The 103,820-nt window shown below is 42.8% G+C and overlaps 1 protein-coding gene across 1 annotated transcript; it reads right to left on the bottom strand.

Annotated features, from left to right (window-relative positions):
- Positions 1-49,137: 49,137 nt before the first annotated feature.
- BACH1 (BTB domain and CNC homolog 1) lies at positions 49,138-102,120 on the bottom strand. The gene is made up of 7 exons (XM_065402677.1): positions 102,014-102,120; positions 97,296-97,353; positions 92,471-92,632; positions 78,738-79,035; positions 74,999-76,396; positions 72,342-72,548; positions 49,138-52,090 (listed from the first exon to the last, which is right to left on the bottom strand). Exons 4-7 carry the CDS (start codon positions 78,975-78,977, stop codon positions 51,632-51,634), a joined length of 2,304 nt encoding a protein of 767 aa, XP_065258749.1. The 5' UTR covers positions 78,978-79,035; positions 92,471-92,632; positions 97,296-97,353; positions 102,014-102,120; the 3' UTR covers positions 49,138-51,631.
- Between the last annotated feature and the right edge of the window lie 1,700 nt (positions 102,121-103,820).

The raw sequence follows: 103,820 nt of genomic DNA, 5'->3' as shown, positions 1-103,820 counted from the left end.
TAACTGGAAAAACGTGAAGAGACTCAAAATGCAGTTTCAAACAAACAGCGAATCATAAATGCCTAAAGACTGTAAAGATAAATTACTTCATATTATGAATGGCAAGTTGAAGATATCAGCATCCCATAAGCACCATTTCAGATTGCTGAGCAATCATTAGTGTCACTGGATAGAGATTTACAATGTTAGTTATTTTAAGAAAATACAAAATGAAGATTTTAATCAATATTAATTTCTCTGTTGAAGGTCTTTCATTTATCTGAAGGTTAAAACCTATTATGGCTTATTATACAACTAATTATACACTCCTGTGCCCTTAGTACATGCAGATCAGGTGGGTTCACTTAAATTATAATTGTAACTGTCATGATTACCACTGCTATAGTCAAAGTAGCAAAAGAGTTTTCGTTCTAACTCTGACTTGAGACACTCAGAACTTTCCAAGCATGTGCCTTTTGTGCTGAAGTTTTCCATATTTGATCTCTGCTAAAAGTGATTTTATGGGAAGTTGGAACAGGATCTCTTCCACCATTTTCGAGTTGTGTGCGTAGAAGCGCAGGAAACTTTTTTTTTTTTTACCCCCTCCCCCCGACATACACACACAATGGGTAGATTATACATTTTAGCCACTGTAAACAAACATTCATAACCCAACTGTGGTTTAGTGCTGATACCTCAATTAATAAAAACTAACCTTTGAGACATTAAACTTCCCATGTAAACAGACCTGAGCAGTATTTACTTAGCTAACTTTGGCAAAAATTGTGAGAGAAATCAGAATTCTTTCTGAAGTCAGAAAACGCAAGGCTGCGCATGCACAGTAGAAAATTCCATTCATGTTGAAGCTTCACAGTTCGACGTGGATGTGCTGCTCACGACTGCACAGATAGCAAACTATGTATCTAAATGCCTGTCAATGGGGCTGTTCTAAAAGTGATTAGGCTTCTTCTAAAATGCACTCCTCTTCCCCCCCCCCCCCCCCAAAAAAAGGTATCCATGGACTTGAGAAATTAACACAGAGCCAGGAGGTTCTGAGCTCGGTTCTTATCTCTGCCACTGACTAGTTTTTATAATACATTAAAAAGTTGGATTATATTGAGAAATATGCTGATTTCAGTCCCTCTCTGAAGTACCAACACTGGACTCTGGACCAATAGAAATATCAGGTTTGCCATACCGAATCAGACTATGATACAATCATTTAATCATTGGAATAAATTATCAAGGGAAGTGGTGGATTCGCCTGCTCTTGAAGACTTCAAATCAAGGCCAAATGCCTTTATGGAAGATATGCTTTAGCCCAGGGATCGGCAGCCTTTGACCCGCAGCCCGCCAGGTTAAACACCCTGGCGGGCCGGGCCAGTTTGTTTACCTGCCGCATCCACAGGTTCGGCCGATCGCGGCTCCCACTGGCCGTGGTTCGCCACTCCAGGCAATGGGGGCTGAAGGAAGCGGTGGCCAGCACAACCCTCGGCCCGCGCCGCTTCCCGCCGCCCCCATTGGCCTGGAGCGGCGAACTGCGGCCAGTGGGAGCCGCGATGGGCTGAACTTGCAGACGCGGCAGGTAAACAAACTGGCCCGGCCCGCCAGGGGGCTTACCCTGACAAGCCACGTGCCAAAGGTTGCCGACCCCTGCTTTAACCAAACACAAGTCACTGGTCTCAATACAAGAATAACCAGATGAAGTCCTATGGCTTGTGTTATATAGGAGGTCAGCCTAGATGACCTAATGGTCCCTTGTGACCTTAAAAATCCATGAAGATCCCATTGACTACACTTGGCATTATTGATGTTGGAAGTGGTCTCACCACTAAATAGAACCTTCAGTTATCCACTCAGGGCTTGATTCTGAGAGATGCTGACCTGAGTGAAAGCTGCCTTGCAACACCTTATGACTAAGCCCTGCAACTACAGATATCTTTGGATGATGCCTCCTTTAATGATGTTGTGTTGCTCACAACAAACCACATCGTTAAGAGGGAGAAATAACCTTTTATCACTCTGGCATGATGTTAACACAGTATATGGTACCTTTACAGCCGAAATGATGTTATAATGAAAGTAGGGTTTGCTACATCATTGTATACCCATTGTTCATCAAAGGGAGGAATAAAAGCCTTGAAACACTAGTGAAGCTCAGCAATAACCAGTCCATTTATTGTATTCTGTGTCAATTAGCTTCTACCTGCAGTTTTCTCTTGGGTCCCCTAACTATTTGCCTTCTTTTACTGTAATCAGCTGAAATTCTTTTCAGAGTTGATCACACAAGGACAAAGTATTAGAATAAAATAGTTTTGAGCTTCCCTCCATCCCGTGCACAAGAAGCCATAGAAAACTTCAGTTGCCTTATATTGACACAGTAAAGGCTTTGTAGGTCATCTCAGGACTGTCTGATCACTCCAAATCATGATTGTCTAACTAGGTAATAATGGTTAACCTGACGTAGTCAAAATGAAAGGGGGTCATTCAAGAGCTCATCGACCTCTTATTTTCACTCCTAATCATTTGGATTTCACGCACACACACACACGTTGGAAAAATAGCCAGAACCCTGGATGTTTATTTGAAGCTTTAACAAACGAACATCTTAGGGAACAGTCGCTAGGCCAGCAGTCTCCAATGGGTCCTGAGTCCCCTCCCTCAATTCCCCATCACCTGTTATTACGATCATCTTTGGGGTGTGTAAGATAATGGCAGAAATCTAGGAAGCAGGGTTCCCTGCTGACCCTGCTGTTTCTTCTGCAGTGAGACACAGTGGGTGAAATTCTGATTTCAGTGAAGTGAATGGAATTAAAGAGAGAGTGGTGCTTTGTCTCAGAAGATGGGAGAATGGTGTGTGGATCCCATAGACCACTCTACAGGACATGTTACACAACCGCATAGGGTATCTTTTACATTTTAAAGTGGTAAAATAGATCCAAATGAAGGGTCCTTTGGTTCCACCACTAAGGACTAGGAGGCAACCTGTTGTGGGGGAGGGTGCCAACCTGGGCACCCCAAAATCACTAATCATTTGAGACTCTTGGTCAATGTCTTCTTAGTGGTCCCAACCCAGCAGTAGCATCAGTTGGAAATTAAGGAAGAAAAGAGTCCAGACTGTACAAGGCCCTAGAGCAGAAGTCCCCAATCTGTGGGGTGCGCCTCCCTAAGGGGGCACAAAGGAACATTTGGGGGGCACAGCTGGGGACTGCTCCTGCCTACAGCTATGGCCCCAGCCTTGGTCCCCTTACCCCATCTGCATCCACCCCCTTCTTGAGCCGTGGCCTCACTCCTGCCCTGGCTCCAGGGGGTAGAGGGGCATAGACAGGTGTAAGGGGGGCATGAGGTAAAAGGTTTGGGGACCACTGCCCTAGAGAAGCTGATAATCAGTTTGCAGAAGCTACTTTTTGATTCAGGGCCTTGCTTTTTAGCATCATCTTCTTACTGTATGTGCAATGTGCCTCAGGCGGCATGTAACCAGGCTTCATCAACTAATTTGGTCCACTGGTTGGATCATTAGCTTCCCAGCTTGAGCCAGGTACTGATGCAGAGTGTGAGGTGAAAGCTGATCCATGCCCCCCTTTAGCATTACGCTGCTACTATAATCCACCCCATTTTGCTATTAGATGTATAGGCATCTCTGCAGAATTCACCATGATAGTATCTGATAGCCATTCAGGCCTGGGCTTCAGTTGACATAGAAATTGTTCAACTCAAGGAGTAGCCTCACCCTTAGCTCACCATCCTTCAAAACCAAGCCCTGCCTACATCATACACCAGTTTTCTGATAGCATTAGATTTGCTATAAGTTACCATATGAAATATTTCTACACTCACACAATGAAGCTACAGTGTCTTGCTAAAGTAACTGTTTGATGAACATCCAATATGAGGGAAATCTATATTAGACCTCAGCTTGACACAAAGAAGAACTGATCATGGAACTAAAAGTTAATGGTAGCTTTGGTGCAAATGATCATGATGATCGATTTTATAATATGCAAACAGAATAAAGTCCAGACCAGTAATTTATATTCTTGGTGCTTTAAAAGGGCCAATTTCACAAAAAGTGAAAAATCTTGATCTGTTGAACATTAATCTCCTGTTGGATTGTATGTGCTATCATTGTATGGGAAGTTCTGCTGTGTGTGTTACTGAAATATGTAGTGAGATTGGGAACACCCACAACCAGCCTTTCAGGTACAACAATGGAGCAGCCAGACACTGCTGATGGCCCATTAAAGGAATCCACACTTCCCAGGTCTATCCCAGGAACTGTAATCAATGGAGACGTCTCAGAGCTAGCATGTAGACAATGGACACTGCTTAACTCACATCATAGCAAAAGGATCTTTCCAGCAACCTGGAAGAAACTATAAAAGAGAGGAAGTGACATCATCACTTGGCCTCTCTCCCCCCACATTCAACACCTGGAAACACATCTGGAGAACAGAGACTGAACTGGGGAGGTGGTCCCAGGCTGAAGCAGAGTCCCAGCCCGAGTATGGAGACTATGTAACCTGCTTGTATTCTCTATCAGGCTGAGACTGCTTGGTTCAAATCCTGTCTAGTGTATAGAACTCAGATTGCGATTTTACTTTTATTTCTCAGGTAACCAACTATGATCTGGACACTTATTACTTATAATCACTTAATATCTATCTTTCTGTAGTTAATACATCTGATTTATAATTTACCTAAAACAGTGCATTTTGGTTGAAGTGCTTGGGAAATTTGCTCAGATTGCAAGAGCTGGTGCATGCCCACCTTGCTTTGTAGAAGTGGCGGACTGGGTAATAACCTTACACTGGCCAGGCTTTGACAAGGGCAAGATGGTACAAGCTCTGGGTTTCTAGGCCGGGGAGCTGCAAGGAATTGGCTGGAGCCTCTCTATTGTTGGTTCATGAGTGGCTGACAAAAGCATTCATGTGACTTAACTGGGTGTGTTCCTGCCTGTGTAAGTGTAGGACCTGGACAGATTTATAGCTTGTCACAACATCAGTAGGAGAGGGAGCCAAGGCTGGTACGCCAGAGGACTCAGCAGTACCCCAGTTCAAGATTGCATGCTGGGGAACCAGTCACAGAGGGTAATATAATTAATAGCAATCATCAAGAGTTTATGGAAAATAGATCCTGTCAAGCTAACAATTTTTGAAAAAATGAAATTACAATTTTTGTTAAAGGTAATAGTATTGATGTAATATACCTTGACCTCTGTAAGGTATTGGTGCTGCAGGGTATTTTGATTAAAAACAGAACGATATAAAATTAGCATAGCACACATTAAATGGATCAGAGGCTAGCGGGCTGATAGGTCTCATTGTAATGGTAAATGGAGAATCATTGAGCGGCTCTTTCCAGTTGGGTCCCACAGGGATCAGTTCTTGGTCCTATACTATTTGATATTTTTATCAATGACCTGGAAGAAAACAAAGTCATCCCTGATAAAGTTTGCAGATGACACAAACATTGGGGGAGTGGTAAATAATGAAAAGGACAGGTTATTGATAGGATTGCTTAGTAAGCTGGACACAAAGCAAAAAAGTGTGTGTTTTAATATGGCTAAATGTAAACATACATCTAGGAACAAAGAATGTAGGCAAAACTTACAGGATGGGGGATTCTATCCTGGGAAGCAGGGATTCCTAAAAAGATTTGGGGGTCAAAGTGTATGATAAGCTGACCATGAGCTCCCAGCCCGACACCCCGGTAAGAGGGTCATGGTGGCCTCTCCATCACTGGCGATTTTTAAACCGAGATTGGATGTTTTTCTAAAAGAGATGCTCTAGAAATTATTTTGGGGAATTTCTGAACTCCTCTACATCACAGGCTGTAGACTAGAGGATCTCAAATAATTCCTTCTGGCCTTGGAATCTATGACTATTTACAATATCACATGATAAGATTATGAAATGGAAGACTATGTGGCCAAATTCACAAGGTGACTTAAATAGGCACAACTTCCACAGCTCTATGCCCATTTGGTCAGGTTTCCTTACGTGTGCACAAGGGGAGAGAGCTAAGGTAGTCCGAATGCCTTCACTTTTAATTGTATGGGTATTGTCAGTTTCAAATCTCAACCTTAAGATGGCATCAATGCATTAATCTATATTGAATAAACAAGTTAAGCAAGCACATTCTTCCTGGGTTCCAGGTCACTAGGAGAGATTTCTTTTTGTCTCTGCAACTCAGATATCCATAAATGTAGCCATGAACAACAGAACTTCAAGAAGATAGATGACTACTAAACTGCCAGTAGCAGGATGGCAACAATGCGAATCAATGTTTTACATCTTTAATCAAAGTGCAGGTACAACATTCTTACAGAGAGCCTCGTCAATCTGAATTTTTGTTGTTGTTTGAAAAAAAAACCTTGAGTGTATATTAAGCCACTTTATGGAAAGATCACAAAAGAAAAAAAATTATATATCCTCCAGGACCAGGATCCTAGAAGGAAGCATGATTCTGAAGAATATTTCTTTAAGATACAAAGTAATGACAACTGTATAGTATCAAAAAGGGAAGTGACAGTCTTTAATGTGAAGCATTTTAATAATCTCATACAAAGACAAATCAAGAACCCCCGTGAAGAATCATGGAGTAAAGTGGCATTTGAGGCAAGTGAAAATTACAGGAACCTCCCCCCCCACACACACACACACCAGATGGCGTTAAGTAGCAGCCAAATTGAAAGTGAAGAAAAAGCAAGATTCTAGACACTCTGCGGTAAGGATGCCCCAAGCTCCTACACACGGCCAGGCTATTGTGCCTCAACTCCCTTCTGGAGAGTTCATATCCAAGGGCAAAAGGGTAGTTCAGTCTCTGAATGTCTGGTCATTGGCCTCTCTGATAACAGTGCACACACCACTATCACAGCTGGTGATTACACATTCACTACTCAGACTGAAGACCAACTTATTTCATGTATACTGTTGCAAGTCCACCAGAGGGTGGGATTCAAAGTAACAAATCTTGGGATATACTAATGCCAATCTCCTGAGCCATCTGGTCTTAGACTTTTTTTTAAAAGGCTTATCGATTCCAAGGGGGCAATTCATGCCCGCCCCTCTGCGCACATATATGGACAGTAACCTTGAAGCTACAGTAGCCTCACTGAAGCCTCCATGCAACATTCATTCACTTGGGCTTTGTGCAGGTGGAAAGGAATGTGATCTTAATGCATCTTTATGATCATTAATTTATCCACTAAAGTCCTTAGAAAGCTTAAAGCAAAAAACACACCAAATACATTCAATTGAAGTTTTATGTGATTTCAGTTTACAGATTTACTGCTCTCCTGTAAAAATGCAAACAATCTTACACAATGAGACTTAGCAAGAAATGCATGCCTGGTAAATCAATCGGTGCAGGCAACCTAAATTATTATTAATAGTTATTTATAATACAGCAACACCTAGGGGCCCAACTGAGATCAGGAACCCATTATGCTAGGTGCTGTACAGATATATACTAAGAGATAGAATGTAAGCTATACAGGGCAGGGACTTTGTCACTAGGAGGGTGATGGAGCACTGGAATGGGTTACCTAGGGAGGTGGTGGAATCTCCTTCCTTAGAGGTTTTTAAGGCCCAGCTTGACAAAGCCCTGGCTGGGGTGATTTTGTTGGGGATTGGTCCTGCTTTGAACAGGGGGTTGGACTAGATGACCTTCTGAGGTCCCTTCCAACCCTGATATTCTATGATTCTATGACTAACTAATTAGGACAGAGTTATCCCCATTTTACAGATGCAGGTGAGTCACATATTTATCTAGGTATTTTGAGTTCGGTAACCTATGTCCTAGAAGACCAAGAGTATAGGCAGGAGAAGACTGGCCCCTTCCTCGTAGCAGGTCAGGAAAGGCCTGTGTTTCCAGAACCTCTCCCCAGCGTGGTTGAGAAAGCCAGTGAGAGGAACCAGGGTGTAGGTGGTCAATGACTAATGGTCAGACCAGGCATCAGAAGCCAGGAAATGGAACCAAGGCTCAGAATCAGAAACTGAATACCAGAGCTAAGGGTCAAACCAGAGTCAGAGCCAGGAATTAGAGCCAGGGTCAGAATCACAGTCAGAGGCCAAATGCCTGAGCCAAAGGTCAAACAAGAATCAGAACGGACAGTCAGAAAAGGCAGGGGCAAGGCTGGGTCAGGGCTGGAACAAAGCAAAGAAACAGGGACCAGGAACAAGGCAAAGATGAAAGCAGCAAGAACAAGGCAAGGTCTGTCTTAGCAGCAGGTCAAGGATCTGCCTTGTTGCACAGACAGCCTCCAGGTGGTTATTTAAAGCCTAAGGGAGTGTACCCGGGCCAATCAGGGAACATGGTAGGTTCCAACAGTCAGGGCTTCTGAGGGCGGGACAGCCAGTGGTGCCTGGCCCCACAAGGCTGATACCTGCTCTGGCAGAGCTATGGAGGTGCAGCATAGATGTGCTAGTTGCTCAGAGACCTGTAGACCTGGTTTCTAACCCCGTAAATCCTCATAGCTAGCCATGTGTGAAGATAGTCAGCTAAGAATAGCCCTGCTCTTGGATTTCAGCTCGAGAAGAGAAATTCCAGGTTAATGTTAAAAAGTTAGGAGGTTTGCCCAACTTAGACCCTCACCCTGCCCAGTGATGTGCGGGCAGGTTGCTATGTCTGAGTCCCATTGAAGTTCTAGTTACATATGGGTGCAGCATTGCAGGATGGGGGCCTACATTTGGAAACAGATCACAAACCAAGCAAACCCTCTACCACACCCCCAACAAGTATAAGATACTCAGATAGAATTTAAATTGCTGGGGGGTGAGAGGGCAGAGAAGAGAGATTAAGCACTTGACAGTGTGTCTCACTATGAATCTAGTCATATCTTTTATCATGCTTCCTAATTCAAGTTGTATGTTTAAACAAGGACTTGCTCCTGCATGGACCATCTCCTCCTCCTATACAGCCCCACAGTGAAGCCATTTAGCAGTATTTAAGACAACAACTTCAAGATCAAGCAGAAAGAGGAGATGGGCCACAGAGAATAAACCCTTAATATATTTTTGCATTTGATAAAGCGCCTGAAAAGTGAATTAACTGCATTATTTCTGAACAGTACCTCAGCATGTCTTTGATGTTAACCTGATATTTGGAGAAAATACATAGAATAATGCCTAATACAATATTAAATGTGTCTCTTTGAAAAGAAAAGTTCTAATATTACAAAAATCCAGTCCAAGACTTATGCAGAGCCAACGTGTGTTGGGGGGTATGCGGGGTCACATGCCCCCCTAGAGTTGCTGCTTGGCTTGTACTGAGCATGCTTAGTAATATCTGCTGAAGCCACTGCCCTCACTCTGTACCCTCCTCCCCCCCCCCCCCCCCCCCACACACACACAGCAGGTATGGGTTGCCTCTGGACGAACATTTTTCTATGGGTCATTTAACATTCAGTGTTCTGCCAGAGGCAATAACAGCAAATTAAAATATTGATTTGTACAGTATTTAAGTGATCTTTTGTGGTTGCAATCCAGGAAATCATGTTAATACTCATGTAATTGCAGCAGCCCAAATATTAGAAGTACCCTGCAGTGGACAGACCCAAAATGTTAAAGGAAAGAGCAAAGCAAGGGGAAATTTTCTCAGTGTTTTACAGCATGTGCACTAAACAGCTTGTTGTATTTCATATAATTTATTATAATAAGAATTTGCACTAGAAGATAAGCTCAACATATTTTTTCCAGTTTTCATTTATTTAAACTGAGATTTCAGTCATCATGGAGGTCTGTATATCAGTTATAGACTTTAATAAAGAAGTGGCAAGTTCATTTTCTTAAGCCGGATGACCATATTAACCTCACCTTGGTCAAGTTATTATTGCATTTTTCCACTGTCCTGTAACATAGCTTTGGAGTAGGCAGCTTAGAATGCAGAAAGGAAGTATTTACAACTGGAACTCACGGGAATATTGTGCATAATTACCAGAATGACTAAGGATACCTTTTTCTAAAATAGCCAAGTTTACTAAGCTTTAATACATTTCGTGACAATGCACAATACAGAACAGCACGTTGTTTCTAGTGTACAAGATGCATGTCACGAAAAATATGCAGCATTCCTAGATTAATCAGCCGATGGGTGTATATATTAAAAAAAGTTCTAGGTGAGATAAGCTTGAATACAAGACAATAGCTGGTTTTGTGCTGAGAGGATAGACTCTAGGAAGAGTAACATTGTGGACCAGAGAACATCAAATCAGGGTTCAGGGAAGCTTTGCACTAATCCAGTGTTGTAATGACAGCTTAAAAATTTGGTACTTTGATGAATTCTGAGATTGGATTTAAACCTCTTTAATTTGGCTTGCTGGTATTTAATCTTTTAACTTTGCATTCTTAATCAAAACTCAAAGCAGATCTTTAATCTTGTATATAGAAAATAGAAGATTAGAGGCCCCTGACCTGCCTCTGGTACACAGCTGCTTGCTTCCTTCTTCCCTTCTCATTGGCACAGTGCTAGCAAGAGGAAGACTCATTTTTAAACTGTGGAAGGGATTATGGAAAAGTGAAAGTGCATGTTAAATGTTCAAATTCTCTCTTGTAGGAGAATCTCACTGTGTCTGCTCAGTAAGGAATTTTTTAAAAGGTTCGCTAACCTGTTTTAACAACCAGTCAAGCTACTAACAAACTTCAACAGAAATTTTTAAAGTGGAAACCTCTTTACCAAGCTGCTGCTGCACCCTCTGTAACTCTCACTCTGCCTCCTCAACTCCTCCCCCCTCCTTCCTGTTTCCTGTCCTTTCAGACTCCCAACAGCCAGTGCTCCCAGTTCTAATAATTACAAGCAACATCTAAACACCACATAACCTTATGGGGAAAAATAGTTCCATTTTAGAAAGACCTCACATTAAAGAACAACCGTTGTGTCCAAATTCCATTGCCCCCAAAGTCAAAGACATCCACAGCGTAAGTCTGGATAGACATTAAAAACGTTAAGTGTAAAAATGTAATAAGAAAAGCCAAAAGGAGTTTGAAGAACAGCTAGCCAAAAACTCAAAAGGTAATAAAATGTTTTTTAAGTACATCAGAAGCAGGAAGCCTGCTAAACAACCAGTGGGGCCCCTGGACGATCGAGATACAAAAGGAGCACTTAAAGACAAAGTCATTTTGGAGAAACTAAATGAATTCTTTGCTTCAGTCTTCACTGCTGAGGATGTTAGGGAGATTCCCAAACCTGAGCCATCCTTTGTAGGTGACAAATCTGAGGAATTGTCACGCACTGAAATGTCATTAGAGGTGGTTTGGGAATTAATTGATAAACATAACAGTAACAAGTCACCGGGACCAGATAGAACTCTTGGGTGAATACTGAAAGAACTCAAATGTGAAATTGCAGAACTATTAACTATGGTTTGTAACCTGTCCTTTAAATCAGCTTCTGTACCCAGTGACTGAAAGATAGCTAATGTAACGCCAATATTTAAAAAGCGCTCTAGAGGTGATCCCGGCAATTACAGACCGGTAAGTCTAACATCAGTACCGGACAAATTAGTTGAAACAATAGAAAAGAATAAAATTGTCAGACACATAGAAGAACATAAATTGTTGGGCAAAAGTCAACATGGTTTCTGTAAAGGGAAATCATGTCTTACTAATCTATTAGAGTTCTTTGAAGGGGGTCAAACATGTGGACAAGGGGGATCCAGTGGACATAGTGTACTTAGATTTCCAGAAAGCCTTTGACAAGGTCCCGCACCAAAGGCTCTTATGTAAATTAAGTTGTCACGGGATAAAAGGGAAGGTCCTTTCATGGATTAAGAACTGGTTAAAAGATAGGGAACAAAGGGTAGGAATAAATGGCAAATTTTCAGAATGGAGAGGGGTAACTAGTGGTGTTCCCCAAGGGTCAGTCCTAGGACCAATCCTATTCAACTTATTCATAAATGATCTGGAGAAAGGGGTAAACAGTAAGGTGGCAAAGTTTGCAGATGATACTAAACTGCTCAAGATAGTTAAGACCAAAGCAGACTGTGAAGAACTTCAAAAAGATCTCACAAAACTAAGTGATTGGGCAACAAAATGGCAAATGAAATTTAATGTGAATAAATGTAAAGTAATGCACATTGGAAAAAATAACCCCAACTATACATACAATATGATGGGGGCTAATTTAGCTACAACTAATCAGGAAAGAGATCTTGGAGTCATCGTGGATAGTTCTCTGAAGATGTCCACACAGTGTACAGCGGCAATCAAAAAAAAACAAACAGGATGTTAGGAATCATTAAAAAAGGGATAGAGAATAAGACGGAGAATCTTATTGCCCTTATATAAATCAATGGTACGCCCACATCTCGAATACTGCGTACAGATGTGATCCCCTATCTCAAAAAAGATATACTGGCATTAGAAAAGGTTCAGAGAAGGGCAACTAAAATGATTAAGGGTTTGGAATGGGTCCCATATGAGGAGAGATTAAAGAGGCTAGACTTTTCAACTTGGAAAAGAGGAGACTAAGGGGGATATGATAGAGGTATATAAAATCATGAGTGGTGTGGAGAAAGTGAATAAGGAAAAGTTATTTACTTGTTCCCATAATATAAGAACTAGGGGCCACCAAATGAAATTAATGGGCAGCAGATTTAAAACAAATAAAAGGAAGTATTTCTTCACACAGCTCAGAGTCAACCTGTGGAACTCCTTGCCTGAGGAGATTGTGAAGGCTAGGACTATAACAGGGTTTAAAAGAGAACTAGATAAATTCATGGAGGTTAAGTCCATTAATGGCTATTAGCCAGGATGGGTAAGGAATGGTGTCCCTAGCCTCTGTTTGTCAGAGGGTGGAGATGGATGGCAGGAGAGAGATCACTTGATTATTGCCTGTTAGGTTCACTCCCTCTGGGGCACCTGGCATTGGCCACTGTCAGCAGACAGGATACTGGGCTGGATGGACCCTTGGTCTGACCCAGTATGGCCATTCTTATGTTCTTATGTTAAAGACTCAAAGCATGCTAGACCCAGGCTAGTTAACAAAATACTTTGTGCCTGGCAAAGAAATTTTGATCACTGAAATAAAAAATAAAATACTATTGGGGAGGGGGATCTAGGAAGTGAGCTTTTTTTTTTATTAATTCCCTGCCAGGGTAGAAATATTTTAGTGATTCTACATGGTCCAGTGGATAGGACAATTGACTAGGAGCCAGGACACCAGGGTTTTATTCCCAGCTCAGCCACAGACTCCCTATGTGGCCTTAGACAAGTCACTTAATGTCCCTACACCACTCTCTGCCATCCGTAAAGAGGGAATAATACAGAGTGGATAAAATCAATGATTTTTTTTAAATTAAAAAACAGGTGTATTTTAAACAAATACAAATATTTAAAGTTAAATTTGCAATTATGACAACCTATGTTAAGGCCTAAACTTCATTTAAATTAAAATTATTAAAATTATTTTTAAGTAGTACATATTCACTGCCCATGTTTTGAAGAAAACCAAATCACTAAACTGGTGGGAGCCACTTGGTAAGCACCTGTAATCAGAGTTTGTTGAAGTGCTCAACCAGCTCTTCTCCAGGTACAGAGAATATTTTCTTCATTTCAGTTTATTTAACTAGTGCAGTTCAATGATTAGTTCATTAAATGGTAGAAAATAGGAAGCTGGACTAGCAGGAAACCTTATTGTCCTCTTCCAAACTATGAACAAAAATTAGTTGTGGGAGGATGAGATCTACTGGTTCTAAAATCTTGAAGGACATGGTGACAATAAATAATCAGTTCAATTCATTAACCACAGATCATACTTCCTTTGTTTAATAAGTTAGTTTAAAATACAAAGTGTTTTTGATAAGCTTTGATAGATTTGTTTATGTATCCAGCACATTTAAGGTAATTTTATTTACTTGATTTAAAAAAAAAAAAATTAAAAAAAAACTTTAAAATGCTGTGGGGTTTTGTGCGTTTTAATTGCATTTGAATTCCCATCCAAATAGAGCTTGAAATAAATTACAAGTAAAAGGTCAATCATCTAGTACACAAACATTTCCAGTCATGCCTCTTCCCCTTACCATTAATGGAATCTGTCCGCACCCACCCCCTCCATTACTGCACAGCCAAATCTTCCTCAGCAGCAGAGCTTGGGCTGAAGGTGGAGCTGGGAATGGGCATGTGGCACTCCCCATGGGGACTGGCCCAGGCCTGGAGGCAGAGCAGGACTGGAAGTGTGGTGCTTCCTCTCTACCTTTTGTCAGGGCTGGTCCAGCCCCTGCTGTGCACCCTCCCGCATGTTCCTCCATAACCCCCCAGGAGGCACTCTCCACAATTTGGGAGCACTGATCTAGTAAATAAGAAATCCATTATTCCCCATTTTCTAGGCTAATACAAAAGGTAAAAATTAAGACTCTAAATAAAGGTAGATTAAAACTATAGAATTCCTTAAAAATGTGTAGAGATATAGCGTATCCTCCTGGTTTGCAAAAAGCAGCACCAAATTTAATGTAAAGGCTATACTTAGTTGCAAAGCAATATGTTTTAATGCAGGGGTCGGCAACGTTTAGCATGCGGCTCGCCGGGGTAAGCACCCTGGCAGGCCGGGCCAGTTTATTTACCCGCTGACGCGGCAGGTTCGGCCGATCGCGGCCCCCACTCGCCGCGGTTCGCTGTCCCAGGCCAATGGGGGTGGCGGGAAGCCGCGGCCAGCACATCTCTCGCCCGCGCTGCTTCTCGTCGCCCCCATTGGCCCGGGACAGTGAACCGCAGCCAGTGGGGGCCGCGATCGGCCGAACCTGCCGCGTCAGCAGGTAAATAAACTGGCCCAGCCCGCCAGGGTCCTTACCCTGGCGAGCCGCGTGCCAAACGTTGCCGACCCCTGTTTTAATGGTTACTAACCTATGAGAACCAACTTCTCTGAGGAAAAAAAACAAAGTACAAATGCAAAACAGTTAAAAATAAAAAAAGTTTCCTATTTGCTAATTTAAATCAAGATGAAATCACGCTAGGATAAAACTTCCTTTGTCTATCTTGTCTATTTATATTGCAAGTTGTTTTGGGCAGGAACTCTTACTGGCTTAGCACAGTTGGTGTCTGTAGGCAAAACAATAAAAAGCATGTTTAAGCTTTCTCATTATCTGAATAAGAGATCAGGAAGCATATGATATCTTTCTCAGTCTTTCCATTTTACATACAGCGAACTGAAGCACAGACTAAGGGACTTGCCCATAGTCACACAAGTCTAGGGTGGAGTAGAGATTTGAACCTGGGTCTCCCAAGTCCCAGACTAGCACTCAAACCACTAGAGCATCCTTCTCAGCTATTGCAGTACTTCATCTTACCCTTCTCCTGCTCCCATTGGCATGCTCCCACACCACTTTAAAAGCACCCCAGTAAGTTTCATGTGATGTTAAGACATATAAGCCTTACCCATGGTATGAGTATTTAAATCATCCCCAGATGGATCACTTTTATGAAATTAGACACTTATTGGGCACTCATTAAAGCCAAGGGAAGGTCAGCATAAAGGTGAAGGTCACCACCTTTAGCATGTGACCTTCATTTACTCCATATGAAGAGGTGTTCCCTGTCTTGTATTTAAATCTTAAAACGTTATGTTGCCTTGTTCGTGACAGACACAAGACTCAAATTTCATATTTTGTAACTGAAACAAAGGAACTCCAGTACATCGACAGCTAGCAATCAGCAGCCTCACAAAGGCACTCCATTAGACAAATCAGGAGAACAGTCTTGATTGCACAATTGATTTTGAATTCCTTGCATTATCTTTCATAGTTAAGTAAACATTTTATTCTACATCTTTATTATCAGGGCTTATAACTTCCCAAATTGCTGGCTTTTCAAAGATTGCAAAAAAGGGACAAGGGTAAATAATACATATTAAAAAGTTCTACAGCAGAGTTCTTAAATGTTATTTCCAAATTTAATTTTAGCCCTACTAACAGAGTAGCCAAGCATTCTTAAATATCTGTATAGTTTCTTTCAGAAACATAAGCAACTGGATGGTTTAAAACAAGTGGTTTTAAAAAGGGTAGAAATTAAAACCCCCACTCAATATTTAAGGCATTTTAAATATAGCCTGGTAAACTAACAGGAAGGGGAAAAAATCTTAGCAAATAAAAGGAATTTCTCTTGTATAGTTTCTGCCATCACGGCATTGTGAGTACATTTGTAAGCTTGAAGGTCATTCATGTAATCCAAGGATTTAGAAGAGATCTTACTCCCTCCCTTGAGGAAGATAGCTCAGGATTAAGAAACTTTCTTTTAACAAACAATCTTGTGCGATATGAGCAAGATCTCCCCAATATAGAATCACACAGTTGCACATAACTATCTGCAAGCTTAGCAAGAGGCCTGTTGCCTTCACGGAAGATTGTTATAATTTGTTTTTCTGACCAAAAAAAAAACCAAAAAAACCACACACACACACCTACCTGTTACAGCCTTACAACTGTCTACCTACAGAGGAACAAGAAAATCTGCAGTGCAAGGAGTGTGGTGAAGAAAATGTGACTGATCCTCAAGGTAGTATTAATAACCCAAATGGCCACAGCAACGGGAAGTTTGCAGAATACATTGAGATTGACCATATGGCTTTTCAAAAGTTATGATTATTAGTCCTTTGTTCTGATCCCAGGAGGAACTGAGAGGTTTAAGTGCCCCATAACCTCTGTTCCAATTGTGACCCCCTCTAAGTTCTATACAGCACGATGCACACTGATGGTACTGAATGCTTCTCTGATTGGTACTCTGAAGTGGCTGTCATTAAGAGCCCACATTCACTGGCAGTTTTGACTTATTGGACTGTATCTACCTTCAGATATAGGTATAAGCATGTCATAACACTCAGTCTAGCTGCTAAATCAGAATCCCATATTTCCCTGTTTTATAAAATTGGACATCACTTTAAATTCAGGTTCTACATTTCCAAACCTCAGTGGCTCTTCCTGGCTGCAGCTTCCTTCCTTGGCTTTACCAGCAATCTGGCTATCTCTAACTCCCTGTGGGCCCTCCCTTACTAAGATATTTTTCTTGGGCTATTTCTTACTGACATCCTCTTTTCCTCCAAATTGAAAGGCTGCCTTATGCAGACCTACCAGGCTTTCCTCCCCACCCCCAGAAAGACTGGATTTCTGTAGATCCTTGAATAGCTACTCCTCTCTGAGCCAGAGAATGGTCTCACTCTGCCTCCCCTTCTTTCCTAATGCTAGAGGCACCTGGTCTATCACTGCCCTCCACTAATAGATAATTATCTAACACAAGGGAATGCACAGCAATAACATTTTCAGTGCTTTTGGAGGGGCACATTCTGTACCCCCTTGACCCTCTGGGGCCAGAGGAGTTCTGTGCCCCTGCCGATTGAGAAGGCCTGTGCCCCGGTTTGTCCCCCTCTTGTGCATGCCCCTGATCTAACAGACACCCACTGGGACTCTAAATCCTCTTCAGTGATCTGAGCACTCCATCACATGGTTTATTTTCACACTGCACGCACAATGAGTTATGCCAATTTTGGCTTTATACAACTTTAAAGTGTCTGATAAGGCAGCCCCTCGAGGAAATAGATTAAGTGGCCTGAGGTAAACAGGTGATGGCCGTTAGCCTACAACTGATCTATGCTGAGCACCTTTGTTGCTGCTCCATAGCAGGAATAGTGTTGTAAGAAACTCAGGACTCTATTGAGCGTGTACAGGAAATGTGGCCTGGAGAATCTACGCTTAGAGCACAAGCTTGGCAGAGGCCATTTTTAAAAGGAGGAGGAGCTTGTTTGCCAGGGCCAGGAGTGACACTGATCCGGAAAGGGTTAAGCAACTTGCAGGCTAAATGACCCAAATTCTACCTTTAAAGATAAATTATGAAAGTATTTAAATGGTAATTAGAGCTCTTCCTTATAAATAGCTAGCAAAGCCACGTTAGATAAACTAGAGCTTTGAGATGTAGACTTATATTGTTAAAGAATTGGAACAAAGTATGATTGTAGTAGTCTATGTTTACCTCTATCTCGTTAGAGGTTAACAATGTAACCAGATGGTTCCTGTCACTATATTCTGTTAAGTCAGAGATCAAAAGGAGATGTTCATGTTTAGATAAACTGTGAATGTAGTAATATCATTGACTTTATTTCTCTTTGAAGTTTGTGGTAAACTACCTGTAAATGGCAGGAGCTGGGCAGTTGCCTTATGTTAATCCATGCAGCTAATCATCAGTGGTGCTTGGGGAAAAGAATGTTACTTCAAAGCCACTATTCTTCCCCCCAGGAATGCCTGCTGTCAAGAGGCCCTGATCCCGTTCTTTCAGATCTGCTTCAACTTCATCAGGGGGAGTTTGAGTTTCAAGATTGAGGTCTCCAGTTGCATTATGGATCACCCCAATATTGGATTATAACCTGATGAACGGATTATAGAAAGGACTCTGCAACTCTAGAGCTCACCATCTCTACTATGAAACTAACAAGAACTTTATTCATATCTGTATAATGATCTTTTAACAAATACACTTAAAAAAAAAAATCTTAGTTTAGTTAATAAGAATTGGCTGTAAGTGTGTATTTGGGAAAGATCAGAGATATTCATTGACCTGGGAGGTAATGTGTCCGATCCTTTGGGATTGACAGAACTTTTTATATGATGAACAAGATTTTCAGTAATCCTCATCATATCTGACTTGTCTGTCGGGGGGGAGGGGAGAGAGCTCAAGGCTGGGTTGATTTAAGGGAACTGTATTTCTGGCTTCTGGGTAACCAGTAAGAAGTTATTGTAGAAGCTGTTCTGTGGCCGACTTGGCAAATCTAAATATTAGAATAGCCACCTGTTTTGGTGATTGTCTGCCCAATTCTTTGCAGTTTGCCTTAATTGAGTAATCTCAGCATGCCCCCCCTCCCTCCAGGACCCTGGTCACACCAGGTGACATCAGAAGGTGACAATGAGTTATAAACTTGACACTCCTCCTTCCACTGAGGTGGGGCATCAGGTAGTAGGATTCCTGGTATGAACAGTTTCAGTAGCCAATGTCTGACCTGATAGCTTGCTTAAAAAGGTGTTCAGTGGTCTAGATTATTCTAGGAGACATGCAGAGCAGCAGGGCTGGCTCTGGCTTTTTTGCCGCCCCAAGCAAAAAATGCCGGGCCGACCGGAGCAGCAAAGGGGCGGGGGGGAGAGGGGAGGAGGAAAACAAGAGCGGCGGGGGAGCGGGAGAACAAACCGGCCGGCTGGAGCAGCAAAGGGGGGGGGGGGGAGACAAACCGGCCGGCCGGAGCGGCGAAGCGGGGGGGAGAGGGGGCGGGAAACAAACCTGCCCCCGGCCGGAGCAGGGAAGGGGCGGGAAACAAACTGGCCGGCCGGAGCGGTGAAGGAAAGAAAAAACAAAAACAAAATACCTGCGGGGCAGCGGGAGCGTGGGTGCAGGGGGACTCCCGGCCCTGCAGACCCCGGGCAGCGGAGTGCGCACCCCGGCTAGCGGGGGAGAGAGAGAAGGGGGGCCCCCAGGGCTTCCTTAAGTGGGGCGCTGCCACGCGGCCACTCCACGCGCGCCGCCTGCTGGGAGGGCTCCGCGCCACTCCGGTCGGCAGGCAGGGAAGGACGCGGGCTGCCCTCCGGGCTTGCTGCAGGGCGCTCCCGTTCTCCACGCCGCCGCCCCCTACAGGGCAGCGGGAGCAGCAAACCAAAAAGAAAAAACCTGCAGGGGTGGCCAAAGCGGTGAAGCGCAAAAAAAAAAAAAAAAGGATTCAAGGGAATGCCGCCCCTTGGAATCTGCCGCCCCAAGCACAAGCTTGCTCCGCTGGTGCCTGGAGCTGGCCCTGCAGAGCAGGATACACAGTGTCGTTCTAGCGAGGAATGGGAAGGCAGCATGTTTGGTTGGCTGAATTGTCCAGCCCTGGTCCGATTATTCTGAGAAAAGCCAGGTTGCAAATCACAGCCTCTCTCATTCTCCAAACCAAGCAGGATCAATGTTCTCTATCTTTTTCCGGTGTATGGAATGAGCTCAAGTTTAAAATCCATGAATAGTCTTCCCCCACCCCCACTCTCTCCTTTCAGCACTTCCTTTTTCATTTCTTCCCTCTGTCTCATACTTCAGTATTTACATTCATTATTGTCTGCTCTCTCACTCACTGCTTTCATTGTGTTTGCTTCACTATCTGTCCCCCTTTTCCTCTCCCCTTCACTTTTATCATGGAGGGTGGGGGAGGGGGAAGAGGAGAAGGAAGAGGGGAAAAGAGTAAAGGAGAAATAGGGACTTTGAGGGCTTCTCAAATAGCATGAGAGGCAGGATGATCTGGATGACTAAGCTTGGGGCTATAACAATGGACTTCTGCACCCTAATGCTCACATAGTAACACCCTTTGTTGTTTTAGACAAATTACTTAATCCATCTGTCTTAGTTTCCCCGATTGTAAAACTGGGTTAATGCTACTTACCCACCATATAGAGGTGATGTGTAAATCTAGTCATATTTGTAAAGTGTATTTGAGTGCTATAATTCATACTTATTCCAGTACTGCCACTGACACCACAGCTCGGATGACAGGCCTATTGTGAAACATTGTACAAACAGGTAGTAAGAGACAATCCCTGCCCTGAAGAACCTACCATCTAAATCATAGGGTGGGGGGAGAAACAGAAGTGAAGTGCTTTATCCAAGGTCACTTCATCTTAGTGGTAGAGACAGGAATAGAGCCCAGGTCCCTAGAGCTCAGTGCTCTAGCCACTAACCATACTGCCATATTTCTAAAAGAATGCAGGACTCTCCCAGTTTATTTGGCTAATTGTCCTTTGCCAAACTTTCTAAAATGCTAGTAACTATGCCCAGGCCCCCAGGAAACGTAGGTGCACTCTTTGTACCTGCAACAGGAGAATAAGATAGTGGGCCCCTCCAAAATACTCTTCCCTTATCCATAACTAATTTTATCTTTGGGTCTATCCTAAGGATTAATCTCACTAGTCCTCCTCCAAACCAGCCAGGCCTGTGCATAGTGCCAGATCATCCGTAACTGGGGGAAGAGAAGAAAGGAGGAAGGATAACAAAATCCAAGGGAAAAGCAGGGAGATGAGATAAAGGCCTTTGTGGATACGATCCATGCCTCTTAATCATTGTAAGACTCTTAGATGCTATATGCCCATTTCATTTTTGCCCTGCATCTTGTGAAGTCATTTACAATAGTGTAAAATGCTACCACTTAAGCACATGAGTTGTTCCCTGGACTTCAAGGTTCAGGGCAATGGTGAAACACTAACTCAAGTCCCTTAGCTAGAAGTTTCAGATTAATAGATTTTCCTTCCTAAAATAGAATACATAGGCATTGCCATATTGAGGCCCATCTAGTCCAGAATCTGACAGTGCCCTTTACCAGAGGATTTACACAGAGCTGTAAGAACCCAGCAGTAGGCAGATAGGGTGAGGAGAATGTGCCCCCTCCTCACATTAGAGCTCATCCTGATCTAATAGTTGGAGGTTTAAACCCTGAAGTGTGACATTTCATATCCCTTCAACATTTTGTCATCCAGAATTAGCATAATTAATGATGCTCTTGATACCCATATAAAATGTCCAGTCCCTTTTTGAATTGTGTTAAATTCTTGGTCTCAATGAGTTCCACAGTTTAATTACACATTGTGAGAAAAAGTATTTCCTTTTAGCAGTTTTAATTTCCTACCTTTCAGTTTCATTAAAGTCACCATTATTTTGCAGGCTCCCTGATTCTGCTGTAAAGAATCACTTGTTTTTTTTAAAAAACCCTTAGCTATTTGCTCCATTTTGGCCCTTCTGATTTCCTTCTTACATTCTGTCTGCTGTAAATTTATGCTCCTGTTTATTGGCTTCACTAGGATCAGATTTAAAAAAACCTGAAGTATCTGTTTGGCTCGAATACCCTCTGGAGCTTTGCCATTTAGCCATTGTTACACATTGTTCCTACTTCCCTTTATGTTCAGCAAGGCTATTATAGTTTGGGTTCTTTAAGTCGCATCCATGCTACCTTTAAGAATTTTACTGTCATTACTTAGGGCTTACTTTTACTTTACTTACTTTTTGACCAACCTTCTCATTTTACTGACATTTCCCCTTCTAAAGTTTAGTGTCACTGAGTCACTGTTTGGTCCCCCTACCTGCTCCTTGGATATTGAACCCAATTATCCTGTGGTCACTATTACTTAATGGTAGTTCAAGGTATTTAGCAGATTTCACAACCTTTAAGGCTGACAGGGGTCTGCCACGTGAAGGCTCCTGCTAAGCCAGGCATCAGGATTGCATCCACCTATAAAATGGAAGAAAATCATATAGAGCTTATCATTGAGCTCTACAAGATCTCCAAAACATCCATTTACAAGCCACCAGAGATATTTTAATTTGACCGACCTGCCTGTACAACAAGATGTGCCATGCATCATGATGGGCAATTTCAACAGAGAACAAGGACAATGGAAACTTGGCTGAGATCTGGGCAGCTGAGCCTGATTCATGACCCAAAGCTACCTAGTTCTTTTAACTGTGGCTGGTGGAAGCATGGGTACAACGCTGACCTAGCCTTTGTTAGCACTAGGCTACATCACAGGTGTAGAACATTTGTGCTAGACCCAGTTCCAAGATTGCAACGCCACCCTTTTAGAATGGAGGTAAATGCTGTTGTCACTGTGTCATTCTGATGTCGCTTCAACTTCAAGAGAACAAATTGATCAGCATTCTCCAAAGATCTTGACGTAGCTGTCAGTCCTATTGAACTGATACCCGAGAACTACAGCCACATTGTCAATGCTGTAAGTCTATCTGCTAGGAGAAACACCTCGTGGATGTCAAAAATAATATACCCCTGGGCTAACACTCCAGTCAGCCATACTGTATGAGTCATGCAAGCAAAAATTCCAAGATGACTTCTTTGGAGATGACACAGTAGTTGCTGGTGAACATCTGTCAGAAATAGCTTGAGATTGCCCAAAATCTGGCAGAGCTTGACAGACTCCATGGATATGACCCATGACAGCAAAAAAATCTAGGTAGACTCTGACAATGCAAAGATGAGCAATCATTTCAATATCTCTGCTGACCAGATTGCTCATCAAATGGGAAGGTTAAGCGGACCACTACCAATTGGTCACTTTGGCAAATACCCCCTGGATACATCCAGTAATCTAGATCTTGCAACCAATTCTTCCCTGGAGAAGGGAGACACCAGTATCAATGCCTTGAAAACGGTGAAAGCAGCAGGCCTAGAGGACATCTGAATGGATATCAAAAATTTCAGCCCACACACATAAGTGGCTCCTGAGTACGTCAAATACCTGTCTCATCCAGCTCAAGGTACCAAAAATCTGGCAACAAGCCGAGGTAAGGCCCTTTTGAAGCCTGGTAAGGAACCATCTGACCCAAAACACTGCCAACCTCTCATTCCTGTGTGAGATTTTAAAATTGTTTGAGCAGCTACTGTTATATCACCTGACACCAGTTATTGACCACTTCTTATCAATGTACAGGCTGGGTTTTGCTTGGGTCAGTCATGCACTAGGCAGCTTCTGAATTTGACACAAAGATGGATACAAAAAGGGATTGATTATGGGAGCGGTGTTTGGCTATATCATAGATGGCTGAGAGATCAACAATTATTGTGGGCTCTTTGCCAAGGTACTAATGCTAATGAAAAACCATCAAAGGTAATAGGACCATAATGGAGAGGAGGAGGAGATTCTTCATTAACTTTTGTGGCAAATGAAGCAGATGGTGACAATAGAAGAATAGCCTCTCACAAGGTACACCTTACAGCCAAGCTGCCCTCACCACAAGATGCTTTACCTACGCAGATAATCTGTGCATCACCATACAGCACAAGAAGTTTGGCATATTAGAGAATACCCTGATGAATGCACTTAATACCTGAGACAAGTACTATGCAGCCAACCAAGTACATGCAAATGCAAAGACACGTCAGTGCATTCCCATGTCAAAAACAGAAAGGCCAAATGTGATCTTAAATCCTGTATACCCCAGTGTTAATCTCAAACACCCTCTCCTTTAGAGCCCACATTGTGAAAACTAAAGCCAAGGTTAGCACACAAACATTCTCAGCAAGCTGGTTACATCAAAGTGGGGTGCAGACTCATCCACTCTGATCAACAGCACTAGCATTTTGCTACTCCTCTGCTGAATATGCCTGTGCAGTATGGGCATGATCCCTTCTCGCAAAGAAACTAGACCCTGTACTTAACACTGCCTGCCACTATACTACAGTTTGCCTTAAGCCTACCCACATCAACCTCCTCTACATCCTTGCAGGTTTTGCTCCTCCTGACAGGTCTGGAAATTGCTCATAGAGTGCACTGATCCAAGACATCCACTATAACATCAACGCTGAGTCAACTAAAGTCATGACAAAGTTTTCTTGACACCATTAAACTCCTAACATTGAACCCTTGTCTGTATGGGTGACAGTTATGGCAAACAAGAGTACAGAACAACCCTGTAGCCTGTGCACTCTAGCTCCTACCAGCGAGCACCTACCATCAGGTGCAGATCAGTCCTGGACTATATGGCATTGCCTTAATCAACTCTGCACTGGAAATGGCCAGTCTAGAGATAAAATGATCAAATAGGGCTACATCACTGGCCCCCCAATAGCTGTGACTGAGCCAGAGAGCCTCAAAAAAATGAAGTATTTCCTGTGAGGTCAGCTGCTTGAGTGCAAATGCTTTTCCAGCAACCTGGCAGACTGCAATGATCAGGCAACTGCACGCGCACTGATGTGGCAGGAAGCAGTATGAGAATACAAGAACTATTACTTAGTGGCTCAGCTACTGTCACTTCTTAAATTAGTTCATGTGTGTTCAGACTAACCTGAGAATAGCCTCTTCTCCTATGTGTAGGGCCCTACCAAATTCACAGTCCATTTTGGTCAATTTCACGGTCATGGGATTTTTTAAATCGTAAATGTCATGATTTCAGCTATTTAAATCTGAAATGTCATGGTGTGGTAATTGTAGGGGTCCTGACCAAACAAGGAGTTGTGGGGGAGTCACAAGGTTATTGTAGGGGGGGGGTTGCGGTACTGCTACCCTTACTTCTGCACTGCTGTGGGCAGCGGTGCTGCCTTCAGCGCTGGGCAGCTGGATAGAGGCAGCAGCTTGCTGGGGTCCCAGCTCTGAAGGCAGAGCCACCACCAGCACAGAAGTAAGGATGGAATGGTATGGTATTGCCACTCTTACTTCTGCACTGCTGCCTTCAGAGCTTGGCCCTCAGACAGCAGCCACCACTGTCCAGCCGCCCAGCTCTGAAGGCAGCAGCACAGAAATAAGGGTGGCATAGTATGGTATTGCCATCCTTACTTCTGCTGGCAGAGCACTGCCTTCAGAGCTGGGTGCCTTGCCAATAGCCACCACCCTACAGCCACCCAGCTCTGAAGGCAGTGGAGAAGTAAGGGTGGCAATACCATGAACCCCCCTAAAATAACCCTGCAACCCCCTGTAACTCCTTTTTGCGTCAGGACCCCCTAATTTGAGAAAAACCACTAGTCTCTCCCATTAAATCTGCATTGTATAGGGTAAAAAGCACACAAGACCAGATTTTACAGGGGAGACCAGATTTCATGGTCCAGGATATGTTTTTCATGGCCATGAATTTAGTAGGGCCCTACCTATATGCTTTATAACTAGCTGTTCCAAGAAGCAATTATTTTTAAAAAGTGTCAAGAAATTGGTTCTCTAAACTTTGTCCCATTGTGCGGTTTGGCCAGTTCATATGTGGAAAGCTGAAGTCTCCCAGTATCATCATGTGTTAGATTTTGCTGCCCCGATGTCTCTCTCTGTGTGCTCGATTTTCTTTTCTTGGTCTTGAGGCTGGTAGCCTAACCCTGGTAACACATTTGTGTTCTTACAGTTTAAAATCTGTATGAATCTAAATTCAACCATGTGGGTCCTCTCCACTCAATTTTATCTTGTATCTAGAGAATTCCATAGAATCTAGCACTGCTCCTCCACTCTTTCAGCGTAGTCTGTCTTTCCTGTACAGTCTAACAGGTATTACCATATCTCAATGGTTCTCAACCGACTTACCATTGTGGGCCACATACGCAGCTCTGTGTTGTGGGTTATATCCACACAATATATATATATACACTAAGTGTACGTAGGGTGACCAAATGTCCCGATTTTATAGGGACAGTCCCAATTTTTGGGTCTTTTTCTTATATAGGTTCTTATTACCCTCCACCCCCATCCCGATTTTTCACATTTGCTGTCTGGTCACCCTAAGTGTATGGCCCTAAGAACATCACATGGGCCGCAGCTGTGTGCTGATTGGGCCGCATGTCGGAAACCACTGCCATATCCTATTGGTTTTTATCATTCCACCACATTTCTGTAATGTCTGTTATATCAAGTATCAGAGGGGTAGCCATGTTAGTCTGGATCTGTAAAAAGCAACAGAGAGTCCTGTGGCACCTTTAAGACTAACAGATGTATTGGAGCATAAGCTTTCGTGGGTGAATGCCCACTTCGTCGGATGCATGTAATGGAAATTTCCAGGGGCAAGTATAAATATGCTGGCAAGAATCAGTCTGGAGATAACGAGGTTAGTTCAATCAGGGAGGATGAGGCCCTCTTCTAGCAGTTGAGGTGTGAACACCAAGGGAGGAGAAACTGCTTCTGTAGTTGGCTAGCCATTCACAGTCTTTGTTTAATCCTGATCTGATGGTGTCAAATTTGCAAATGAACTGAAGCTCAGCAGTTTCTCTTTGGAGTCAGGTCCTGAAGTTTTTTTTGCTGTAAGATGGCTACCTTTACATCTGCTATTGTGTGGCCAGGGAGATTGAAGTGTTCTCCTACAGGTTTTTGTATATTGCCATTCCTGATATCTGACTTGTGTCCATTTATCCTTTTACGTAGTGACTCTCCAGTTTGGCCAATGTACATAGCAGAGGGGCATTGCTGGCACATGATGGCATATATAACATTGGTGGACGTGCAGGTGAATGAACCGGTGATGTTGTAGCTGATCTGGTTAGGTCCTGTGATGGTGGTGTTGGTGTAGATATGTGGGCAAAGTTGGCATCGAGGTTTGTTGCATGGATTGGTTCCTGAGTTAGAGTTGTTATGGTGCGGTGTGTGGTTGCTGGTGAGAATATGCTTATTCCATTACATGCATCCGACAAAGTGGGCATTCACCCACGAAAGCTTATGTTCCAATACATCTGTTAGTCTTAAAGGTGCCACAGGACTCTCTGTTGTTATATCAAGGTTCTTCTTCCATTGCTGGGCACTCTAGCTCACCTGCTTTTGCTTTTAAACTACTTCCATGAGTGGTACATTGAAGACTGTGTTGAAATTATGATCTACTTTCAATTTTCTGGAGGGAGGGGGCGGGGGAGAGAGAAAGGGTGTCCTAGTTCTGTTTGCAGACAGGGGGCTCTATAGGAAGTGTATTATTTAGGCCTAGCAGAATTCAGTTGGCAGCCATCCTAGAGCAAGGCAGGTTGAGTTGTGACTGTTTTAGAGAGCAGCCTACTTTATCTCTCTCTGGTTTTAGTCTTTATTCTGAATGAAGAGAAATAAAGTAGTGCTACATTTCACCCTGCCAGCAAGAGTATTTTTTGTTTTTAGTGTAACTTTTGTTTGTAGGCTGTGAACATAACAGCATTCATACATAGACCTTTACTGTTTTTATTCTCAATGAGTTATTTGTTTTTATTTAACTCCTTGATCTGACACTGCTGATTTTGCAGGATTTACCCCTACTTCTGCACTGCATTCAGAGCTGGTCAGCCAGAGAGCAATTGCTGTTGGCCAAATGCCCAGTTCTGAAGGCAGTGCCCCACCAGAAGCAGCACAGAATTAAGGGTGACAATACCATACCATGCCATCCTTATTTCTGCACTGCTGCTGGCAGCAGCTGTCTTCAGAGCTGAGCTCCGGGCCAGCAGCCACCGCTCTCCAGCCACCCAGCTCTGAGAGCAGCACTATCAGCAGCGCAGAAGCAAGGGTAGCAGTACTGCACCCCCCCCCCCCCCCCCCACACACACACACACTAACCTTGACACACACACCCCAAACTCTTCTGGGGCAGGGCCCCTACAGTTACACCACCATGAAATTTCAGATTTAAATAGCTGAAATAATGAAATTTATCATTTTTAAAATCCTATGACTGTGAAATTGACTAAAATTGGCTGTGAATTTGGTAGGGCCCTACTCATGTGGGCCCCCCAGCCTCAAATGCCAGCTCTACAGATGGGCCAAGTGTGTTCGAGCCCTATCACAGGGCCCACTCACAGGGAGTGGCACCTCCTACTGGCCATCCCGAGGATTAGCTTTGCCAGCTTACGCTCTCCCTCCAGCGTTGTCTTGCTCTGCTGCAACACTCACTTCCAGGTTTGCAGCTTCCTCTATGGGGCTTGGTCCTCTGGACCAAAGTCCTCACCTTGCAGGGAATTTAGTCTTTCCAGACCTGCTGGCTAGCACCTCCAATGCCCTTGTCACTGCCCAGTGGCTGGTAGGGGAACCCAGGCATGCCCGCTACACTGGTTCCAGCCCAGGGACCCTGTAACAAGCAGCCACAGTCCCACCTCTTGCTACTGTTTCCCTGGGCTTCTTCCTACACATCGGGCTTCCCCCAGGTTTGACAGCCTCCAACTCCCCCCACTCAATGAGTGACTGCAGCCTCCTTCCCTGCAGCCTTTCCCAGCAACAGAATCCCCCTTTCTGTAGCTAGCTGCCTAGCTTTATACAGGCTCTGCTTGTTCCTGCACAGGTGACCCTGTTCCCAATCAGTGGCCTCCTCATAGCCTAAGGCTCCCCTGCTTGCAGCCTAATGAGCTGATTAGGCCCACCTGGCCTAATTCAGCTCTTGCAGGGAGCTGTATGCAGTGCATACCATCACACCCCCTCAAGACTGCAACCCAGGGGTGAGCAGGTATTCTCTAAATCACCTACCCCACCCCTGGACTCTCAGGTCATCCCTTTCTTGTCTTAGGTCCCTGACCATGAGCCACAGCCTGTCCTGTTCCTCCATTGCATCTCTATACTTTTCTGCCAGTGTTTGGGTCCCCACAGTAGCCTGCTCCAGCTCTGTGGTCATGCCTATTTCCAGCTGGGCCCTCTCTGTCCTAATCAATTTATCTTGGAGCCCTTTTTTCCTGTCTTATTGGGATCCTTGCCTTCCCCTTTGCTACTACGCTCTCTCTTAAGAGGGTAATGCCTTCTTATATAGCCAGCCTCCAAGCACCTAAAGCAAACTCTTCTTTGTTGTTGCTTTGCCTTTTGGCCTTCTCCTGTCTAGCCCCTTCCCCTGAGCTAGTCTTCCCCTCACAGCTCATAGACAGGCATCCCTTCCATAGGTGCCCCTGCTGACCACAAGCAAAACACATCCCTCTTTTTCCTGTTCTCCCCCACAGGATGGATTCTTTGGGGCTCTCTTTATTTCCAGCTGTCCAAGTAAAGCTTCTCTCCCCGAGCCCAGTAGGGGCACTCCCTTTTCAGGTATCTTCATTCCCCACAGGTGGAACACTCCTGTAATCTTTCCTACTCCCCTTGTATCAGGATCACGGCCTTATACAGTGTTTGCAGTGTCTCTCGACCTCCCCGCATGTCAGGGGTGACCATTTGCCCGCATTCTCCACCACATATCAGGGGGTCCACTCACCACAAACAGCACCTCCTTCTGGCCACCCTGGGGATTAGCCCTGCCAACTTGCACTCTTTCTGTGGTGTTTTCTTCTCCCATCTTGTCTCACTCTGCAGCCCGACTCACTTCCAGGTCTGCAGCTTCTTCTTTTTGACTTGGCCCTCTGGCTAGGTTACCAAAGTCCTCACCTTCCAGGGAATTCACAGTCTTTCCAGAAATGTTATCAGGCTGGCACCTCCACTGCCCTTGCCATTCCCAGTGGCCACTAGGGGAACCCAGGTCTACCCTCTACACTGGGTTCCAGCCCAGGGACTCCATAATAAGGAGCAACAGTCCCTGTACACACCTACTGCTTGCTGTTTTCCTGGGTTTCTTCCTGCATACCTAGTTTCCTCCTCCCTCTGGGTTTAGCAGCTACCAACTTCCTCCATGCAAGAAGTGACTACATCCCTACAGCCTTTCATACTAGTAGCCTCCTTTCTGCATCCAGCTCCCTGGCTTTATACAGGCCCTGCTTGTTCCTGCACAGGTGAGCCTGTTCCCAATCAGTGGCCTCCACCTAGCCTAAGGCTCCTCTGCTTGCAGCCTAATGAGCTGATTAGGCCCACGTGGCCTAATTCAGTTCTTGCAGGGCTAATGTGGGCAATCCATCCCATCACAAGCCCATTGCTACAGAACCTGGCCCTTGAGCACAAACTGCAGAGCCTTACATATTTAAGTGACCCCCCACCATTCAATCCTTGGTGTTGGTCACGATGCTGGCTGTAAAATTATCACTTGATAAGATAGGGTTGCCAAGTGTCTGGTTTTTGACCGGAACACCCAGTTGAAAAGTGACCCTGGCGACTCCAGTCAGCACCATTGACCAGGCCATTAAAGGTTCAGTTGGTGGTGCAGCAGGGCTAAGGCAAGCTCCCTGGCTCTGTACAGCTCCTGGAAATGGCCAGCATATCCCTGGAGCCCCTAGGTGCAGGGACGATCAGGGAAGCTCCACATACTGCCCCCACCTCCAGCCCTGGCTTCACAGCTCCGATTGGCTAAGAACTGTGGCCAATGGGAGCTGTGGGGGTGGCACTTGTGGGCAGCGTGCACCACACAGAGGTGCTTGGCTGTGCCTCCGCCTAGGGGCCAGACATGGTGGCTGCTTTCAGGAGCAAGGAACCAGGGAACCTGCTTTAGCCCTGTTGTGCCGCTGACTGGGACCTGCCTGAGGTAAGCACCACCTGGACAGAACCTGCACCCCAACCCCTGCCACAGGTCAGAACCCCCTCCTGCACACTAACTTCCTCCCAGACCCTGCACCCTGAACACTCTGCCCCAGGTTGGAACCCCCTCCTGCATCCCAACCCCCTAGCCCAGCCCTGAGCCCCCTCCAAGAGCCCACACCCCCTCTCACACCCCAACCTCCTACCCCAGCCTGGAGCCCCCTCCTGCACCGTAAACCCCTCACCTCTAGCCCCACCCCAGAGCCCACACCCTCAGCTGGAGCCCTCACTCCCCCTGCACCCAAACTCCCTGCCCAGCCCAGTGAAAGTGAGTGATGGTGGGGGGAGAGTGTGACAGAGGGAGGGGGCAGGGCCTCAGAAAAGAAGCAGGGCAGGGGTGTTCAGTTTTGTGCAATTAGAAAGTTGGCAAACCTATGATAAAAGCATATATATTTAAAACCAATATTTTGCATCATTCCAGTTTAGGTTAGGCCTCAAGTGGCTTTTTCAACAAAAAGATGCTAAAGTAATAATTTTACAACATAAGGGGTCATGACTCAGTACACAGCCCTTTAATAGCTGCAATTAATAGTTTAAAGGAGATAATGATAGCAAAAAACAAAAAAAGAGCCAAATGCCTAAGAATTCCCTGAAGGGTCTCACTCAGTATTTGGTGGGTTAGAGTGAAATGACAGCAGGTCGTTTTATGAAAAAACTCTAGTGTTTTTTGCAGCATCCATGGCTAACACGGGCACTGATCCTGCTAACATGTAAGCATGATTGTGACAAGGTATAAAAGTGCTCCAGTGTGTAAGGGGTTACCTAATTCCTATTGTATGGCTGATCTGGGCAGAGTTATAAAAGGAAAGAAGAAGTTGGTGCAAAGGAGGCTATCATGGGGGGGAAGGCGGTATGTCCTCTTTCCTCCCAGCTGGCTGAATTTAGAAGTGCCTCAAGTGATTAACAACCAGAAGTATGAGTTTATTTTGGTTTTGGGGTTTTGTTTTTGTTTTTTTGGGGTGTGTGTGAAATGGAGCCTGAAGTTATGGTATATTCCAACACGGGGGCAATGCATGGGGTGGCATGTGGGGTCTTGTACCCCTCCCCCCCAATTTGTAACACTGCTGAAGCCAGCTGACCTCACTCTGCCCCCCATTACCAGCAGGCACGGGTCATCTGTGTTCCAATGTGAGGAATATTTGTAGGCTCAGGCCCTAGGTCTTACACCCAACATAATAGACAAGCAGTATATCTTGATGAATGTGCTGTCTGGTTTTATTGCTTACTTCCATCAGACCCCTATTTACAGTGTTTTATAACCTAATATTAAACATTTTCTGTGGGCTGATTTTAAGATTGGAAATAATTGATTTCTTTTAAATTGCTCAAACTCTTTTTTTAAGAATAAAGAAACCCAGAGAGAACACTTTTTAGGGAAAATGCAGCTTGGGGCTTGATCCTGCACCACTGAAATCAACAGGAGCAATGTCACTGACTTCAATGGTGGTAGGATTAAGCACAATTTAACTTTAAGCTTGACTTCACTGGAACTCATGCACATGCTTAAAGTTAAGCATCAGCTTAAGTGCTTTCCTGCATAAGGATGTTTTCCTGAATCGGGGCCTTATTGCTTCATGTGGACTAAGGTCTGGTGGCATTTTCATTAAAACATTTTGTAGCCAAAGAAATTACTCTATAAAAAGTAGAATCTGCCCTTGAAGATAAATATCCTAATAGCTAAAGAATTGCCCATGTATCTAGGATTTGGTTTCAAATCACTGAATGCCCCAAATAATTAGGCTCATCTGGTATCAGTGGAACATTTGTATCCCCTCCCATTTCATTTGCAATTAATGAAGTATTTGTAATGAGCCCAAAGCTCTGCTTCACAGAATTTATCACATTATGTCTAATGAAGCCTCAATTATTAACTTTACTCTGGCTTCTAATGTTTAAAATAACCCATAGATTAGTGACAATCATTTGAATTATTTAGTAAATGCAAGACTGTAGTGCCAGACTCTGAGTTCATTACTTCTTTCAGATTCAAAGGCATACACATTATTTCAGCAATGTGCTGCCACTGTTTTAACAAGAGGGTCCATCTAAATGGTCTCTGTTAAGTCTGTAATCAACCCTACATACTGCAGTGCTTGTTAAGAGGTGCAATCACATTGAGTTGGGGGGGGGGGTGACTGGGAAGAATGCTGGGTATAAAAATGCATTAATCCTCCAGCTAAAAACATAAAAAGCAAGAGGATAGGGAAAATGTACAACTTCCCCAAGCATTTGCACCTCTCAGGGAGGGATAGGGCAGTGGTTCTCAAACTTTTGTAGTGGTGACCTCTTTGACACAGCAAGCCTCTGAGTGGGCCCCCACCTTATAAATTAAAAATATTTTTTTTATATTTAACACTTTTATAAATGCTGGAGGTGAAGTGGGGTTTGGGGTGGAGGCTGACAGCTCGTGACCCCCCAGATAATAACCTCGTGACCCTGACCCCGTTTGAGCACCCCTGGGAAAGGGAGATCTGTTTTCTTGTTTAAACAAAAATGGTTTGTCTTCATAACTAAGGAGGGAGTAACCAAGGGCAGGGGCGGCGCAACCCATTAGGTGACCTAGGGTCGCCTAGGGCACTACAATTTGAGGGGCGGTGACCGCGGCGGTATTTCAGGGGCGGGACCTTCCGCCGCCTCTGTGGGGGGTGGCATTTTGGGGCAGGACCTTCCGTCGCCTATGGCAGCAGAAAAGCTGGCGGCACTCCTGACCAAGGGGACCTTCAATAACTAAGGATGGAGGCAAAAATCACCTGACAAAGTTTCTATTCATCTGCACTTTGTTTATACTTCATTGCTGGCATATATGGAGAGTATAGCAGAATGCTCAATTTACATAATCTGAAATGTGGAGAAGCGGTAATCTCTCCTCCCAAACTTTGGTTTTTAAAATACCTGCCCCATGGTGTAACCTAGCACGTTCCAAAAGATATATTTGTTCTTCAGAAGCAGATCCAGCAGACCAGGGATAAGTCGTCTTTGGCAAAGATGATTTACCAGTATCCTGGAAGGAGGTAAAGTCATACTCCCTTCCCTTTCTTGGTGGAATTTTAGCACGGGGCTTTTGAAAGCCCGTCTCGCAAATCACTGTGTTGTATGTGTACACTAGCATGATCACAAATTTCTAAACTACAAGCAATGTTACTATGGTGTAGATGAGAATAGGACCAAGCCCAAGAATTTGTTTGGAAGTTGCTTGTTTGATTTTTAAACTGTGATATTTCCATTCTTTATATAGACTTTAAGGCTATGATCCAGCAAAGCACTTAAGCACCTGTTTCACTTTAAGCATGTGAGTAGTCTGATTGGGACCTAAGAAAAGCTTTTAACATACTTTCTATCCAGTTTTAGGCATAGATTTGCAGTATACATAAATGGCAGTACATTGCAAGTTATTCCCTTGTGTTTTTACCTAATTATGTACTTCGTTTTTTTTCTACCCTTAATAGTCCTAAAAATTACAGGTAGCTTCTAAAAACAATTAAAAGGGTAGTCTAAGCTTTTAGAAATTGCCATCTGACTAAAATGGCAATAACATGAGTCATCTGAATGCTTCAGATGTATTACTAATCTGCTGAACAGAACAAGCTATGTTTAAAAGTGTTAAATCTAATTTTGTGGAATCAGAAGCTGCAGGCTGAAATCACTCAACTCTATATGAATAAATGTGATTATGACCTTTTTAAAAAGAAAACTGTTTATTTGCTAATTTTATAAATGAGTTCTCTGCTCATCTATATGAGTCAGTGTGCAGTAGTGTGCTGCCATCTATAGTTTAAAAAAGAAAATGGAGAGTCTACTTCAACCTTAAATAAACTGCTGAGCAGATTCACAACACGGTGGTGGTGGTGTGACACCTCTTCCCTCCCCCACCCACCCCCCGCCATCCCATGGACACACCCCTGAGGCTGCTTAGTACCATGGAAAACATCAATAAAAATCCTTTTTAACTTTTTATTAAAGATACAGGAAAAGGAAAACCAGCTAGAGCACCTGAAATGTAAAGTATTAAGTAAGGCTTTTCATTTTCACAACAGCCCTTGTTCCCTTTAGCTGGAGAGAGTTTTTAGAAATAACCGCCCTTATCAGATAGTCTCTTGGATGGTATTAAAGGTGGTAATACCTGTCCTTTTTGGGGAAAAGAGAGGAAGTTAGTTGAGGTGGGCTGAAGCTTTCCATCTTCATCCTCCAGTTTGAGGTCAGTCAGTCACTACCTCTAGAGCAGGGGTGGCCAACCTGTGGCTCCGGAGCCACATGTGGCTCTTCAGAAGTTAATATGCGGCTCCTTGTATAGGCACCGACTCCGGGGCCGGAGCTACAGGCGCCAACTTTCTAATGTGCTGGGGGGTGCTCACTGCTCAACCTCTGGCTCTGCGCCAGGCCCTGCCCCCACTCCACCCCCTCCCTTGAGCCTGCCATGCCCTCGCTCCTCCCCTCCACCCTGGAGCCTCCTGCATGCAAGCAAGGTAATAAACATCACTTATTCTAGGAATCAAGACAGGGTGATGCAGCATTATAGACATTTCCCTATAGAGACAAGTGCAACTGTTGTCAGACTATGAACTGACATCTTTTCCAGTGAAATTTTAAATTGCTGAAAATACATTGATATTTAAATATACTGAATGGACACATCACCAATATTGCTTTAAAGTATAAAAATAACATAAGAATTATGCACATAGCTTAAAGTAAGGCTTTTTATTTTTTACATTTATACTAAATGCTTTTCTAGTGAAATAAAATTTGACAAATAACTAGGAGAAAGTAATAAGTTTAGTTTAAAACTAACTTTTTTCCAAGAATCTGTAGTCTTTTTTTCTTTTGAAGAATCCACGGATTAGAATCCCAATAAAGTCATAATGATACAGATTAAACAAAGCACACGCCTCTGTGGGCCAGTCCTGCACATCTTCAGTGGAAGAAAGTCCCCTTGCATTTAATGGTTCGATGGGCAGGGAAGAATCAGATCCTTTACTTACAACTGAATTAAGGTGTGATACAAACTATAGCTATGAACTGCACAGAGACACAGATCCTTTAACTAGATTTGTGAATGTCACATCTACACACTGTAGGGCATCTAATTTTTCATAACTGACTGCATTTAATGTTTAAGGAAGGAAAAAAGGTTATTACAAATGCAATACAAAATGAAAAGTTGCATATTTGATGTAGTCACAAAAAAGAACCTAGAAGTTACGACATTTTATAGAATTTGCAATATATGAAGTACCACTAATTTAATATTCCACTAGATAACCTGCTGGGAAATTAATTTATTTTGCCCATTAATTGGTATGTTTTGCTACAGTTTTAATAAACATCAGAATTAGGCAGAGTCCATTTGTTATACCAAGCCTTTTAAAAAAAAAATATCACTTGATTCCAAAGTAGATCAAAGGCCTCAGCTTTGCCTGTAGGTGTCTGTACTGCTAAAGTGATAATGGATTGTACTTTAATTCCATAAAAATTCTGGATCCAATATTGGTTTTTAGTTTACTCCTACCACAGCTTATTTTGACATTAGCACCTCAATTCTTTTGTTAAGGGAACTTGAACACAAGTAATTCTGTCATCTGTCACAGTTCAGATTAAACACTCCTTTCAAGCCATTTATAACAATTTAGTTTGAGGCAAACATGCAAGACAAAAATTAAAATCAAGAACTAGCAGAGTAATTCCAGGGGCCAAATTCACCACTATTTTAAACACTTACAAATCAGTTTACTTCAATGGAGTTGTACCTGCATAAGCTAGGGATGAAATTGGACCCATCTCTGGTTATTTACCATTGTCCATTGTTTTCTTGTTGGGCAACTTCTAGGGAACAACATTCAAGTGTTGACGGGGTCGGGCATAGCTAGTGTGTCATATTTGCCACATGTTCTATCTTCAGAAAAAATGCCAGGGAGTTAAAGAATTATTACAAGAATGTCAATTTAGTGCATTCTTGTTTTAACTGAGAGGTTAGATTTTGTGTAGTGAACTTTTACTGTATTGAAAAAATCCTACTTCATGAAAAAAGGCTGGGGACTGACACATTTAAGCAATCTTGGAGATAGTATCATTAAATGTCCTTCTGTACTTTAACAGGGTTGCTTTGCAGTCAAAGAACAGATGTCCAAATTCTGATTTGCACATCACTATATCTGAAGTATTATTACACTCAAACTGCAAAAATATTCAAATGCAACAAAATGGACTTGCTTTAAAAATTGACAGTGGCTCTCCCATTGAAGCAGCATGCAGATTTTCTTCAAGTTGTTAGAGAATAATATTCCTCTCCATTAGGGTGACCAGATGTCCCAATTTTATAGGGACAGTCCTGATATTTGGGGCTTTTTCTTAGATAGACTCCTATTACCCCTCACCCCCGTACTGATTTTTCACACTTGCTGTTTGGTCACCCTACTCTCCATGTATGAGCTTGATAGCTTTAAACCATTTTTACTCAATGCAGCTAGTGTACGGTCTATAACTACTGTAATCAACTCTAGCATTGTCAGAAGTTTCTTTCCACTTGTGACATTAGCAGAACATTGTCTGAATTCGAGACTGACTTGCAGTTAAACAATATAAATTCAGTCTTAATGGTAACTGCCCTGAGTTTTAGAACAATTTAAATCAATTTACATTTAAACTTTTCAGAAGTTAAGGCCATTTTTATCCCTCTACAGGTCACATTATCCCCCTTCAAATCTCTCTTAGGCAGTAATGACTACAAAACACTTAATAGCTAGGCTACTGCTGTGTCGTGACTGCTGCTTATTATTCTAATTATTTTAGTGTTACCTTGTACGCTGCTAATCTATTTGTTGTAGGCACCTGGTCTCTCATATATTTAGACTAAGCTCTTTAGGGCAGGATTGTGTGTCTCCGTACATATACACAATGCCTAGCACTATCAACCCTTTTTTTCCACCACCATGATACAAATAAGCAGCTTTTACAGCACGGAAGTATAGTCATTCTAAAAAAGTTATGCTGTACTTCTGAGGAGGACCATTCCTGTCCACATGTTCTGATCAAATCCCATTCTTCTTCCAGACTCTGGCCAAGGGCCACAACCACTCAGTAATCTGACCTTTCTACAACATCCCTTCTTCAATCCAAACTGCTGGAGCTCTAACTTTCCCCATGTACATCAGACATACAATTGGACCTGATCCTCTCTCACTGTTACTAATTCTCACAATTTTACCATGAGTTTTGTGATATTTGGTGTTTAATTATAGCCCCTCATGGAGTCATGGGATAGCAAGAAACGAAGCTTTCATTGAAATGCAGGTGTAGTCCTCATGGATGCAGAGAACAGCTTGAAAATGTGATGCCTAAAATCTCAAAACCAGAAAGCTTATGAAAACAACAATTTTAAAACACTTCCTAATTTTGGGGGAATATGACTGATGATTTTTGACTGCTTGGGGCAATACTGCTCCCAGCTGCAAGGACTTCCAATGTGGACCTTATTACACCCTCTCCTTCCCCACAGAGATGTAGTCTTAACATCCTGTTCACTTGTTTCTCACACATGCTTCCCTGCTCTGTCTTTTTCCCCCAAGGCTACTCTCTTCCCCCCCTCCCCCAAATGCAGGATGACCACCTTATCTTTTTTCCAGGTTTTTGTAGAAGCAGAAGGTGGTGGATTGTGTCAAGGCAGGATACAGCCTTGTATATTGTTCTTTTGTGTTGTGTATCAGTTTATGTAATGGACATGAAGAGCATATATAGATATGCCTGAAGAGGCTTATAATAAATATTCAAGTGCACCCAGTCCATTTAAATCCTTCCCAAAGTCTCACTCCCCCAATGCCCAGAAAAAACGAATCCATAGTAATTTTATGAAGAGAGGTTTAAAAAGTAACATTTCCAAATGCACTCCCCACATATTGAATGTGGAGGGTGGGGGTTTCTTGGGCCGGGTGGAAAGGTTTGTGGCTCCTTTAAGTTCCCCCCTTCCTTCCATCAATTCCTTTCTATAAAGGTATTCAAACCAAAAAGCACTATGACCCAGAGATCCCTTTGCGCCAACTGGCAAAGGGGAGACACAGGGGTTTTACAGAGATCATCTGGCTCAGATATATGCATAATAGTTAACTGAAAGGTGGCATCAAAGGTCTCCACTGAGAGCCAATGGCCCACTGGTTGTCATAACCATTGCAATATGTACAGATATTTAAGGCTTAATGTATTTAAACTGAAAACTAAAGGAAGGTCACATGGGGTGATATACCTCAAATGTTCCTTCAGGCAAGAGATAAACCTCTCTCTCTCTCTCTCTCTCTATCTGGTCATTTAGGTATTATCTGCCTCATGCTGTAAGCCTATTTGCACACTGAGCCAGGTGTAGATTGAGACACTACAAAATCTACAAGAAAGGAAGTCTGCAAGATGAAAAACAGCAAGGGCTGTCCTGTTTGTTTATGAGTAAGGACAAAGGAGAAGGCTGGTATATATTTAGGGGGCAAAGAAACACTGAATCTTTCACCAGGGAGGCAAGCTGACAGAATGTGTGTCTCATGAAAGGAGTAGCCCAGCCAAGCCTGGCTGTAAAGCACTGCAAGGATTTTGGGTGAGCAATATCCTGCAAGACATGAGAGCATCTTATTAATTCTAGGCCACAGGTGGGCAAACTATGGCCCAGGGCCGACATCCAGCCCTTGAGTTCCCACCAGGAAGCGGGGTCTGGGGCTTCCCCCGCTCCAGCTGGGGAGCGGGGTTGGGATCTTGCCCGGCTCCCGGAAGCAGCTGCATGTCCCCCCTCTGGTTACTACGTGTAGGGGCAGCCAGGGGGCTCTGCACGCTGCCCCCCCCAAATGCTGCCCCCCGCAGCTTCCACTGTCTGGGAACCGCAGCCAATGGGAGCTGCAGGGGCTGCACCTGCGGACAGGGCAGTGCGCAGAGCTGTCTGACCACGCCTCTGTGTAGGAGCCGGAGGGAGGACATGCCGCTGTTTCTGGGAGCTGCTTGAGGTAAGTGCCCTGCGCCCTGACCCCCTCCCATGCCCCAACCCTGATCCCCCTCCCACCCTCCAAACCCCTCCGTCCCAGCCTACAGCACCCTCCTGCACCCCCAACCCCTCATCTCCAGCCCCACCTTAGAGCCCCCTCCCCCAGCTGGAGCCCTCCCACCCAACCCCCAATTTCATGAGCATTCATGGCCCACCATACAATTTCCATACCTAGATGTGGCCCTTGGGGCAAAAAGTTTGCCCCCCCTCCCCCCCAGTCTAGGCTCTGGCATGCATGTTATGATTTAGTTTTATATGTAACCATTTGTTTCTAAAACTTCTAGTTGCTACTGTTTGACTCTCTCTCCCTTTAAAATAAACATACTTGGTTTCACTATAAACATATTTAAGTGAGGTGTGTTATGCAGAGTGATGATCTGATGTGGAACTGGTAAACTTGAGGGGTACTGTTTCTTTGGAAGCAGCAAATCTGTGAATATTATGAGTGCCCAGTGGATCAGAGGCTGGGCACTCCTCCCACACCCACACCCGGCTGGAGTGTGTTTATTGCCAAACTTTAGAGTAACTGCAGGGCCTGTGAGGCCTTGAGGGGAGTGCTTGTGTTACCTATAGCCAGTGACCCATGGGCAAGCACAGACAAGGCTTCTTCAGACTAAGGGAACTTGGTAACAAGGTGCCTCAACTCTGGAACCTCCCAGAAAGCATCCACATAAAGACAGTAAACCAGTTTCTAGAAACTTCAATATTTGCAAGAAAATTGTACTTTGATAAGGCATAATACTAAGACTCCCTTTTTCTCTTACCAACCCATCGTGCCTTAGTCAGGGGTTCCTTCTCTCACCCACTAGTTTACAACCACAAACCAAAACATTTAGCTCCCAGTTCCTTCCTCCACCCCCATCATCCAGACTATTACACAAACTAGATCCCTTTTCTCAGCTGTCAATCCCCCCCCCCCCCCAACCTAAATATTGGAAAAAACTTCCAGCCCCCAGAAGAGTTAGGTTCAAAATAGTACATTTTAAGGTCAGCTTAGAGCTTGTCCTTTTATAGATAACATGTTAGAATTAGTGACTCACTATATTTAGTGCATGTTCCATATTAGCCATATTTGTCTTAAATGGCCAGGACCCGGGCAGTGTGAGTGCCATATTTGTTTATGTTCAAGACATATAGACCAATGCACTACCCCGTGTTCTTGAGTCTTTTAAAAGTTCATTTAGAATGCAATAAAATTAGTAACTCAATTTCAGTTAGCTTTCCACTGCTAACTCCGTACCAGTACCATCTTTACCAGCATTGTCTTATTACCCATCTTTTTTCAAAAAAAGAATATATTTATGCAACAGAGCAAATCCAATAATAATGATTTTTAGTAATACTTACTCTTCTCGCTTTTTTTTTTTGGTTATGCACTGTTTTGTCTAATCTAGGCCCTGAGCCTGCAAGGTTGCTAAGTAAAGTGCTGATTACTGTCACTTCTCACCGAAATCAGCATGTCTTGAGCCCATTCAGGACCTCAAGGTGGAGACCTTGAATTGTAAACTGCCCAGGGAAAAGACTCATTTCTGTGAAATAAACATATGCCTCAATTCTGTAATTAAAATGCAAACTGAATGCAGGGTAGTTGGAAGTTTCATAATGACACCATCCAAAAGTAACTTGCAAGTGTAAGGCCTGCAACTGGAGGCTGGAGGGACAAAAGGATTAACTGAGAAAGATAGTAGACATTGATTCCACCAGTTACAAGCATTGATTTAGGTGCAAGAACCCCTTCCTCTGATCCATCTCCTTATGTCCGCTAATAAGAAGGTAGAAGAAGTGCTAGAAGCAAAACTGTAGACCAGGGGTAGGCAACCTGTGGCACGCAAGCTGATTTTCAGTGGCACTCACACTGCCCGGGTCCTGGCCATTTAATTTTAAATTAAGCTTCTTAAACATTTTAAAAACCTTATTTACTTTACATACAATAGTTTAGTTATATATTAGACTTCTAGAAAGAGTCCTTCTAAAAACGTTAATGTATTACTGGTACGCGAAACCTTAAATCAGAGTGAATAAATGAAGACTCGGCACACCACTTCTGAAAGGTTGCCGACCCCTGCTGTAGACCAACTTCAGCCACTTTGAAAGTTGTGACTTTTTAAAATTATTTTTCTATTAAGAAGTTGCCCCCCTACCAATATACAGATATTTTTAAATTAAAAAGGGGCTGCTCTTTGACTGAAGTAATACAGATGTAAGGAACTTCAAGCCTCGATGTTAAATTCTTGGGGGCTAGGGAAATCCCAAATGAAGTAAATGCTCATTTAAAAAAAAAAAAAAGTGCTATCTTCAACACAGTGGCTTTCAGCACCCAAAACCGTATGGTTGGCTTCAACACTAGCTACCATTAGATAATTTAGTGGTAAACTTATGGAGCATGTAGTTTTAGAATTGCTGGGGAGTCTGGGCACCAAGGAGGCCAAAAGTATGGTTTAAGACCCTGGTTTCACATTTTGAGCAGGTGGCATTCCAAGGCTCCCCAGCGGTACACACTTGTATCGGATACAAAACAAAACACACAAATGTGAAACCAATAGAAGTATCTTAATTTAATTGCATTACCAAAGATAACAGGGACACATGTTTCACCACTGAAGTTTATAAGTTAATTAATGTAATTGAAGATAACCAAGACCGCATTAAAAAACGGTTACCTACCTTTTGTAACTGTTCTTCAAGATGTGTTGCTCATGTCCATTCCATTTTAGGTGTGTGCACGCCCATGTGCACAGAGATTTTTGCCTTCATGGTGTCCATAGGGTCGGCTGTGTTGCCCCCTTAAGTTCCGTGCCCATTCACTGGTATATATGCACCACCAACCCTACACCCACTCATTTCCTTCTTGCTGGCAACTCCGACAGAGGGGTAGGAGGGCAGGTAATGGAATGGACATGAGCAACACATCTCGAACAGTTACAAAAGTTAGGTAACTTTTTTTTCCTCGAGTGCTTGCTCATGTCGATTCCATTTTAAGTGACTCATAAGCAGTATCAATGAAGGTGGGCTCAGAGTTCACAGTCTAGCGGCTTGCAGTACTGCTCTACCAAAGCCAGCATTGTGCCAGGCCTGCTGGGTAAGTGCAAAATGGGATGTGAATGTATGGACAGACAACCAGATGGCCACCCTACAGATGTCCTGGATAGGCACTTGGGCTAGGAAAGCTGCTTAAGCGGCTTGCGCCCAGGTTGAGTGGGTGGTAACAATCGCCATAGGTAGCACCTGCACCCAATTGTAGCAGCAGTGAATGCAGGCAGTGATCCAAGAAAAAATTCTTTGAGTAGACCCTGGACAATCTTTGATCCTGTCGGCCACCGCGATGAACAATTGCGTCAACTTGCAGAATGGCTTGGTCTTCAGTGTAGAAAGCTAGTGCCCTCCTGACATCTAGGGAATGCAACCTGCACTCCTCCTCCGACTTAGGCAGCTTTGGAAAAAAGACAGGTAAGTAAATGTCCTGATCCGTATGAAACTGACAGACCACCCTGGGCAGGAAAGCCGGGTGAGGCCGCAGCTGGACTTAACTTTGTAAAAAAAAACCCAAAAAAAAACAAACAAAAAAAACCACACCTGTATAGGGTGGTTCTGAGGTAAGTGCCCTAATCTCAGAGACCCGGCAGCTGATGTTATTGCAACCAAGAACACAACCATCCAGGAAAGGAGAAGAGAGCAGGAAGCCAGAGGCTCAAAGGGGGGCCCCGGTGAGGCACGATAGCACAAGATTCAGGTCCCACGGAGGGACGGGTTTCCTGATGTGCAGGTAGAGGTGCTCAAGGCCCTTGAGGAACCACGCAGTCATGTCTCGGGTGAAAACCTACCTACCCTCAAGTGGCGGATGGAAGGCCGAGATAGTGGCCAAGTGGACTTTGATAGATGAAAGGGACAGACCTTGGAGCTTGAGATGCAGAAGGTAGTCCAGGATTAACTGAAGTGAGGCCTGCTCGGGCCAAATACCTTTATCAGATATCCAACAAGCAAACCGCTTCCATGTGGCCAGGTAGGTCACTCTGGTGGAGGGCTTTCTGTGGCCCAACAGGACCTTTTGGACACTGGCTGAGCACTCCTGCTCCTCAGCATTTAACCATGCAGCAGCAAAGCCGTCAGGTGCAGTGCCACCAGGTTTGGATTCAGAAGACTGCCATGGCTTTGGGACAGCAGGTCCAGCCTGAGTGGTAGCTGTAATGGAGCAGCCACCGAGAGGTCCAGAAGTGTGCCGAACCAGTGCTGGCGTGGCCAAGCCAGCGCTATGAGGATCACCTTTGCCCTGTCCTGCTTGATCTTCATGAGGACTCTGTGAATTAACGGCACTGGGGGAAAAGGGTACAACAGAGCTCCCGACCACGGGAGTAGAAAAGCATCCGACAGGGAGCCTCTGTCGATCCTCCGAACCAAGCTCAAAATGTGGCATTTCCTGTTCTGCTTGAACATGTCCATCTGGAGAGTCCCCCCACCTCAGGAAGATGATGCTGACTACTTCTGGATGAAGGGACCACTCGTGGTGAGATGAGAAGGTCTTGCTGAGGCGATCTGCCAAAGCGTTCCTGGCCCCAGTGAGATGTGCGGCTACGAGATGGATACTGTGTTGTACACAGGAAGTCACAGAGCCTGAGAGCTTCTTGGCAAAGGGCAGACGATCTGGCTCCGCCTTGCTTATTGATAGAGAACACAGCCGCTGTATTGTCCGTCAGGACCTGGACCACTCTGCTTTTTATGTGAGGTAGGATGGTTTGGCAGGCCAGGCGAACCACTCCGAGCTTTCTGATGTTGATATGTAGGGAGCAATCGTGACTTGACCAACAGCCTTGCGTGCGGAGATCACCCAGGTGGGCTCCCCACCCCAAGTCAGAGGCATCAGAGACTAGGGCCACTGAGGGAGACGAAGCTGCAAACGGAACTTCCCCCAACAGTGATGCAGGATTCTGCCACCAGGTGAGTGATGGCAGTACGTGGTCCAGGACACTGACCACCCAGTCCATGCTATGTCTGTTGGGTACGTAGACTGACACCACCCACGCCTGCAGGGGCCTGAGACAGAGCCACACGCGTCGGACCATGTGAGTGCAAGCTGCCATGTAGCCCAACAATCGCAGGCACATGTAAGCAGTGGTGAGAGGGTGGGCTTGCATGCACGAGATGAGGTCCGCCATGGCTTGGATCCAAACCTGGGGGAGGAAGGCTCTGGCTTGACTAAAATGGAGGACTGCTCCAATGAATTCTGTGTGTTTCACTGGACTTAACGTCGACTTTTTCTCGTTTATTAACAGCCCCAGGTTGCAACAGGTGTAACAAACCAGATCGAGATGCTGCCGCACCTGGTCCTGGAACCAACCCTTTATTAGCCAGTTGTCAAAGTAGGTGTAAATTTGAACACCTCGGCACCTCAGGTAAGTGGCCACTGGTGCTATGTACTTAGTGAACACTCTAGGGGCTGATGAGAGACCGAATGACAATGCCGTGAACTGGAAATGGGGTTGGCCCAGCATAAAACAAAGGAAGTGCCTCTACCCCAAGAAAATGGAAGTGTGGAAATACGCGTCCCTCAAGTCAAGGGCAGTGTACCAGTCTCTCGGATCCAGGGAGGGGATGATGGAGGCCAGGAAGAACATGCAAAACTTCAACTTCTTGAGAGATTTGTTGAGACGATGCAGGTCCAACATAGGTCTGAGTCCCCCTTTCGCTTTCGGGATCAGAAAGTAGCGGGAGTAGAACCCCTTTCCTCTCATGTCTCGAGGGACCTCCTCCACCACCCCCAGGAGTGGGAGGTTCTCAACCTCTTGGATGAGGAGTTGCTCATGAGAAGGGTCCCTGAAGAGGAACGGGGAAGAGTGTTAGGAGGGAGGGTTGGCCATGAACTGCAGAGAGTAACCGGAAGATATTACTTCGAGCACCCAACGGTCCAAGGTTAGCAGAGACCAGGCCGACCAGAAGGCACGGAGGTGGTTGAGGAAAGAATGGGAGGGTGGATCCTGGGAGGTAACTGGAGCGGTCGTCCTCGAGCGCACCCTCAAAATTACTGCCTCTGGCCTCCTTGGCTTTTGAAAAGTCCGGGCTGAGCAGACAAATGGAAAGACGATGGGTGTCGCTGCTTAGACCCCGTCTCTATTCTTCCTCCGCTAGGTGCCCAGCCGGGGACTGCCCCAGGACCCAGACTGTGGAGACAGAGAACGCGGGGGGCGGAATGGCTTCCTGGCCTGCTGAAGAGTATGGAGGTCCAAGGAGTGGAAGTCTTTAAGACCACAAAGTCTCAAGTCCGTGAGCTTGGAGAAGAGCCTCACCACCTCAAACGGGAGGTCCTGAATAGTGGCCCGCATCTCCTGGAACAACCCGAAGGACTGCAATCAGGAGCTATGCCTCATGGCCACTGCGGAGGCAACCACCCTGACTCAGCGACGTCCCAGGCCATCTGAAGGGCCCCCCTTGTCACCTCTGTGCCTTCGTCCACCAAAATGGAGAGCTCCTGAGCTCGGTCCTGCGGGAAGGCTTCCTTAAATTTGTTAAGGGAATCTCACAGGTTAAAACTGTACTTGCCTAACAGGGGCTGGTGGTTAGACACCCGAAATTGCAGGCTGGCCGGGGAATAAATCTTTCTGCCAAACAAGTCCAGTCTCTTGGAGTCTGTTTTTCAGGGTGCCACTGACTTGGCCCTGCCTCTCCCTTTCATGAACAGCAGACACGACCAGTGACGCTGCTGGAGGATGTGTATACAGATATTCTAACCCTTTTACATGGACGTAATACTTCTATGAAGGCAGAAAAGTAGTAGGCAGAATCAAAGAGGGGTTTGCCACAGTGATTTGGCAATTTTAAGCACCCCTTGCTGGAGGGGCAGCATGACCCAGGCCGGAGGAAGACAATGTTAAAGAGATCATCGGATTCCATTGCAAACTCCTCACTTTTTAAGTTCAAGTTGGTAGCCATCCTCGTAAGGAGGGTCTGGTGCTCCTTGAAGTTGTCGGGAGAGCTGCCCATTTGGGAGGGACCCACCACTGCTTCGTTCCGGAGACACTGATGACGACAATGACCTCACCGCTAGGGGAGGGATGGGTTCCCCTTCCTTCTCCAGGGTCCGCTCCTTAGGTGCTCAGCATCGGATTCGGTACCATGTTCTAACTCCGGTGCAGGTGGTGGCTGGTCCAAAGCGGCCAGGGAGAACTGGTGGAAATACAGGACCGGCATTGCAGGCTCGCCCCATGGGTTCCAATACGGCATTGAGCAAGCCACAGTCCCTGCTGCCATGCTGCAAGCGCCACGCCAGCTTCGCAGGTCAGCAGCAAATCACCCCTCCTTGGCGAGGGGCTGAACTCCCGGTCCAAGTCCAACCATTGCCCTTCCGGTGACCAGGTCGGAGTCATCGAGGCCTGAGTCTGCCGACTGACCCTGGTCAGCGACTGGCAAGGCAAGGAACAGTGCATGCCGAGAAAAACCTGGGGGATGGAGACCGGTGCCACGTCTGGGACCGATCCTGCCCCGGTGGGGACCGATGTCTGAGAGACCATCTGGACGAGGGTGACTTGCACGGTGGCAGTCTTTGATAAGAAGCTTGCTGAGACCAGGGGTACGGGGACAGGTGCCTCTACTCTAGTGTCCCATGTCTCGTGGTGGGAGAGCGCAGCGTCGGGGACCTCGGTCTTCTGATCCGAGACCAGGAATGAATATGGTGCCGGGGTCCCAGGCCAAGGAGACCGGGATCTACACCTGCGGTCCAGGGACTGAGGGTGCTCCACTGCCCTATGAGGTCGTCCGATGACCAGCTTGCCCTTAGGCATTGGGGCCTTAGCCAAATCCGGCACCTGGCGCGGTGTCGGTTGGCCTGCTTTGGGCAATGAAGGCCCTAGGAGAAGCTGGGGTCTCCTGCTGTTCCCGGGAGTTGGAAGCGGATCCCTGGCCGGGCTGGGGGGGGTCTGACCTCAGCGAAGGCCCAGGGTGGGCACAGGGCCTGATATAGGTCCTTTGCCAGAGGCCCCTTTCCCTTCTGGTACCAGGGGACTCCTCTTCTTTTGCTGCTTCTTTGGCACCAGTGAGGAGGAACGGTGCCAGGTGGAGCCTGGTGCCAGCGGTGTGCTCTGCATCGATGCCAAGGTGCTCGGCATGGGATCTGAGCACGATGGCTCCGACGGAGGATGAAGCACAGCCTCCATAAGGAAAGCCCTCAAGGGGATATCCCACTCCTTTTGGGTTTTAGGGCGGAAGTTCTTGTAGATTTCTGCACTTGTCCTTCCTATGGGACTCCCCCAAGCCCTTCAGAAAACTGTCATGTGGGTCACTAATAGGCATTGGCCTGTTGCAGGACAAGCATGGTTTGACACCGGGAGAGCAAGGCATGCCCCACTCCGGGGCGAAGGCCCAGGCAGGACTCTACCTACCACCTACCTAACGCTTAACTTAAAGGCTAAACTATATATAAAGAAAACAGACAATGGGCTATTTAAGAACCGCTAATGCTCTTGCGATTGTAAGACAAGGCGCTCCAACCAACCATCACGGGCAGTAAGAATGAACTGAGAGGGCGCAGGGTTGGTGGCACCTATATAACAGTACATGGGCATGGCCCTCAAGGGGGTGCCACACCTGACCCTATGGATATCACTAAGGCAAAAATCTCCGACGGCTGTACACCTGGGTGCGCTCACACCTAAAATGGAATAGACATGAGCAAGCACTCGAAGAAGAATTCTTACTTACATTTTGAAGTGTGAGTGTAAACTTATATTCCACTGTTCAAACTTGTTTAAGTAATGGCTCTCATTCCTGTAAATGGCTTGACAGTTAGCGGAACCTCAGGTCATCTGAAATTGGTTTAGAACCTCCAGATGTGGTGAGGATAAAAGTACTCGCTCACTGAAAGTCTGTTTCCTCCAACTGTGTTCAAACAGTTTCAGATGTCTAACAGGACTCAATATTATAATTTTAAAGAACACTGACTCCGTTGAACTAGGAATTTCATAGGTACATCCAATTTATTAGGGTTTTTCCAAGAACAGCATAGTTAGCCCAGTGACCTAATGAATAGACTATTAAGTACACCCAAATTGCCTTTAAGAAAAAAAGTCTTATCTTAGACAATGAAAAAACAATGAATTTCTTCAACATGTTAAGGATAGTAGTGTATTTTTTCCTCCCTCTACCCCCAACAAATAGCAAAATTCATAAGTTATTTAAAAAAGTCCACAGGAAACCCTCAAAACACAGGACACAATGAATTTCAAAAACTTTTGGGAACTTTATTCCAATTCAGTAATATTTGCTATTGTGAATATTATTGAGGAGTTTGTAAACTGTATAAATAATGTTGCTACTGTTTCCAGAGATCAATTTTGGTAGTACTAAATAAATGAATAATGTATCAGTAAATATTAGTTTCACACTGCAAGAGATGTACATAAAAAAAGAAAAGCCTTTTTAGAAAGGACAGTGGCTTTTATTGTATTTTTAGAAAATATTGGATTATGAAAGATACAAAATCAGTTGTAATTATTTCACTTTTTTACACTCTGTATTCCATTTTAATTATAAGGCTTTACGATATCTTGCCCAACAGATTTAAAAGGTATTTTAAAACATGCCTTAAAGTATTTTTACAAGTTCAAAATCGAGTATCTCTTAACTGAAACAAACAATATTTACCTGAGAATCCTATATCATAAAATTGCCATTCATTCTTAACTTTAGCAAGTTGATGATGTAGCCTATAGAAGTCCACATGCAACCTGTAGGTCTATTGTATTAAATAATCAAAAATGTATTTAGATGCAGCTGGTTAGGCAATAAACTACCTCAAACTTTTCAAACCAGGCTGGTATTAGAAAATGTTTAAGTTTAAGCACACAGGATGAATTTCACCATACTGCACACAAAACCAGAGCTGCTGGTTTTGCACTGGGAATCCTGGGGGTTTGTGGGATAGAATTCAGACACCAATCTGTGAACAGGTGGCAGCAATGTAGCACAGCACCTCTGTGGCTGCTCTTCTAGCCTTAGGACTTAAGTAATAGTCACTGCTGACCCCCAGTCCCAACAGTTGGTGTTTTGGGCCACTGGATATGCGCAAGACCCTGGCCAGCCCCCTCTCTATGAATGTTCCACCCCCACATAGCCCAACCAGAGGGCTTTAAAAATATATATAATTCCTATTGATAAAAGTGACTATGAAGTTGCAAGCCCATGATTTAGTCTCAATTCATTGTATTATGCCATTTTAGAATATCACCCACTTTAGAATGTTACATAAAGGGCCCTAAGTTGTTAATGTAAGTAGAAAAATGTGGTGGCAAAACTGACTAATCATGGGGCATTGGGATAAGAGGGCTAGTGGGTTGCTGGAGAAGAGATAATGTGATCCTCATAAGTAAATACATTATAAAGTCACAATATATAAATGCTAGTCATTTAAAAAAGTCTCCTCTCAATAATCTGAAGGGAAAAGATACCCACAACCAGTAGAACCCACATCAAGTTGTATTGGAGTAGTACTTTTTTCTAAAGTTCAGTTATTTTAAGCTTGCATATATCACAATGCTATGCAACGTTAATAAAAATTCTTCGTCCGGAAAAAACAAAAATATCACTGTAGATCTGAATGAACTTGAAATCACTTGGATATGAGGTAGTGTATTTACTTGTATTACATCTGGTTATTAGAAGTACTGTTGAGATTTGTCAACTCTTTTATATTTGGCCAATGGTTCACAATACACTTTTATAATATAAATCTTATTAATGCTAAATTACCTATATAGAGAGAGCTTAAACCAAGCACCTTATCAGAAAGAGTTATGTTTTAGTATCCTGGAGGCAAAAATTCTGTTTCACCATAAAATAAGATAAACCTGCAAAGCCAATATTTACAGTCGCAATTGGAGCAAAAGATGATCTTCCATACATGCACACAAAGATAAAAAAATTAATGTACATTGAGGTAGAAAATGAAGAATTCCATTGGCTTGTACAAGGTTCTTCTATGTTTTGTTATGTAAACCAACAAAGCATTTTTTTCTATTGTGAGGTTCGGTACTTAAAATGTCTGGTATCAGAACAGCAGCTAAGCAATGAGGGATTATTTGTACACAATTTGCCTCTAACACAAGGCAAAAAAAAAATCCTACAGCAGGGATTATTTCCCCCGCCCCTCCCCCCATTTGTCTTATTTTAAAGATTGGGTTTATTCTTTACATAATAAGTAATGAACAAAACCCAACTGGCTCATTTTCTTTTTATACTTTGTACAAGGTTAGAATTAAAGTACAAGCCATTGAAAATGCACTGAAAGTTATGCTTACCCATAAAGGTATCCTGATTAAAAGTTATTTTCAAACATCTTCACTGGTCCCAATGATTGTAACATTTATAAGTAGTCTTAGTCTTTCAAAATACTTTGTTTTCTGACCCTCATATGAGACATTTTACAAGGAAGCACAAGATCATCTGCTAGCAAGTCACTGTACAACAAGAATAGATTTTTGAAAGAGTATCTGGGGTTGAGATGCCACAAAATCGGGGAAGTAGTTCTAGTACTCCACTAGTCATCATGATGCTGGTATCCTAATCCAACTAGAAGTAATCCCATTTGTTTGCACTAAAGGGCTGAGCTCTCATACAAGCTTTTAGAGATGACACACTTCTTAAGAGTGACGTAAAAAATTATGCCCCAAAATTACATAAAACAAACCCAAAGGTCTGTTGAGTAATGTAGAGGGACAGATACTAGTTAATGCACTTGCAAAATATAAAAGTTTTGCCTTCCCTTCACTTAAGGCATTTTATAATAATGCTGAAACCCTTACTTTAAATCTCATAAGGTTGAGGTTGGCAATCACAAAACAGATTTATTCATCTGTAGTGCATTTGTCAGTCATCTGCTGACAGAAATCTGTGATGCCACCACTCTGTCCACAATGTTCCACAAGTAAAGTTTTCTCCGATGTTTTCATAGAAACTGGACATAGTTCCTGCACTTCATTATAAGCGGTATCAGATGTGCCTCTTACACATGGATTGCAAGAACTCTGTTCACTGGCCGATACAGCACCTGAAAGCCCACTTGGTAATTCTATACACAATGGGATCACAGGCTTGCTGTCAGGAGCCGTTCGTTCTCTCTCAGAAATTAAAAGTGAAAGTGGACAATCCAAGGTGGAATACTTTGCAAGTATCTGTATTTGCTCAGGACTCAATGCTGCTTCCTTACATACTTGCTGGCAAAGTCCAGTCAGATTCTGCTTTGTCTCTCCCAACGTTGACAAAATGTGATCTCGCTCCTTTAGCAAGTTCGCCTTTTCATTTTGCTGCAAAAAGACACATGGTTATTGACTCTGTACATTTTAGTGCTCTGAAATTCAAAGTATAGTTCTACTCTTCAAAGCTGAAACAAATATTGAATCCAACAGATCTATATTTTGTTTACCCTGAAAAAGATAACCTTTTAAAGTGATGATATAAAGCAGCAGACTCAAGTGTAACTTTTTTGCAAAGAGCTGATTTTGATTTGAAGTGTGCAAAACTCCACCTTTTTACATTTAAATAAAAACTATTTTCACCTGAACAAAATGCTGACATTTCAAAAGCGATGCCAGGACAACGTATGAAAGTCATCCAATCTCAAAAAATTTCACTTTTCTGAAAAACATTTTTCAGGCTTATGGAATCTAATCTTTTAGATAAATCCAAAACAATGAAGTTCTGAGGTCATTCATTGGAACTATTTTGCACAATTCTACTTATCAAATTCCTCTATAGATGTCCTGAAGAGTGGTCATGTGGAGACTGAACTATGAAAAAAGCCTTGCAAATGAAGAATTCCATCCTTTTACCATTTATGCCATCACCTTAGTGATTCCTCAAATGCTGTTTGTGAGGCAGCACTAATTTTAATTTATTCTTGTACAAATGTTATAAGATCTCAAAACCTGACAGCAGAAAAATTAAGGTTTTACTTGAAAAACAGAACCCATAATTGAAAAACTAATTCTTATTTAACATACTGCATATGCATGCCAAAATTAATCAATATGGTCCTGTAATTAAGATGCCATGTTTTAGGCAATTACTACAGGATCAATAAAATTGCTAAATGAATGGTCTACCTAAGTAGTTACATTAACAAATTAAACATTTAATACCAGACACTATACTCTCACTGAGGCCAGTATTCCAAGAGATAAGATTAAATCCAGATTTCACACAGTATTGTGTACCTCTGTGGTATTGTACCTTTCCTTCCGCTTTGTGTAAGTAAATGTTTCTGAATTGGGGAACGTATGTCTTCTTCCTTGCCACTTCCCTTTTCAGGGCCGGTGACTTCTATAGCCTTTGTGACTGTTGTGTAAATGGAACTGGGGAAAAGATGTAGTAAGCATAGATGGATAAAGCAGAGCACTTTATAATCCTAACCAAAATACCCTGAAAACCTGTCAGTTTATATAGTTTCAAAATACTGTCTGGAATGGTGTAACAACTGTGGAGAACTTAAACAGAGGGTGAAGTAATAATGGACATGAGGAGACTGGTACCATTTCTGTTGCTATACCTAAGTACAAAAAATACACTGCTGAAATAGTACATTACGTGAGGATACTGGTTGAACATTTGGGTTATTGTATTTATTCGCTGACCATCCATAAGCATGCTAGGTTGTCAGACAGACACAAAGAAGAATGTCCCTGCTCTGAAGAGATTACAAACTACATACATACATACATAATGCAAGAGTGAATTTACAAAAACTGGGAGACTGAAGGGAAGACAAGGGCTATTGTAGAAGATAAAATTGTTACAAACCTGTTCAGTAACTGGTGTTCTTTGAGGTGTGTTGCACATGTCCATTCCACTTCACATGTGCACACTAGTGTGGCAAAGCAGGAGATCTTTCTCCCATAGTGGTGCATTTTGGGGCAGCATGTGCGCATTCTGCATGGTTATGCAGCAAACCTCTTTGAAACAGGACTGATCAAAGTGCATTGATGAACTGTTAATGCAAATCAGCAGGGTCCACAAGAACAGTTAGTCCACAGCAGGCTAGTGCAAGGTAGATTCACACCGCAGCTTGCCACAAACTGAATGTTCATATAGACAAGCCCTTAGCAATATCATAGCACAGATGAATACTGAAGGAGATCCAGAAGGAGTTCATCTGCAAAGAAACCAGTTGTCCCTTTATTCTGTCAGCCAAGGATGAATAATTGCAAAGATCGACTAAAATATCTAGTTCTGTCCAGATAAAAGGTTAACGCCCTACAGATATCCAAAGTATAGAGTTCTTCCTCATCTTTATGAGTGACGTTTCGGGGAAAAAGTTGGTAAGTGTATGTAGGCTGAATTCGACGAATATCCAACACCACTTAAGTGAGAAATTTAGGGTGTGGATACAAATTAACTTTTTCCTGTATTGAACATCATTTAAGGACGGCCAACAACCAAAGTTTGAAGTTCTGTTACTCTCCTGGCCGAAGTAACAGCCTCCAGGAATGCTACCTTCACTGAGAAATGAAAAAAGGAACACAGCTATAAGCTCAAAAGGCGGGCCCACTAATACTGACATAACCAAATTTTGATCCCAAGATGGCGTGGGGCCCCTTAATAGGAGGGAAAAGCCTGTCCAATTCTTTCAGGTATCTAAGAGCCATAGGGGGTTGGAAAACACCAGATCTTCCTTTTCTACAGGAGGATGGAATACAGAGACAGGTACCAAGTGAACTCTCAGACAACTGACAGAGACCTTTTCCATTAGGTAAAGCAGGTGAACTAGAATAAACTGTAAGGGAGGCACTTCTCCTTTACAGGCTCTCCGTTGGGACTACACAGAAAACCTCTCATTTCCTTAGGTACGTATACCTGGTGGAAGGCTTCCCGCTATATTTAAGAGAATGTTTTGAACACCAAAGGAACAAACAACTTCCTGGGGAATTAACTACTGAGCATCCAAGTAGCCACGGTGTAGGCTGAGAGGGTTTGGATATAGTGTCTGGCCATAGTTCTATGAAACTATGTCTGAGACCTGGGGGACAGATATGTGATATGAATCTGAGAGATTCAATGGGTCCAAGAACCAATGCTGTCAAGACCAGGAGGTACTACCAAAATTAGAAAGGCATGATCCTGTCAGTTTTTGCACAATACTTTGGTACCATGGGGATGGAGGAGCAGGCGAGGGGGGAAGTTCTCCCCCCCCCCCGACAGTAGGAAGGCATCTGATAAAGGCTGTGACCAGAAAAGGTGACATTGCCTATTCTGTTCGATGACGAAGGTGTCTATTGCTGGCATTCCTCAAGTCTGAAAAATGCATTCTATATCATGTCAGGTTTGAATGACCATCCGTGATCTCAGCTGAACATTCTGATGAGGTGGTCTGCCATACAGTTTTGGACCCCCAGGAGGTTAGATGCTTTTGAGCATAATTGAGCTCTTGAACAGAAAGTCCAAAGGCTCACTGCCTCTTGGTAAAGGGGGTCTGATATGGACCTCCCTGCTTTTTCAAATAGAACATAGTGCTGTTGTCCGTAAGTACTTGTACCATATATCCTCTGATGTGTGGAAGAAATACCTGACAGGCCAGGTAAATAGCTCAGAGCTCTCAAACATTTACAAGGGGGAGAGAGAGAGAGAGAGAGAGAGAGAGAGAGAGAGAGAGATCCTGACCAGAGTCCCTGAGTCTGAAAAGTCCTCTCACTGAGCCCCACATCCAAGAGATGAAGCATCTGTGACCAGGGTAAGGGAGGGCACACTTGGGGAAAAGGGAACTCCCCTGCATAAATTAGCAGGGTTAATCCACCAGTCAAGGGATGACAAACATCTGCAGGTCTGAGTCCGCATGTCCAGCGGCTCACTAGAAGGACAGTGGACCGACTTCAGCCACCTCTGCGTGACTTTGAGGCAAAGTCTGTTATGCTGAGTCACATACATACAAGCTGCCATCTGACCTAGAAGGCTCGGGCAATTCCTCACTGTTGTACGTGGATGTGTCTAGAAATCCTTGCACAAGTTTACTATTGTCTGAAACCTGGTAAATTCTATCACAGCCAGAGTGTGTTTAGAAACACTTTGATGAATTTGATTCTCTGCACAGTGAGAAGAATGGACTTGTCCTTATTGATCAACAGGACCACAGAACAAAAGAAAGATTGGATTTTTTTTTTTTTATGGCTATCTCCATTTGCTGTCTGGATTGACCTCAAACCAACCATTTGTCCAGATAATGGGTACCCCAAGACACCCACTTTTCTGAAATGTGCCTCAACCACTGTCATGCACTTTGTGAAGACTTGAGGTGCTGACAACAGGCTGAAGGGAAGGAAGGACCATAAAGTGATAATCAACATCTGCTACAATGAACCGTAAAAGCCTCCTGTGGCTCTGGTGAATGGTCACATGGAAGTAGGCATTCTTTAACTAGAGAGCAGCAAACCAATCACTGGGGCCTAGGGATGGGATAATACATGCTAGAGTAAACTTTTTTTTTTTAAATGCATCTGTTGAGATTTTGCAAATCTGTGATAGGTGTGAGGCCTCCCTTCAACTTTGGAATGAGAAAACATGATAGAATCCCTTCCCCCAATGTTGAGGCGGTAGCTCTCTTATGGCTCTTAACTATAAACAGAGACTGAACTTCTTGAATCAGAGTGAGAATGGCTCCTGAAAAGAGACTGGGGATGTGGTGGGTATAGTTTTAAAGTGCTTAGTAACCATCCATCTGTTGTAATATGGGTCCAATCAATTACTTAGAATGTGCAACAACTTGCAGCCAAAAGGAGGGGAACATCAGAGCAGTACAATGTCCTTGACTAAGGAGTCAAAATAGACTGCTTAGTGCTACATAATACAGATTGTTTGGATGTAGCAGAGATCTCCTCCTTTGAGTCTTATGACATCACCTAAATTGGTCCAGCTATCCTGCTGGATAAAATGGGTACACCTCTGCTGGACTTGAGACTAGAATTGCTCTCTCTTACAACATGGAGTATAAATGCCCAAAGACTTTAGGGTTGCCTTAGAATCTTTAAGAGAATGCAGAGCTTCATCTGTTTTCTCTGAAAATAAATGTGTCTTCAAAGGGCAAATCCTCAGTTGTTTGTTGGACTTTGGGGAGGAATGCCAGATGACTGCAAACAGGAAACACGGTGCTCAGTGATTACCATTGTCATTATTTGAACTGCTGAATTCATGTTGCAGCCTGTAATGACAATTTTTTTGCTACCCTCACTAACAAGAGGTCTGTACTCCTCTTTAGCAGCAGCAGCATCTAGCAACTTTAGGTCTAAATGGGATTCCATAACACAGTTTGAGGATGTCAGAGTTTGAGTTGAAATTCTAAATTGCAATCTCGACAATGAATAAAACCTCTTCCCCAAACTAATTCAGGTTCTTTGAATCTTTGTCTTTGGGAGTAGATTTAGGTCACCCTTGTCTCACCTTTCTATTCATGGCCATGGTGACCAAAGATGCTACATTTGGGTGCAAATCAAAGTACGCATCTCTGGGAACGAACTTGGAACCTCTTCAGTCCTTTCGGCAATGAGTGTCAGACAACGGGGGGTGGGGGGGGGTGCCAAAAGGATTTTGGTAGGTTCCAACATGGCCTCATTAACAGGTATAGTCACTTGAGCAGACCGTGTATTCCCAACAGAGGTGGCTATGCTTTTCATAAGTTCCTAGTACATCTTATGAATGTCAGGAACTGGAAAAGATGATTCAGAGACAGTGGCATCATCAGGGAATGATGAGAAAGTGCTGAATGGGGGCACTGTAGAGTCCACCTGTTCTGCTATCTGCTGAAGTGCTATACCAAAAGGAGCAGGCACTAGAGGAATAAGATCACCTGCTTGCTTGGTATTTGGATCAGTACTGGGTAGAGAACAGTGCCTTGATGGTAACAGACATACGGCATAGAGTCTGGAGGAACCCCAACAGATTCCAAAAGGGCCAGTGCTGTACATGATATGGTACTTGGGCCAAGCCCTGAAGTATCCCCTCCTAGGACCTGCTATTACACAAATGAGGAGAAGCATATGACCTTCTGTGATGGGATCCCCAAAGGTATGAATCCACCTTAAGAGTAAGCATAATCTGAAGGCCAATGTGATGCAACACTGGACAGCGGTCCTGCTGAAGATATTGTACATCTGCTCCATTAAGAGCATCTGGTCACTATGGCACCAACAATTGCCCGGTCTCTAATGGTGCTGAATGAGTAAATGTTGAGGAGATCCCAGTGCCACAGCTTGTGTAGCAAGAATAATTGGTATCTGAACTTCATCCTGCATCAATGGTGAGTCTGGCACAGACAGGCAAAAGTGGTCCTGGTTGCCATGTATGCTTCAGGTGTCATCAGTACCAAGGGCATATGATGCATCGTAGGTGAAGTCAATGTCACAGAAGGTCTGGAAATGGATGCAGTCTCGACAGTAACACGTTATATGCTGGAGTCAATGGCTCTACATAGCTAAACTACAAATGGAATATTAGGGAGCACCTAGCTGGAGCTGGCTTAGCTCTAACCTCAGTACTGGTTGTCTTCTTGTGTGATTCTGTTGATCATCTAGCCCTTGAAGATGAAGAGGGCTTCTTCTGGCTAAAAGAGATCAAAGTACTCTACTTCTGCTGCATGTGCAGTACTGGAGATGGACAATGGCAACGAGGAGATGCCACCAAGCGTAGTGGGGCACTCTGAGCTCAGTAGAGTCTGAACCTCCGTGTACTGAGCAGCAGGATTCTGGGTGTGTGCACATGCAAAGCTGCTTCCACCAAGAAATGTCAACGCTGAACTGCTCTCTACTCTTTAATTCTGGTCTTAAACCACCTACAGATAGGGCACTTATGCCTCACGTGCCCTTCTCCCAAACACTTTAAACTGTGAGAGTGGGGACCGCTGATTGGCATAAATTTGTTACAGCAAGAATAGCAGTGAAACCCTGGGGACTTAAGTATGCCCCAGTACTGAGCTTAAAGCTCAAAGGAAACACAACAACTTTTTTTTTAAATGTACCATTAATTAGAACTATGCTAAAAACTACCTATGTACTACTACTACTACTACAATTACAACAACAACATTTAGAAAAACTTTCTCTAAAGAGAAAGTGGGAAAGAGCATGACTAGCTCACACATGCTCTGAATGCTGACCACAGGCAGTGAGAAGGAACGAGGGGGTTGGGCACAGGTGTTGAGGGATCTGTGCCCCTTTATACCCTTGCCTAGCAGATAGTCATGGGCACATGCACAACCCCAACAAGTTCCAGTGTGGGAAAAATATCTCCGGCTTCAGTGCACTTGTATTCACACACGAAGTGGAATGGACATGTGCAAGCACTCGACAAAGAAAATGCAGTTATTCAAGTTACATGCACATTCGTATGATATGGAGGGCTCAGATAATTTAAAAATGCTTGTGGATTTTTTGTTCATTTTGTACTAAATTGTGAGACTGTTTTACAGGCTTTTAAGATGGATGGCAGAAGTGGAGGACATCAGGGTAGGAGAGGCTCAAGAAACTGACATGGAGCTGGCAAGGAATGACTGATGGGACAATTAGGATGAGGGGAGGTCACAGAGGAGGATAAGAAGAAAGACTGTAGAGGCAGGAAAGAGCAATGTTAAATGAAGCAGATGGCAGTAAAATCAAGTTGTGATTAACCTGGAATTCTCCAGATGGCAGAGATAGACTAGGCTAGAGGCAGGGGGCTATGTAGATTAAACAAGCGTAAGAATTAGTGGTGCAATATAATCGGTTGACGCAGCTTCAAACAAATGAATTTCGCGCTCTCTCTCTCTCTCTCAAAAAAAAAAAAAAACACACACACAGACTACAAATACCCTCTTTATCCACAAGCTCACTATGCTACATTGACTCCTTCATTCATAAACAATTTTAACATATTTTTAAGTTTTACTTCCATAGTCTCTCCTTTCCTCCAAGCTTTCCTTTTGCAACAGAGCTTCAAACAGCAACCTTCACTACTATCTCCCTGAGAAAACTGATGATCTCTTTAGTGGTACTTTGCAGGGAAGCAGTTGCTGCCAGTCCTTCCCATCTCAGCTAATCAGTAACAGTGCTTTGCTAGCCCAGCAGAGGGAAGCAAGGCTGGCAGCTGCTTCCTTTCTGAAGTCAATACATATACACACATCTTGCGTATGCTAAGGCACTTAGTTGCATATTGTATTGGTAAACTGATGTGGACTGTTGCTTAGTACTAAACCCTAAATCTCCAAAAAATGTTTCCAGTTAAGGTATTTTTCTATCTACAGTGAATACTAATTATTGGATATAACCATTGATTTTGGGTGCCCAATTTGAGATGCATAGGACCCAGTTCTCCTTGTCCCCACCAAGAACTTAGCATTATACAGCACTTTTAATGTTCAAAGCACAGGTCCTGTTGACTTCAGGTGCAGCTGTGAGTACTCAGCACTTATGTAAATCAGACTCTAGGGTCTCAAATTGGGCATCCAGAAAACAAGGTATACTAATTAGTGATCATCTGTGGAAATATGGTTGAAGTGACTTGCCTAGCATCACATACAAACTCTGTGGCACAGGCAGGGATAGAAATCAGTTCCCCAGGGTGGCATTCAACTGCCTGAATCACGAGACTGCCCTTTCTCTTCCTGAAGCCCCCAACCTCATTTACCACACATCCTCCAACTTCTGCCACAAACGAAAGAGGGATCCTACAAACAACAGTCTCATTCACTGAACTGTACTGAATGAGGCAGGGGGTCCTGTGGAAAAGATAGCAAATGATCATATAATAAAAGACTGTACCACAATGTATACAAAAAAGGGGATTGGAAATAAAGTTGATCCCCAGGCCCAGCCTGTGAGTTCACCAGAGTTGTTGGCACTATTGGAACCAGGGACCTTAATGCCACCTGCACTGCGGGACAAGTGACTTTAAGCAAGTGGCTTACTAGAGTCAGTTATGCAAGATCCTTGGCACCAGACTGTCACCCCGCAAGGATCCAGAGATCACTTTTACTACTGCTGGACCACTTCATGCAAGTAGCACATTAGTCAAGTGCCAAAACCTTGGCTCCAGACTCAACGACCCGACAACAGTGTGGATCACCTAATGCTGTGTATAATGGACACTGGACCACTTCTTCAAGTAACAGCATCATGGACTCTGGTGAACATCCTAGGCAGTGGATTCAGTCAATCCAGATGGACTGGGCACCTTATAGTGGGCACAGAGCTATTTCTGGTTCAATGGAGTCAATAGTGCTAGAATCAGATTACTCTGAAAAGGGGCTGGGGCCACACCCCTTTTCCTACTCTCTGAATCCCTCACGAGAGGTGGGGAGGAGATGACTGGCTCCAATGAACACCGCTCTCTCTAAAATTCCACAGCTTAGTGCCGGGAGGCATCAATCCCACAAGTATGAATGTGTAGTCGCAACTTATAGAGCAGGCTTTTGTAAGGCAAAGGTGTCCTTTTTAAGGAAGGAAATCCAAGTATTTTTATACAGAACAGCAGGAGCACGGGAAAAGAATGATTGCACTTACAGCACATTTCCTTTAGAAGTTACTTGGGTAGGTGCACAGATAAACTGTACAGGTAAAAATAGAATGGGAAAATGCACATGGTCAATCTGTATCACATTTTCAAGTTTACCTTACAACAGCACTATCCTGGCCAAGAATTTCAAAAATAGGTGCCTAAAGTTAATCCATACTTGGGCACCTAAATCAGAAGCTCAATTTCCAAAAGTACTGAGCACCCAGCACGTCAGTACAAAAATTCAAGGATGGTCCTAAAATGTTGAAGCCCTAACATGAGGATTTGAGGGTGCAGACACATGGGAACAGAATGGAAGACACCCCTCCTTAAACAATAAAATCCAACCTTTGTCTCATACTTGCACTGATAGTATCACCAAAACTGGCAGGGGAAAAAAACATGTAGATACCAACAAAAAAGACTGCCTTCAACCTAGCCTTGCAAAAACAAGAGCAACAGTAAAAACAACTAATTACTTTCCATTTTGGTACTAGCTAAAGAGGGAAAATGGACTTGGATTGTGCAGTTCTAACCCAATTCCTTTGTAATGGTTTTCTACGTCAAGTGCCTGACCTCTGTTTAGCAGGTTGTCCTTTGCCCCAAACTGGGTTTGTCCATCTAACCAAAGTTTAAAAGCTCTGGAGGGAGCTTATGTGGGCTGGACGCTCCCAGCTGACAATTTACTATAGTAATTTCAGTATGTGTATGTACAATTTTAAATAGGCCATAACAAAGTAACTTAAAATTCAACTCAAATCCTTCTCTCTCTGCTGCAGAAATGCAGTTAAAATCCTTGGGGGGAAAATAAGAGTTCCCTTGTAAATACTGCTAGTATTTCCCACAGGCTTCAAAATTTTCTGCAATTATCCACAGGACCTGGTCATGACTCAGTGGTCTCATTTCTTTCTAAATATTTTTATAGAACTAAAATATCAATACTATAGTGAGAACACATGAAGAGTCTGCCAAACCTACAAAAGCAGGTATCAAAGTAAAGGCTATATAATTGCATCCATAATCCATTATTCTTAAGTAATGAGGTACATATGGTAGTCTCAAACAGTGTTTGATCATAACAGAGGATCATAAGGAGAGTTTACACATCTTGTTCAGTAATGGAGTTCCAGATGTGTCCCCTCACGGGAGCTCCACTTCAGGTGTGCATGTGCCCCGTGCGACCTTGATCAAAGATTTCTGGTAGAAGTACCTGTTTAGCCTGAGCATGTACCCTATGTTTGAGGGTGAGCTACCCTAACTTCCTTTTCCATCACAAAGTCCCACTGAAGAAACTCTTAAAGGGGAAGGAGGTGGGTAGAGGAGCACCCATAGGGACTCATCTCAAATAACTGCCGTTACTGCACAAGCTGAGTAACCATTCCTTTGAGAAGTGTTCCTACACATACTCAAATTCAAGTGACTACCAAGCAGTGCTCACAACTGGAGAAGGGAGCTTCAGAGCCGAATCCATGACTGAAGACAAGACTGTATTTCCAAGGGCTGCATCTGATTTAGAAGAACGTACTGAAGACAAAGGTGCAGCTTTGCAAATCTCCAGAATAGGAACATGTTTGAGTAATGAGACAGAGGTAGAGAGAGGCCTTGTGGAATGGGCCAACACCATAAGAAGAGGTTGTATAAACTGGAAGATTGATAAATAATACAACTAGAAATCCACCTTGAAAGCCTCTGGACATTGCAGACCCTACAGACCTTTCATCAGTAGAGACAAACAATCTAGAATACTTTCTGAATGATTTGGTTTTGTCCAAATAGAAGGCTAGCACCCTCCTGACATCCAAGGTAAGACTAGTCAGGACCCTGCCTTTCATAAGTGGCTTTGGGGGGGAAAAAGCCAGGAGATGGATAACTTGGTTGAGATGAAATTCAGACAATAGCTTGGAGGTAAACATTTTGCATGTAGTTGTAACGGTACTTTGTCTTTGAAGAATACTGTAACAAAGGGAGGGTGTCTCCCATTAACATCTGTATTTCCCCTACTCTTCTGGCAAATGCAATGGCTTACAAGAAAAAATGGTTACCTACCTTTTCATAACTACTGTTGCTCATGTCCATTCCATTCCATTCCAGGTGTGCACGTGCCCACATGCAATCAAAAACTTTTGCCTTAGCGGTATCCTTTGGGTCGGCAGTGGCAGTGGGTAAGTGCATAATGGGACGTAAACACGTGGACAAATGACCAGGCAGCAGCTCTACAGATCTCTTGGCTCGGCACCTGAGCCAGGAAGGCCGCTGATGACACTTGCGCTCTAGTTGCGTGCGCCTTGACTATTGCTGGTGGAGGTACTTTTGCTAGCTCATAGTGGTAGCGGATGCAGGCCGTGATCCAGAATGAAATCCTTTGAGCAGATACTGGGCGACCTTTCATCCTGTCTGCCACTGCAATGAACAGCTGCGTTGACTTGCGAAACGGCTTTGTCCTGTCGATGTAGAAGGCCAGTTCTGAAATAAGCGCCCTGATCTCAAATACCCTGCAGGCAGACATTTCCGCAATCAACAATAAAACCTTCCAGGAGATGAGAGCAGAAAGCCAGAGGTTCAAAGGGAGGCCCCATGAGCCTCGACAGCATGAAATTCAGCACGAGGGCTAGGTGGACCCTGATCGATTACAGGGACAAGCCCTGGAGCTTGAGGTGCAGAAGATAATCCAGGATCACCTGCAGTGAGGCCTGCTCGGCCCACGTATGTCATTCCGAAGCCCAGCACGTGAACCTTTTCCACTTGATCAGTTAAGTTGTTCTGGTGGAGGGCTTTCTGCTACGCAACAAGACCTGTTGAACCGGGGCCATGCATTCACGCTCTTCTGCATTCAGCCATGCTGCCAAGTGCAACACCACCAAGTTGGGGTACAGAAGACTGCCGTGGTTTTTGACAGCAGGTCCTGCCAGAGAGGTAGCTGCAGCGGGGCGGCTATCGAAAGGTCCAGCAGTGTGCTGAACGAGTTTTGGTGAGGCCATTCTGGGGCTATCAGAATAATCATCGCCCTGTCCTGTTTGACTTCATGAGGACTCTGTGGATCAACGGTACTGGCAGCAAGGTGTACATCAGGGCCCCTACCACGGGAGCAGGCAAGCATCTGAGAGGGAACCCCTGTCCATCCCCCGGATGGAACAGAACACATGGCATTTCCTGTTCGGACGGAACAGGAACAAGTCCACCTGGGGAGTCCCCCACTTCCGGAAGATAATACTGACTGCTTCCAGATGGAGCGCTCACTTGTGGCAAGATGAGAAAGTCCTGCTGAGGTGATCTGCAAACACATTCCTGGTCCCAGGCAGATGCGTGGCTACCAGATGAATGGCCTACCACACACAAGTCCCAAAGGCGGAGACCTTCTTAGCAAAGGGCAGACCATCTGGCTCTGCCCTGCCTGTTGATATAATACATGGCGGTGGTATTGTACGCAAGGACCTGCACCACCTTGCCCCTCAGGTGGGACAAGAAAGCCTAGCAGGCCAGACTAACCACTTTGAGCTCCCTGACATTGATATGGAGGCCAGATCGTCTCGCAGCCAGCAGCCTTCCATGCTGAACTCACCCAGGTGGGCTCCCCAGCCCGGCTCCGAAGCATCAGAGACCAGGGTCAGCAATGGGGCCGGGGTCGCGAAGGGAACTCCCTGCAACACCAACCCGGGGATCATCCACCAATCCAGGGACAATGGGATGTAATCCGGCACCCTGACTACCTGGTCTAGGTAGTGCCTGTTGGGGATGTAAACCAATGCCAGCCATGCTTGCAGAGGCCGGAGATGGAGCCAGGCATGACTGGCCATGTATGGACAGGCAGCCATGTGGCCCAACAACCACAGGCAGGTGTGAGCCAGGATGAACCGGTGGTTCTTCACATGGGAGATCAGGTATGACATGGCCTGAAAACGCACCTCTGGAAGGAAGGTTCTGGCTCGCGTGGAGTCAAGAACCGCCCCAACGAACTCTATTCATTGGACTGTCCTTAAGGTGGACTTTGTCTGGTTTCCCCAACAGGCCCAGGTTGCAGCAGGTGGAACGCACAAGATCGAGGCATCTCTGCACTTGTTTCCGAGACCTGTCCTTGATGAGCCAATCGTCAAGATACAGGAAGACCTGGACCCCTCGACATCTCAGGTAAGCAGCCTCTGGCGCCATACGTTTTGTGAAGACCCATGAGGCCGATGACAGGCCAAAGGGGAGCGCGGTGAATTGGAAATGGTATCCGCCCACTATGAAATGGAGGAAACATCCGTGACCTTGGAATATGGAAATAAGCATCCTTCAAGCTGAGGGCGGTGTACCAGTCTCCCGGGTCCAGGGAGGGGATGATGGAGACTAGGGAGACCATGCAAAACTTCAACTTCTTGAGAGATTTGTTGAGGCGTCGCAAGTCCAGAATGGGTCTAAGGCCCCTTTTTGCTTTTGGGATTAGGAAATAACGGGAGTAGAACCCCTTTTCAGACACGTCCAAAGGGACCTCCCTCCTCCACCACCACCAGGTGCAGGACGTTCTCAGCCTCTTCAACTGAGGATGAGGGTGGCTCAAGTGTCCTTTAACCCATGCAGCCTCATATCTGTCTGCTCCAAAAAAACAAAAAAAAAAAAAAAAAAAAAAGACAGCTCCCATTGAATGGGAGGTCCTGGATTGAGGTCTGCATCTCTTGTCATAGGCCAGTGGTCTGAAGCCAGGAGCTGGGCCTCATAACCACCTCCAACACGACCACCCTAGCTGTTGAGTCAGCCGCATCCCACGCCATTTGGAGGGAGAACCTAGCCACCGTGGTGCCCTCCTCAACCAGGGTGCTCAATTCTTGGGCCAAACTCTGCAGGAGGAACTCCTTGAATTTACGGCAAAAATCCCATCCATTAAAATTGTATCTGCCTAGGAGGGCCTGATGGTCGCCACCCAGAATTGCAGGCAGGCAGATGAATAAATTTTCCTCCCAAACAAGTCCAGTCTTTTGACCTCTTTGTTTTTGGGAGTTCAGCTGGTGTGCCCCTGCTTGTCTTTTTCATCTTTTGCAGAGACAACAAGCAAGCCAGGGGGATGGTGGGTATAAACATACTTGAACCCTTTGGCCAGGACAAAGTACTTCTTTTTGGAGGTGGGAGGGATGGCTGACGGCGTTTGCCAGAGGGCCTTGGCAATTTTGAGAACACCGTCATGCACTGGCAGTGCGACACGGGCAGGGGTAGAGGCTGACAGGACATTGAACAAGGTGTCCGCCTGCTCGGCCACCTCCTCCACCTGTAGGCCCAAGTTCTTGGCCATCCGTCGAGGCAGGGCCTGTTGTTCTTTAAAATCGCCCCGCGGGCTGACACTCGAGGGTCCCAAGACCGCGTCATCCAGGGATGAAGACGATGATTTTACCACCAGCGGAGGCCCCGGGGCATCGTCCACCGTGGGGAGGGAGGTTTAGGTGTGGATGCAGCTCCTCTGCCTCGACCTCCAATCGCGCCTCATGTACTGAGTCCGGTGCCATCAATTGTTGTTCCGAGGGAGCGGCAGATGAGCAGTGCGAAGGGGGCATTGCCATGACCGGCATGCCCCACGTGCTCCAATAAGGCCACTGCAGTACTACACGAGTTTTGGTGGGACAGCTCAGAAGCCGGGCAAAGGGAAGACTCCATGAGGAGAGACCGCAAACAAATATCCTGCTCCTTCTGAGTCCTGAGCCGAAAGATTTTACAAATACGGCACTTGTCCTTCACGTGCGATTCCCCCAAGCACTTGAGGCAGCTGCTATGGGGGTCACTTACAGGCATAGGCCTGTTAAAGTCCGCGCAGAGCTTAACCCGGGAGACTGGGGCATGTCCCACCTGGGATGAAGTCCCCGCTGAGACTAGCTCCTAACTACAGTTAACTACTTAGCACTAACTACTATAAACAAAATATTTATAAGGCCCTATGGCTCTAAGTCAGTAGAAATGAAACTGCTAGCCTTCTAATGAAAGGAAAGATGCTCCGACTAACCACCACAGGTGGTAAGAAGGAACTGAGAGGGTGTAGGGCTAGCGGCACCTGATATACCAACGCATGAGCGTGGCGCTCAAGGGGCGCTACTGCCGACCCTACGGATACCGCTAAGGCAAAAATCTCCGACGACCAGGCACATGGGCATGCGCACATCTGGAATGGAATAGACATGAGCAAGCGAACGAAGAATGTCATTTTAATTGATAGCTGACGGAGGAAGCTAAAGAGGGGGTCCTCATAAAACGTTCAAATCCCAAATAGGGATAGGTCCCCTAATCTGCAGGAAAAACTCTTTCCATCTCTTAAGGAACTTCTTCATTGTGGGATGAGCAAATATTTAAAGTTCTCCCAATGAGGAATGGAAAGCCATTATAGCAGCCAAGTGTACACTGATAAAACTCATAGATAACTATTGAGTTTTAAAAGATCAGGGTTAAGGACAGCAGGGAGAGACGAGTCACAAAAACATGGTTAGATACACCAATGGTGGAATCTCTACCATTTCTGGAGGTAAGTAACTCATGTAGATATTTTTCTGTTGTTTAGTAACGCCTGTTACACTTGTGTAGTACAAGTAGTTTCCATTCCTGCGAGCCTCGGAGTAACCAAGCCTTAAGGCAAAGAATTCTCAGGTTGAGATGGAGAATTTGACCAGCATGTTAAGCAAGAAGGTGGGGAATGGCCAGAAGATTGATTGCTGGACAAGCCACAAGGTGAATCAGGTAAGCGTATCAAGCCTGCTGGGGCCACATTGGAGATATTAGTATAACCTTCACTTTATCTTATCTTGTTTACCACTTTCAATAATAATGTTGGAGGAAACACATAAAGGAGGCCCCTTGTCCATGCAACAAAGACAGCATCTCCCAGAAACGGAAGGCCCAACACTCCCCTTGAATGATAACGTCAGCACTTCCTGCTGGCGACGGTGGTAAAAAAGTCCACCTCCAGAAACCACTGAGTTTGAAAAAATATGATCGAGAGTCCACAAGTCCAACTCCCATTCATATTCTGGAGAGAAGTGCCTGCTGAGGTCATCAGCCATGGTGATTTGTATGCCTGGGAGGTAAGATGGGGAAATTAGAATGTGACTGGTAATTCACCAGTTCCATAGCCTCACTGCTCCAGCACAAAGAGAAGGGAATCTCTGCCCTGCTCTGCCACCCCACCCCCTTTGCCGGTTGATATACAACATGTAGGCTACAATGCCTGTTATGATTTTGATGGATGTGCTCTTGATTAATGGCAGAAAGTATAAGCAGCCATTCCTGACCGCCTTCAGCTCCAGGAGGCTGATGTGTAAATGAGCTTCTTGTGTAGACAACCTGCTCTGAATGCTGTGCATCCCTAAATAGCTTCCCATCCTAGAAGACTCATCTGTTATGGTAATGATTGGAGGATGCTGAATGAACGGAACACCTACACAGATGTTGTGAGGATCCTTCCATCAACTGAGGGCGTCCCACCTTTTTGAGGGACCAACACCAGTCTGTCTAGACTGGTCTGTTTGGACTATAAATTGTTCTGACTCACCCCTGGAAGCAGTGGAGATATAATCTGGCAGGCTGTGTCACAAGGCACAAGCTGCCATGTCTCCCAGTAACTGGATACAATTGCTTGTGGATGTCTGTGGGCTTATTTGAATCTCTGCCACTAGATTTGCTAGAGTCATGAACCTGTTCCTGTCTAATTGTTACAGCATTTAAGGAAGCTCTGGTAAGGAAGGGGATGGTACCAGAGAAAGTTGTAATTCTCATGACTATGACAATCTTGGTACCAACAGGCACACACAACCCATTAAGAAGGGAGACGCTGGCTCATTGGAGACATGCAGATCCCTGGAGTACCTAAGCTCTTGCAGTACTTGAGTTGTCGGAACCAAAAGTGGGGCCTGCGTCAATGAGTCCTTTGTAATAGAAATCATCGGTACTGATGATGTTGACAGTCTCGAACACTGAGTAGTATGAGGCCACTTAGACTTCTGCAGTACTAAGGGAGTCACGTGGCTAGGCACCAGAGATTGAAAAGTAAGATCAGACGGTACAGTCTTCTCAGAAGCCAGGTGTTTCCCTGCTACTCTGGTTGAGCTTAGACTGTACTGAAGATGGTTTAGGTACCAAAACCAGCTTGGAACAGTAGCTCCTCAATGAGCTCAGGTTTTGGGAGCACTACTGGTAATGGAGGAGCCTGGAGCCTCAACAGTACCCAGACCATCACCTGTGGGCTCCAAAATGGTCAATCTTTGCAGAGACTGAGATCTCCTGGGAAAGCTACTGCCTCAAAGAGAAGTAGAACTCTTCTTAGAGGCTTTCCCAGTCCCTTTGGATGATTTGTCTTTCAAAGCCATGGGTTAGGACGGTGCTGAAGTAGACGGAGCATGATGCTCACTGGGAAGCTGATGTACGGGGCAGGAGTGTCCCCAGATCCAGATCTGAGGCAGGGTGAAGAGAGAGCACCATCATGAGCAGTTTAAGCCTGATCTCCTGATTCTTCAGAATCTTGCTCTTAAGGGCTGCAGAAAGATTACATTTCTGGGGGAATGCGTTCCCCACACTCCCCAGGCAGCAAATGCACTGGGAATGTCTGTCCCTGACTCGGATAGCTTCCTGGCATGAGAGGCAATGTTTAAATCCTGATGACCTTGGCATAATTCCACAATGGAGGAAAAGGAGGATTCCCTCAAGAGGGGTGGAAGGAATAAACTAAAATCCTCAAAATAACAGAATAAAATAAAAATGAAGTAAAAATGACAACTACACTAATGAAACACTAAAAAAGACTAACTAAATTAGAAGAAAAAGCAATAAGTTTATTAATAGTGAAGCAGGCATGCTGACACTCCGTCTCAAGCAGAGGTGGTTAAGAAGGAACTGGGGGTAGTTTGCCTGTACAGCCCTACCCTTGGTGCAGGGCACGATAACATGTAGGTGCATATGCAGTCTGAATGAGTACTGCTACCAGAAATCTCTGATCAAGGCCAGGTGGGATTCACCTGCACCTGAAGTGGAGCACCCATATGGACAGTATTCAAAAGAAATAACCTGAAATATGAGGAAATGAAGACAAGTTGTATTCACATTGATTTTCTTGCTGCGAGAGCTTTAGGTCTCCTATGCTTAAATGCAATTACTACAAAAAAAAAAAAAAAAAAATCAACATTACCCTTTAAGAGGAAAGTATGTGGGCAACTGAAAAGAGACCAAACATCTGCTCTCAGTTCAGATTTTATTATAGCTATTTAAGAAAGTTAGTGAAAGCATCCAATCAGTTTTAAATATAAACTAAAACTATATACAATTGTTTCTTCTGCTTAAGGTATTTCAAGTAAATACAGTGCTATTTTACAAAAACATTGTGTAATAATTTTACTTATTCAAGGACATATCTAAGTCCATTTACAAAATGCAAACACTAGCTCTGTATGCTATTAGCTCTATACTGACTTGCAGTGAAATTATGGCAAATATTCAATGCCTGCTTCGCCAGACATATCAAGTATTTTGTGAGTGGCTGCCTTTCCTAATTAATCTTATAAACGCAGAACGTGTAGGACAAGTTCAGCATCTTTCTGAGATTTGGCTTGATTAACAGATCATTTAGGTTACAACGATCACTTCAAAACTTCTTTCCAGGTTTGGCTGCTACTAGTGTTCCTCCCTCAAACATTTCAAAGTCCACACTCTGGATCCTCTCCTATCTCCCTTATATTTAATTGGGAAACAGGTCACCTGCCTAAGGTCAACCTGCTAAAAAGGTGGGGATATTTCAGGCAAACACTGCCTGCTTGTTGCAAATTATTCTACGTTATGGTTTAATTTAAAAATTTATATGAACATTAAAGTTACAATGGCCTTTTCCTTTTAGTCAATCTTTTTCAAGATATGGCAAGTGAAACTGAAAAATATCTATTACTTTTACAATTTGAAGTCAGAACTGAAGGGAAAGGAAAAGGAACAAGACTATCACCCTACACAGTTTTTTCCAAGTTGACAAGAGTAGAATGTTTATTTGTCCTGGGAAGGGAGCAGAGCCATGCACTGAGCATGGTCCAAGCTCCACTGTTGCCTCCTACATCAGTACTTCCCAATCTGGGGCCATCAGATTACTACAGTAGATTCACAGGAAACAAACACTGACTTGTCACTGCAAACTTACTACTGTGGAAAAGAAGCTGCTCACTGCTTTGAGACCCACCTTACCTCTCTCGCTCCTCCAATAGTCTTAAATACTGCTTACTACAAGGGAAGCTCATATTTATGACACAGAAAACTCAGGAAGCATCTCTCCAGCCCAAGCTAAGTGTCGGCTCTCACACCACAAAGCTCAACTAACAGTATATGTCCAAGCTATGTGCTACTCAAGGTTGGGATGTCAGTTGACACAGTGGAGCTTGGACATGTGCTGTTAGCTGAGCTTTGTGGTGTGACAGCAGACACCTAGGGGGAAAAAAACTAGTTACAGTAAGGAGTATCACAATTTACGAATTATTCAATACAAAAATTCTCAACAACTTCATTACACAGACTGTGAATCACTGTTTTGGGAAATAACTAACTATATGGGAATACATATGTCCTTGTCTCTGGAGTCACGGGACCAAAAAAAAAAAAAGTCACTCTGTAGTTTGATTTTTTAAAATCGTTTAAATAAACATGCTTCTTCAAGGAAGCCTATAAACAGTTTCTACCCCTCCCAAAGAAACGTTAAAATAGATGACAGAAAATATGGATTACAAATCCGAACAAAAATTATAGTACTAACAAGGATTATGCTAAATACCACCACTTTCGGTTTTTGTGCTACCCAGCTATATAGTGTCTATTTAGACTAACTTTAAAGACAATATACCCTGTTTTGATCTATATGACGCCTACTATTTTATTTTATATAACATCAGTATAGCAACATTAAATTACTGTAGGAAAGTGCTGTATGCGAACAAAACTTTCAGCGTTGAGTGCCTAACATTAGGCAGCTAAAACCACACTTATTCCATATTTGACCAAGCTGTCTGACCCAAAAAACCCAAAACCTAATTTGTGGGATGAGTCTGACTTTGTTAAGGAATTTTCTATACATACCAGTTTTTCAATTTCAGATTCAAGATTCTGTATGCAGTCAAGTTTTCTCTTACGACAGCGCTGTGCGGCAATTCTATTTTTACTTCGCCTTCGGATATCATGGATACAATCCAGCTGTTCAGGAGTCAATTTGTGCATTTTCAGAAATGACTGAAAGTCATTTCTAGAAAGTGAAGTGATCCTTTGTGAATTAAATGGCAGTTTTACCTAAAATATAAAATATAGTTTTGAACCAAGGAGTAAACGGATACAAGCAAAATTAAAAATCAGCTAAACTGGAGGGGTTTCTTGAAATTAATTTACAAAAAACAACTTAATTGAAAGAACATGAGCAGAACTAGAACACCAATATTAACCAGAGAGGCAAAAGCAATCTGTCATCACATTTGCACAGTCACATAGATAAAATCCCAGGATTTCAGGCAGATATCTTGATAGAATCCAGTAGATGTAATCCAAGGACTTTGCACATTTAATTTCAGGTTTTCCAAAAAAGAATATTCCTTAAGAGTAAAATCTATTTCTGTGCAGTGGATTATAACACGCCAGGTATTAGTTAGTGCAATGGTTCTCAGCCTTTTTGGGCTCAGTACCCTTTTGTAAATGTTTATGGCATATCACAAACCAGTAAATAGTCTGGGGATGAAGGCCCTCGGGTGATTTCCAGTCAAGTGCTGCCCCCCAATGGAGTTGGGTCCTGCCCAGCACTGATTCCACAGTGGCAGCTCCTATGCTGTGGGGCTAGCTGGGCTTGGCTCTCAGTGTTGCAAACCTTCAGGGTTGCAGCACCACTCAGGTTTGGCCACACCCACCTGACTGGACCAAACTGGAGTTGTGGAGTTGCGACCTGGCTCATAGGGTCGCAGTGCCACTCACTCAAATTTGGCCTACTCAGACTCCGTCATCATGGCTAGGTCAAATCTGAGTGCCCAGCCAGCCCTGTGGGACAGGAGCGATAGGAGCTACCAAGCAACCCTTTGAAACATTTTGGCAACCCAGTTTTGGGTCCCAAACCGCAGGTTGAGAAATCCTGAGTTAGTGTACAAGACCTTCTAGAGGCATCCCCCAGCAGTCTGAATTTCACCCTAAACCGTTAACAATATATAATATTGCATATATATGTTACACAAATACACATCTATAAATGTGTATTAAATTGTTTCTATTGTACGGGTAACTGGTTGCAACTCCTGTATTTAGGTTGCTTAACACTTTCCATTATTATATATAGAATTGAGCCTCCTCCCCCACTATGCATGCTTGAGCTTTGGGGACAGCAGCTGCCACAAATATGCACACATACCAACATTATAAGGCCTGTCACCAATGCTTGGTTCATGTTGAACGCCATCTTTGTTTTTCAAATGCAATATTTATATTTTAAAGTAAGCTATTAAGAGAATATATGCAGACTTAATAAAAAATAAAAATGTCAAAAATAATATCAGCTTACTTGTACCTAAAGAACTGAATGCAGGAAGGGAGTCTTTCAACGGGTTTCTACTGCTACCACCAGAGACATCACTAACACTAAAGAAGTGGATGGAATGCTGCTCCAGACAATAATGCCATTTACCATTCCATGAAATTAAGGAATGGGCCAAATTCAGCACTGGAGTTAGCTAGCAGTTTTCCACTTACTTTCAGTGCAAATTATGCACTGCTTATTTTGGGGGCTGAATCTGTTCTTAAAGCCTGAAAGGTAAAACACTTCTTTAGAGTAATGAAGAGTTCTACATCACAGCATCATATTGTAACTTTAGAATTTCCATTTTTCTACATAGTCTGTGGAAATTGATTATTTACGACATTCAGCTGAAGGTAAAAGTTCTACCATATGAACAAAAAAACAATGCATTGAGAGGGATGGGGAAAAAAAAGAAAAGAAAACAGGAAAAACAGGAGTGCTTCACTTCATCACAAAAACAAGCACTAAGCAATTTCTGCAGTTGAAGAAACAGACAATATATAACCAAAGCAGCAGAAACAAGTGCAGTATAAAAGTAGTCTGGAATTATACAGAGTACAGCTTGTCAAAAAACACAATTTCTCTCTTTCCCCCCCCCCTTCCAAAATAATATTTGCCACCAGATTGCAACAAAAATCCAAGATTTCAAAGTTTCCAGTGGAATGAAAATTCCAAAAAAATTTTAATATCAAACATTTTGTTTTCGCAATACTTAATCATTTTGACATTTATAGTATATTTTAAAATGTATTTAATTTAAGTCAAAACAATTCAATATCAAACAGCTGGAAAAGTCATTTCAATTTTTTCCCCATTGAAAATTTTGTCAAAACAAAACACATTCACGCAAAATATTCAATTTTAACTAAACTGCATATTTGATAGAAAAATTTTCCTTAGAAAATTATGCAATTAGCTTTAATACCGACATGTCTCCTCTCAACTTGCACATTTCCACACACTTCATAGACATTATGAATTTCAATAAACCTCCTTTAACAACCTAATTATTTTAAAATTACTAACTGTATTCCAACAGATCTTTCGACCATTTTGGATGGAGAAATAAAATGGTACTTTCCCCCTAGAGTTTTGAAACCAAGCAAGAAAACTAATTGGGCCTAGAATTAGATTTCAGAAAGGAGCATACAGATGTATGGAAACAAAAATATAGCCAGAATGTCCTCACCTCACATTCCTGTTCTCTTGCTGAACAGGACTCACTGTCTCCCTCAGTGTCAGTTTCAGAGTCTTCTCCCAAACTTATCACACAAGTATATGGACATTGTTCTTGTTGTGGTTCCTGGATATAATCTCCACTATTTATCTCTGGGCTGTTTGAGCATACTTCAGTACCAAGGTTACTTATAAATGGGCAGTTGACAGAGTTCAGAGTTGTAAAAGTTCTTTGAGAACAAGGTTCAGAGCTCTCATTGAGACTGATACCTAACCATGGGCACTCTGATTTTTTTCCTGAATATATTGGTTCTGAGCATTCTTTTGCTGTTGCAGGTGACAAACGCATTTGACAAGCAGTCTCTGTATTGTAAATGTCACTCCAGAAACCTTTTGCTAGGTGTTCAGCTACCTCTCTCTCCACACTGCTTCGGTCACTAGTTGATGTAATGCTTATGTCTTCTCTAGCACACAAATCAGACTTCAAAAGCGAATCATCTTGATTTTCACTGATTGGTTTATCATTCCTAACGACAGTACTTGTCACAGTTTTTTCAGCTACAACCGTGTTTTGCATACTAATTAAATTCAAGTTGCTGTATTGCTCATATGGGCCTAGAAAAGGCGCAGAATAAAGTTCATGAGGTGCAACAGAAGAGTTTTGGGGAAGAGAAGCAGCATCTGTTTTCTCCATAGGACATGAGATACTCTGAGACACAGACTCTCTCTTCAATTCCTCTTCTTTCTCCACCTCTTTCTCCCCCTCTTCCATTTCTACCTGAGTCTCTTCACATTGTGAGACCAGCTGCACAGCTGTGCACTCCTGAGCTTTTTGTATGGCATCATTAAATGATTCACTCTGATGAATGGATGTAGCTGATGTTACCTGATCATCTTTAATACTGCAGAGATTGGTTCCAGTCTGAACTTTGTCACTCCCAAAAGCTTTCTGGAACTTCCTATATTTTGGGCATAGGGAAAACAAGCCAGAAACATTATCTTTTTCTAAACATGCAGGATTGCATGTTTGATTGGTATTATCTTGGAGATGAGGAGATACTTTTGCATTTTCTTCACCTTTGCTGAGCTTTGAATTAGGAGTCGCAGTGTATTCCGTTTCCAACAATTCCGCCACTTCATCATCTATTTCTAGGTCCCCATCATCCACAAGGGCAATGTTAACGTTTGCTTTCTCACAACGTGAGGTACAACATTTCTTTCTAGGGCATTCCTGCTGGTCTGCTTTACAGTCCAAAAACTTGAATTTGAGAAACTGAAAGCAAGATTCCTCAATGTCATGTACTCCCAAAAACTTTGCACACTTGCAAACTTCGGACACATTGTCTTTATTTAAAATAAGTTTGGCAGTATATGCAAACTGAAGCAAAGGAGCAAATCCTTTAAGTGTCACCTGTTTGGGTTTAAAAAAAGAAAGAACAAACATGTTAGTATGGCTCATTTCTTGTTAGGCTGAGACTTGATACAAACCACAGTCCTGTCACTCTTACATGAGAAGTCAGTATGAAACGGACTCAAATCTTCCCTGCCCACTGAGATAGGAGCGACTTATCCTGGTCCTACAACTGTTTACTGACAAAGTTTTGGTGTCTGGTCTGCCTGGGCTTAAGATAGCAAATGGGGCCCCCTATCACAGGAACCTGCTTGGTCAGGTCAAACAGGAATCAATGAACAAACAGATCCAGTCCTGTGGGGAAATGGCAAGCAGAAATGAGGAGAGGAGAGAAGGTAGTTTTCCTTAAAAAGAAATTTACAAAGAGTTATATCTAGCCAAGCTCCATCAAAAATCCATCTTTTGATATGACAGAATTTTATTGTGACCCTTTTATAGCAGCGTTCCACTTCAGTGTTAAATAAATTGATAAAATTCCAATATATTACTATTCCTCAAAGATTAAAAGTATCACTGTTCACTGAAGAGCAGTAAACAGATGCAAAAGCAGGATTGGATTTTCAGGTTTCCTTTCAAAACGCAAGGTACTCTAGGATAATTTACCGGCAAAGTCACTATACTCCTGGCATCTAGCACACTCCTTTTAAAATGCAGCCACGATTATTCATTCACAGTCTAATGTGTTACCAATTCCGATATCAGTAATAATATGAATTTGGTCGTGACTGGTTATTTAACTTCTTTGGTACAGGGTATACCCTCCATCCCCTGTTCCTCCCATTAAAAGGAAATTTGTTTCTGTTTGAACAGATACCAAACTGACAAATTACTCTCAGTTTAATGACTCACTGGAATCAGGTCCATTTCTGAAAGCTCCACACCCTATTACTACATACCCTATTTCTGCTAGGGATCTGAATCCTCTCACAGAGCAATATAATACCCACTGAATACCACCCAAAAGAGTCCAATAAGTTTTTTCTCTTCAATTTTAACGCCAATCTCATACTCTTACTTCCCTAAAGGTTTAGGGACAGATTCTGCCTCCTTCTACCAACCCTTCACCTTTAGTTACTAAGGCTAGGTCTACACTGCAGCGGGGGTCCGACCTAAGATACGCAACTTCAGCTACGTGAATACCGTAGCTGAAGTTGCGTATTTTAGGTCGGCTTACCTAGCGGTGAGGACGCGGGAAAGTCGACCGCTGCCGCCGACTCCGCTGCCGCCTCCTGCCGAGGTGGATTTCCGGAGTCGACGGCAGAGCGATCAGGGATCGATTTTACCACGTCTTCAGTAGACGCGGTAAGTCGATCCCCGATAAACCGATTGCTACCCGCCGGATCGGCGGGTAGTGAAGACAAAGCCTAACTTATGCCATGAAGGGATTCACTGAAATCAAAAGGGACTACTTGCAGAGTAAAGTACTACTCAACTTAAAGGTGACGGACCCTGACAGCGAATAAAATCAGGTTCTATTATACTCAACAATGTGATTGGGATCACTATTTTAAAACAATCATAATGGTATGCTGCAGAGTGTTCCAAACACATGGTGATATAGATTTTAGAGGAATCCTGAAACATCTTGTGAAGTTTTAAACTATTTTGGAGCATGCTCTGAAAACAGCAGTGTACACGACAGTTTGCATTTGTGAAAAGTTTGCATTTGTTTTCACCTACTCATGTGGCATTGTTTATAAATCAGCACACTAACTTAGGTTCAAACACTTGTAAAACCACTAGGGGAAAGAGGATGTCAACCTTCCCATCTTCAAATCCCAAACATATATGCAGTAGTGGCAAGTAATTAAGTCTAACTAGTGACCTGATTTGTTGAGTGTTAAGGCACACTGCATATACGAACTGAAATGGTGAATAATACAATGTATTCCAATAATACAATAATCCAAAGTATTCCCTTCTCACACACGAAGCACAGAGATCTACAATACCTTCAGCAGCATTTGAAGCCCACACCAGCTTGGGGAACATGAGAATTTAACATCTGTGCTGCACAAAATATTTTTCAAACAGAAGCTACAATCCTGCAAGCAAGCAATATTAATTTCATTTACAGCTTTTTAAAGAGATAATTTGATGTTAAATAGCTCATGTACATTCTCATTTGAGTGTCCCCCCACATCCTTACACTGAATGCTTGATAAATGACAATTCTGAAGCAGTGGTTTGTTCACCAGTTAGATTCCCAGTTCCTAAACCACTTAATTTAAGATTAGTTACTTAAAGTTAACACCAGCCTATTGTATAGCATAATTTAATGTAATGGTGTAGAAACATAATTATGGTGATGTACAGAAGTATGCCAATTAGTGCCACTCACCTCTTCCGGTAAAGTGATGAGAAGATCAGCATTCAACTGTCCCACAATTCTTGAAAGAAAATAGCTGCTACAAGCTGCAAGCACAGACCGATGAGCCCGAAATCGTTGATCTTCCACTAGAATAGTAACATCACAAAGAAGATCTTGCTTTCTCTGATCATTGAGACTGAGTAGAACATTGGTACTGTGTACCGAAGACTCGTATGCAAAAACCACACTATTCTTCTCGCTTAAAGGCATTGTGTATCAGAAGTATTAGGGCTATTCTCAGTGGAAAGCATTCTTCTATTCTTCAAACCTGCAAAGAAACGTGAAAATTTACACAGTACATAAGTATCTGATAGGAATTCAACAATAAGAATACTATGACTCATAAGAAAGGACAATTTACGTGATACATATTGCACCCTTAAAAAAAAATAAGATCACTGTTTAAGTATCTAGATTCTAAGCTAAATGAAATGCAAACAAAGAAGATAGTTTAGATACTCATTTTTAAGCAAGTTTCAAAATACATTCTTTAGTAAGCTCATCTTTAATTATATGATTTTGCTACAAATAAATCCTGCTCCTACTACACATGGAGGAAAAAACGTTTGAAAACAGCATTTGAAAAACTATCACACATTGGTTTTTGGAGATGCATGTTGATTAAAAGTGACAAATTTACCACAAAACTCTATGACATGAAATAAGTATCTATATTTAAAGACCTTTTCCTGACTGCAGCACTTCAGAAATTGAAAGAGGAACAAGCTACAGAGGCTCTAGATCAAAGTTCATCAAGATACTACATAAGCTGCTTTTGTTTGTTTAATGTGGTGTACACAAACAAATTCAAAGAAATCCTACAATATGCTACTTACATACAGCAATAATGACTCAATACCTCAAGTGATCCCACAATAAAAAAAATGGAAAGAAGATATGGAACATTTTGCAACTAGTTAGTTGGTTTGCATGGCTGCTTGGTGGCCTTATGTGGAACATGCTTGCATTTTCAGGGAGCAAGTGCCTGCATCATAAAGACAGTAGAAACAAGCATCTTCATTGGCAGTCTCAAAAGAGGCACCTGGAAAATGAGTTGAACAGCCATGGAAATGGAGCTACTATTTGATGCCCAGAGATGATCCCCTAGAAATCACAAAGCAGATTCGCTTAAAAATTTTTGTATACATACATTATGATTACAGACATGATGTCACTTAACATGATTTTTTTCAACTTTTTTCCACATGGCCTTGGAAAGTAGCAACATTTTTATTAGGGCTGTCAAGCGATTAAAAAAATTAATCGCGATTAATCACACACTGTTAAACAATAATAGAATACCACTTATTTAAATATTCTTGGATGTTTTCTACATTTTCAAATATATTGATTTCAATAAGAACACAGACTACAAAGTGTACAGTACTCATTTATTTTGATTGCAAAATACTATAAGTACTGTAGTGCAATCTCTTTAAAATGAAAGTTGAACTTATAAATTATATACAAAAAATAACTGCATCCAAAAATAAAACAAACAATGAAAAACTTCGGAACCTACAAGTCCACTCAGTCCTACTTCAGCCAATTGCTCAGACAAACAAGTTTGGTTGCAATTTGCAGGAGATAATGCTTCCCACCTCTTGTTTACAATGTCGCCTGAAAGTGAGAACAGGCCAGCTACAACAGTGCCAGCGAAAGCATCGCACGATATTTACATGCCAGATGCACTAAATATTCATATGTCCTTTCATGCTTCAACCACCATTCCAGAAGACGTGTCCATTCTGATGACACGATAATGCTCGATAATGATCCAAAGCAGAGCAGACCGATGCATATTCATTTTAATCATCTGAGTCAGATGCCACCTGCAGAAGGTTGATTTTTTTGGTGGTTCGGGTTCTGTAGTTTCCGCATCGGAGTGTTGTTCTTTTAAGACATCTGAAAACATTCTCCACACCTCGTCCCCCTCAGATTTTGGAAGGCACTTCAGATTCTTAAACCTTGGGTCGAGTGCTGTATCAATCCTGAGAAATCTCACATTGGTACCTTCTTTGCATTTTGTCAAATCTGCGTGAAAGTGTTTATAAAATGAACATGCGCTGGGGTGATCATCCGAGACTGCTATAACATGAAATACATGGCGAAATGTGGGTAAAACAGAACAGGAGACATACAATTCTCCCCCAAGGAGTTCAGTCACAAATTTAATTAACGCTTAATTAAGAGGGGTAACTAGTGGTGTTCCCCAAGGGTCAGTCCTAGGACCAATCCTATTCAATTTATTCATAAATGATCTGGAGAAAGGGGTAAACAGTGAGGTGGCAAAGTTTGCAGATGATACTAAACTACTCAAGATAGTTAAGACCAAAGCAGATTGTGAAGAACTTCAAAAAGATCTCACAAAACTAAGTGATTGGGCAGCAAAATGGCAAATGAAATTTAATGTGGATAAATGTAAAGTAATGCACATTGGAAAAAATAACCCCAACTATACATACAACATGATGGGGGCTAATTTAGCTACAACGAGTCAGGAAAAAGATCTTGGCGTCATCGTGGATAGTTCTCTAAAGATGTCCACGCAGTGTGCAGAGGCGGTCAAAAAAGCAAACAGGATGTTAGGAATCATTAAAAAGGGGATAGAGAATAAGACTGAGAATATATTATTGCCCTTATATAAATCCATGGTACGCCCACATCTTGAATACTGTGTACAGATGTGGTCTCCTCACCTCAAAAAAGATATTCTAGCACTAGAAAAGGTTCAGAAAAGAGCAACTAAAATGATTAAGGGTTTAGAGAGGGTCCCATATGAGGAAAGATTAAAGAGGCTAGGACTCTTCAGTTTGGAAAAGAGAAGACTAAGGGGGGACATGATAGAGGTATATAAAATGATGAGTGATGTTGAGAAAGTGGATAAGGAAAAGTTATTTACTTATTCCCATAATACAAGAACTAGGGGTCACCAAATGAAATTAATAGGCAGCAGGTTTAACACAAATAAAAGGAAGTTCTTCTTCACGCAGCGCACAGTCAACTTGTGGAACTCCTTACCTGAGGAGGTTGTGAAGGCTAGGACTATAACAATGTTTAAAAGGGGACTGGATAAATTCATGGTGGCTAAGTCCATAAATGGCTATTAGCCAGGATGGGTAAGAATGGTGTCCCTAGCCTCTGTTCATCAGAGGATGGAGATGGATGGCAGGAGAGAGATCACTTGATCATTGCCTGTTAGGTTCACTCCCTCTGGGGCACCTGGCATTGGCCACTGTCGGTAGACAAATACTGGGCTAGATGGACCTTTGGTCTGACCCAGTACGGCCTTTCTTATGTTCTTATGTTCTTAACGCTTTTTTTTTTAAACAAGCATCATCAGCATGGCAGCATGTCCTCTGGAATGGTGGCCGAAGCATGAAGGGATATACGAATGTTTAGCATATCTGGCATATAAATACCTGCAACGCCAGCTACAAAAGTGACATGTGAACGCCTGTTCTCACTTTCAGGTGACATTGCTTGTTTTAGTAATTGGCTGAACAAGAAGTAGGACGGACTGGACTTGTAGGCTCTACAGTTTTACATTGTTTTGTTTTTGTTCATGTTTTGAGTTATGTAACAAACAAACAAAATCTACATTTGTAAGTTACACTTTCACGATAAAGAGATTGCACTACAGTACTTGTACGAGGTGAATTGAAAAACAGTATTTCTTTTATCATTTTTACAGTGCAAATATTTGTAATAAAAAATAAAAATATAAAGTGAGCACTATACACTTTGTATTCTGTGTTGTAATAGAAATCAATATATTTGAAAATGTAGAAAAACTACCAATTTAAATGTATTAAATATTTTTGGATTTCTATTGTTTAACAGTGTGATTAATCGCAATTAATTTTTTAAATCGCAGTTAATTTTTTTTTTAAAGAGTTAATCGCATGAGTTAACTGCAATTAATCGACAGCCCTAATTTTTATTCAATTGTTCAAAAATGCCCAACGTTAAAAGAGCATTCTTTTTAAGTCAACAGGAAAAATTCATCTTTAACTTCATATGCTGCTATGGAGTAATACCAGAAATACACATTGCTTAATATTTGATCTATATGGTGGTTTGAGGGATACCCAGCAATAGTGGCAATGGTAAGAGGTATTGTTTGTTTTTATATTCTTGGGGGTTGGTATACGGACAGTTCATTTACTTGTAATTTTGTCATTGCATTGGCAAGGTTTGTAAGATACCTAGAGATTGAGATAGGTGTTTCAAAATTGAAATGTCAAGAATGCACTGTAATGACTATTCCTCTGTCTAGAAAAGATGGACCCAATTCCCTCTACAACTAATCCATCTACCAAACCAATCAAGATAACTAACTTTCCTTTCCGCTCCTCAGTTGCTCTCTCTCCTTCTGTCCTTTCCTTCCCACTTTATTTATTTTCCCCCTCCTCTTACCACCTCACTTTGTTTGCATGTGTTCTTTTCTTCCACACCCATTTATCGCTGCTGTTTCATTTCCCCACATTGCATGATCATTCTCTCTTCCGCTAATTTGCCTGTCTCCGTGTTGGATGAGCAAAGGCTCTGTACAATAAAAATAGCACACGTCTCCCAATATGCACAAGTTCATATGTTTGAACATGCAGTTTCATCAAACCCCAAAAACACCAAGCCTTTTCAAGTTTATCTATAACATTCTTCCATTACCCATTGTTATATTGATGTCACCTGACACTATTTAGTAGAAGTGTCACCCCTCGACCCCTGATGGAAAGAAAGAGGAGGGAACTATAAGAGTAAGAATGATAGTTTCCAAAATATGGGCTTGATGCCAAAATTTGTTTAGACTGATAATATTAGTATCCCCACTGGGCTGTGAGAGAGATTCTGGGTTGGTGGGAAAGCTTCAGATTATCAGTAAATCAAAGGAGTGCATGAATACAAGATTTAAAACACAACTTTAAGACTCACAGAAGAGCTGATACATTCCATTTTCCTACAGAAATTCCTAAACTCTCAGGAAAGAATGTGTGTGGAGAAGAGGAGAGTACCCAAGGAAAACAAAGACAGCAGACATCCTAGCCTCTCTGCCCCTTGTTATCTGCTCTCTTCCAGCATCTGGCACAGACCAAGTTCACTCACATTCTCCAGTCCTATCTCTATGCTATAATTGTACATCCCCACCTTCTTCAGAGACAGACTCCTGATGGAACACAGATGGTCATGGTTGAACAAAGTTGTGAAGACAAGTTGGTTGATACCAGGCTGCTCAATTTTTTGTAGACCATGACAATCTGTATTCAGCAAGTGTCAACTAACTGCAATTAAAAGATGTTGGGACCAGAGTATGTCACATTTAGCTGACAAGGCTGAACACAATTTGTCCAGACAGTTGCATTATGGCCAAGAGTGTCAGTTAAAGCTAATCTTGAACTATGTTCAAACACATCTGAGTATTATAATGTACACAAGGTCACTGTCATTTAACTGTGGTAGAAATCTCTGCATTCAGTCTACCCTGCAGCAGTGTTGGTTGCACCGCTGCTAGAGAATTTTCTTAGTGCAGACACACCCTTAAAGTTAAGATACTTTAATCTACCTTCATAGCCTAATGTCAGCCAGAGTTATATTTTTCCACTGGGGGATGCTATAAGAAGTCCGTATGGTTTTGTCAACACTAGGGTTGGTTTGTTTGTTTTTTTGGGGGGGAGGAGGGAGATGAGTTAGGCAGGGGTAATAGTACTAATACTGGTAAAAACACTACAACCTAGTCTGTTAGCACTCAGTACAATGTTAGTGTTATAGTAATCCAGACAGCCTATTAATGAAAAAAAAAAAACAGAAATTATGCTCGCTATTTTTAAGCAGTCAGCAACAGCAGTGAGATATCAATGACACCAATAACTAGAACCAGAAAGTTCCCTGCACTACACTTAACATTAAAGGGAAAGCCACAAGTCCTTTAAAACAAGCCCACATAAAATTGGATCTTGAGAACATAAGAACAGCCATACAGGGTCAGACCAAAGGTTCATCTATCCTAGTATCCTGTTTTCCAACAGTGTCCAATGCCAGGTGCTTCAGAGAGAATGAAAGAACAGATAACACTGGTCTACAATTTTTGAGAAGTCGTCTGCTTCAGAGATAAAATGTGCTATTTATTATGTATTTTGATGTGCTAAATTCAAATATGACAATTAAAACAACTGATTGGCTACTGTTTCTAAGATATTTAAGTTTTTACATTTTATGTCTATGTACATTGTGTAGATAGTAGAGTTTTAATCATAAATTGTAAACCTAGGTCTTTTCATGTGTTTATGGTTGCTTTACATGATATTTCACCTGTCCTGTTTATGTAACACTTTAAAAATCAGCAAAAGGGTTATATAAATAAAATTTATTATGAAACAAAAGGCAAAAATCTATTCTGTACATAGTTTAGTCCTATTCAGTGTCTACTCGGCGCTTCTTGGCTTGTCTCTTGGGCCTGGTCTACACTACGACTTTAATTCGGATTTAGCTGCTTTAATTCGAATTAACGCTTGACCCGTCCACACAACGAAGCCATTTAATTCGAATTAAAGAGCCCTTTAATTCGATTTCTGTACTCCTCCTCGACGAGAGGAGTAGCGTCAAAATTGGTATTGTTAATCCGAATTAAGGTTAGTGTGGCCGCAATTCGATGTTATTGGCAATTAGATGTTATTGGCTACCCACAATGCAACGCTCTGGAAATCGATGCTACTACGGTAGCTTGGACGCACACCACCGAATTAATGGTGCCTAGTGTGGCCGAATACATTCGAATTTATAAAATCGGTTTCCTAAATTCGAATTATATAAATTCGGATTAATCCTGTAGTGTAGACATACCCTTGTATTCATTAAATGGAGCATCTCTTGTCACTGTCCAGCAATAGTCTGCAAGCATTGATGGGCTCCATTTGCCTTGATAGCGTTTCTCCATTGTTGCAATGTCCTGGTGAAATCGCTCGCCGCTCACTGCTCCACAGTTCGGTGGGGAAAAAAATCTAGATGAGAGTGCAAAAAATGTATCTTTAGTGACATGTTGCAACCAAGGCTTTTGTATGCCTTGAGGAGGTTTTCCACCAACAACCTGTAGTTGTCTGCCTTGTTGTTTCCGAGAAAATTTATTGCCACTAACTGGAAGGCTTTCCAGGCCGTCTTTTCCTTGCCACGCAGTGCATGGTCAAATGCATCATCTCAAAGTTGTTCACGAATCTGAGGACCAACAAAGACACCTTCCTTTATCTTAGCTTCACTTAACCTTGGAAATTTTCCACGGAGATACTTGAAAGCTGCTTGTGTTTTGTCAATGGCCTTGACCAAGTTCTTCATCAGACCCAGCTTGATGTGTAATGGTGGTAACAAAATCTTCCTTGATTCAACGCGTGGTGGATGCTGAACACTTTTCCTCCCAGGCTCCAATGACCGTCGGAGTGGCCAATCTTTCTTGATGTAGTGGGAATCTCTTGCACGACTATCCCATTAGCAGAGAAAACAGCAGTACTTTGTGTATCCAGTCTGCAGACCAAGCAAGAGAGCACCAACCTTCAAATCGCCACAAAGCTGCCACTGATGTTGGTCATAGTTTATGCACCTCAAAAGTTGTTTCATGTTGTCATAGGTTTCCTTCATATGGACTGCATGACCAACTGGAATTGATGGCAAAACATTGCCATTATGCAGTAAAACAGCTTTAAGACTCGTCTTCGATGAATCAATGAACAGTCTCCACTCATCTGGATCGTGAACGACGTTGAGGGCTGCCATCACACCATCGATGTTGTTGCAGGCTACAAGATCACCTTCCATGAAGAAGAATGGGACAAGATCCTTTTGACGGTCACGGAACATGGAAACCCTAACATCACCTGCCAGGAGATTCCACTGCTGTAGTCTGGAGCCCAACAGCTCTGCCTTACTCTTGGGTAGTTCCAAATCCCTGACAAGGTCATTCAGTTCACCTTGTGTTATGAGGTGTGGTTCAGAGGAGGAGGATGGGAGAAAATGTGGGTCCTGTGACATTAATGGTTCAGGACCAGAAGTTTCATCCTCTTCCTCGTCTGACTCAAGTGAGAATGATTCTGGTGCATCAGGAACCGGCAGTCCTTCTCCGTGGGGTACTGGGCGTATAGCTGATGGAATGTTTGGATAATGCACAGTCCACTTTTTCTTCTTTGACACACCTTTCCCAACTGGAGGCACCATGCGGAAGTAACAATTGCTGGTATGATCTGTTGGCTCTCTCCAAATCATTGGCACTGCAAAAGGCATAGGTTTCCTTTTCCTGTTCAACCACTGGCGAAGATTTGTTGCACAAGTGTTGCAGCATGTGTGTGGGGCCCACCTCTTGTTCTGATCTCCAATTTTGCAGCCAAAATAAAAGTGATAGGCTTTCTTAACTATAGTGGTTATACTGCGCTTTTGTGATGCAAAAGTCACTTCACCACAAACATAGCAGAAGTTATCTGCACTGTTCGCACAAGTACGAGGCATCTCTGCTCACTTTGGCTAAACAGATATGTGTCCCTTTGCAAAATCAAACACTGACAAATAAGAGCACGACACTGTATGATTTCTAGAGCTGATATAGGGCAATTTGTTCAGCAGAGTGATGTAAGCTTCGTTATGATTGCATCATCCATGACTTCTAGGAATAACATGATGTAATTCATATCATGTATGATGCAATACCAGCTTCAGATTGCATCATTCATTGTTTTGCCTAAAAAGCAAGTACTGTCCAAACCCAGTCATAGATTTATTCATAGATCCAGTCAAAGATGTATTTTAATCATTTCTGGTTTAAATTGAGATCCCTTCCCTTTATAACTCACTTATCCTCCGCCATTCCCAAGTCAAGGGTCGTATATACTGACCCAATAGCATATCTCGAAAACTAGAGCCAATCAACAATTTTAAGCATCATTTTCGTTCTCAGTGACCCAGAATTAGTAAAGTTTGACTACATTTATTTCAGAAGCATTTTGGCTGTAGAGCAGTGTAATCAAGTGATGCATTCCCTGTCGCTCATTCCCAGCTCCTGGCAAACAGAGGCTAGGGACACCATCCCTCTCATCCTGACTAATAGCCATTGATGGACCTATCCTCCATGAACTTATCGAGGTCTTGTAGAAGCAAACAGCTTCTGAAGAAAAGGAAGTAAAGTTGAGCACAGCAACCAGAATAGTTGGCTGGAAATTTTTTCCACAGCTGGAAGGATATATCACCTCAACTGAACATCTATCGCAGGGCCCTCATTTAGACAGTGAAGTTACTCACTGAGGTAAATGGGGTAGGATGAGGGATAGATTCATACTACTGATGCTGATGTTGTTTGGCTGGAAACAATTTTCTGCAGGGCTAATTTTACAGCCAAGTAGCCTATTATTTTACATTGTGAAGACCAACTTTGTGATACCAACCCTGCCTTGACAAAGAAAGTGAGGATTTTTAATAATACAGTAGAACCTCAGAGTTATGAACACCAGAGTTACGAACTCACTAGTCAACCACACACCTCATTTGGAACCGGAAGTACGCAACCAGGCAACAGCAGAGACAAAAAAAAAAAAAAAAGCGCAAACAGTACAGCGCTGTGTTAAACAAACTACTAACAAAATAAAGGGAAAATTTAAAAAAAGATTTGCTAAGGTAAGAAAATTATTTCTGTGCTTGTTTTATTTAAATTAAGATTGTTACGCACTTTTCTTCTGCATAGTAAAGTTTCAAAGTTGTATTAAGTCAATGGTTCAGTTGTAGACTTTTGAAAGAACAACCATAATGTTTTGTTCAGAGTTATGAACAAACTTCCATTCCTAAGGTGTTCCTGAGGTTCTACTGTATACCAATTGTGAAAAATAGCAAGAACTGCAAAAAAACAAAAAATTAAAAGATGAGAAGTTTTTCATGTCAGGTTTTCCACGAATACAGCCCATGCCATTGCTGTAAAGCCTGAGTAGTTTTTTTTTTTTTTTTTTTTTTTAATGTGAGAAAGACTTCAAACTAACATCATTTGAGATTTTAAAAACAAAACACACATTTCAGATAACCAAAACAAGTTAATTACTAATTATATGCAACAGTTTACATAGGAATTGTGAAATATATAGGGGGCCCCTTGTTTCCAGTTTTTATTTTATTTATTTTTTTCCCAGTAATTTATCAGTGTTCATTACCACAACAACAACAAAACAGGTGAAAATAAGTGCAAAAAACTATTAATTTTTCTGGGTAAATATCAAGGTTTATTTTGGTGGATGGAAATACAGGGGGAAAAGTTTCAGTAGATTAATGCTTTGAATTCTGTTCATCAGTGTGGTTTGCTGCACAACTAATACAGAACTCAAAACACAATGCCACCTCTGAGTTTAAGAAAACAATATCTCTCTATTCAAATAAAAAGTTTTATTTGGGGATTAAACAGCTTACTGTTATAGACAGAACTATTAGCCTATAAATATTTACATTTAATAACTGGGCCACCCTCAATTTCATTCTTTTCTCCTATTTTTGTTTCTTTGAAACTTTCAAATACTTTCTTGTGCTCTGAAACATATTCTGATACAGATTTTTGTTTTCTTTCCATTTTAGTGTGTCAAATCTTTAAACAAACAGCTTGAAATGAGTACGTGGTCGGGGTGAGATTCATCAGTACGTTCAGATGCGCAAGCACTTTGGCGCTTGCGTGCGTGCCTGTTTGTTTATTGTGTGTATCTTCTAGACTAATACATAGTCTTACTTCAACAGGCAGCTTTGCATATACACACAGATTAATGCATTATCATAATACATAGGAAAATACGTTACATGAGATACTAATAAAACTAGTTTTTTTTTTTTAATCTATTTGAATGATACAAACGTAAGGTAAAAATTGGAAAAAACTGAATACTTTTTCTAAAATCCAGAAAATTTTCAGTAAAAATTGTTTTAAACTGAAAATGAAGGGGCTTAGAAATATATAATTTAATTAATGTAATGTAATTTAAGTTAAGCATTAAATTCCATCCTACCTGAGGAGTCATGCCATACAAAAATGTATACGGCATTAAGTGTGAAACGCAAATAAAGCAAGTAAATTAGGATTCCATGCTTCTATGTTCTTAACTCATCCCACTGATCCTACATATTGTAGTGCAGGGAGATAAATGGTGGGTGAGCGTGTATACAGTACCCAAAGGTCTCAAAGGCACAGCAAGGAACTAGGAATACCATGGGAAGCTAAAAAAAAAAAAAAAAAAAAAAGGGAAATACAAAACTGAAAACAGATAAGCTTTGATTGCGAGGGTGAAAGCTCACGCAAAGCTAGTTGTGTCTATAGAAGATGGTGAAGTAGGTACAAATGACATACAGTTATAAAGCAGTTTTTAAAATTGCTTTTTCCACTCTCCCAAATGAAATCCTAATGCACTAACTCTGCCTGCTTCACCAAATGTAACCAAGAATGAGACAACATATACACCAGAAATCTCAACCAAGGTTTTTCTCTATATGAATCCATTCCAAGATCCATCTAGTCCAGTTAAAATATCCACTCCTTCATACTAGAGAGGACCAAAAAGACTATTACGCATACGGAGATAAGGATAGTCTCCACCCTATGACCAAAACGCATACAAGATGATTTCAAATCTCTCCCCACCTATATGTTTAAAGTCAGCAGTGAGCTGCCAGGACTGCTTCTATCACGGTGTTTAAGTTTGGTCCCTTCAGTTCACATTAGTTTGTTTAAACCATTCAGATGCCTTCAAATCAAAGTTTTAAATCAGCACTTTTAATCTAACTGATTTTTTAATTTGTCACTGACAAGCTACTCCTTTAAAGAACTCAAAATAAAGTAAGTTCTTATTTCCATTTTTTAATTATTTTTGAGCATGAAATCCAGATTTTGAAGTGTTTTAGATGCATAAAACACAGGAAACTGCACCTGGTATTTCAAAGTTTTCAGGAAAGGACAGTTTCTTTTCTTTTAAAATTGCTCTCGTTAGTGAAATGCGTCCTCCTTGTCAAGTCTAAATAATGGCATATAAGAAAACAAAAGGAAGAGAAAGTACAGGACCACAAATGCTCATGGAAAAAAACTGTGTCAAAAACAGGAAAAAGATTAAACAATATACAGATAAAGCATAGTTTAGAGAACTAAAGACAAAGGTCAAAATGATGGCTATCTTATTGTGGTTTTTCAACTGAGAAATTAGGGTGCTTCCCCCAGCACAGGCTTTAAATATTTGTCTAATAAATCATCTATTCTTCTCTTATGTTGGGGCTCAAACACATGATTAGAGACTATATAGCTGTACTACCATGTCCTTGTGGCTGTACATGCACCTGCAGACCCACCATATTCTCGGTCATATGCTAGACCCAAAGATGGCAGTTTTCAGAAGAGATGTTAGGATAATATTTTGTTTTAGTATCCAAGGGTATTTAAGAATTGCCCTTCCTTGAAAAGGGATCATCTGAGGAGCATAACCAGCTCCACAGTAGACTTTTAAAAGGTAATGAGTCAGCAGGCATTAGTGCACATATGAGTTGCTAGGTTTAGTCTACTTTAGGGAAAACAAAGAAAAGCTTTTTTTATTTTGATGTTTATGGTGTATCTGTCTCTTAAGAGAAGTATATGGGGCTATTAAGTTTTTCTACTTCGTGACAGTCTTAGTCATGTCCCCCCCAACAATCCATAAATGAGCAAGCAAAGCATAAACAGTAGCCAAATAGAATGGTCAGTGCTGACAGTTTATTTCATTATTTCAAAAGTGAACTTTTAAAGTCTAAATCACATTGTCCCTTCAAAGGATAAAAAGCTAGCAGCTTATTTTAAAACTAATACTTGAGTAAGAAACACTATAAATTAGGCAGCTGATAACTTGTAAGAGAACCTCAAATATCAGCATATTACTGTAAAATTAACACATAGGGCAGGTCTTCACTACCTGCCGGATCGGCGGGTAGGGATCAATCTATCGGGGATCGATTTATCACATCTTGGATAAACCGATCCCCGAATGAGCTCCCCATCGACTCCGGAACTCCAGCTCGCGAGAGGCGGAAGCGGAATCAACGGGGGAGCAGCAGCGGTCGACTTGCCGCCGTCCTCACGGCCAGGTAAGTCAACCTAAGATACGCATAGCTGAAGTCGGCGTATGTTAGGTTGACCTCCCCCAGTGTAGACTAGGGCATAGTCAATTAAAATAATTTATACCAGATTAAATGGCCAAATGAACGAGATAAGAAGAAACAGAGTATGCAAGCTATTCCCTTGCGACACTGTTACAGTTAGGTCAGCAAGAAATTTCCTTATGAGATAAACAGGCCCTTCCCCTCCACCCAAATAAAAATAAAAATAAACAGATGCTGTGTGAGAACGCACTACTAAATTAATATGAAACTTCTATCATGTCCCACTTATAAAATGAAACACTGTCTTCAGTGCTATAACAGTGTCAAGGCCCTTGGGCCAGAAATTTTACATAACTTTAAAGTTGTACATTCTTTTGGGAAATATGGTCCTATGTACATACTTTATTTCACCACCCCAGCATATTTTGATACTCCACTACAAGAGATATTTTTGGTTCCTTTAAGTGCAATTCTACTCCGAAAAGTGACAAAATGTTAATCTGCGCTCCATGTTTTCTTTCATGGATTTCCAGATCAAAATATTTAGCTTACAAGTAAAAATAGTTTTCCGACTTAACCACCAGCCTTACAAGCTTATCTTGTGTTCTCAAAGTCCAGCTTGGTTGTTTATTTCTTGTTCATCACCACCAGTATAAAGATTCTGCAGAGCAAATTATATCTCAGTGACATCTGTGTAATCCCAATGCCTTCAGTGGATCTCTACAAGTGTAACTTGAACTCAGTAAACATCTCTATAAGGATACACAAGAATGCACACTATTTTAACGGTGTTGGCACTGCATTGCTAACATAAGTAAAAAGCAACACAAAATAATTTCTCTCTAAAGTAAACAGATATTGCCAAATACACACAATGGAAAGATTTGAGTAAGAAAGTGGATTAAAAAAAACCCAAAAAAAACAACAGCAGCAGCCACCTCAAGTCACTTTTCAGGGTATTAAAAGCCTATGAGATCTATAGAAGAATTGTGTGTTTCTGGTGTTATTCTTATTAAAACAAATAGTTCATCAGTTTAAAGTTTTACACATCTGTGTTGTTATAATTGTATTGCATTGGAATGCTTTAAATAAAGTTACATTTTAAGATCAGGATAGGTTAGTGGTAATAGAGAGCAAAAGTTACAGGTACCTGCAATTCTTGTTGTAAAAAAAAAAAAAAAAAATTATATATATTACACACCCCCACACACACACCCCCACACACCACTGGAGTCCTAGACCAAGTCTACATTAGAAGTGCTTTGCCAATATAGCTCCTAATGTAGACACAATGCACCAGCAAAAGTGCATTCTTGCAGATATAGCTTATTCCAGCCACTCCTCCCTACCCAGCCCCACCAAGCGAAATAAATTATTCTGGCAAACATATTTTTGACCCTCCTAGGCACTGGTAGGTTTGTCTCACATGCAGAGCAAGATTAAGTACCAAAAAACCCTTTACGTTCCATGGCCAATTCTTTGATGAATGGAAGATGAAAGTGTTCCCCAAAGCAGATTAAAAGCACGTATACATTTATCAGGATAAGCAAAACAAAAACAAAAAACCTCAAAAATCTCCCAGATTCTGAAAGAAGGTGGGTAACAAGTGAGAGTTCAGCAACATCTCACAGTACACAGGTAAGTCATTTCCTTTTCTTTAAAACTATTGTGTGATCGTTTCTTATTCTTGAATGGGTTTTATTTGTTTTTTTTTGTTTGTTTTTGGTTTTTTTAACAGAAATGTGTCAGCACTGTGAAAGACAGTAACAGTAGTGCATAGATTATATATGGGACACACACACACACACACACCGCTAAGGAACAGACTCCGCAACACACACAACCTAAATACAGATTTTCCTCTTAATGGTGAAATAAGGTTTTATAAATGTAGAGAAAGATGATCACATGGCTGCTGCAAGACTCCTGTACTGAAACAGATTTAAGGCTAGCAGTTGTACTGTATGCAAGAATGGACTGAGTGCTGTAAGGACATGCAAGTCACAGGCCTGCCAAGTTATAATTATGAGAAATCAGACCATAACTGAGACATGGCTCTTCTGGTCATAGTTATGTCTCTTTAATTTATATAAATAAAAAACTTGGGTGGACTTCCTGAGGGGCCTTGTCTATTCCAGATAAAAACATAAGGACCTTTTGTCATTGAATTTATGGGATGTGGACATGAGTAAAGGAAAAACAGTGCCATGACTGGCTCATTTAAAGTCCATCACCACCTCTGTAATTCATGTATTACATTGATTGCACCACTTTAAGGCTTGTGCCAATTTCTGCAGGTATAAGTTTCACACTGAGTGATATCATTGGAACTAAGAAAAGAAACGTCCATGTAAGTAACTTGGGCTCAAAGATATGATGTGGTTCAAAAGGAGCTTTCATCAGCACCACATTAACATCCTGTGCCAAAGAGGATGTAAATTTTATGGTAGGGGGGAAATACATCCATCTGAACCTGATAAGAAGGTGCAGAGAAACTACCTTACCATATTCATTATAGGGCAAGATAACTAGTAAATGAGTATAAAGCAAGTAGTCTCAAAGCAAGCCTCAAACAAATACAAGAGTCCAGCAGTATTCTGTATGAGGTATTTGAAAGGATCTCAGTCAGTCTTTTCATAGCAAAAAACCCTTTCTACATCAAGTCTTCCTAGCAGAGCATCCCAAGAAATCAGAACTTGAGACACCATGATTCAGTTTTCTCATGAGTCAGAGAAATATACTGGATTAGAATAGAAAAAGTGGCATCATAGTGATATGATCAGACTAATTCTGATCATCTTGTTAAAAAGAAAAGAACCTGAGCCTTGCATACTCTGCAACAGCTGAATTTACTATTAAATCCATTTCTCAGTAAAGAGTTGTGCCTCAGAAACAAATTTCTAGCCCTTATGGCAGCAAAGAAAACCCTGAAAGTGTTAACTGGTGCAATACTAGAGTCTACAGACAACCTGAAACACAATAGGCAAGAGGTATGAATGATACATGTATCTCAATGATGTAAGTCTGAAACCTAAAAAAAGACAGTTTAAATGTCACCGCTGTTCACTATTTCACTGCGGGTCATTTTAATAGAAACATCCAACAAGTGTGCTTACCCCACAATCCTTAACTGCCTCCCACACCTCCAAACTGCCCTCTACTCAACTGCCAGCACCTCCAGCTTCTCCATTTGTGTTGTCCATACAAAAAGCTTTGACACACCAAACACCGGAAGTACGGAGAAATCATAAGATCAATTTCACATACTACCATAATAGACATGAGATACTCTATTGGTTGCATTATTTCATTTACTTAAATATTAAAAACCTACTTTTTATAGTTTAAATGAAGCAGCTGCAAAATTTCCCATGTACTGCACCAGTGTTTCAGAACACTGGAATCTTGCCATAGAATTTAGGTCTAGGTTGCCAAGTAGTCTGAGGCCTCAGCTGATACCAACTCCAACAGACCACATTTGTCTTTACTAGTATAGGATTAGTATGATAGCTGTACACATTTCATCAACTTTCATAGCTCTAATCAGGACACTTGCTATCTTCATAGGAACTAGCAGGGAAAGCACATGCAAGCTTCCTTCACCAATGTATAGAGAAGGCTCAACTTGCCAGAACAATGTTTTCTTGGCACGAAGGGCAGCTTCTTGTTTAGCCAGATGGTAAACAAATACACTTCTGAGGTCCCCAAATGGAGGAAGATCTGATCCACCATTCTCAGAACCAGTTACAGATGTGTTTTCCACCAATCAGCTAACTCTGTGAGTATGTTTTCCTTTACTTCTAAATCTGGGGCCATCAGACATTTCCCCCTCAAGACACTCCCCACCCTCCCACCTGCAGAACTTTCCAACACAACAAGCATGACTCTGTTTCTTCTGTAGAACATGGTGACAATTATCCATTTCAATTAGTACCACATTTGGGATATTAATCCTTTGTGATAAGTAGGATAAGTCTCACTTTCTGAACACCTATGTGCAGTTAACCTCTTCAGGAACTCCACATGAACTGCATAACTAAGACAGAATGACTCTCTAGTAACTAGTATCAGAGGGGTAGCCGTGTTAGTCTGGATCTGTAAAAAGCAACAGAGTCTCCTGTGGCACCTTTAAGACTAACAGATGTATTGGAGCATAAGCTTCCGTGGGTGAATGCCCACTTCGTCGGATGCATGTCGGACGGCGGATGCATCCAACGAAGTGGGCATTCACCCACGAAAGCTTATGCTCCAATACATCTGTTAGTCTTAAAGGTGCCACAGGACTCTCTGTTGCTCTCTAGTAACTGCAATCTGATCTGATTTAGAGGTCTTGAAGCAGTTTCAGTTGTCCACTGTGCCACAAAGACAGTGAGGCTGTCATTTATCACTTGGATAGACAGAGTGTGGGACTTGTAGCCATTAGTAGCTACTAATACAGACAAAGGTGGCCTGCATCACTCTGCATGTAACTAATGTTTGTACCTTGACAAAGTTTTAAGTTCTTGAACACTTAAAGGACAATGTGATCATCAGATAGGGCAATAGATTGGGAGACAAGAAATCTGGGTTCCATTCTTGACTCAGACATTGAGCTGCTATTCAACCTTAAGAAAGTCACTGTACCTCCCTCCATTTCCTCATCTGCAAAATAGGGATGATACTTATACTTTTCTTTAAAAAAAAATAATAATAATAAAAAAAAAAAGGCTTTGAAATCTACAGATGAAAAGAACTAAGATATTTACTACCGTTAAGACAGCCAGTGTGGCTACTTGGCAGTTCAACAAGAAGTTAGCAATAGATTTTAAATAACAGTTTTATATCTATGCCCCTTCCCCCAACTCTCTCTCCTTTTATGGATACAGAGTTATGTTTCAGATGAATGCTTGCAGTAGTTACGAGTTGCTGATTCATGATGTTATGCTGACAAGGCATGAACAAGCATTCTATCTGTTTTTGTTCATCTTTACTTTGAAAACATTTTTAAAGGAACCAGGATGATTTTTAAAGAAAAAAATTGAGAGTATTAATTTGCTTTATTTCCCAACATAAAGCAAAAGGAGCGGTTACCCCATTCATAAATTAAGAACAAAATTGTATTCTTTGAGTCACTAGTCAAAGCATCTGGCACAATACTAACATTGTACTTTAATTACAGAAGTTACATAAATTATATAATTAAGAGCTTATTAGGTCATCTAGTATGTCCCTATGCCAACCCAGGATTATCATCACAGTATTAGAGCTTTGCTGAATTGAAATTAAAATCTTTTTTTTTGTCTTAAAAATCCATGAGATTCTGAAAACAGACTTAGAATTGTTTCGATTTGCCTTCTGTTTTGTTTTGGTTTTTTAAAGCTTTTAGGATTCACCTTGTCCAGGTTTTCTTAGAAGTTATGTGAGCTAAGAATTTACCTTTTCAAAAAATGAAAGCCGCGATTCCCATGCAGTGGTAAGGCTCTGGAAGCTGGAGCTTTAAGAAAAAACACTAAAATCAGGCAAGTTTTCAACAATGAATAATGCAGTTCACACATTATTTCCCCAAAGAAGCTATATTAAAGTAGAATATTCTAAAGCTAGAAACCGTTTCCATTACTAAACCTAATTCTTCCTTATCTTAGAGCATGTTTGACTCACTTGTTACCCAACATTAACTGTTTGGGTCAGGGTCAGTAACAGCTTTATTAAGCTTTTCTGGGTAGTAGTTTCAATTTTAAACGTTTTTAAGGTTGGGCATGGGATTTAGAAGTCCCCACTCCTATCTTCCATCCCCCACAAATTCTCACCCCGATAACATTCAAAAGAAATTCTTGTGAAAAACAGCGCAATTATAGAGATACCTATTGTGGGCATAGCTCACATTTCAAGAAGAACTTAAAAGCACTGCAACAGTTTGACTTTCTAAAAGAGAATTGGGATGGATCACAATAAATCGATTTAGGGTAAGAGTGAAATTTTTGTAACATGATTTATGTTAAATCCATGAAGCAGGCCACATGGTCATAAGGTTGGGTCTTCTAAACCTCTACCCATTTTCAGACACCATTACTTTACAGTCACAAAGAAGTGTCTCACATTTGAGACAAGTTCAAGAATAAAAATTCACATTTATGAACACTCCCAGGGTTAGAGAAAAAATATATTCTTAAATAGTGAACCAGAAAACTTGTATAAAAATTTAACAGTTTACGGTCAGCTCCTGGCTTTATTTAAAAGGTAAAATCCTTCACCTTTACCCTCATGACTTAGAAGCTATGCAAACTCAATCCCTCCTAAAAATGTGAATTGTTTCATATATTTTAGATTTAAATCGTTTCATTTCTTAATCCTTTAACATTGTTTAAGTATGGAAAATGACATGCAATGGCTTTAAACACAGCCCTAAGGATTTTGTTAGTTGATTAGTATTGGAGAAGCTGTTTGTGTATAAAACACATATATAATAAAACAGGGAACTAACTTTGCAGAATTCTTATATATACTAATTCTTATACTAATCTGAGAAAGAGCCAAGAGTCATCATGAAGGATTTAACAGAAGCAGTTACATTTGAGAAACAATTTTAAAATACCTGATCTAAAAAATCTAACCCTGTCCACTTTTATATTCAGTTGAAAAAGCTTTTCAAATAAACATTTGCAAAACTGAAATAAGTTTTCAGAAAGTAGACTGAATAAAAAACTCAGGAGATCTGGCTTCAATTTGCAGCTTAGTCACCCAGACTCCATGTGCGACCTCAGGCAAGTCAGTCTCTCTGTACCTCAGTCTCCACATAGAAAATATGGATGAAACTTTCCTACCTCATATGAGGCCTGTGAGGAAGAGAGTCATTAATGTTTGAAAAGCTCTCAGATATTGTGACCTATGTACCTACCATAGGTAAATACACATCAACTGATATACCATCCAAGATCTGCTCATAAAGAAACGACCCCATGGAAAAGGAAAACAGGTCTGGTTTTCAATTGTGTTGTCTTCACATGACTGAAAAGACCTCAACGCTCAACAAGATGCAGACTAACATCTGAAGACATGTTAGCAGGCCACGTAATAGCCTAGCTTCCAGTAGGGTATGTCTTCATAGCGGACATAACTTGAATTATCTGTGCTCAAGTTACTCATGGCAAGTTGGGTGTGTATTCCATAGCAAAAGGGGTAGGAAAAGGGGTATTGTTAACTCATGTCAGCTAACACAAGGTAAAATCCTAGTGAAAACAAAGCAATTTGTAGTAGTCACACAAGTTAGCTGGTTGAAGTAAACCCTAGGTTCTCCCATTGGAACCTTGACCTGCTAACTCACGTGAAAACTAAAAACTACCTTGTGTTACCTAATGCGAGTTCAGAACAAGCCTTTTCCTAGTGAAGATGAGGCCTTAGCCTAGATGGAGTGAGAGTGGCCACAATGTAAAACAATATTAGAGTTGTATCCACACTGGCAGTGCACTCATTTGTGTGTGGAACTAGATTTCTGGGGGCACATCCCATGGTTCTTAGTGCTGTAGTAAATTGGGCCACTCTATGAATTCTTTCTTGTTGGTATTTTCTGGGCACAGGGTGGGAGATGAGGAAGGCACTGGAGGACTAGCAGCACTTCAGTGGGGTTAACACAGTTTGCATCCACCCTACAGAGTAACAGCTGACAAGTTGCCATCATTCAAGTTTTAGCCTATTCTCTCCTCCTCAACCAATCAACTCAAGTTAAAAGCACCACAGCAGCTGAGTTAAGGGTAATCACGTGTGGCCAAGACCTGCAGTAACTCTGCAGCAAATACAGGCTCAAAAAGAGATTCTTTCCACAATCACAACAGCTACAGATTTAAAAAAAACAAAAAAAAACCCCAACCAATAAAACTAAAATTCTGGAAAACAACTAAGAGGCTTGTCCATACACACTCCTAGGTAGCATGCCCCACACACTGGGAAAAATTGGTGCAGGATATACCAAAAAGTGTGTGTGGGACTCACGTGAACATAAATTTCCTGAATTTACGTAACAGGAAAGAAGAATTCTGCCTATTTGATTTATGTTTCTGCAGATTATAATTTCACTAATTTTGGAATAAGATTACTTGAGACTCGATCCTATCATTTATGTATGAAAACACCCCTTTCACACCCACAATGGTGGTGTCATGTTCGACTGGGCAATAAAATATGAGGACAGGTTTTACATTGGGTGATTCCAACAGCAGCAAATGATAAGGGCAACAATCTAACACATGCTGACCCCAATAGTCACAAGCAACTTCTGATACTTTATACTAAAACCAAATTAACATAGCCTAAAAATCCCCATTATGAAGTGCTTGAAACTGTTTAGCATCAAACAATGTACCAACTAGGTCCCCAATCTTGCAAACACTTGTACACATGAATAGTCCAAATTACTTACATACACAACTGTTTACAGGATTGGAGCCTAGAAATTTAAACACACACAGTTTAAAACAATATTAAGATTGACAAACCCACAAAAGCATGAAAATTTATATTGAATTAAGTGTGCTAAAGGAATTTCAAACCCATGTTTGTTTTTGACTATGGCAATGATTTTGAACAGACAACTACAGCATTACTTCAGAGTTCAGGGGAGCATAATCACTCTTAGGGTATGCATACGCTGCAAAGAAATCTATTGTGCTGAGTTGCAGTGCCTGGGTCAATTGACTTCAGCTGCTAGGGCTCACCTTGCAGGGCTAAAAATAGTAATGTGGGTGTTCCTGCTGGGGCTGGAGCCTGGGCTCTGAGACCTGTGCCTTCACTGGGTTTTTCTTTGCAGAGAGTTGTGTAAGCATAACTTGAGGTTGTTCCCCGGCATGGACTATAACTTTCCCGTATAACACTACCACCATGCTCTTACTTTTCATCCACAGATCTCAAATGTGTGTCTCAAACTATTTTCTCTTTCATCCTGTAATATGTTTTGGAACCAATTTCAACAGAAGAAAAAATGACAAAGTAAGACTCTAGTACTTAGAAAGCTGCAGTGCTGTATGAATTTGAAATTACTACAATATTATGGTGCTAAAAATGCCAATACATGTCCTCTAAATGCTAATTTAACAGTGAAATTGGTGATGATTCCTCCATAATTCTCATTTTCAATTTTATTTTACATTGCCCTTCACATGCTAGGCATCTCACAGTACAGATAAAATGTACATCTCCCCAGGAAAGTCTAAAATGAATCCTCCTGGGCTACTACAACTGATGACAGATACTGTAATGTTCAGATTTAGGATTTGTATAGGATATTTTATCATCAAAACCAAATAGTTAATCCCAAATTAGTAACATTAAGGGGCTCCTTTGTTTTAAAGAGGACGGAGATTTTCCAGTGTTTGGGGGCGTATGATGTGCCTGGAGCACACAGGCATGTGGACATGCAGAAGGGAAAAGATGAATAATTAGATGCCAGATTCTGCAGGAGAGCAAGCGGCGTGCTGACCGCGCCAAAGCCAGCTGTTCTTATCTGCCAGAGTTCAGTGGAAAAACCTGAGGACACAAAGCCATGCGGGCGGGGAGAGGGGACAGCTTCTATTTACCTTTCCCTACACGGGCCCCGACGGCTGCGCAGAGCTGCTCATCCCGCCGAGCTAACAAGCAACAGCTCAGCGCTCGGCCCCGCACGGTTCCCCCCGGCTTAACTGTCCAGGGCAACCCCTGACCGGGGCAGTCACAGGCCGAGCAGGCCAGCGCCGGGGCAGCTGTCCCGGCGCATTGGCCGTAGCTCTGCCCGGGTACCAGGGGAAGACACGGCCCCTCCCGCCTCCGCTCTGCCCACCGAGCTCCCCTCCAGCCGCGGCGCACGGACGAGGCACCCGCAACCCCAGCGAGGAGGGGCGCGGATTGTGCCCCCGGGCAGGCAGGAGAAGCGGGCTGGGGCCGCCCCCAGCGGATCTCTAAGCGCTTCGCAGAGCGGCGTGACCTGGGGTCCCCTAGCGACAGCGCGTGCTCCCGCCTCCCCAGTCCCGCGCGCACGGGGGGCACCCAGCGAGAGACCGGTACCCAGGGCGAGAACACCCACTCCCCCCACCCGCCGCCGCGCGGGACACCGGCGCTCACTGCCCCTGCGCGAGCCCAGCCGCACCAACCCCCTCCGCTGCCACCCCCGCGCGCCGCAGCTGGCTCACCCCAGCACCCCCCGGCTCGTCTGTCGCCGGCCCGTCTGTCGCCGGCCCCGCAAGCACCGTCACCCTCGGCCAGCCGGATAGGGGCTTCCTCCCCAGCCCTGAGTCCCTGGCTCGGCTGCCCTAACCCGCGGCGATAAGAATCAGGTGACTCGCAACAACATTACCCAGCTTTCCTTCTCCACCCCCCATTCGCCGCCCGCTGATTGGACACAGCGGTCCCGGTTGACGCTCTTACGCCTACGTCGACTCCAGCGCGCGTGCGCGCCTGGAACAACAACGTCGCCTTCCTTCAGCTCAGGGGCGGTTAGAGACTGGCTCCAGGGAGGCGCGAACGTGGCCGTTGGGCTTTGGAACGTTCTGCTTCCCGGCTCCCCGGGATCGGGGCACGGTGGGGGAACAGAGTGCCCTGGGGGAGGGGAGGCTGCTGTCTCAGGGGAGAGTTAAACCCAGGGTTCAGCGCCACACGCTACTCTCCCCATCCAAGGCCTCATGGCCCTCTGTGCCCATCACCCTGGAGAGCTGGCACAGCCCCCTGCTTACCCACGCGTGGACCCCCACCCAACAGCATGGGGTTGCCAGTACCACCTGCCCTGATTGTCCCAGGCTTGTGCCTTTTCTGAGGTAACTGTTCTGGGAAACCTGTAAAGGTGCTCAGTATCCGTTGCCAGTTGGCCAGTTTTGTGGGCTGGTTCATTCCAGGATTGCTGTACCTCAGAGGGTGGCACCAAGCGGAGGGCAACGATTCCACGGCATGGCAACTTTTGAAATTTGGTTTCGGTCCACATTGGAACAGACAAAAGCCCCCCAAACCTTTAAGTGTTTTTGAGGAAATAAAATTGTGTTGAAATCCTAGAAATGTAGGGCTGGAAACGACTTTGGGAGGTCCCCAACTCCAGCCCCCTGCACTGAGGCAGGAGCAAGTAAATCTAGACCCTCCTTGACAGGTGATTATCCAACCTGTTCTTAAAAATCTCCAATGATTGGGTTTCCACAACTTCCCTTGGAAGCCTATTTCAGAGCCTAACTATTCTTATAATTAGAAAGTTTTTCCTAATATCTAACCTAAATATCCCTTGCTGCAGATTAAGCTCATCTTCAATGAACATGGAGAACAGTTGATCATAGTCCCCTTTATAACAGCCCTAAATATATCTGAAGATGATTAGGTCCCTCCTCAGTCTTCTTTCTCTAGACTACATGTCCAGTTCTTTTAACCCTTCCTCACAGGTTAGGTTTTCTAAACCTTTTATCATTTTTGTTGCTCTCCTGGGGACTCTCCAATTTGTCCACATTTTTCCTTAAGTGTGGTGCCCAGAACTGAACACTACTCCAGCTGAAGCCTCACTAGTGCCAAATAGAGTGGGACAATTACTTCCCTTGCCTTACATACAATACTCCTGTTAATAGATCCCAGAATTATGTTAGCGTTTTTTGCAACTGCAACATATTGTTGACTCGTATTCAATTTATGATCCCTAGATTCTTTTCAGCGGTACTAGTTATTCTCTATTTTGCAGTTGTGTGTTTGATTTTTTTCCATCCTAAGTGAAGTACTTTGCACTTGTCTTTATTGAATTTAATCTTTTATTCCGACCAATTCTCCAATTTGTCAATGTTTGCTTTGAATTCTAATCCTGTCTGCCAAAGTGCTTGCAACCCACCCAGCTTGGTGTCCTCTGCAACTTTTATAAGCATATTCTCTACTCCATTATCAAAATCACTAATAAAAATATTGAATAGTACCAGACCCAGGACTGACCCTTCCGGTATCTCACTAGCTGTTGCCTTCCAGGTTGACAGCAGACCA

The sequence above is a fragment of the Emys orbicularis genome, chromosome 1 (genome assembly GCF_028017835.1).
Source record: "Emys orbicularis isolate rEmyOrb1 chromosome 1, rEmyOrb1.hap1, whole genome shotgun sequence".
Classification (NCBI taxonomy): Eukaryota; Metazoa; Chordata; order Testudines; family Emydidae; genus Emys; species Emys orbicularis.
Note: the sequence above shows the minus strand (reverse complement) of the source record. Positions and strands in the feature narration are given on the sequence as shown.

Bases quoted from the DNA above. Each gene is read 5' to 3' on its own strand.
- BACH1 (XM_065402677.1), bottom strand. From the start codon at position 78,977: ATGCCTTTAAGCGAGAAGAATAGTGTGGTTTTTGCATACGAGTCTTCG. The intron at 76,397-78,737 runs GTGAGTGGCACT...AAACCCAAACAG, and splicing joins TCATCACTTTACCGGAAGAG to GTGACACTTAAAGGATTTGC. The intron at 52,091-72,341 runs GTATGTATAGAA...GTCTTTTTGCAG, and splicing joins AATCTGAAATTGAAAAACTG to CAAAATGAAAAGGCGAACTT.